This window comes from Chiloscyllium punctatum, chromosome 37 (genome assembly GCF_047496795.1).
Source record: "Chiloscyllium punctatum isolate Juve2018m chromosome 37, sChiPun1.3, whole genome shotgun sequence".
In the NCBI taxonomy this organism is placed as follows: domain Eukaryota; kingdom Metazoa; phylum Chordata; class Chondrichthyes; order Orectolobiformes; family Hemiscylliidae; genus Chiloscyllium; species Chiloscyllium punctatum.
The window spans coordinates 4,897,329-5,019,224 of NC_092775.1; the positions used below are offsets into that span (position 1 = coordinate 4,897,329).

Consider the following 121,896-nt stretch of genomic DNA (forward strand, 5'->3'; position numbering starts at 1 on the left):
ATCTGGGCTTCATACATTGGGAAGGATATATTGGTCTTGGACGGAGTACAACATAGGTTTGCAAGAATGATGCCTAGACTTCAGGGGATAGGTTATGATGAGAGATTTAACAAATTAGGCCTGCTTTCTGCAGAATTTAGAAAGTTAAGGATCATCTTATTAACAGGAAAAGACAGGGTAGATAAAGATAAACTATTTCCACTGGTTGGGGATTCTAGCACTAAGGACATCGTCTGAGACTTCGGGTCAGACCATTCAGGAGAGATGTTAGGAGGCAATGCTACACACTAAAGGTTGATAGAGATTTGGAACTCTCTTCCACAAATTATGGTGGATGCTGGGTCAGTTGTTAGTTTAAAATCTGAGATAGACACATTTTACTTAAGCAAAAGTATTAAGGGATATGGGCCAAAGGCAAGTATGTGGAGTTAAGCCACAGATCAGCCATGATCTCATTGAATGGCAGAACAGGCTTGAAGCACTGAAGACCACAAAATATAGGAGCAGAATGAGGCCATTCAGCCCACTGAGTCTGCTCCATGATCCAACCATGGGTGATATATTTTTCAGCCCCATTTTCCTGATTCTCCCCATAACCCTTGATCCTCTTACTAATCAGAGCCTGTCTTTCTCTGTCTTAAATCCACTCAATAAACTTGGCCTCCACAGTCCTCTGCAACAATAAACGCCGCAGATGAACCACCCTACCCCTGTTCCTGTCTTCCTTTTTATGACTATCTTATGTTAATAACCTCTAGTTTTGGATTCTGACATAAATTGATATATTTCTTTATCAACCTGCCAACACTGTGGGAATGGCACAGTGTCTCAGTGGTTAGCACTGCTGCCTCACAGTGCCAGGGACCCAGGTTCAATCCTTGCCTTGGGCAACAGTCTGTGTGGAGTTTGCACATCCTCCCTGTGTCTACATGGGTTTCCTCCGGGTGCTCTGGTTTCCTCCCACAGTCCAAAGATGTGCAGGTTAGGTGAATTGGCCATGCTCAATTTCCCCATATTGTAGGTGCATTAGTCAGGGGTAAATGTAGGGACCTGGGTAAGTTGCTCTTTGGAGGGTCAGTATGGACTTGTGGGGCCAAAGGGCCTGTTTCCACGCTGGAGGGAATCTTGTCTAATCTAATCTACAATTTTAAAGATTTCTATTACCTCATTCCGTAGCCTATCCTTTTCCAAACTTATAGAGTCATGACCATGGAGATGTACAGCATGGAAACAGACCCTTCGGTCCAACTCATTCAGAACAACCAGATATCTTAAATAAACCTAGTTCCATTGCCAGCATTTTGCCTATATCCCTGTAAACTCTTCCTAATTATATCCCCATCCAGATGCCTTTTAAATGTTGTAATTGTACCAGCCTCCACCACTTCCCCTGGCAGCTCATTCCATACACGCACCACCCTCTGTGTGAAAAACTTGTCACTTTTAAATCTTTCCCCTTTCACCTTAAATCAATATCCTCTAGTTTTGGAATCCCTCACCCGAGGGAAAAGACCTTGGCTATTTATCCTATCCATGCCCCTCTGATTTTATAAACCTCTATAAGGTCACCCCTCAGCCTCCGATGCTCCAGGGAAAACAACCCCAGCCTATTGTCTTTCTTGACAGATATGAACTCTCAGTTCTATTATCTCTCCAAGTGTTTTATTTTCACCTTCCTTCTTTCCATTCTCTTTTTGGAACATTCAGTCCAAAACCTGCACAGTGCTGTGGATAAGTTGTGCAGTTGAACAAAAGTCTTAGAAGAGTTTAATAGAACTTTTCAATCCTATCTCTTGAGAAATGAGTCTCAGTGCCTTGCTTTGCATTTTTGTATGGCCTTGTTAATTCACGTTTCTTGTTTCTGTGATTTCTCCATCTCCTTGGCTGGGGATTTATCACTTGAAATTCAAGTCACAACTTCAGGCCATAACTTATTCCAGCCGTCAAGGTAAGAATGACTTAATATAATCAGAAGCTGAACAGGGAGAGATCCAGAAGTTAGTGTCTTACTTGGCAGAAGACTGGCAGCCAGTCCCAACCCTCTAAGCCTCAACCCAAGAGCAGAATTGGCCAAGATAGAAGAGGTAATTGAGCCAGGAAGTTTTGTCCACCTCCGTGCTGAGATAGCCCTGGCCTTCCATAACTGACTTCACAATAATATAAAATGCAGCCAAATACAGACAAAATTGGGTTCATAATGGCACATCACATTATGCTGAGTCAATGTTGGCTTTCTCTCTCACTGTTGAAGAGTGATTTTCATAATTGATTGGACCGTGTCCCATACAATTCAGGACACGGGCTCTTTCTTTCTTAACATTCATAACATTTTGTTACCCAGGTAACAATGTCCAGCGATATTGTAAATGGGTTTATGACAATTTCCACTCATACGATTGCAAACACATTAGACAATGTGCTCCTGGGATGAGGGGGTAGTTCATTAAGGAGTGAGTGAGTACACCCCTGTCTTTACTCTCTGGGGCTTTGAAGAATGAGAGTTGATCTTATTGAAACATATAAAATTCTTTGGAGGCTTGACAAAGGTAGATGCTGAATATAATGTTTCCCCAGGGCTAAAAATAAAGGTCACAGTCTCAGATTTGGGTGTTTAGGTTGGGATTAGGAGAATTTACTTCAGTATAGAGATTAGGAATTATTGCCCTGGAAAAGTGTGTCTTCCCTGTCATTGGAAGGATGTACTGGTGGTGGAGGGTGTTCAGAGGATGTTCATGAGAATGGTCCCAGGAATGAAAAGCTTAACATATGAGGAACGTTTGAGGACTCTGGGTTTCTATGTGATGGAGTTTAGAAGGACGAGGGGAGATCTAATTGAAATTTACAGAATACTGAATGGCCTGGTTTTTGGGAAGTTGTTTCATTGGTAGGAGAGACTAGGATCCGAGGGCACAAGCTTGGAGTAAAGAGAAGACCCTTTTAGAATGAAGATCAGGAGAAACTTCATCAGCCAGAGAGTGGGGAATTGATGGAATTCATTGCCACAGAAGGCTATGGAAGCCAAGTCATTGAGTATCTTTAAGACTGAGATAGATAGGTTCTTGAGTATCAATGGATACGGGGAGAAAGTGGGAAAATAGAGTTGAGAAACTTATCAGTCATAATTGAATGGTGGAACAGACTTGATGGGCTGAATGGCCTAATTTCTGCTCCAATGTTTTAAGGTCTTGACAATATTTTTTAAAGAAACATGGGGATAGTACATAAAAATAAAATTAAGATAAAAGATCGATTCTGATCTTGTATATTGGCAGCAAAGTCTCAAAGGACCAAACTGGTCTCTCCAGTCCCTACTTATTTTTTTCATATTGTGTTGCTACCTTGGTGACAAAAGGAATTCTCCCAGCCTTGGGGATCAATAGTCATCCTGTGTCTGTTTATCAGATTAAGCACAATGTTACCAAATTCTTGACGAGTTGGGAAAACGTTGACAAGAAGCCGACTGCTTCAAAAAGATCAAAACAACCAATTAACCATTTACAGTCAATGATACAGTCTGTAAAAGCCCAGTCAAATTGTACAGGGGCACCTTTTGTAGTTCTCCACCTGAAGGCAGGTCCAACCCCAGAAGGCAAATCCCAAATATATCTGTGTCGGAATGGGAATTGAACTCCATGCTGTTGGCAGCAACAGGTCCACAGAGCCAATTGCAACAAACAGCCTGACAAGGTTTGGGAGTTACTGAGGAAGTATATACTTGGAGCTTTGGCTAGTTGTGGTAGACACCCACCCCAATTCCTATCCATCACAGGCTGACCAAGAATCCCTCAGACTCTTGCCATCTGCTTTGCCATCTGTGTGTCTGAGGGATTTGCAAATTGATAATCAACCTGTTTAGTTGCATTATCAATACACCTTCCTGGGCCATCAGGTACTGGAGTTGGATTTGAACTTGGAGCTTCAAACACAATTGGATCTGGTCTACTCCCGAGTTCAACAACAACCGAACTTGGGTGACTCCAGGATTCTGAAGCTGAGAGGCAGGGAGACTACCCACTGCCCATGTGACCTCCTTGAGGACAGTAAGCCTGAATATAAATGTGATATTTTTTTTAACAGGTAAACAATACTTCATAAGAACTTGCTTTTTTTTATGATTGCCCACAGTGAGGAAACAGGCCCTTCGGCCCAACCAGTCCACACCAACCCCCCGAAGAGTAACCCACCCAGACCAATCTCCCTAACACTATGGGCAATTCCACGTGGCCAATTCACCTAACCTGCACATCTTTGGATTGTGGGAGGAAACCGGAGCACCCGGAGGAAACCCACGCAGACACGGGGAGAATGTGCAAACTCCACACAGACAGTCACCTGAGGCGGGAATCGAACCTGGGACCCTGGTGCTGTGAGGCAGCAGTGCTAACCACTGGGCCATTGTGCCACCCCTTGAAAAGCTTATTTTAAAGTTTTGAACCCTAAAGAGTTGACACAGAAAATTTTATTTAATTTATTTTCTGACAAATGTAGCAATGTCACATTCAGAAGTGCAGTTGATTCCGGAGGAACATTTGACCTATAAACATGAAGAATCGCTGAAGAGATAACATTTTTCCACATCAAGAGAGCTTGGACACATTAAACTATTTGATTCATATGAAAGATTCTAAGGGTGTTTTCATAATGGGTGCAGTACCTCGTTTGATCCAAAAGCAATAAACCAGAGAGTTATAGAACAGAATCCCTACAGCATGGAATCAGGCCCTTCGGCCCAACAAGTCCACATCAACCCTCCAAAGAGTATCCCACCCAAACCCATTCCCCATTACTCTACATTTGTCCCTAACCTACACATCCCTGAACACTATGGGCAATTTAGCTTGGGAAATCCACCGAACCTGCACATCTTTGGACTGTAGGAGGAAACCCGCACAGACACAGGGAGAATGTGCAAACTCCACACAGACAGTCACCCAAGGCTGGGATCAAATCTGGGTTCCTGGCGCTGTGAGGCTGCATTGCTAACCACTGAGTTACTGTGCTGCCCCATGATGGGTACACAATGTCAACATTGCTCTGGTATGGTAACAGCTTTAAGGAAAATGAATCCAACCACTGAACCTCAATACAAAGAAAGAAAGGAATAAAAAGAAAACAGCTTCAAGCTAGGAAAAGTGGGAAGGGGAGAGAGTTGGAATAGATGAGAAAAGAAGGGGTAAGAAGAGCAACAGGGAGAAGAGAAGTGAGAACGGGGAGAAATGGAGAGTGGAGATAATCAGAGAAAGCTGAGGAGGAAAAGACACAGGACCTTAGAGCAGGGAAGGCTTAGTCTGAATGAGGTTGACAAAGCTATGAGGGGTATAGATAGGAGAGATGGGAGTAACTTTTGCCCTGAGTAGAGGGGTTAATAACGAGGGAGCACAGAATTAAGAGAAGGAGCAGCACGTTTAGAGGAGACTTGAATATTTGTTTTTCACCCAGATGGTTGTGGCTAATCAAGAACTCACTGCTTAAAAGGATGGTTGAGCTGGAAACCATCAAGACACTGAAGAAGTATTTAGATGAGCACATAAGACACCATAGAATACAAGGCTACAAACCAAGTACTGGGAAATGGATTATAATAGATGTTTGATGAATGGCCTAAACGCGATGGGCCGAGGGGCTCTTTCCCTGCTGTACCATTCTATGAGGAGAAATAGGAAGAAGAGATAAACAGAGAAAGATAAGGAGGAAAATGTACAATTCCTAAACAGAGGACAGAAGAGAGGTGAGCAAGGGGTGAAGGAAGGACAGGAGAGGAGGGAAGAAGAGGAACAGAGGGAAGTGAAAAAGAGAATCAAAGAGGAGGAGAGGAGTGAGGAGAGACAGAGAGGAGGAGAGGAAAGATTAGCAAGAGAAGAAAAGGAAGAGAAGCAATTTTGATTGACAATTACTGACTATTTGCAGGTTTGAGCATATTTAATGCTTTGAAGAGAACCAGCATGGCCAGAAGTTGAAATTGAGACCCAGGTTTTTTTTCTCATCGATCTATTTGTCAATTTTATCAATTCAGGCTCTGACTGATGTGCACTCCAGTTGATGAAAAACCTGTGATATGAATAAAGAGATTATTTTTAGAAGGTAAAGTGATTGCAACAAAGTTCGATTCGGGGTGCTTCACTTTATAAGATATTAATTTTGCTAATGCTGAGAAACTGAAACATAGTGGCAAATAAAGCCCCAAGCTGCAAGTTTGTGCAATTTTATATCCATTTCAATTAATGTTTGAAGCTTTCACCAAGACTATTTCTTAGAAACTCATTGGCGCTATTTCACAGAAAAAACCCAGAAGGTTTCACCCCTGAGTATGGACCCTATCTAATTTCTGATGGAAGACCTTTCAGTGTGAGTTTGGTTTGTTCCAAAACAGCAGTTAGGTCACATTTGGGAAAAAAAAAACAGGTCTTCAAGAGGTTTAAATAGTAACCTTAAAGGAACTGCCAACAATAAGGTTATGTTTACTTTGTGAAATACTTACTTTAATGCAGAGCAAAAGATGTGGAGGAGTGTTCATCACAACCCCACATCAAAACCACAGGCAGATGGTGACCTTCCCTTACTGCTGGTCCTCACCCACTCTCCTCCAAACACTGCCATCTTACTGCTACCCTAGCTACCAAATCCCCAATTAATCCCTCCCCCCACCAAACTCTCCTTCTGAGATCTATCTGAGGACAATCTGACAGTAACTATTGAGTGGTCCAATATCAGGTGAACCTCAGCTCTTTCCACTTTAAGCATTACAGCTCCAGTTCGTGTTGGATTCTGGAATAGTCTAGGTCCAGTTCTCTAAGGACAGTGTTCAATTGTGCTTTGACAGAATCCAATTAGTTCCTGATTAATCAGAGACCTGAGAGATTGGGTACTTACTGATGGGCCAGGTGGGTTATAGAGACAGAGTGGGATCTGTTTGATGGCTTTTACGCTTCACTAAGTTTAAATGCTCTAATAAGATTTTCTGAACTCTTGGCTCCTTTATAAAACAAACAGCTAATGGAGGAGCACTTTGCTCTTCTTAATTTAAAGTAATTTTCTTCCACTAAAAATATTAAGTTATCCAATATTTTGAATTAATAAGTTGGAATAAAAGAAGACTGCAGGCATTTTTTAAAATTATATTTCAACCTCAAATTGCTCCGTAATTCAAATTAAGCTAACTCATATTAACAGGGGTGTGCTGTGAGAACACAAGGGTTAGAGCAGCGTTTTTAATTGCCTCCAAGAGGGAGAATATATTAACATCCTGAAAAGCCAGGATTGTTTGATTTGAAAGCCACGTATATCATAAATCCAGAGACTTCTTCATCTTTGGTGGAACTTTAAATCATCGGATTCATTAGTTTTGTCCTGGAAGCATAGACTCTTATACCACAGTAGAAGGCCATTCAGCCCATCATACCTGTCTCAGCTCTTTGAAAGGGCTGTGCAATCAGTAGTGCTCCCCTCTGGTTTTCCCCACAGCCTGGCAAATCCCTCCTTCAAGTGTTTATACGATTTCATTTTGAAAGTTAGCATTGAATATGTTTACATCATCCTCTCAGATGGCACATTCCAGATCACAACAGCTCTGTGGAATGGTAAAATGTTTCCTCCTCAAGTTCCATCTGGCTGTTTGGCTGGTTAGTTTAAATTTCCATTATCTGTTTAACAATACTCCTGGTGTGGGGCTGCCAGTGTTGGAATGGGCTGGACAAGGTCAGGAGTCACATGAAACCGGGTTACAGTACAACAGGTTTTTTGAGATCATATGCTTTCAGTGCATAGCCCCTTCATCAGGCCCTATGTAGCCACTTCACCTGACAAACGGGCAGTGCTCCAAAAGCTTGTGATTTCAATATAAACCTGTTGGACTATAACCTGGTGTCGTGTGGCATCTGACTCCTACCAATATTCCCCCCGCTGGGCACAGTTTCTTTTTAAACAAAAATTGAAAGAACTGCGAATGTTGTAAATCAGAAACAAACATAGAAATTTCTGGACAAGCTCAGCAGGTCTGGCAGCAGAGAAAGCAGAGTTAACATTTCTGGTGTTCTGAGGAAGGGTTACTGGGCGCAACATTGGCTCTGATTTCTCTCCACAGATGCTGCCAGACCTATTGTTTCTCTTTAGTTATTTTATCAAAATCCCTTTCTGCAGAAAGTGGGAAACTCTTTTGACAGGATAATGCAGAAAGGATGTTCCAGGTGGACAGGGTACACCAGATCCAGCGGCCACAGTCTATAGATACGGTATAGGCCATCTCGGACTGCGATGAGGAGACGTACCTTCACTCGAAAAGTGCTGAACATGTGCAATTGATTACCACTGAAAGCAGTTCAGACTAACTCATTGAATGGGGAGAGAGTGGGAACGGGGGACTGAGTTGGATGATTAGGCTTGAAGGGCTGAATGACCTACTCCCGCTCCTGTTTTTTATGTTTCTCCGTTTCTCATTCACAATCTGGCCAACAGTTGAACACCGCAACAGAGGAATTTTTGAAGGAAAGGTTTTGAAAATGTGAGCTCCTCGGCTTTGAAATAGTCAAGGGGAAGTAAATCTGGATCAGTCTTTCAGGCAGAACCATGACAGTCAGACAGGGCATTGTGAAAGGAAGAAAGAAAGGAACAAGCCAACAATATGTATTTATGTAGCACCTTTGATTGAAAAAGTGTCCCAAGGTTCTTCACAGGATTATTGCCACATTAATCATGATTCCTTAAGATGTAGGATTAGACATAGGCCATTCAGCCCATCGAGTCTGCTCTGCCATTCACTGAGGCCATGGCTGATCTGATGATCCTCAGCTGTACTTTCCTGCCTTTTTCCCTTTATTCTTTATTTTCCTACTGTCTATCTCAGTATCTATTTGAATCTATTTAATGACCCAGCATGTACTGCATAGAGGAGTGCTGAGGGAAGGTGTGCTGCACCATCAGAGGTGCTATCTTTCAGATGAGACATTAATCCAATTCCTGCCCTCTCAGGTGAACTAGAAAATCTCAGGGTACAATTTACACGACGCTTCTCATTGCCATGGAAAGGCTGCCAACATCATCAAAGACCCCAGTAATACTCGCTTCCGTCAGTCAGGAGATACAGAAGCTTGAACACACACACCAACAGCTTAAAGAACAGCTTCTTCTCTGTCATTATTAGACTGATGAATGGACTTCTCTAAATTCAAATCTAAGATTGATCTTATATCTGTATACCTCCTTGGCAGTGTAACCTTGTATACATCCTTCTCTCCAAGCATCCTATGACCTGTATGTCCTTATTTGCACTGATCTGCCTATACTGCTCACAAAACAAAACTTTTCACTGTACTTAGGTACATTTGATTACAATAAAATCAAATCAAATGAAAGAGCAGCAGGAGAGTTCTCTCTACTGGTCTGTAGAGTACTTATCTTCAGATGACATCACTAAGAAATATCTAATTGTCAAAGTACAGGATTTTGCTGTTTGTACATTTGCTGCAAAGTCTCACCTACATTGCATCAGGAACCAAATTTCAGAACAATTCGATTGGTTAGAAAACATTTTAAAATGGCCCAAAGTTATGGAAAATGCTGCAGCATCGAAGTCTTTTTGTGAATGTATCAGTTTTAGTGCTTCAAACTATTTCACCCAATTATCTAAGATCCAATTTCTACCATTTTCATTTAACATTATCCAACTCCTTTGCTAAGAAATCCAATGTCACCAACCAATCCATCTCCTCCAACGTGACCCGTGTGGAGAAACAATTCTTCATATCTCTCATTAATTTCATGCATAGCCTCATATCAGAAACCTCCTGGTCTTATGTCATACATCTCCAGTGCATCGTCATGTGTATCACCCTTAATGAGGGAGAAAATAGACCCTCATTCGAGGTGGTGTGGAGGGTTATGGAAGGGTCAAATAATTACTTTGACCATAGAGAGATACCTTCCTATTTCAAACATCACAGCAATTAGATTTGGAGCAGAGAAGTCCATGGAGGACTGTCACAACTTGCCACCAATTAAGACCCTTACATAGTAAATTATTGCTACATAAGGACCTCAAGGCCTGATACAGATGATTTGGTGTTGGGGAAGAAAAGGTAATCTGTTGTGTGTAAGAGCAATTCCGGATATATGGAAAAAGAAAAGGAAAAAGTCATTGGCTTTGATCCCTTACATTCTGAGGCAGATGAAAAAGGTGGTTGCATTCCTGATGATTGTGGGTTTGGTTGGTCTCCATTTGCCCCAAATCTAGGGAAAGGATGGGGGCCAAGGGGTATTGGCTGTTGAAAGCCATAGCTCATCCTTGAATGTGACCAGTTGGTTGGGACTTCATTACTTATGGCATGAGAACATCGCCAGAAAACACTCATTAGTATTGGATGCCATGAGCTTTCTCACTGGTGAAGACATGGAGTGAACTATTCCTTGAATTCGCCTGCCCCGATACTTTGTGTACAGAACACTAAATCCTAGCCTGAGCTTCCCATACACTTCAGATGAAATAGGAAGAGAAAAAGCCCAGCAACTTCTTCAATTGCTTAACAGGTCTGTCAAACACAAACAGAAAAGAAAGCCTGAGATTTTGACTGAAAACCAATCATTAATCTGTCCTCATTGACTTCTGCTCTTTCAACACCTCCTATTTAAAATTCACAACCTTGATTTTAAAACCCTTCAGGGATTGCATCCTTTTTTTCATTCTCCTCCAGCTCTACCACTTTGCCCCACACCAATCTCTCTGCTCCTCTGATCACTAAAGCACCCACCTTGTGTTTGTAACAAGCCAGCATATATATATATATATATATCAATGCAAATGTTAATTTTAGCTGATGAAATTTGCCAGATTTAAAAAGAAATCAATTGATAAGGGATGCAATCAACGTTTAATTGTGTTTTTTTTTACTGATACCTCTAAAAAGAGGTCTGCTATGTAACACCGAGTGAAGGTAGTCAGCATTTCCTACAAAGGCACTTTCCATTTCTTTCTCTGTGCCTGTAGCTGACAGCAGAGACACCTACATAGATGTGCTGTCATTACAAGAAGTAAAGTTTGTGTTAATACAAAGAGGAAATTGTGGACATTGGTCAAATCATCCTGGAATTGTGCATCTTATGATGTGCATCATTTATTAGACATTCGACGAGGTTTTATCCTGAATTAGCTGGAGTTGTGAGATGATAATGGTTCAGCAAAAGCAACAGGGTATCAGAGACCTTAGTGAAAAGTGGAACTGATAGCTTATCTCTTCAACGGATGAGGTTTAGAAACTAAGAAAGGGAAGAGAGGGAGTAATGGAAGAGGAAATTGGGTGAAGTAATCAAATCAGGAACAGGAAAAGAAAGAAACAGAGAGAGAAAATGGGACAAAGGGAAAAGAAAGGCAATAATAAAGTTTATATCCAAGAACAAGGTATCTGTAGGAATAACAACTTCACTTTAATTTTCCTGATTGGTTGGACAGTTTGGAGGAAACTGAGCTTCCTGGCTCACATATAGAGTGACACTACCACTGCACTACAAGACTCTACGTTCGTGTTGTATTGAAAGAATTCAAAACTCCTCATCAATAAAGTCTATATTTTGCTAAGCAACTGGCCCAACTTCAATAAGTAAATCATGTCTCAATGTAACAACGTTTGAAACACCTGGTGAGGTAAATATTGAGTTTGCAAAGTTAACTGTTAACCAAAGCTGATTGCCCTTATAGTTATGATAATTTGCAATTCACAGTGTACCCTTTCCTAGTGGGTTCTTGTGTTGCAGTGATAGTGACTGTACCCCTGGACTGAGACCTAGGATCACACATGCTCCAGAGATGTGAAATAACATCTCTGAACAGGTTGATTAGAAAAATAGGTTAAATAAAAAACACCTATCCCATCCTGATCACAGGTAACTGGATGGCTTACACATTAACAACTGTGACTGCCGTTGTACTTTCCATCATCCTGGCATCAAATTCTGTGCTTAATGTGCTTAGGAGCTCCTTTCTCAGGTCATTGTGTACAGTTTGCAATAAACTGCATCAAATGAGCCTTGAGAAAAGTTGATGGGTCCATTCATTTAAATATTATGTGAAAGATTTTGAGGCAAACTTTGATGAGCATAATTTTCTTTTCCAAGAGGAATGGCATGTCTCTTTGTAGAAGGGGTGGCATGTGAAATCTAATCTATTATCATCTTGACAACATAAAACACACTGCAGTAATTATCTACTGTAAATCCCCTTTAAAACACCATCTTTCAGAACTATTGCAATAACAGTGTCATCAAGGCAATTTGTTTTTAAAAACTGCCTGTTCCAGGTCCATGCTGAGTAAGTTGGTCGCACCATGTTTGCCAACTGGCTTTAGCTTCATGAGGGAATCAAACCAGTCAAACTTACTATTGCTAATCGCTCCACATTGAGCCCTGCTTCAAACTGATTGTTTGAATTAGGCTTCATGCTTGAATGGTTTATCAACACTGATGAGGTACCAATGAGCAACAGGTACCTTCGCAGCACTGACTGAGCTCAGAACCTGGAAAGGAGGAGGGAAAATCAGCAGAGAGTTTGGCATAAATTGGGTTTTTATTAGTTACATGTTCTGATAAAATTTATTTTAGAATATCATATTATTTTATGAAGGAGAAAGGTAACTTCCTTAATTTTGATCATAATTAATCAATGCTTCCCTGGTCAGCTTCTGACCCTACAACTGGATAAAAGTTTTGTTTTTCTTCTAATTCTGGACTATTGCACATCCCTGATTTTAACTTCCCTACAGCTGCCTGGGCCCTCAGCTTTACAATTCACTCTCTAACTGTGTCTGCTTCTCTCTTCCTTAAGAAGCTCTTTACAACCTCTCTCTTTGACCAGGTATATAATCACCTGCCTTAATATTGCTTCCTTTAGCTCAAGGTCCATTTTTTTATTACACCTCGATGAAGCACTTTGGGGACTCGATGAAATGAATGTAAGCTGTTGCTGAATATTTATGTGTAAATAAGTCGAACATAATATTACAGTGCGAATTTCTATTTTGATTCACACGCTCCCATGATTCATACGCACCTTATTCACTAGTAAGTAAGTCCCATGTTGCGTGACAGCTGCTCACAGGTGAACACAGTTTTCATGAATTCTCATCAACTTGGCTACATTTTGAGATTCCACTTGGCCTGAGTTTTGCATCATAATCACATTGCTTAATCATGGAAAGGGATTAATGTGAAATTCTATTGCTCTGTTGATGGCTCAGTTGGTCAATGTGCTGCACCAGCTGAATATTAAGAACAGGAAGAGGTCATTCAATCCCTCAAGCTTGTTCCACCATTTAATTAGATTTTTAGCTGATCAGTAGCTCTGCATCATTTAGCTGTCTTCCCTCAATACTCCTTAATGGCCTTGCCCAACAAAAATCTATCAACTTCAACCTTCAATGCTCCACTTACCTTCTGAGGTGAAGTTTCCAAATTACCAGCACATTATTTGAAAGTACCTCTTGGGGTAAGGTTTGGATTACTGTTTCGCTCCTAAATAGATTTGCTCCATCTTTGAGATTGTGTCATCTTGTCCCAAGCAAGTGAATAGGCAGCTCAGAGGGCATGGATGGTTAGAAGTATCAGGGGTTGGCACAGGTGAGGGAAGGTGTTGCAGGTAAGAGTGAGAGTGGTACAGCTTAAGCCTTGGTGGGAAGTAGGTACAGGAGCAGAGATAGAGTGAGTGTGAAGTACTAGAGAGAAGGTGGTGCCTTTTATGTTGGTGGAGTGGAGAAGGGCATTGACCTTCTTGCTACAGCACTGGGCATTCTTTGAGGTGCTGAGACTGCACTGACCCATGTGGTAACCTCAGACCAGGCTGAGCATGGTCTGGTGTCATGGCATCATTTGCTGGTCCTGGGGGAAGGGGACGTCTCACCTCTGCAGCACCCCATGCAGCAGGATGTCCAGGTTGCTGTCCAATCGCCCCCTGTCTGCTATGTCTGGGACAAACGTCAGTGACCAAGCAGGGTGACTCCAGACTGATGGTGCTGTCCAGGTGCACTATGGTCTTCTAAAAATGGCAGAGGTGTCAGTCAACTTTGGGACACCCAGTGGTGCTGAGTTGTTCAGTGCATGATCAATGGTAGAATGGGGCTAGAATTTAAAGTGAGGGAAGCCAGAGGGTTTGTGTAGGTAGTTAACGAGGCACATTTGTTAAGATGCAGCAAGAGAATATGTTAGACCTCAGAGAGGGAGAATCCTCCATGAAACTCAGTATAACTGACATTTGTGACAAAAATAGAAAATTCAAACAACAGTTTATCATAAAATACTTATGTATAGTAAAAGTATTAAGCATATCATAGATTACCCATTTGCAGTAGAATATTACTTCTATAGTAGAATGTTTACTTGTAATAGATTATTGAGTGTGTCGTAAAATATTTAAATAAAACAGAATACTGTAGAATATTTATATAGAGTCAGAGTGTTATACCGTGCAGAAACAGACCTTTTGGTCCAACTCATCCATGCTGACCAGATATCCTAAACTGGTCTAGTCCCATTTTCCAGCATTTGTCCCATATCCCTCTAAATCCTTCCTATTCATCTACCCATCCAAGTGCCTTTAAACTTTGTAATTGTACCCACCTCCACCACTTCCTCTGACAACTTATTCCATACATGCAACGTTTGATATATGGAAAATGTTGCCCTTTAGGTCCCTTTTAAATCTGTCCTTTCTTATCTTAAAACTATGTGTTCTAGTTACGGGGACAAAGACCGTGGCTCTTCACCCTATCCATGCCCCTAATGATAGCTCCTTGAAAGTGGAGTTGCAGATAGACAGGGTGATGAGGAAATCATTTGGCGTGCTTACCTTCATTGGTCAGTGCATTGAATATAGGAGTTGGGAGGTCATGTCATGGCTGTACAGGACAATTGTTCGACCACTTTTGGAATACTGCATTCAGTTCTGGTCTCCCTGCCATAGGAAAGATGTTGTTAAACTTGAAAGGGTTCAGAAAAGATTGTCAAGGATGTTGCCAGGATTGGAGGGTTTGAGTTATAGGGAGAGGCTGAATAGACTGGGACTGTTTTCCTTCAAGCATCAGAGACTGAGGTTTACAAAATCATGAGGCGTATATTAGAATATTGTGTGTATTGGGGAATATTTGAATGTATAGTAGAATCTTGTATATTTTGTCAAATAATTGACAGCCCCTGATCATGCAGATCTTCAATGATGATCCACGAACATTTACCTAAGAAGCACTGCAGCCCAGTGATCTTCCCCACTGCTCCCTTCAGCAAAATTTTAGTGTCTCTGGCCTCACTCGGAACTTGCTGAATAGCATGAAATGCCAGATCTCGTTGATTTTCAAAGTTTCTCATTGGTCACTTAAGAGATGAACAGTGACTGGATTCCAGGAGTCGGAGATGAACAGGAAAGCAGACAATTTTCTTTTATTTTCTTACTGAAAATGCCATGTCAATAATTCTGCACCCAGTGCTTGAAGCAGGTGTGTAACTCTCCTTTATAAAAGATTGAATAATTCTGATTCTAAATTGCATCCAAATTGCAATGCTACAAATAGAATCTTTTTAAGTTGGAACGGCCAGTTCAAAAGTCAAACTCAGTTATGAGTACGCAATCAGGGATACTTCCCAAAGTCAGCAACATTAGCATCCTAGTGATATCTACATCTAATGAGAGATGATATATTGAAAACTTAACAGAGATTCACCTATCATAGCATCCAAATTTATTCAGTGAACCAGATGAGGTTCACCTAATCAATGGCAGAGTTCAACTTTGACAAGATTACAGAGATGGATATCTGACTGTCGATTCTGTTGAGAATTCTGACTACTGCAGAACTGCATATTAGCCACAGCTCAGTATCTGTGTGGGCAATGAAGAAGCATTTTCTGTTGCACACCAACATTTTGAATTGATTCAAAATGCCCATGGACAGTTGTAATTTTGATCAAAGACAGACTTTATGTTTAAACATTGATTCTGTGGACACGATCCATTCGCAACAATCTTGTGGTCCAAGCAGGTCACAAGTATGAGTGTTAATCTCACTATTTGAACTAAAATGCACTGAATCCATGTGCAAGACATCACCAAGACTGAAACAAGTAAAAGCAGGAGATGAATCAGTAATTAAAGAATATATTCTCTTAGGTAGGCGATGTGCTGAAGGACATGTTCAGTGCCGTAGATCTAGAACAGTAGAATAAAGTAGTGTACAGTTGAGGTCATAACTCTATGACTCCATATCCTACTTCTAGGGAAATAGTGAATTTAAACATACAGCAATATTACTATTCAATGTTACAAATGGCCTGGAAACATCACAATCAGGAATTCTCTGTAGCTATTAAATTCTGCAAAGCATTTGAGCTGAGCCAATTAAATATTTATGGAATTTACACTCGTGATAACATCCTTGAAATTAATCATTCAAAAATTAAAAATATAAATTAGATATAAAGTGACATTCTGATCGACTTTTTCATGGGACTGAATCTCCCTGACTGTCAGCACCCTGGGATTTTCTAGAAACCAGAAACTGAACTGGACCAGCCATGTGAACACTGTGACTACAACACCAGTCAGAAACCAGCAATTCTGTGGTGAATAATTTGCCTTTTGTCTTCCCAAGCCAGTCCACTACATACAAGGCACAGCTCAGGAGTGTGATGGAATATTGCCCACTTGCCTGGATGGATGTTGCTTTCACAACACCACCAAGTTCAACATCATCCAGAGCAAAGCAACCTGCTTCATTGGAATCTCATTCACTGCCTTAAACTTTCGTTCCCTTCCCATTGATGCACTGTAGCAGCAGTGTATATTATCTACAAGATGTAACAGTGTCTCATCAAATTCGCATACAATAACATCTCCCAAACCTGTGGCATCTACCATCTACAATGACAACAGTAGCAGATTATTAAGAACACCACCACCTACAAGTTTTTCTCCAAGCCTCTCACTCGGAAATATATCACCGTTCCTTCACTATCACTTGGTCAAAATCATGGAATTACCTTCCTAACAGCATTGTGGGTCTATCTACAACACATGTACTGTTTTAGTTCAAGAAGGGAGCTCACCACCACCTTCTCCAGAACAATTAGGGATGGACAATAAATGCTGGCCCAGCCAATGATACCCACATTTCACGAGCAAAATCCTATACTTCAGTATTTGTAGGTTACGGCTTCACATATACAAACAGTTACGCTGTAATATTGTTAGTGCCTGTGTATATCATTACAGTTGGTGAGATTGAGAAAGTTACAGTTCCCTGCTCACTGATGTTAGCTATGACTTGAAATTGTATGAAGGAAAACACATTTGACATCAAGTTCATTAGGCAATGATGTGCACGTAATGTTCAAAAGGCCATACAGGAAAGGGAGATGATAGATCCTATAGGTTGATTCCCTAGGCAGACTGTCAAAGACATTTGTCAGAAAGGTGTACTGCCAGAACATTCAAACTATCACCAAGATGCTGCTTGGCTGGTGGTCAGAACAACACTCCTTTTCAGGTCCTTTCAACACGCCTGAAGCCTCATTGTGCTCCACACATATCCTCGAGTTGGTTTTGGTCGGGAGTATATCATTTTATGTCTCCTTGTGAAATGTGTCTTTGCAAAGAAGGTGTGGAGAGAGTTGCAGCAGTATATTGTCAAGACTCATCCTGAGCTGCTGTGTGATATAAAACTTGAAGGTTTGTCCTGAAGATCTTTCCTGGGGATACACACTGAGGTTAACATCAACTGCCATTGGAGGATCAGAAAAAGATGCTCTTTAGGCTGCTCAAGATATGCTCTTTTCGCAGCAAAGGGTTGTCCATGCCTGAGTGTTGGAGACTGGTGGATTACACAGTCTGACACTACTTCTGAGGAACGTACTAAGGCTTGGGGCACCCACTGCAGAGACGTAATGGGAGAAAGATCACTAACTAAGGCCTCTCAGCTGTAATTCACCAAGAGGCTGGAAACTGTGTAAGACCCTCAGACTATATGTATGTCATTGTGAAAATTAAGTGTGTTAAACACTGAGCCATCAGAGTGAGACAAGCTATACAGAGAAATGTTAAACTATATTGATCTTACTGTAATTTTCAAGTTGAAAGGTTCTGCCGTCAGATTGCATACCTGATATGGAATCTGTTATAAATATTAAAACTATTACAATTGTATGAGTCAGCATTGAGTGGAATTGGCTATTTGGAGAGAAGTTAAGTTTTATTGCAACTTCTGTAATTTTCAAGTTGAAATGTCTAGTAATATACTTTTACAAGTTTAATGCATAAAGTATTTTTGTAGAAAAATGACTTGAAAGGAACTGCCACCATCCATTGCAACATTGAAATAGTCATCGGTTAGCCTAAATAATGAGCTTCAACAGGTTACTTCACTCTAGGATGGAGTGGAGATGGCGAGATGGGGAGAGGGTGGGCATCAAAGCTATGATTAATCCCATCCTTGTCTAACGCTCTGTTTTCAGGGGAGTTACTGATAAATGAGCAGACCTAGAAACTGGCTGAAATTTTCCTATCCCTTCAGTCAGTTGTAGCACTGATTGTAACTCCAGCTGTAACAGCAAATGCTCTTCGCTCAGTTGAAGGCAGTACATACTGTGCAAACAACAGTTGGAACTTGGATCTTCTTTATCTCCATGGCTCAGGGTTTATTAACTGTGCCAACAGAAGGCTGACCTAAGTGGTCTAAGAAGCTGTCTATCATCTCATGCTGTCCGTTAGATGCTGAAATCATATCTTAAATCCACTTCCATTTTCTATCTAAATGGAACAAATACTGTATTTGGAATACACTTTGACATGAATGTGCAACCTATTAAGGTAATGTCTCATGTCAAAATGATGATAAATAAATAGATTATTACCGTCTCCCCCAACTCCACCCATTCCCCACCCCCACCCCCAAAACAAGCCAACTTCCTTGATAATTTTTTGTTGCTATGGTGACAGTTTTTGCAATAGGGACCAAGAAGATCTCCATGGATATTTCAAACTAGGGCCCCTTGAGATGTCAGTAGGGAGAGTGAACAATGCAAGAAGAACAGCTCTGCTGATTTACAGAACTGATTGTAGAAAATGGATCATGCCTGGGTTCACTCAGGAGCAACAACCATCATCTGGGTCTGAAGAGTTGCAGTGACATTGGTCTACTGGCCTAATGGTATGTTACAAATGGATTAACTTCACCCAGGCACTACTCCAGATGCATGCCATCCATCATGTGGTGGTCCAGCTGATCAGCCTGTCTGCAGAGTAAAGGCAGTGGGTATGTCTGGAGGTGGTCTGGTGTTGAGGGCAAGACAGTCAGATGTCGTGTGGTTCAAAGTCCACATGTACGCCTGCCTTGACAATCACGTGGGAAAAATAAAGGTGCCGTTTTTACCATGACATAGAAACGTAGAAAATAGGAGCAAGAAAAGTAATTCTACCTATTACAATGCTGCTTCTCCAATTCAGTACGATAATAGATGATCATCCAACTCAGTATCCTGTTCTCCCAAGACCTTTTGATCCTTTGAGCTGGAAGAACTATATCTAACTCCTTCCTGAAAACATTCAATGTTTTAGGCTCAACCACGTTCTGTGGCAGAGAATTGCACAGGCTCATCACTGTCCAGGTGAAGAAATTTCTCTTCATCTTAGTCCTACGTCATGTCCTCAGACTATGACCTCTGGTTCTGGACTCATTCACCATTGGAAACATCCTTCCTGCATTAACCCTGACTAATACTATTAGAATTTTATAGGTTTCCATGAGATTTCCCCCCTCCTTCTTCTAAACTCCAGTAAATATAGTCCTAATCAATCCAGTCTCTCATCATATGTCTATCCTGCTCTCCCAGGAATCAATCTAGTCAACGTTTGGTGCACTCCCCATACAGTCAGAACATCCTTCATCTAATAATCAGGACAAAACTGCACATAATACTCCAGGTGTCGTTTCACCAAGGCCCTGTATAATTGTAAATAAAAACCATACAAACTGCAGATGCTTTAAATCAGAATCAGGAACAGAGGTTTCTGGGGGGAAAAAAGCTCAGTAGGTCTGGCAGCATCTGTGAAGAGAAATCAGAGTCAAGGTTTTGGGTCCAGCGACCTTTCCTCAGAATTGGAAAGTTATCCCAATAACATTTCCAAGATTTTTTCCCAAGAATTATCCCAACAGCTTTTCCAACTACTTTGGTTTGTCTTTGTATAAAATTGTAGCAAGACATCCCTGCTCTTGTACTCAAATCTTCTCACTATGAAAGTCAATGTGACATTTGTCTTATTCACAGCCTGCTACACATGCATGCTCACCTTCACTTTTACTTTAATGGTTACATTGCTGTTTAACACCAAATAAAATTGACTGAAGGAGGCCCAGCTATCTAACGTAGCAAAGGAGTTGGAAATGGATGTTAGATATCTGCTCTGGATAGCCATAATATGGAGGTACCGGTGTTTGACTGGGGTGGACCAAGTTAAAAATCATACACAATGCCAGTTTACAGTCCAACAAGCTTTCAGACTGCTGCTCCTTCACCAGGTTCCTCAGGGTGGTGAAGGAGCAATTCTCCGAAAGCTTGAGATGTCAAATAAACCTGTTGGACTGTAACCTGGCATTGTGTGATTTTAACCTTGTTTTGGATAGGCAGTGGGTTTAATCCCTGCTCTAGAAAGCCACCCTCATATGACAATAGCCCCCACTGAGAAGCACTTGGTATGGTTGATTAAGTTTGTGCACAGCCTCACCATCAAACATCCCAAAACAAATGCAGTGAAAACTTGAATTTCAAAATTTGAGTTTAACATTAAGAGTCACCCATAAAAAGATGCTCTTGAATGTTACGGCACACTAGGGAACCACCTAATCCATCAGGTTATCTTGTTCATACAGGCTCTATGAAGGAGCTATCAATTCTTGCATTTTGTTTTTATTTTTAAGTATCCATCAAATATATTTCAAAATCATTATGGATTTGCTTTCATCAAGTGGTGCTTGGCAGGCATAACATACTGAATTGAAAAAAAAACATTTACAAAAACTCTCCTCTGGTCTTTTTTTATCAATACTCTGTAATCATCCTAATTGGATATCAACACTTCATGTTAATAAAGATCATCACTCCTTATCTACTTTATCAAAGTTCCTCTGAATTTTGAGCACCTCCCTTTATAAACCTACGCTTTACATTTACAATTCCAATTTCTCCATTTTGTGAAGCAAACAAAAGATTTATTTCTGTTGAAGAAAGATTGGAGTCACTTTCTAAATGATGCCCACTGGAAAGATATCTTGAATGGATACAAATATTAACTTACCCCAAATTTAATCTCCAAAGATCTTAATGGGCTGTCAAGCAATAATGGGTCTAACCTAGTGGTTCTTCTGCAATACATTTCCACTATTAACATGAACATAAAAGATAGAACATTGCAGTGCAGAACAGGCCCTTCAGCCCTCAAGGTTGCACTGACCTGTGGAACCAATCTGAAGCCCATCTAACCTCCACTATTCCATTTTCATCCTTATGTTTATCTAGTGATCATTTAAATGTCCTTAACGTTTGGCGAGTCTACTACTGTTGCATAATGATAGTCCCACTAACTCTGGGGTACCTATTATTTCGGTAATTTATGCAGAACCTTTGATTGTAGGCTGGAAAGAAGCAGATCAGACAAATTAAGGTCACTTTGATCTGAAATGCACTTTTGGAAAGGGTAATGGAAGAAGATTCGATGATAACTTTTGAAAGGGATTTGCATAAATTCTTGCAAAAGAAACGGTTTTAGGGGATTGAACGGGAATGACTTGAAACTAATTGAACAGCTCTCCTATCGAGGAGACACGAAAAAGATTGGCCAAATATCCCCTTATTTGCAAAATGATTCTATGATTTTGACTAGGAATGGGCATTGGGAGAGTTCCAAGCTTCCCTGTCTATGTGTGGGCCTAGACTGGGAGTATTCACCAGCTATTCCACGACATCAATTATAACAGTCCTCTCTCTAAATCAAACCCACTCCTTGTCAAGAGGTTGGGCGCAACTGGAAGTCGGATTCCGAGCGGGTTATGTTTGCAGTCGGCAGTATCCGCCTTTGCCTGGCACGTGTTTTTGCATCGATAACTTAGAATAAAATCCGCTGTTTTACTGACCACCCACTGAACTGCAGGAAAAGCACAGATAATGTGGTTTCAGTGGGAATTATCATTGTTTAGATAGCCGTCATTAATAAAGTGAGGCTTGTTTTGTTTGCATTCAATAGCTGGGCTACGTGCGGCTGCGCTCGTGGTCTCTGGTGCTGAACACTCCCGCCGCTGACACTTGGTTTTGGCAGAGTTTGCAGCACCACGGACAGTTCTCATCTAACAGCGCTGCTTGTTCATCGGACTTTCTGATCTCGTCAGAGTTGTGCAGAGTAATTCACCGTCCATTAGTCATAAAACAAAAAGGAGCGACAATGGGCAAAGAAAACCATAAGCGATTGTACATTGTCCTCAGTTCGTGAAATATTTTGGAAGTGTGAATATCTTTATTTGATCATTGTGTGTCCTGGATTCTATTTCTTTCTGCAACTTCTGTCTGTTACACCATATGCCAAATGCAGACCCATTCTGCAGAACCAGACTGCTAATCTATCCCAGAACTATGCAAAATTAGTCCTAAAACTCTGGCGTTTATTTTCACCCTCGCTGATGTCTAATTGATATTTAGAGTTCTATTAAAACGAATTAGCGTGGGCGCCTAAGGTGCAAATGATTTTTGCTATTTATCGGATCATCTATCTTAAGCAACAACAAAAATATATCAGCCGCGGTTTAAAAGCCTTAAGAAATCATTGCATCACGATTGAATATCGCGTCCAGTGTTAGCCCTCCTCCCCTAACTCCTAGACCCCACAAATAAACACACACCACTAACTGCTGTCTAATAGAAAACATAATGCTAGGAATGGCACAGTTTCTGCTACTGAGTAAACAGGTACTGATCAAAATTGTCCACCCTAAATGTGAAACAAATGATATCACATTTAATAAATAGCACCAGACATTGACTGCCAAGCTTAGAAAAGCAGCAGTACCAGAATGGTACCTGTAGGTGAACGTATTACCTTGTGCAGCTGTTTCGTACTAAGTCCGTGTGGTTTTATGTGTAATATGTATATTATTTGTATCCGTGGCCGAGTGTGCATGCAAATGTAGATGCAGTATGCACAAATGTGTGGAATTGCATTTTTTATGGGTATCAGTTTGTGTGTAATATTGTGTGCACTGACACTCAATTTGTGTGTAAGGGGCGGAAGTGCAATGTCACGAGTGCAAAATATTGTACTATAATGTCTATTGTAGAGTATTGATTGTAATCTACTGTCTAATTAAATAGAATAGTCTAATGAACGCAGTTGTGAATGATGCGTCAGAGTTTATCAGAAGATCTTGGACTCGTGTCATTGTGTACAGATTTGTGTCTCTGACCAGAGTGGATCAGTGCGGATGAGTGCCTGTAGTGCTGAGATGCTAGTTTAAGATGTATTATTGTGTGTTTGTAGAATTCTGTCTGAGTGTGTGCCTATATGTATCCCTGTATTGCGGCCTTTTATTGTTTTTTTTGCATAGTTGCATGTTTGTGGGTGAATGTATGTGCAATTGTGTATTTGACAGGGCGTGTAGAATGTGTGTTTGGATCAATGGGTATGATTATGACTGTGTGCGTAGTTCTCTATTTATAGTCTATCATGATTGTTTGAAGTGGGGGGTTGGCCAGTTGTGTGCAACCGTATGTGTATATTGGCGTTTGTGCGTATGGTTGTGTGTGGTTAAGTGTGTCTCTATTTATTGTTCTTGGTGTTTTTATATTGTCTCAGTGTAACGTGGTTGTGTTTGGTCCAATACGTGTTAATGAGTGTGCAGATGTGTGTGACTGTTGTTTGTGTGTGTCCATCATTGTGTAGATGTGTAAGGTTGTGGGTAGATGTTTGTGTCAATATGTACAGTTGTGTGTATGTGTGTTCATCGTGTCTGTATGTGTGTAAGGTTGCATGCTTACATTGTGTGTAGGTATAGAGTTGTGTGTGTAGTGTGTCTCGAGATGTGTATGGCTGTGTTTGTGTGTGTAGGACTGTAAAGTTGTACCTCGATGTGTGCGGTTGTGTGTGTGTGTGTCCAGCATGTATGTGCAGCTGTGTAAGGTGTATCTGTGTATGCGAGGCTCTGTGTGTGTGTGTGTGTGTGTGTGTGTGAGAGAGAGAGAGAGGGAAAGGTTGCGTGCATGTATGAAAGAGCTGTGTGAGAGAGAGGTTGTTTGAGTGTGTGAAGTTTTGTGAGTATGAGTGTGTATAGGAGGGGTGTGTGTATAAGTGAGTTTGGGAATGGGAGATTGTGTGAGGTTGAGAGTGAGTGTTTAAGTGGGTGTGAGTTGGTGTGGGTGTGCGTTGGTGTGAATATGAGTTTGTGAGAATGAGTGTGAATGAATGTGAATTTGTGTGAGAGTATGTGAGAAATTGAGTGAGTGTGAGGTTGTGTGTGTGTGTGCATGTGTGAGAGAGTGTGTGTGAGTGATTGTCCCTGTGTGTGAGTGTGTGTGTGTGTGTGGTTGTCCCTGTGTGTGTGTGTGAGTGTTTGTCCCTGTGTGTGAGTGTGTGCGTGTGAGTGTGTGTGAGGTTATCCCTGTGTGTGTGTGTTTGTCCCTGTTTGTGAGAGTGTATGTGTGTGAGTGTTTGTCCCTGTGTGTGTGTTTGTCCCTGTGTGTGGTTGTCCCTGTGGGTGCGTGTGTGTGTGTTTGTCCCTGTGTGTGTGTGTGCACGTGTGTGTGAGAGGGAGAGAGAGTGAGTGTGTGGGTGAGGTTGTCCCTGTGTGTGTTTGTCCCTGTGTGTGTGTGTGTTTGTCCCTGTGTGTGTGAGTGAGTGTGCGTGTGTGTTTGTCCCTGTGAGTGAGTGTGAGTTTGTGTGTGTGTGAGGTTGTCCCTGTGTGTGTGTGTGTTTGTCCCTGTGTGTGTGAGAGTGAGTATGTGTGTGTGTGAGTGTGCGTGTGTGTTTGTCCCTGTGTGTGAGTGAGTTTGTGTGTGTGTGTTTGTCCCTGTGTGTGAGTGTGAGTTTGTGTGTGCGTGTGTGTGAGGTTGTCCCTGTGTGTGTGTATGTATGTGTGTGTGTGTGCGTGTGTGTTTGTCCCTGTGAGTGTGTGTGAGAGAGAGAGAGAGTGATGATACCTGTGCACACAGCACCCGTTGCGTTCCCTGAGCATCAATGTTCCGCGCAGGCAGCAGTAGCGGCTCAGTCCCGAGTAGCTGTGTCTCGGAGCTCGCTGCTGCCGGCTCAGCCCGTGTCTCCTGCCGAGAGGGAGGGAGGGAGGAAGCGATCCCAGCCGCCGCACTTTGGAGAAACTCGGGCAGTGTCAGGGCAGCACTTGTAGCTGGGAGCTCGGCGGGACAGGACGGAGATGCGGAGGGGCCAAGGCTCCGAGCCTGTCCGCTCGGCCCCTCTAACCGCCGGCAGCCCGGCATCTCGCTGTAACAACGAGAGGCAACAGGCGGAATGAGAGAGCGGGGTTTCTCAGGACAGGGCGAGAGCCCGGCTCCATCCCGGACCCCGACAGTTCCCTGGATCCCACCGGGAGCGCAGCGCCCCTGGCACGGGAGGGCCAGCCGCTGAGAGCCGCTGGGAGCCCAGAGAGCGGGGAGAAGCGAGAGCTCCGGACCGACAGAGCGTCCACCAAGAGGGTCCGAGCAACTGGGAGCCGCCGGACTTCGCGCGGACACCCCGATCCGGCTCCGGGAACTCCCCGGGACCGTGTCCGCTTCAAACAGCAGGCAACAAGTTATACCCGGGAGAGGGTTAGAGCGGCTGGGGGGGTGGGGGTGATCGGAGTGGGGGTGGGGGGTGGAGGGTAGATGCTAACTAGATCCTGCCTGGACTGACCAAAGGCCGGGTCGACCTGCAGGGAGCTGGGTAGATTATTTGTCCCAAAGGAACCAACTCCAGTCAAAGTGATCGAAGCGGTTCCGCCCCGTCCCAATCCCAATCCTAACCCCAACCCAAAGCCAAACTGACTCAAATCAATCAGCCCCGGCCTATCCCCATCCCATACTAGCCCATCCCAAACTATCCCAAATCAATCAACCCCAACCAATCCAGCCTAAAGCGGCCCTTCCCAAACTAACCCATACCAAATTAACCAATCCAGCCCAAAGCAAAAGGGGTCTGGATTAACCCATCCCCGAACAATCCAGCCCAAGCTCAATCGCCCCAACCCCGTGCTACCCCCTCCCCCGGCCAAAGTGTTGCCCCCCAACCCCCAACACTCGTCGGTTGCCCAATTAGTTGCTTCCTCGCTCAATGAGTTGAAAGGCGCGTGCACGTTGGGGGGAGCGCGTGAGGCGGCGCGCCCCCGCGGCCGGAGTGCCCGGGGTGCTGTGGGCGGGGGAGGCGGGGATGCGGCGCGCTGGAGCCGGGCTCGCGTGGCCATGAAGCGGCAGAACGTGCGGACTCTCTCCCTGATCCTCTGCATGTTCACCTACCTGCTGGTGGGCGCCGCCGTCTTCGACGCGCTGGAGTCTGACTTTGAGACCTCCCGCAAGCGGCTGCTCAACTCCAAGCGGATGGAACTGAAGAACAAGTACGGCATGAGCGACGAGGACTACAAGGAGCTCGAGTGGGTGGTTCTACAAGCCGAGCCGCACCGCTCTGGGCACCAATGGAAATTCGCCGGCTCTTTTTACTTTGCCATCACCGTGATCACGACCATAGGTGAGAGAGGGTCAAGGCTTTTAAGAGTGTGTTCCGCTCACACAGGACTGGCGGTGAGTCCAGCGCAGAGAACTGGGGGTATAACTGGGAGAGGGAAGGGGCTGGGGAAGTGTTAAACTTTGGCAAACAAGACAAAAGTATTATGGTTGGACGCTCTGACTGATACAGCTTGCTTCCTGTAAATCAACAGCCTCGTAGCCCTGTATGACGGTAATAACACAAACATGCTCAGACATAAACTGAACACAACCGACCCTCTTGTTCTCGAGTGACTCACCTGTTCTGTTGAGAAGCGTACTGCAACAGGGCTAATTATTTTACCCTGAAAGATGGTGTCTACCTTCCCCATATTCAGAATAGGAACCCACCAAGGTGATTGTACCTCCCAGAGCCCTAACTGTGTGACAGCTGGCATAGCTGATCCTACTATGCTGATGGCAGACGACACAGACATTCTCCTCGTAACAACTCACTTTTTCCACAAGATTTGACAAGATTTCAGTGAGGTCCACCTTTTTTCCAAACTTTGTTTTAGTGCTTTAGATCACACAGCGATTGCTGAGTACTGTTCAAACACATTCTCTTGGGATCCTCAGGACAGACTCAAGAATGCCAATTTTCAAAGAGAGCACCAGTTTGAACTGCATGAGAACAAGATGCTGATTGGTTGGGAAGGTGCTCTGATTTGTTGTTAATGTAGACGTGCCGGTGTTGGACTGGGCCAGACAAAGTCAGAAGTCACACAACACCAGATTACCATCCAATAGGTTTACTTGAAATCACAAGCTTTTGGAGCCCTGCTCTTTTATCAGGTGAAATGGAGAGAGTTGCAAAGATGAGTTGAAGCAGTCTGAGGGATAATGCACAGGTAATGTTCTCAGGATGTCGATCTTACTGGCCAGGCCAACATTGAGTACCCACTTGTAATTACCTGGAAAGATGAGTGAGTCACCTTCTTGAACTGCTGCAATCATAACACCCCAAACCAGATTACACCCATCCCGCTGACAGGAATATATCAGAATTACACAGAAACATTGGAAGAGGAACAGGAGTAGGCCATTTATCCCTTCAAGCCAGCTCTGGTTTACAATATGATCATGGCTGATCATGCACCTCAGTACCCTGTGTTCATTTCTCCCCGTACTCTTTGATCCCTTCAGCCCTAAGAACCATATCTAACTCCTTCTTGAAAACATTCAATGTTTTGGCCTCAACCACTTTCTGTGGCAGAGAATTCCACCAGCTCCCCATGGTCGACCCCGTGAATGTAGACTGTGACCTTTTGTTCTGGATGCATCCACAATCGGGAACATCCTTCCTGCCTTTACCCTGTCTAGTCCTGCTAGAATTTTATGGATTTCGATGAGCACGCTCTCATTTTTCTAAACTCCAGCAAATGGTCCCATTCATCCCACAAACTGAATTACACTAATCCCAGAGTAATGCTGCACACTGAATCACAGTAATTCCATTGTAAGATACTCTTGTTAGAACAAAGAACTGTAAATGCTGGTCTTAAAACAAACAAAAAACAGTAATTACCGGAGAAACACAGCATGTCTGGCAGGATCTGTGCAGAGAGAAACATAGTTAACATTTGGAGTCCACTGACCTTCCTTCAGAACACTGAACTCAAAATGCTAACTATGTTTTTTCTTCATAGATGCTGAGTTTCTCCAGCAATTTCTGAGTTTTAAAAAAAATTATTCGAGTCACTATTTTTGGTCATACATTTACTTTCCTCTGCTTTGTTGAATTTTGCCAAACCTTTGCCCATATGTTGGGATGTGGAATGGTAGCAAAACAAACCCCAGGCTCATGTACATTTTCCCAGTGTCATGCCATTAGTCCTTTGTGCTGAAAGTAATATAGTTTGGGATTTAAATAGTTCAAACTGCATCTTGTGTTACTCAGTATGGGATGTTAATGTAATCCAATCTGTGAGATTTGCATAATCCAGTCTGTGGGAATAGTGTAATCCAATTTCAGAAAGTAGTGTATTCCAGTTGGGATGAAATTACTTCAGTCTAGTGTTAGGGTAGTACAGTACCTAGATATTAGGATTAGAGCAATGCAACTGTAAGATTAGTATAAATCAGACTGTAGGATAGTAGGTATGAATCTGATATTAATTCGATTTAATTTATTATTGTCGCATTATCTAATTACAGTGTAAAGTTTTGTTTTGTGTACAGTAAAGACAGATCATATCATACAAAGTGCATTGGGGTAATAGAACAGAGCAAAGAATACAATGTTAAATATGGACCAGACCAAACCCCCTCAAAATTTTTCAAAGTGATGGCCCAGATCCTAAGTTTATCTTATTTAAAGATGTGATTTGATTGGTCAAACAATTAGGATTTATGCAAAAAATGCTTTATTCTTGCACCACAGTTAAAACACAAACAAAAAAGATGAATTGGCATAACTTTAACTCGACCAAAATACTTAACAAATTAATATGTCATTTAACTACTACTAATCGACTGTTCCAATATAGCAGCATCCCATAAACACAGGCTTTGCAAAGGCAAATATAGCAAAACAGATTTCCTTCCCTCAGTTGCTGTCTTCTCCAGTCCAGGAGAAGGAACACTGGTAATATGAATCTACTAGCAGAGAGAGAGCTGTATCTAGCAACTTTAACTCCAAAACCCCCCACTTCAGCAACTGAAAGTGAAACTAAAACCTTGGGTCTGTGTGAGCCAGAAACCACTCCTGCTACTTTTGTCTACTTTTTAAAAAGCCCTAAGCTATTTACTCTGCTTTCCCCAGAGGAGACACATCAGCACCAGGTTTACAATATCCCTCTTCAAGAGACACAGGACAGAACAAATCTTTCTTAAAGGCGCATTTTATCACATCAGTCTGTATTGTTAGTGTCAGTCAGTGGGATTAGCGTAATTCAACCTGTGATTAGTGTAGGTAAAGCTAACAGAGTAGTGCAGTTAAATTGTGTGTTTTATATAATTGAAGTTTGTGATGATTATCTTCCAATCTCTGGGATCATTGTGATTCAGTTGTCAGATTATTGCAATCCAGTCTGCTGGTTCAATTTAATACAGGTTGTGTGATTACTGTAATTCAGTCTAGGATTAGCATAATTCAGTATTTGGAATTTGCGTTCTTTTGTCGGTAGTTTAGTGTGATTTGACTGTGGAATAAGAGAACATCTTTCTGTGTGTTTAATGTAATTCAGTATGATGTTATGATCTCAAATGATTGTAATACTATTCAAATCACATTCCAGAGTGAAACATAATTTGATAGACCATACATTTTATTTCTGCAGTATTTTTCCCCATGGTGATCATTCACTGTACATATTCACAAGAGGCTGAAAATGCACTTTAAACAAAAGAAAATCAAAGTTTATTACACATAATAAGAGAAAAAAACACAACATATTTAACACCGTACCAGAACTAGTTGAAATGGTTTTATTACAAATATCAGAAACAAAATCTCAACCTTTTCATCCTCAACAACAATCTTGCAGCTGTGCAACCCTCAGTGAAGGATCACCCTGTTTCCACATTTATGTTCCTTGTTCAGTGGATATCGAAGTATTTGGATTCTATTCAACCAGCCTCTGCAGTCAATGCAATATTCTTCAGTAATATCTCTTGCTGAGACTCTTAAATAAACTGCAAATGCAGCTCACCTATTTCTGAGGGTTTCATTAAACTAATGCATGCAACATCCTTGTAGGGTATCCTCCTCTTTGAGACATTAAAACCTTCTGTTTTTGTTTTCAGATTTTGGCTTCCAAATTTCTAAACCATATTTAAAATTTTCTTCAGACCTAACTGTGTTTTTTGGAGATTGCAAAACTGCTGTGCTGCCCTTACCGATATTTCCTCTCTAAATGAACTGCTTCTCTCTGAAAGAAACCTGCAGACTCACTCAACATTTGATGGTTCTCTTTCCAAAAGAATTTTCTCTCTCTCTCTGTCTCCCTGAATCCTAGGATGCTTTACCCAATTGTTCTTCTTCTTTTCAACTCCTTGTTTCCTAAAGAACTATTCACCTCAAGTGTTTTTTAAAGGTATCATGTAAGTGCATGTAATCCAACTTCCAGACAAGCTGGTACCACTCACTAAATTCAAATGTGAACATTAAAAAATGTCTTCCTCTTTTGAACACACAATATAGAAATACAAATCAAAGTTTTAGGTATACATCATTCTGTGTACTTAGAACACAAGTTTCCAAATAATAATAATAATATATCATACACCTTCATCACATCTCACCACTAAGAAAAAGAATAGAAGTATATCTTTAAAAGGCATACCATTAAAATTTTCATTTTCCTGTTACAATTTTTGCTCATTACTACACCTTTTCTACATGTTCAAATGTCACTTTCACAGGAACAATACGATTGATTTGAATAATCATATTCTACTCATGTCCATCTTAATCCCAGCATTTATTTTTCTTCCCTATTTCTGCTTGATAAAGCATATACTATAATATTGTCTTCTCCTTAGAGATTAAAGATTTTTAAAATATATGCTTATAGTATTAAACGCCAATGAAACAGTTATCAAATGTTTTCAAAAGTATGAGAGGACCATGGTCCATATAAGCAACAGTCTCTGTAAAGTAGTTGGGAATGAAGACTTCAAAACATTGTAGAAATAATACTAAACTCAAAATCTCTTAAACAAATGTACAAATTAGGAGCAGAATATGCCATTGGGCACTTCAAGTCTGCTCTGAGATTCAATAAGATGTTGTCATTCTCCATTTATGTAATACTCTGCTTTTTTTTCTTTCTGCTGAAGTATACAACTTCACATTTTTGCACCTTACACTCCATTTTCCAGACTTCTGTCCACTCACTTTACCTATATTCTTATTGTCATCTCCACAACACATTTTCCAACCGAACTCTGTGTCATCTACAAACTTAGCCACCAAGCCTTTGATTCCCTCATTGAAGTCATTGAAATAATTTATAAAAGGTTTAAGGCCCAGTACAGACCCCATTTGTCACATGCTGCCAATCTGAAAGAAAGACTCCTTTCTGCATGCCTTCTGTTTTCTGCTAGCTGGCTAATCTTCGAACTGTGCTACCCTCTATACCATTAGCTTCTACTTTACACAGCAATCTTTTATATGGAACCTTGTCAAATGCTTTCTGGGAATCTATCAATGGGATCTTCTTTATTCATCAAAGAATTCCTAAAAAAAAGTTTAAATAGGATTTCCTTTCCACAATCACATGCGGCCTCTTCCTAATTACTAATTCCAGTTATAATCTCCATAATGAATTATGCTAACACCTTCCCCAAGACCGACATCTCACCAACTAACCTATAGATTCCTGTTTTTTTTGTTTTTGCCTCCCTCCCTTCTAGAATAGGTGAAGTATTAGATTAGATTACCTACAGTGTGGAAACAGGCCCTTTGGCCCAACAAGTCCACACCAACCCTCCGAAGAGTAACCCACCCAGACCCATTCCTACACCTAACACTATGGGCAATTTAGCACGGCCAGTTCACCTAATCTGCACATTTTTGGACTGTGGGAGGAAACCAGAGCACCCGGAGGAAACCCATGCAGACACGGGGAGAATGTGCAAACTCCACACAGACAGTCGCCTGAGGCGGAAATTGAACCCGGGTCTCTGGCGCTGTGAGGCAACAGTGCTAACCACTGTGCCACCATGCCACCCATAAACATATTTGCTATATTCTAGTATTTCCAGAAGCTAATGAATTTTGGAAATTTAATACCTACACATCTATTTCCTCATTAGCCATCTATTTTATGCCCCACAGATGAAATCCATCAGGAGCCAGAAACTTCTCAACCTGCAGCTCTATCAGTTTGCTCAGTACCATTCCCCAAGTGGTAATAATTGCACCAAGTTCTCTCTTCCTTCAGCTTCCAGATTTACAGCTATTATCAGAGTTTTATTTGTATCCCCTATAGTAAAGACGGAGCAAAATATTTATTCATCACATCCATTATTTCTTTGTAATCGACTATTAATTCTCATAGTCTGGAGGAGCAACACTCAGTTTACTAACTTGTACATTCTTTACTAAGATGTAAAGTGATGCTTCTTCTTGTACAGCAATCTAGGACAAAAGGTCATAATTTTATGCTAAAGGGTGGCAGATTCAAAACAGAGGGGAGGAGGAATTGTTTCTTTTAAAGTGTTGTAACTCTGTGAACTCACTTCTCAGAATGTGGTAGACATGAGGATACTGAATACATTTAAGGAGGAATTACACAGATTTTTAATTAGTAATGATTGAGAATTATGGGAGTGGGCAAGAAAATGGAATTGAGACAAGGTCAACTATGAATGTATTAAATGGTGGAGCAGGCTTGAGGCGCTACATGGCCTTCTCCTGCTCTTAGTTTTATTTTATTTGCTTATGTCCTCACTAGCTGGGTCAGCAATTATTGTCTGTGCCTAGTTGCCCTTGAGAAGTCAGTGATGACCTTCCATCTTGTACTATTTAGTTGTTATATTCTTGTGTTTAGGATACTGATAGAGAAGTTTGCTATCTGTTTTCACATTTCTACCTAGCTTCCTCTCATTCATGCTTTAATTTATTTGTCCTGATTAACCTTTCAGTCATTCATTGTGTTCCTTGTAATCCCACCTCTCATCTGCCCTGCCCTTCACATTTGCACAATGATATACTTTTCACTGAAATTTGATGCTCTCCTAAATTCTCCAGTTTTCCACAGATGGTGGCTCCTCCCTTTGGAATTTTTGTTTTTGGTAGGAATGCACTTATTCTGAATATTTGGAAATATCCCTTTAAATGCCAGCCACTGCTTCTCTCCTGATGTAACCCAGTTCATTACAGTGAGCTCAGCTTTCATGCACACGTACTTGCAGTTTTTCAAATTCTCTCTTTCTCTGCTTTTTCAAAGTGGGTGCAAAATTCAATAAAATTACGATCACTGCTGCTGAGAGGTTCCTTTACTCTAAGGTCATTAATCAATTCTTTCAACTTCATGGCACCAACTCTAGTGTAGCCTGTTCTCTGGTCGGTTCCAGAATGTGCTGCTGTAAGAAACAAGAACAGAAATTACTGGAGAAACTCAGTGGGTCTGGCATCATTTGTTGAGAGAAAGCAGAGTTAATGTTTCAAGTCCAACAACCCTCCTTCAGAACCGACAGAAAGCTCAGAAAACGTGGTACATCTGCTGATGGCACCGAGTTGTTGAAGGAAAGGAGTGAGTGGATGGGTAAAGATTGAGCTCAGAGGGAGAGAAAGAAAGTTAGACAAATGAAGTGATGGTGAAGTATGCCAGTGAAGAAGAGAAGATAATAGTGGGCACCATGAGTGGGTGAAAATGGGTTGGCTATGCTGTGAATAGACAATGTTATGACAGGACCAGGAGTGTGGGGGGTGATGACAAGTGACTATAGCTTACCTCCACCCAAACTGAGTCTACATCCCAATCTCCTGCACCAAGGCGTTCTCTGTTCATTTCAACAACAGGTTCCCCATGGTACTCTGGTTAGTACAGTTAGATCACATGGGATCCGGGGAGAGCTAGTCAATTGGACACAAAATTAGTTTGATGTTAGGAGACAGAGTGTGGTGGTAAAAGGTTGTTGTTCAAACTGGAGGCCTGTGACAAGTGGTGTGCCACAAGGACCAATGCCTACATCGACTATTGTTCGTGATTTATTTAAACCGGTTGGATGAGAATTTAGCAGTCATGATTAGAAAGTTTGCAGATGACACAACATTAGTGGTATAGCAGACAAAGTGAAGAAGATTATCTAAGAATACAATGTGATCTTGATCAACTGGGCCAGTGAGCTGAGGAATGGCAGATGGAGTTTAATTCAGATAAATGCAAGGTATTACAATTTAGTAAGATAGATGAGGTCAGGACTTAGACAGTTAACAGTAGGGCCCTGAGGAGTGTTGTCGAAAAGGGAGACCTAGGAGTGCTACAGTTCCATGAAAGTGGTGTCACAGGTAGACAGGGTGATGAAGAAGGCCTTTGGCATGCTGGCCTTCATCAGTCAGAGCATTGAGTATAGGAGTTGGGACATGATGTTATGGCTGTACAAGACATTGGTAAGGCAGCATTTGGAGTATGGGTTGCTCTGTTATAAGAAAGATGCTATTGAACTGGAAAAGGTGCAAAAAGGATTTATAAGGACTTAATGAGGCTGGAAGTTTTGTGTTATAAGGAGTGGCTGGATTGGTTGAGACATTTCTCCCTGGAGTGTAGGAGGCTGAGGGGTGACTTTATAGATGTTTATCAAATCACGAGGGACATAGATAAGGTGAATAGCCAAGGTCTTTTCCCCAGGATAAGGGAGTCCAAAATTAGAGGGCATAGCTTTAGGTAAGGGGGTAAGATTCATAAGACCAAATGACCTTGCGTCCACTCCACCATTTAATCTTGGCTGATGGGTGTTTCAATTCCACTTACCCGCACCTCTCCATAGCCTTTAATTCCTTGCGAGATCAAGAATTTATCAATCTCTGCCTTGAACACACCCAATGTCCCGGCCTCCACTGCGTTCTGTGGCAATGAATTCCACAGGCCCACTACTCTCTGGCTGAAGAAATGCCTCCTAATTTCTGTTCTAAATTGACCTCCTCTAATTCTAAGGTTGTGCCCAGGGGTCCTTGTCTCCCCGCCTAACGGAAATAACCTCCCAGCGTCCACCCTTTCTAAGCCATGCATTATCTTGTAACTTTCTATTAGATCTCCCCTCAACCTTCTAAATTCTAATAAAAACAATCCCAGGATCCTCAGCCGATCATTATATGTCAGGCCTACCATTCCAGGGATCAGTTGGGTGAATCTCCGCTGGACATGCTCTCATGCCAGTATGTCCTTCCTGAGGAGTGGGGCCCCAGAATTGGACACAGTATTCTAAATGGGGCCTAACTAGAGCTTTATAAAGTTTCTAATAGTCAGAAGGAAATTAAGAAACAAACTTGTAAGGAGATCTCAGCAATCTGTAAGAATAATAGGGTGGTTATGGTAGGGGATTTTAACTTTCCAAACATAGACTGGGACTGCCATAGTGTTAAGGGTTTAGATGGAGAGGAATTTGTTAAGTGTGTACAAGAAAATTGTCTGATTCAGTCTGTGGATGTACCTACCAGAGAAGGTGCAAAACTTGACCTACTCTTGGGAAATAAGGCAGGGCAGGTGACTGAGGTGTCAGTGGGGGAGTACTTTGGGGCCAGTGACCATAATTCTATTAGATTTAAAATAGTGACGGAAAAGGAAAGACCAGATCTAAAAGTTGAAGTTCTAAATTGGAGGAAGGCTAATTTTGATGGTATTAGGCAAGAACTTTCAAAAGCTGATTGGGGGCAGATGTTCGCAGGTAAAGGGACGGCTGGAAAATGGGAAACCTTCAGAAGTGAGACAATGAGAATCCATAGAAAATACATTCCTGTTAGGGTGAAAGGAAAGGCTGGTAGGTATAGGAAATGCTGGATGACTAAAGAAATTCAGGGTTTGGTTAATGAAAAGAAGGAAGCATATGTCAGGTATAGACACGATAGATCGAGTGAATCCTGAGAAGAGTATAAGGGCAGTGGGAGTATACTTAAGAGGGAAATCAGGAGGGCAAAAAGGGGATATGAGATTGCTTTGGCAAATAGAATTATGGAGAATCCAAAGGGTTTTCACAAATACATTAAGAACAAAAGGGTGACTAGGGAGAGAATAGGGCCCCTCAAAGATCAGCAAGGCGGCCTTTGTGTGGAGCCACAGAAAATGGGGGAGATACTAAATAAGTATTTTGCATCAGTATTTACTGTGGAAAACAATATGGAAGATACCGAAAGTAGCGAAATAGATGGTGACACCTTACAAAACGTCCATCTTAGAGAGGTGAAAGTGCTGGATGTCTTGAAATGCATAAAGGTGGATAAATCACCAGGATCTGATCAGGTGTACCCTAGGACTCTGTGGGAAGCTAGAGAAGTGATTGCTGGGCCTCTTGCTGAGATATTTGTATCATCGATAGTCACAGGTGAGGTGCTGGAAAACTGGAGGTTGGCAAATATGGTGCCACTGTTTAAGAAGGGTGGTAAGGACAAGCCAGGGAATTATAGACCAGTGAGCCTGAGGTCGGTGGTGGGCAAGTTGTTGGAGGGAATCCTGAGAGACAGGATGTACATGTATTAGAAAGGCAAGGACTGATTAGGGATAGTCAACATGGCTTTGTGCGTGGGAAATCATGTCTCACAAACTTGATTGAGTTTTCTGAAGAAGTAATAAAGAGGATTGATGAGGGAAGAGTGTAGATGTGGTCGATATGGACTTCAATAAGGCGTTCAACAAGGTTCCCCATGGGAGACTGGTGAGCAAGGTTAGATCTCATGGAATACAGGGAGAACTAGCCATTTGGATACAGAACTGGCTGAAAGATAGAAGACAGAGGGTGGTGGTGGAGGGTTGTTTTTCAGACTAGAGGCCTGTGACTTGTGGAGTGCCACAAGGATCAGTGTTGGGTCCTCTACTTTTTGTCATTTACATAAATGATTTGGATGCGAGCATAAGAGGTACAGTTAGTGAGTTTGCGATGACACCAAAATTGGAGGTGTAGTGAACAGCAAAGAAGGTTACCTCAGGTTACAACAGGATCTTGTTCAGATGGGCCAATGGGCTGAGAGGTGGCAGATGGAGTTTAATTCAGATAAATGTGAGATGCTGCATTTTGGGAAAGCAAATCTTAGCTGGGCTTAGACACTTAATGGTAAGGTCCTAGGGAGTGTTGCTGAACAAAGAGACCTTGGAGTGCAGGTTCATAGCTCCTTGAAAGTGGAGTTGCAGGTAGATAGGATAGTGAAGAAGGTGTTTGTTATGCTTTCCTTTATTGGTCAGAGTGTTGAGTACAGGAGTTGGGAGGTCATGTTGCGGTTTTACAGGACATTGATTAGGCCACTGTTGGAATATTGTGTGCAATTCTGGTCTCCTTCCTATTCGAAAGATGTTGTGAAACTTGAAAGGGTTCAGAAAAGATTTACAAGGATGTTGCCAGGGTTGGATGATTTGAGCTATAGGGAGAGGCTGAACAGGCTGGGGCTGTTTTCCCTGGAGCGTCAGAGGCTGAGGGGTGACCTTATAGTGGTTTATAAAATCATGAGGGGCATGGATAGGATAAATGGACAAAGTCTTTTCCCTGGGGTGGGGGAGTCCAGAACTAGAAGGCATAGGTTTAGGGTGAGAGGGGAATGATATAAAAGAGACCTAAGGGGCAACATTTTCATGCAGAGGATGGTACGTGTATGGAATGAGTTGCCAGAGGAAGTGGTGGGGGCTGGTACAATTGCAACGTTTAAAAGGCATTTGGATGGGTATATGAATAGGAAGGGTTTGGAGGGATATGGGCCGGGCGCTGGCAGGTGGAACTAGATGGGGTTGGGATATCTGGTCAGCATGGATGGGTTGGACCGAAGGGTCTGTTTGCATGCTGTACATCTCTATAATTCTATGACTGTATGACAGAAGCATATCACTGCTTTTATATTCCAACCCTCTTGAGATAAATGACAACATTACGTTTGCTTTCTTAGTTACAGACTCAACCTGCATGTTTACCTTTAGAGAATCCTGGACTAGCCCTCCCAGATCCCTTTTACTTTGGCTTTATGAATTTTCTCACCGTTTAAAAAATAGTCCATGCCTGTATTCGTTTTTCCAAGACTTCGCATTTGCTCACATTGAATTTCATCAGCCGTTTCCTGGACCACTCTCCTAAACAGTCTAAATCTTTCTGCAGCCTCCCCACCTCCTCAGTACCACCTGCCTGTCTGCCTAACTTTGTATCATAAGTGATCTTCACCAGAATGCCCCCTGTCCCTTCATCCAGATCATTAATATATAAAGTGAACAGCTTTGGCCCCAACACTGAACCCTGTGGGACACCACTTGTCACCAGCTGCCATTCCAAAAAAGAACCTTTTATCCCAACTCTCTGCTTCCTGTCAGACAGCCAATCCCCAAGCTATGCCAGTAGCTCACCTCAAACACCATGGACCCTCACCTTACTCAGCAGCCTCCCATGAGGCACCTTATCAAAGGCCTTTTGAAAATCTGGATAGATAACATCGACTGGGTCTCCCTGATCTAACCTACATGTTAGCTCTTCAAAGAATTCTAACAGGTTTGTCAGGCATGACCTCACCTTACTAAATCCACGTTGACTTGTCCTAATCTGACCCTGCACTTACAAGAATTTAGAAATCTCATCCTTAATGATGGATTCTAGAATTTTACCTACAACAGAGGTTAGGCAAATTTGCCTATAATTTTCCATCTTTTGTCTTGATCCTTTCTTGAACAAGGGGATTACAACAGTGATTTTCCAATCACCTGGGACTTTCCCTGACTCCAATGATCACAATCAGTGCCTCCACTATTCCCTCAGCCACCTCTCTCAGAACTCTAGGATGTAGCCTTTTGGGACCAGGAGATTTATCGATTTTTAGAACTTTTCTAGCATTTTCTCTTTCTCTAGCTACAATGCTCAAGTCTCCTTAGTTGTTAGGATATTACTCAGTCTTACTGTGAAGACTGACACAAAGTAATTATTATGTTCTTCAGCTATTTCCTTATCTCCCAGCACTAGCCTTCCTGCATCAACTTGGAGCAACCCAATGTCTACTTCTGTCTCTAGTTTGTTTCTTATGTATCGAAAGAAACTTTTACTATCATTTCTAATATTACTGGCTAGCCTACCTTCATATTTGGGCTGCACAGTGGCACAGTGGTTAGCACTGCTGCCTCATTGCATCAGAGACCCAGATTCAATTTCTGCCTCAGGCAACTGTCTGTGTGGAGTTTGCACATTCTCCCAGTGTCTGCGTGGGTTTCCTCCCACAGTCCAAAGATGTGTAGGTCAGGTGAATTGGTCATGCTAAATTGCCCGTAGTGTTAGTTAAAGGCGTAAATGTAGGGGAATGGGTTTGGGTGGGACGGTCGGTGTGGACTTGTTCGGCTGAAGGGCCTGTTTCCACACTGTAAGTAATCTAATCTAATCATATTTGATCCTCTCTTTCCGTATTTCTCTCATTTTTATCCTCTTCTGATTTCCCAATGCTCTTGGCCACTTTATAGGCTCTCTCTTTTTCTTTGATACATTTCCTGACTTCCTTTGTCAGCCTTTGTCTAACCCCACCCCCCCCCACTCCCCCCCAGATAATCTTTCTTTTCTTTGGGATGAACCTCTGTACTGTGTCCTCAATTATACCCACAAACTCCTGCCATTGCCGCTCTACTGTCTTCCCCGCTAGGCTCTGCTTCCAGTCGATTTTCGTCAGTTCCTCTCTCATGCCTCTGAAATTACCTTTATTTAACTGTAACAGCATTACATCTGATTTTTCCTTCGCTGTTTCAAACTGCAGACTGAACTCTACCATATTATGATTGCTGCTTCCTGAGTGTTCCCTTACTTTAAGATCTTTTATAAAGTCTGGCTCATTACATAGCACTAAGTCCAGAATAGCCTGCTCCCTTGTGGGCTCCATCACAAGTTGTTCCAAAAAGCCATCCTGTCAGCATTCCATGAATTCCCTTTCTTTGGATCCACTGGTAACATTATTCACCCAGTCCACCTGCATATTGAAGTCCCCCATGATCACCGTGACCTTGCCTTTCTGACATGCCCTATCTATTTCCTGGTACATCTTGCATCCTTGATCCAGACCACTGTTGTGGGGTCTGTACATAGCTCCCATAATGGTCTTTTTGCCTTTGTGGTTCCTCAACTCCACCCACACGGACTCCACATCACCTGACCCTATGTCATTCAGTGCCATAGATTTAATTTCATTCTTAACCAACAAGGTAACCCCGCCCCCTCTGCCCACCTCCCTGTCTTTTCGATAAGTTGCAAATCCTTGAATGTTTTGACTGCCAGCTCTGAACTCCCTGCAACCAGGTCTCTGAGATGCCTACTACATCATCATCATTCACCATGATTTGTGCCATTAATTCATCTGCTTTGTTACGAATACTACGAGCATTTATATTAAGCGCCTTAATGTTAATTTTCTTATCCTCATGATTTCCAACATCTCTAGTAATAAGTCCTAAGTTATCATTCCTTTTTCCTTCCCTCTTAGCCTGCCTTGAACTTAAACCCCGTACACATGCTAACCTGCTGCTTATCCTTCTACTTGACTCCATACTCCCTGTTGCTTTCCCTTCCCCCTGATTCATTCAAAATTGACCTAAGGGACAACTTTTTCATACAAATGGTGGTGCAAGTATGGAATGAGCTGCCATAGGAAGTTGTAGAGCTGAGTACAATTACAACCTTTAAAAGACATTTGGACAGGTACATGGACAGGAAAGATTTAGAGGACTACTGGCCCAATGCAGACAAATGGGGCTAGTTGGCATGATGAGTTGGGCTGAAGTGTCTGCTTCCATGCTGTATGACTCTATGACTCTCATAACATCCTTGATTAGGAATGTTATTCCTCTGCTTTTACCTAGCTTCCTATTCTTGAATGCCACATCCCCCTCGATATTCAGAAGCTAATCCTTGTCACCCTTCAGCTATGTCTCCCAAATGCCTATCACTTCATTCATTCACTTGTGTGTACCATCACTCCATGACTTCGTTATAAATATTATGCAGAGTCCAATATCAAACCTTTAGTTTCATTTCCTGTTTCTCTCTGAAGGAACCAGATTTGACTGCTGGTGTCGCCTTTGATTATTTTTCTCCCTGTCCCTTCCTGCTATTTGCTGCCCATCATTTTCCAAGTCACATGATACCACATTATAGTCGGACAGGTTTATTTGAAATCACAAGGTTTCAGAGCATTGCTCCTTCAGGTTTTTCACTGATGAAGGAGCAGCGCTCCAAACTCTTGTGATTTTAAATAAACCTGTTGGACGATAACCTGGTGTCATGTGACCTCTGACTTTGCCACCCCAATCCAAAACCAGCATTTCCACATCATTTTCCACATTAGAATATTGCTATACTGACTCAGCTCTCCACCTTGATTCGATATAGTTACCCCAAGCTTGATCCATTGCTACTCCCTCCCCTTCTTGTCTCACTGAATTAAAATTAACTGACTGACAAAATGATCCCAATCTCACCCTCCTGTAGCAATACTGCATTGATACTAATGTCACTGGCATCAGCAGCCAGTTTAAAGAGTTGAACATAACTCAGTGCTGCAAAATCTGATGCAGTTTTCATATTGTCAAAATCATTTTGATATTCTTTTGTCCATTTAGTTTTCTTGGTTTTTTTTAATCAAGCTTATCAAAAGAGCCAGTACAGTGCTCAAACTTGAAATAAAATTACATTAAAAGCCATTCATGCTGATATATCACAAAATTTCTCATTTTGTGTTCGGCATGGGAAAATCCAAGGTAACCCTTATTTTTATTCCTCAAGTTGTTACTTGGCCTTGTCCCACAATGTAATCCAAATAAATTAGCTTTAATTTAAGTAATTTACTTTTAACTGTATTTAGACCTAATGGCCAATCAAATAATTTATTGAAATGGTGTAAATGTTCCTCCTATATTTGCATAATATGCAAGTGCTTAAAACAATTGAACAATGCTTATTCCATCTCCCAGGAAGCTATCAAAGTATCATATAAAAGGTATTGTGATTTCATGCACAAATTGTTTTGTGTAAATAAGGCTGGCAAAACATGTTTGGCTATACATGAAATCATAGAAAATGTGCTACCCATACAGCAACAAATTTATAGACTTAACTTAGCGCAATTAGCCACATTGAGAGAAGAGATCAGGAAGAGATGCACAATGATATTATTGAACTTAGGCAGAGTAGTTGAAACTAATGGATGATGTTAAAACCAAATTGATCACGACAGGATACCAAAATAACTGCAGATGCTGGAAATCTGAAACAAAAACAGAAACTTCTAGAAAATTTCAGCAGATCTGGCAACACCTTTTGGAGAGAAATCAGAGTTAACATTGTGGGTCCAGTAATCCTTCTTCAGAACTGATGGTAGCTAGGATAAGGATGATTTTTATGCAGAAGATTAGGGGAAGGTGGAAGAATAAATGATAGATGGAGATAGAGATAAAGAGAGAGAAAAACAGATGGACAGACAAAGGAATGAATAAAAACCAGCCTGGGATAAAGAATAGCTACTAATGGAGACTAGTATTAGCTGACAATGGGTTGTGTGTGATAGCAGCCCATGTGCTGGCAGGTCTGGTGTGTGAGGTGGGAGAAAGCTGGGGCAAGATGCTTTAGCCCTAAACCTGTCCTCACCCTTCTCCTCCCTCACAGAACAGTGATAGGGTTCCCCTTGTTCCTACCTACCATCCTACCAGAATCCACATCCAAAGGATCATTAGCTGCCATTTCTGCCATCTCCAGCACCATACCCATACGCCCTTCCCCTCTCTTGTCAGTCTTCTGTATGGATCATTTCCCCAGGGAAACCCTGGTCCTCTCTTCCTTCAATACCAACAGCCCCCAGTGTCTCACAGCACCTTCCCCTGCAACTGCTAAAGATGTAACATCTGCCCACTTCCCTCCTCCCTGCTCACTATCCAAGGGCCTAAATACACTGTCCAGGTGAAGCAGCACTTTACTTGCACTTCACTCAATCTAGTCGCCTGCATTCACTGCTCACAATGTGGTCTCCTCTACACTGGGGAAATGAAGTGTAGATTGGATGACTGCTTTGCAGAACATCTACGTTCTGTTTGAGGAAAAGACCCTGAGCTTCCAGTTGCCTGCCACGTTAACACCGTGATCCCTGGCCAACATCTCTGTCTCAGACATCCTGTTCTGCTCCAGTGAAGCTCAGCGCAAACTGGAAGAAGAGCTCCTCATTTTCTGTCTGGGGAACCTGCAGTCTTCTGAACTTAACATTGCATTCAACAATTTTGGATCTTGAGCACCTTCCCCCATGCTTACCCCCAGCCCCATACAGCAGGCCTGTCATCATTTGGACTGCTACAACTTACGTCCCATTGTCAGCTATTAATAGTTGCAATTATTAGCTAATTCTATCTCCCAAGTTGATCTTTATCCACTCCTTTGTCCAATTTTTTTCCCTCTCTCTTGGCTGTATCTGCACCTATTGTTTATGCCTTCCTCCCAGCCTCACACCACAACCTCTACATAAAAACCATCCTTTTACGAGCTACCATCAGTTATGAGGCAGGGTCACTGGACCCTGATTTCTCTTTAAATCTGCGGAGATTTTCCAACAATTTCTGTTTTTGTTTTGGATCACGACCAGTTTGGCTGACCACAACCACGTTATCAATGTGACCAACATAGTTCTGTAATTCTTGAATTACTCTGTTGGTCAATTGTTGTAAAGTTCTGGTTTATTTTTCACACCAAATTCCATGATTTTACATTGATAAAGATCATCTAGATTACAAAAGCTGATAATTCTTTGACTGCACAAGTCAATTTTTGTATCAATCGATGCTTATCCAATCAGCTCACTACAGTCCTTCAATTGTGTAATTAGATATGAATCCACCCTTGTTACCATGTTGATATTCAGATAATCTATATACAATTCTCATCATCGCAACAGATGTGCTCCAGCTACAATGTCTAAGTTCAATAATATCATTGTCAACCATGATTCGGAGATGCTGGTGTTGGACTGGAGTGTACAAAGTTAAAACTCACACAACACCAGGTTATAGTCCAACAGGTTTAATTGGAAGCACACTAACTTTCAGAGTAGGTCCTTCATCAGGTGATTGTGGAGGGCTCGATCGTAACACAGAATTTATAGCAAAAATTTGCAATGTGATGTAACTGAAATTATACATTGAAGAATTGATTGTCTGTTAAGCCTTTCATCTGTTAGAATACAGTGTTAGTTTCATTTCTATCATGTGTAAATAACAAAACCCTTTTTTTTAAAGTTGCATTCTCGGGTTAGCTGTTAACAATGGTGATAGCTAGACAATATGTTGAAGGTGTTAGCCCCCTGTGTTCTCTGTCTATGACCTGATGTTTAGATTGATTCTAATCTAAAAAGTGAGATAACAGAGTTTTACATAAATTCATGCAGTTTTTGAGCTCAGAGTTCTACATGAATGTATGTGGTTTTTGAGCAAAGTGCAATGTAACTCTGCAAGTACAAATTCACCCCACAAAATATATGTGTGCATGTGGGTCTTTGTCTGTGTGTGTGTATGTGTGTGTGTGTCTGGGATGGGGTTTGTGAGTGTGAGTGAGTGTGAGAAAGTGTGTGTGTGTGTGTGTGTCTATAAGGGTGTGTGTGGGTGTCTGTGTGCGCGTCTGTGTGTATGTGAGAGTGTGTGTGTGTGTAGGAATATCTGTGTGTGTGTGTGTGTGTGTGTGTGTGTGTTTGTGTAGTGTAATGGTGGTCCCCTGTAATGTGACATGAACCCAAGGTCCAGGTTGAGGCCCTCCCGATGGGGACCGAACTTAGCTATCAGCCTCTGCTCGGCCACTTTCCTCTGCTGCCTGTCCCGAAGTCCACCTTGGAGGATGGTTACCCGAAGGTCCGAGGTTGAATGTCGTGGACCACTGAAGTGTTCCCCAATCGGGAGGGAACCCTCCTGTCTGTTGATCGTTGTGTGGTGCCCCTTCATCCGTTGTCGTAGCCTTTGCTCGGTTTCCCCAATGTACCATGCCTCCGGGCATCCTTGCCTGCAACGTATAAGATAGACAACGTTGGCTGAGTCACATGAGTACCTGCCGTGTACAAGGTGGGAGGTGTCCCCACGTGTAATGGTAGTATCTATGTCAACAATCATAGATTGGACATAGATACCACTATTACGTGTGGGAACACCTCCCACCTTGTACATGGCAGGTACTCATGTGACTCAGCCAACGTTGTCTATCTTATACGTTGCAGGCAAGGATGCCCGGAGGCATGGTACATTGGGGAAACCGAGCAAAGGCTACGACAACGGATGAAGGGGCACCACACAACGATCAACAGACAGGAGGGTTCCCTCCCGATTGGGGAACACTTCAGTGGTCCACGACATTCAGCCTTGGACCTTCGGGTGACCATCGTCCAAGGTGGACTTCGGGACATGCAGCAGAGGAAAGTGGCCGAGCAGAGGCTGATAGCTAAGTTCGGTCCCCATAGGGAGGGCCTCAACTGGGACCTTGGGTTCATGTCACATTACAGGTGACCACCATTGAACTACACACACACACAGATATTCCTACACACACACACTCTCACATACACACGGACACAGGTACACACAGACGCGCACACAGACACCCACACACACACACACACACACACACACTTTCTCACACTCACTCACACTCACAAACCTCACCCTAGACAGACACACACACAGACAAAGACCCACATGCACACATAGGAATGATCAGCCATGATCATATTGAATGGCGGTGCAGGCTCGAAGGGCAGAATGGCCTACTCCTGCATCTATTGTCTATTGTCTATTGTGTATATATTTTGTGTGGTGAATTTTTTTGTACTTGCAGAGTTACATTGCACTTTGCTCAAAAACCACATACATTCATGTAGAACTCTGAGCTCAAAAACTGCATGAATTTATGTAAAACTCTGTTATCTCACTTTTTAGATTAGAATCAATCTAAACATCAGGTCATAGACAGAGAACACAGGGGGCTAACACCTTCAACATATTGTCTAGCTATCACCATTGTTAACAGCTAACCCGAGAATGCAACTTTAAAAAAAAGGGTTTTGTGATTTACACATGAAAGAAATGAAACTATCACTGTATTCTAACAGATGAAAGGCTTAACAGACAATCAATTCTTCAATGTATAATTTCAGTTACATCACATTGCAAATTTTTGCTATAAATTCTGTGTTACAATCGAGCCCTCCACAATCATCCGATGAAGGAGCGTCGCTCCGAAAGCTAGTGTGCTTCCAATTAAATCTGTTGGACTATAACCTGGTGTTGTGTGAGTTTTAACATTGTCCATCATGAAATTGATCTCTTCTCAATTTGGCTAATTTCACTGTGTTAAGTCTACAGGTTTGTTGGTCTATGGGTAGCACATTTCCCATATGATCATCAAATGTAGCCAAGCATGATTTGCCTGCCCTAGTTACAAAACTCAATTTGTGAGATTGTCATCTCTTTTGTATGATATTTTGATAGCTATCTGTGAGGTAGCATAATCGTATATCATTTGTTTTAGGTGCTTCCGTATTCTGCAATCTAAGTACTGAAACTTTGTAATTCAGTTTCAAAATGGTCTGATATTTTTATTTCACTCCTGATATCTTTTAGCCCAGTAAATACACTTTTGTTATGACCATCCTCCCTGCCAATGCATTGTGTTAACATGTTAGCATGACACATTACCTGATTTATTTTCCTGTTTGAAGTAGTCATTACAGAATTCACATCACTGAGTTTCTTTTGGATTTAATAAAGTCGAGTGTATTTTGCTTTTAATCATTCCCATCAGGCAGGAAGCAGTACTAAGTCCTTGTCTCCAGCAACAAAATTCTGAACTTTGGTCTTTTTATTATTTGTTGAATACTTTTCAAATGCTTTTTGGCAAGCTCAGATGCTTTCATTAGCACTTCTTAGAAATCTGGCGTGTAAGAGATTGAAAGTCTTTGAGCATTGATTTATAATTTTTTTTAAATTAATTAGCGGCGTTCTCTCACCTCATGCTTATATATCAGTTCAATTGGACTCAATTCTGTAGACTCATTAAGGGCATCCCTAAGGCAAACAATTCCTTTTATCATAATCATGAGGACATGCCTGACAATAGGTTCTAAACATAGTTTTTAAAGTGTGATGCCATTTTTACAATACTTCATGAGATTATGGACATTTTTTCTTTCCTTGATCTGATTGTATTTCTTTGGGTATTCATTATTTTGCAAAAGGCTGAATTAATTTCTTTACTACCTTAATTTTCCCCAAATGCACATATGATCTTACAGTTATACAGCAAGGAAACAAACCCTACACTCCAACTGGTTCATGCCAAACATAATCCCAAATTAAACTAGTCCTACCTGCCTGCTCCTGGCCCATATCCCTCGAAACCTTTCCTATTCATGTACCTATCCAAATATCTTTTAAATGTTCTAATTATACTTGTATCTGTTGTTGTGGTTCTGTTCGCCGAGCTGGGAATTTGTGTTACAGACGTTTCGTCCCCTGTCTAGGTGACACCCTCAGTGCTTGGGAGCCTCCTGTGAAGCGCTTCTGTGATCTTTCCTCCGGCATTTGTAGTGGTTTGAATCTGCCGCTTCCGGTTGTCAGTTCCAGCTGTCCGCTGAAGTGGCCAGTATATTGGGTCCAGGTCGATGTACTTGTTGATTGAATCTGTGGATGAGTGCCATGCCTCTAGGAATTCCCTGGCTGTTCTCTGCTTGGCTTGTCCTGTAATAGCAGTGTTGTCCCAGTCGAACTCATGTTGCTTGTCATCTGCGTGTGTGGCTACTAAGCATAGCTGGTCGTGTCGTTTTGTGACCAGCTATCCTTAGTAGCCACACACTCAGATGACAAGCAACATGTGTTCGACTGGGACAACACTACTATTATAGAACAAGCCAAACAGAGAACAGCCAGGGAATTCCTAGAGGCATGGCACTCATCCACAGATTCAATCAACAAGTACATCGACCTGGACCCAATATACCGGCCACTTCAGCGGACAGCTGGAACTGACAACCGGAAGCGGCAGATTCAAACCACTACAAATGCCGGAGGAAAGATCACAGAAGCGCTTCACAGGAGGCTCCCAAGCACTGAGGATGTCACCTAGACAGGGGACGAAACGTCTGTAACACAAATTCCCAGCTCGGCGAACAGAACCACAACAACGAGCACCCGAGCTACAAATCTTCTCCCAAACTTTGAATACCTGTATCTATTACTTCCTCAGGATGGTGGCACACTGCTGCCTCACAATACCAAGGACCTGGGTTCAATTACAGCTTTGAGTGACTGTGTGGAGTTTTCACATTCTCCCCGTGCCTGCATGGGTTTCCTCCCGGTGCTCCAGTTTCCTCCCATGGTCAAAGATATGTAGGTTAGGTGGATTGGTCATCCTGAAATCATCCATACTGTTTAGAGATATGTAGGCAAGGTAAATCAGCTCTGATAAATGTGGGGTTATAGGATACAGTTGGGTATGGGTGGGATGCTCTTAGAGGGTTGGTGTGAGCTAGATGGGTTGAATGGCCTCTTTCTGCACTGTTAAGGTTCTATGTTCTATCCAACCTCTCCTCATAAGTTGAACCCTTCAGTCCAGGCATCTTTCTGGTAAATCTTTTCTGAACCTTCTCAAATTTAATAATATTCTTCCAATCCATCTTAAAAATAGTTTGCGAACAAAGTCTTCACATGAGAAGCGCAATTTGGGATTTGAAGAATGAGTTAAATGATATGCAGGAACTTTACTGTTAATGCAGTTGTAAATGCATTTTGGATTCTGTCAGTGAAATAGGCTCTGAGTAAATGAGCAAATTTCACAAATTTCTCTATTTGCATAATGACTATTTTGTGTCACCTTGGTGGTTGCAGTTTCACTTTAGAAATCTGTGATCTGAAAATGATGCTGGACTGAACTCGATTAAAATATCTTTATATATCCTCTATCTTTCTTCCTCCTGTTAGATACCTTCTCCCCACTCCATTCCCTGCCTCCCACTTAGAACACACCTCAGAGAAAGGTCTCATTCAACCCTCTAAATATCTACACGACCTAGTGCTTACAGTTGTTGGATATACCTGGCCCAGAGATGTGTTCTAACATGTCCCAACACATTGATATAAAATGAAATAATTAATTTTGAAATCTATAGTTTAAATGCAGTAGTTGGCAGAACCTGAGCAGTCCATGTGCTGTAGGTTGACCCACAATGCCCTGAGGGAGGGGCTTCCAAGATTTTAACCCAGCAACAGTGATGGAATGGCAACATATTTCCAAGTCAGGATGGTGACTAGATTGGAGGGTAGATGCCAGTGTTATAGCTGATCTGGAACAGCTTAGCCAGAGTATGGGCCTGTTCTGAAGCATAAATCTTCAATATTATTGCTGCAATGCTGTCAGTGTCCATAGCCTTTGTAGGATCTAGCACCTTCAGCTAACTCTTGATATCATTTGGAGTTAGTGGGTTTTGAGATGATTTGTAGCTCAGGTTAAGTTTCTGGATGTAGGTTGGCTCGCTGAGCTGGAAGGTTCATTTCCAGACTTTTCGTCTCCCAAACAGGTAACATCTTCACTGGACCTCAGATGAAGTACTGCTGATAATTCCTGCTTTCTATTTATATGTTCAGATTTCTTTGGGTTGGTGATGTCATTTCATGTGATGATGTCATTTCCTGTTGTGAAGTCACTTCCTGTTCTTTTTCTCAGGGGGTGGTAGATGGGGTCTAACTCGAGGTGTTTGTTGATAGAGTTCCGGTTGGAATGCCATGCTTCTGGGAATTCTCATGCATATCTTTGTTTGCCTTGTCCTAGGATGTCCTAGGATGAATGGACAGATACAGACAGTGATAAACACCGAAAATGAAAAAACTAGACCTGCAGAAAAAACTTGACAAACTTACACAAAATAACAACACAGATAACACAGAAACATGGATAAAAAGCTTATCTGACCGACCCTTAAGAGACACTGAAAAAGCCGTCTTAGTTAGAGGATTAAGTTACAACTGCCAGGATGTGGACAAGAAAGATTTTTTAGCAACATTAGAAACAACTAAAAGACAACCAACTCACAGAAGAAACCCAACATACCATCAGGCAGGTAGTTGCAGCAACATTAAACAAAAAAAGGAAGGAAACACACTCAATACACAAGAAAGGAAAGCACTGGAAAGACAAAAAAAAAGATAAAAACATTGTTGTCCTGAAAAAGACCTCAGAAATCTAGTGAAATGAATTACGGATTACCCAAAATTCACAAACCAGGAACCCCCATCAGACCCATAGTCTCGCTATCTGGAACACCAACTTACAGATTGGCCAAGGAGCTAAACCAAAGACTAAAACACTTCAGCTAAGACTCATGCCACTCTATCCACTCCACCTAAAAATTGCTGAAGATCATCAAAGATACTAAGATAGAAGAGGATGAAATAATGGTCTCCTTTGGATGTAACAGCCCTGATTACAACAATCAACATTAACCTGGCCAAGGAAACACTGACTACACTATCAGAAGACCCAAATACACATACACCAAACACCACTAACTTCATCAACAAGGACAATATCATCAAGCTAGTGGACCTATGCCTTACCACACACTTCACCTTCAACAGCAAAACCTACAGACAAACCAACAGAACAACCATATGATCTCCAATATCAGGGTTCTTAGCAGAGGCAGTAATGCAGAGACTTGAACAAACAGCTCTGCCAAACATCCAACACAGTCCACCGATTTCTCAGCAACAAACCCAAACAAGCAGACAAAACACGTCCAGAAACCTGAGCCACTCTCCCCTACATCAAAGACATCTCTGAAATGACTGCCAAACTACTCAGATTTATGATAGCCCACAAACCCACCAACACACTAAAACAGCAGCTAATGAACCTGAAAGTCCCTATACAGACAACACGCAAAACTAATGTCATTTACAAAACACCATGCAAGGTCTGTCACAAACACTACATTGAACAAACAGGCAGAAAACTAGGCACCAGGATACATGAACATCAACTAGCCACAAAACAACATGACCCTCTCTCACTAGTATCACTAGTATCCTCACATACAGGTGAAGGACACCACTTCAACTGGGACAACACATCCATCCTAGGACAAGCCAAACGAAGACACGCAGGAGAATTTCTAGAAGCATGGCATTCCAACTGGAACTCTATCAACAAACACATCAAGTTAGACCCCATCTACCACCCCCTGAGAAAATAAACAGGAAGCTACTTCATCGGAAATGACATCACCACAGGAAATGACATCACCAACCCAAACATATAAATAGAAAGCAGGAATTATCAGCAGTGCTTCGCTTGAGGCCCACTGAAGATGTTACCTAGTAGGGTGATGAAACATCTGGAAATGAACCTTCCAGCTCAGTGAGCAAACCTACATCCAGAATCATTTGGAGTGAATCAAATTGGCTATAGACTAGCATCTGTGATGCTGGTTCAGGAGGAAGCTGTGATAGATTATCCACTTGTCACTTCTGGTTACAAAACATTGAAAGTACTCCAGATATATTGTTTTCCCTGATTTTCCTGGCTTGCTCATGTTGGAGAACATTTGTGGAGACTCCATCTCCACTGAATTGTCTAATTGGCCACCACCATTCAGGTCTGCAGAGCTTAGAGTAGGAGCATTGATTGTGGGATCACTTAGATCTGTCTATCATGTGCTGTTTACACTCCTTGGTTTGCAAGTAATTCTATACCATAACCCCATCAAGTGGACCTCATCTTTAGTATGACCAGTGCTGTTCCTGGCATGCTACCCAATACTTTTCATTAAATTGGATTGATCCCCTGACTTGGTGAGAATGGTAGAATGGGAGTTTTACTGGGCCACAAGGTTATAGATTTGTGTTGAATACAATTCTGCTGTTGCCAATGGCCTGCGGTGCCTCACAGATGCCTCGGTTTGAGTTGCTGGATCTTGTTTGAAATCTATCCTATTTAGCACAGTGATATTGTCGTACAAGTCTTTGGAGGTATCCTCAGTGTGAAAGCAGAAATTTGTCTTTAAAAGACAGGAATCTCCAAAGATTATTCCTATTGAAACTGCCATCGACAGATGCATCTGCTCCAGTTCAAACTCTGAGGACATGTTCCAGTATGTTTTACCATCATTCGGTGCTCCAACCACTTACTGCCAACCCACCAATGATATCCTTTACAGTTCTGTTAGCCTGGTCAGTCAAGGTGTTACTGAACCGCACTTGATGATGGACATTGGTGATGAACGTGGCTATGCACACTATGGGATAAATGCAATTCAGTATTTGGAATTTATATAATTCAGTCTCTGTATTAGGGCAATTCTGTATATTTGTCAATATGATAACTTGGAATTCATGATGGAATTAATGTATTTCAAACAGTGGGTTAAGAATACTTAATGTAATGCTGTCTGCTGGTGTCCTGTAATTCAGACAAAGTATATGGGATTAGCAAATTCTTGACTGTGATTAGGACAATTCAATCCAAGGTTAGTGTCATTCAGAATGTGACTGGAATAATGCAGTCAGTGGGATGAGTATAATTCAGTCTGTGATTGGTATAATTCATTCATTGATAGAAAAATTGTACTTAGGTCTGTTGGATTAATTTATTTCAGGTTCTGATTAGAATAATTCAGCCTACATTAATACTGTAAATCAGTCTGGGATCAGTGTGATTCAGTCATCTAAACCAATGAAATTCTGTCTGAGAGATTAACGAAACTCCAATTGTGACATTAGTGTAATTCAGACTGTGAAATTTGAGAAATTAAGACTGTGATTATTGTAATTAAATTTGTGCAATTAGTATAATTTGTTCTGTAAAATATAGTATAATCCAGTCATGGTCAATGTAATTCACTCTGAGCTATCACTGTGTTCCAGTCTATGGGATTGACATTATTCAGACAGTGATTAGTGCAATTCCATCTGTGGCATAAGCGTTATTCAATGTGGAATTATTGTAATTCTGCTTGTTTGATAAGTGCAATTCACTCTGGGAAATTAGTGTATTTCAGTTTGTTATTAATGGAATTCAGTCTGTAGGGTTAGTGCAAGTCAGGCTGAGCGATTTGAGTAATTCTGATTCTGGGATTAGTGTAACTAAATTTGTAGAAAATTTGTAAATCAGTTTGTGGGATTAGTATTTTTCAGTCTTCAAGAGTGTAATTCAATCTGGGTCAGTGGGTCAACTCAGGCGAAGATTATTATAATCCAGTCAATGCAATAATGTAATTAAGGCTGGGTTTGTGCAATTCTTTCTGTGCAATTAGTCCCATTCTGTCTGTACGACTAATGAAATTACGTTTGGGATTTCTATAATTCAATCTGTGTCAGTAGAGTAAGTCAGATAGAGATGAGTATATTCAAACCAGGGCATTGTTTAATTATTTCTGGGATTAGTGCAATTCAGACTGGAGTTATTGTAAATTGGTTTAAGACATTGGTACAATGCAGACTTGGAATGAAGAAATTCATATTTTAAAATTTGTTCCATTCAGATGATGGAGTAATGCAATTATCTCAGTGACTTAAACCTGGGGTGAGTGTAAATCTGTCTGGGATTCAATAAATTAAATAATTAATGGAATACGTTAATTCAGAATGTGAGATTTGGGGAGTTCAGTCTCTGAGATTAATGTAATTCGGTCAATGATATTAGTGTAGTTCAATCTGCATGAGTAGTGAATTCAATCTCTGATATTAGCGTAATTCAGTCCATGGGATTAGTGTAATTCAGTCTGTGATTTTGCTTATTTTAGACGGATTTTCATCATTCAATCTGTGGGAATAGTATGATTGAGTCCAGTGTTAGTGCATTTCTCTCTGTAGGGTTACTGTTATTCAGCCTGGGAATTAGTTTATCTCAGGTTTGGATTTCTATAATTCACTCTGAGGCTTGGTGCAATTGTATCTGTGATGTCAGTGAAATTGTCACTGTGAGATTAGTGTAATTTATACGTTGGGATAAGTGGAAGTGTTTCAGGGGGCTATGTATAATTCATGTTTTAGGATGCGTGTAGTTAAGTGTCTGAGACCCATATAGTTCACTCTGTGAGACTGGTGTAATTCTGACTGTGGGATTAGTATATTCCTGCCTTGGATTGGTACAATTCAATCGGTGTGATTAGTGTAACTCTCATGTCATTCAGTCTGTGATTTAGTTTATGACAGACTGGATTTCTATAATTTATTCTGAGGGACTGGTGAACTTGAGTCTGTGACATTAATGTCATTTTTCTGAGATCCAGGTAATCCAGTCTGGGATTAGTACAATTCACTCTCTGAGATTAATGTGATTCAGTTTCTGCGATTAGTCTAATTAAATCTGAGTGAGTAGTGATGTTCAGGCTCTAAGATTAGTGTAATTCTGTCATTGAGATTAGTAACATTCAGTCCGACATTAATGTGTTGTGCATCTGAATCAATACAATTCAAACTGTGGAATTAGTGTAATTTAGTCTATGGGATTAATGTAATTCTGTGTATGGGATTAGTATAATTCTGTGTATGGGATGAGTGAAATTCAGTCTATGGGATTAATGTAATTCAGTCTATGGGATTAATGTAATTCAGTCTATGGAATTAATGTAATGCAATCTATTGGATTAATGTAATTCAGTCTGTGAGATTAATTTAATCCACTCAATGGGATTAGTGTATTTCAATCTATGAGATTAGCGTAATTCAGTCTATGAGATTGGTGTAATTCAGTCTATGGGATTAGTGTAATTCAGTCTATGGGATTAGTGTAATTCAGTCGATGGGACTAGCGTAATTCAGTCTATGAGATGAGTGTAATTCAATCTAAGAGATTAGTGTAATTCAGTCTATGGGATTAATGTAATTCAGTCTATGAGATTGATGTAATTCAGTCTGTGAGATTGATGTAATTCAGTCTATGGGATTAGTGTAATTCAGTCTCTGAGATTAATGTAATTCAGTTTATGGGATTAATGTAATTCAGTCTATGGGATTAGTGTAATTCAGTCTATGGGATTAGTGTAATTCAGTCTGAGATTAATGTAATTCAGTCTATGGGATTAGTGTAATTCAGTCTATGGGATTAATGTAATTCAGTCTATGAGATTAATGTAATCCAGTCTGTGAGATTAATGTAATTCAGTCTATGGGATTAATGTAATTCAGTCTATGGGATTAGTGTAATTCAGTCTATGAGATTAATGTAATTCAGTCTAAGAGATTAGTGTAATACAGTCTCTGAGATTAATGTAATTCAGTTTATGGGATTAATGTAATTGAGTCTGTGAGATTAATGTAATTCAGTCTATGGGAGTAATGTAATTCAGTCTATGGGATTGATGTAATTCAGTCTATGTGATTAGTGTAATTCAGTCTGAGATGAATGAAATTTTGTCTCTGAGATTAGTGTAATTCAGTCTGTGGGATTAGTGTAATTCAGTCTATGAGAATAGTGTAATTCAGTCTATGGGATTAGTGTAATTCAGTCTGAGATTAATGTAATTTAGTTTATGGGATTAGTGTAATTCAGTCTATGGGATTAGTGTAATTCAGTCTATGAGATTAGCGTATTTCAGTATGAGATTAGTGTAATTCAGTCTGTGGGATTAGTGTAATTCAGTCTATGAGATTAGCGTAATTCAGTCTGAGCTAAATTTGTAATTCAGTCTATGAGATTAGCGTAATTCAGACTATTGGATTAGTGTAATTCAGTCTATGGGATTAGTGTAATTCAGTCTATGAGATTAGTGTAATTCAGTCTATAGGATTAGTGTAATTCAGTCTATGGGATTAATGTAATTCAGTCTGTGAGATTAATTTAATTCACTCAATGGGATTAGTGTATTTCAGTCTTTGAGATTAGCTTAATTCAGTCTGAGATTAGCATAATTCAGTCCATGAGATTAGTGTAATTCAGTCTGAGATTAACGTAATTCAGTCTATGAGATTAGTGTAATTCAGTCTGTGGGATTAGCGTAATTCAGTCTCTGTGATTAGTGTAATTCTATGGGATTAGTATAATTCAGTCTATGAGATTAATGTAATTCAGTCTATGGGATTAGCGTAATTCAGTCTATGAGATTAGTGTAATTCAGTCTGAGATTAATTTAATTCAGTCTATGGGATTAGTGTCATTCAGTCTATGGGATTAGTGTCATTCAGTCTGAGATTAATGTAATTCAGTCTATGGGATTAGCGTAATTCAGTCTATGAGATTAGTGTAATTCAGTCTATGGGATTAATGTAATTCAGTCTATGGGATTAGTGTCATTCAGTCTATGGGATTAGTGTCATTCAGTCTGAGATTAATGTAATTCAGTCTATGGGATTAGTGTAATTCAGTCTATGGGATTAGTGTAATTCAGTCTGAGATTAATGTACTTCAGTCTATGGGATTAGTGTAATTCAGTCTATGGGATTAATGTAATTCAGTCTATGGGATTAGTGTAATTCAGTCTATGAGATTAATGTAATTCAGTCTATGACATTAATGTAATTCAGTCTAAGAGATTAGTGTAATACAGTCTCTGAGATTAATGTAATTCAGTTTATGGGATTAATGTAATTGAGTCTGTGAGATTAATGTAATTCAGTCTATGGGATAAATGTAATTCAGTCTATGGGATTGATGTAATTCAGTCTATGGGATTAGTGTAATTCAGTCTGAGATTAATGAAATTCTGTCTCTGAGATTAGTGTAATTCAGTCTGTGGGATTAGTGTAATTCAGTCTATGAGATTAGTGTAATGCAGTCGATGGGATTGGTGTAATTCAGTCTGAGATTAATGTAATTTAGTTTATGGGATTAGTGTAATTCAGTCTATGGGATTAGTGTAATTCAGTCTATGAGATTAGCGTAATTCAGTCTGGGATTAATGTAATTTAGTTTATGGGATTAGTGGAATTCAGTCTATGAGATTAGTGTAATTCAGTCTATGGGATTAGTGTAATTCAGTATGAGATTAGTGTAATTCAGTCTATGGGATTAGTGTAATTCAGTATGAGATTAGTGTAATTCAGTCTATGGGATTAATGTAAATCAGTCTATGGGATTAGTGTAATTCAGTATGAGATTAATGTAATTCAGTCTATGGGATTAGTGTAATTCAGTCTATGGGATTAGTGTAATTCAGTCTGAGATTAATGTAATTTAGTCTATGAGATTAATGTAATTCAGTCTATGTGATTAGCGTAATTCAGTCTATGAGATTAGTGTAATTCAGTCTGAGATTAATTTAATTCAGTCTATGGGATTAGTGTAATTCAGTCTATGGGATTAATGTAATTCAGTCTATGAGATTAATGTAATTCAGTGTATGGGATTAGTGTAATTCAGTCTATGGGATTAGTGTAATTCAGTCTGAGATTAATGTAATTCAGTCTATGGGATTAGTGTAATTCAATCTATGTGATTAATGTAATTCAGTCTATGGGATTAGTGTAATTCTGTCTGAGATTAATGTAATTCAGTCTATGGGATTAGTGTAATTCAGTCTATGGGATTAATGTAATTCAGTCTATGGGATTAGTGTAATTCAGTCTGTGAGATTAATTTAATTCACTCAATGGGATTAGTGTATTTCAGTCTATGGGATTAGCGTAATTCAGTCTGAGATTAATGTAATTCAGTCTATGAGATTAGTGTAATTCAGTCTATGGGATTAGTGTAATTCAGTCTGAGATTAATGTAATTCAGTCTATGGGATTAGTGTAATTCAGTCTATGGGATTGATGTAATTCAGTCTATGAGATTAATGTAATTCAGTCTATGGGATTAGTGTAATTCAGTCTATGGGATTAGTGTAATTCAGTCTGAGATTAGTGTAATTCAGTCTATGGGATTAGTGTAATTCAGTCTGTGAGATTAATTTAATTCACTCAATGGGTTTAGTGTATTTCGGTCTATGGGATTAGCGTAATTCAGTCTGAGATTAATGTAATTCAGTCTGAGATTAATGTAATTCAGTCTATGGGATTAATGTAATTAAATCTATGGCATTAGTGTAATTCAATCTTTGGGATTAGTGCAATTCAGTCTATGGGACTAGCGTAATTCAGTCTGTGGGATTAATGTAATTCAGTCTATGAGATTAATGTAATTCAGTCTATGGGATTAGTGTAATTCAGTCTGAGATTAATGTAATTCAGTCTATGGGATTAGTGTAATTCAGTCTATGGGATTAATGTAATTCAGTCTATGAGATTAATGTAATTCAGTCTATGAGATTAATGTAATTCAGTGTATGGGATTAGTGTAATTCAGTCTATGGGATTAGTGTAATTCAGTCTGAGATTAATGTAATTCAGTCTATGGGATTAGTGTAATTCAGTCTATGGGATTAATGTAATTCAGTCTATGGGATTAGTGTAATTCAGTATATGGGATTAGTGTAATTCAGTCTGAGATTAATGTAATTCAGTCTATGGGATTAGTGTAATTCAGTCTATGGGATTAATGTAATTCAGTCTATGAGATTAATGTAATTCAGTCTATGGGATTAGTGTAATTCAGTCTGTGAGATTAATTTAATTCACTCAATGGGATTAGTGTATTTCAGTCTATGGGATTAGCGTAATTCAGTCTGAGATTAATGTAATTCAGTCTGAGATTAATGTAATTCAGTCTATGAGATTAGTGTAAATCAGTCTATGGGATTAGTGTAATTCAGTCTGAGATTAATGTAATTCAGTCTATGGGATTAGTGTAATTCAGTCTATGGGATTAATGTAATTCAGTCTATGAGATTAATGTAATTCAGTCTATGGGATTAGTGTAATTCAGTCTATGGGATTAGTGTAATTCAGTCTGAGATTAATGTAATTCAGTCTATGTGATTAGTGTAATTCAGTCTATGGGATTAGTGTAATTCAGTCTGAGATTAGTGTAATTCAATCTATGGGATTAGTGTAATTCAGTCTGTGAGATTAATTTAATTCACTCAATGGGTTTAGTGTATTTCGGTCTATGGGATTAGCGTAATTCAGTCTGAGATTAATGTAATTCAGTCTGAGATTAATGTAATTCAGTCTATGGGATTAATGTAATTAAATCTATGGCATTAGTGTAATTCAATCTTTGGGATTAGTGCAATTCAGTCTATGGGACTAGCGTAATTCAGTCTGTGGGATTAATGTAATTCAGTCTGTGGGATTAATGTAATTCAGTCTATGGGATTAGTGTAATTCAGTCTGAGATTAATGTAATTCAGTCTATGGGATTAGTGTAATTCAGTCTATGGGATTAATGTAATTCAGTCTATGAGATTAATGTAATTCAGTCTATGGGATTAGTGTAATTCAGTCTATGGGATTAGTGTAATTCAGTCTGAGATTAATGTAATTCAGTCTATGGGATTAGTGTAATTCAGTCTATGGGATTAGTGTAATTCAGTCTGAGATTAATGTAATTCAGTCTATGGGATTAGTGTAATTCAGTCTGTGAGATTAATGTAATTCAGTCTAAGAGATTAGTGTAATACAGTCTCTGAGATTAATGTAATTCAGTTTATGGGATTAATGTAATTGAGTCTGTGAGATTAATGTAATTCAGTCTATTGGAGTAATGTAATTCAGTCTATGGGATTAGTGTAATTCAGTCTATGAGATTAATGTAATTCAGTCTATGGGATTAGTGTAATTCAGTCTATGGGATTAGTGTAATTCAGTCTATGGGATTAGTGTAATTCAGTCTGAGATTAGTGTAATTCAGTCTGTGGGATTAGTGTAATTCAGTCTATGAGATTAGTGTAATTCAGTCTATGGGATTAGTGTAATTCAGTCTGAGATTAATGTAATTTAGTTTATGGGATTAGTGTAATTCAGTCTATGGGATTAGTGTAATTCAGTCTATGAGATTAGCGTATTTCAGTATGAGATTAGTGTAATTCAGTCTGTGGGATTAGTGTAATTCAGTCTATGAGATTAGCGTAATTCAGTCTGAGCTAAATTTGTAATTCAGTCTATGAGATTAGCGTAATTCAGTCTATTGGATTAGTGAAATTCAGTCTATGGGATTAGTGTAATTCAGTCTATGAGATTAGTGTAATTCAGTCTATAGGATTAGTGTAATTCAGTCTATGGGATTAATGTAATTCAGTCTGTGAGATTAATTTAATTCACTCAGTGGGATTAGTGTATTTCAGTCTTTGAGATTAGCGTAATTCAGTCTGAGATTAGCATAATTCAGTCCATGAGATTAGTGTAATTCAGTCTGAGATTAATGTAATTCAGTCTATGAGATTAGTGTAATTCAGTCTGTGGGATTAGCGTAATTCAGTCTCTGTGATTAGTGTAATTCTATGGGATTAGTATAATTCAGTCTATGAGATTAATGTAATTCAGTCTATGGGATTAGCGTAATTCAGTCTATGAGATTAGTGTAATTCAGTCTGAGATTAATTTAATTCAGTCTATGGGATTAGTGTAATTCAATCTATGGGATTAATGTAATTCAGTCTATGGGATTAGTGTCATTCAGTCTATGGGATTAGTGTCATTCAGTCTGAGATTAATGTAATTCAGTCTATGGGATTAGTGTAATTCAGTCTATGGGATTAGTGTAATTCAGTCTGAGATTAATGTACTTCAGTGTATGGGATTAGTGTAATTCAGTCTATGGGATTAATGTAATTCAGTCTATGGGATTAGTGTAATTCAGTCTATGAGATTAATGTAATTCAGTCTATGACATTAATGTAATTCAGTCTAAGAGATTAGTGTAATACAGTCTCTGAGATTAATGTAATTCAGTTTATGGGATTAATGTAATTGAGTCTGTGAGACTAATGTAATTCAGTCTATGGGATAAATGTAATTCAGTCTATGGGATTGATGTAATTCAGTCTATGGGATTAGTGTAATTCAGTCTGAGATTAATGAAATTCTGTCTCTGAGATTAGTGTAATTCAGTCTGTGGGATTAGTGTAATTCAGTCTATGAGATTAGTGTAATGCAGTCTATAGGATTAGTGTAATTCAGTCTGAGATTAATGTAATTTAGTTTATGGGATTAGTGTAATTCAGTCTATGGGATTAGTGTAATTCAGTCTGAGATTAGCGTAATTCAGTCTGATATTAATGTAATTTAGTTTATGGGATTAGTGTAATTCAGTCTATGAGATTAGTGTAATTCAGTCTATGGGATTAGTGTAATTCAGTATGAGATTAGTGTAATTCAGTCTATGGGATTAGTGTAATTCAGTATGAGATTAGTGTAATTCAGTCTATGGGATTAATGTAAGTCAGTCTATGGGATTAGTGTAATTCAGTATGAGATTAATGTAATTCAGTCTATGGGATTAGTGTAATTCAGTCTATGGGATTAGTGTAATTCAGTCTGAGATTAATGTAATTTAGTCTATGAGATTAATGTAATTCAGTCTATGTGATTAGCGTAATTCAGTCTATGAGATTAGTGTAATTCAGTCTGAGGTTAATTTAATTCAGTCTATGGGATTAGTGTAATTCAGTCTATGGGATTAATGTAATTCAGTCTATGAGATTAATGTAATTCAGTGTATGGGATTAGTGTAATTCAGTCTGAGATTAATGTAATTCAGTCTATGGGATTAGTGTAATTCAGTCTATGGGATTAGTGTAATTCAGTCTGAGATTAATGTAATTCAGTCTATGGGATTAGTGTAATTCAGTCTGTGAGATTAATTTAATTCACTCAATGGGATTAGTGTATTTCAGTCTATGGGATTAGCGTAATTCAGTCTGAGATTAATGTAATTCAGTCTATGAGATTAGTGTAATTCAGTCTATGAGATTAGTGTAATTCAGTCTCTGGGATTAGTGTAATTCAGTCTGAGATTAGTGTATTTCAGTCTATGGGATTAGCGTAATTCAGTCTGAGATTAATGTAATTCAGTCTATGAGATTAGTGTAATTCAGTCTATGGGATTAATGTAATTCAGTCTATGGGATTAGTGTAATTCAGTCTGTGGGATTAGTGTAATTCAGTCTATGGGATTAATGTAATTCAGTCTGAGATTAATGAAATTCAGTCTATGTGATTAGTGTAATTCAGTCTATGGGATTAGTGTAATTCAGTCTGAGATTAGTGTAATTCAGTCTATGGGATTAGTGTAATTCAGTCTGAGATTAGTGTATTTCAGTCTATGGGATTAGCGTAATTCAGTCTGAGATTAATGTAATTCAGTCTATGAGATTAGTGTAATTCAGTCTATGGGATTAATGTAATTCAGTCTATGGGATTAGTGTAATTCAGTCTGTGGGATTAGTGTAATTCAGTCTGAGATTAATGAAATTCAGTCTATGTGATTAGTGTAATTCAGTCTATGGGATTAGTGTAATTCAGTCTGAGATTAGTGTAATTCAGTCTATGGGATTAGTGTAATTCAGTCTGTGAGATTAATTTAATTCACTCAATGGGTTTAGTGTATTTCGGTCTATGGGATTAGCGTAATTCAGTCTGAGATTAATGTAATTCAGTCTATGGGATTAGTGTAATTCAGTCTGTGAGATTAATTTAATTCACTCAATGGGATTAGTGTATTTCAGTCTATGGCATTAGCGTAATTCAGTCTGAGATTAATGTAATTCAGTCTGAGATTAATGTAATTCAGTCTATGAGATTAGTGTAATTCAGTCTATGGGATTAGTGTAATTCAGTCTGAGATTAATGTAATTCAGTCTATGGGATTAGTGTAATTCAGTCTATGGGATTAATGTAATTCAGTCTATGAGATTAATGTAATTCAGTCTATGGGATTAGTGTAATTCAGTCTATGGGATTAGTGTAATTCAGTTTGAGATTAATGTAATTCAGTCTATGTGATTAGTGTAATTCAGTCTATGGGATTAGTGTAATTCAGTCTGAGATTAGTGTAATTCAGTCTATGGGATTAGTGTAATTCAGTCTGTGAGATTAATTTAATTCACTCAATGGGTTTAGTGTATTTCGGTCTATGGGATTAGCGTAATTCAGTCTGAGATTAATGTAATTCAGTCTGAGATTAATGTAATTCAGTCTATGGGATTAATGTAATTAAATCTATGGCATTAGTGTAATTCAATCTTTGGGATTAGTGCAATTCAGTCTATGGGACTAGCGTAATTCAGTCTGTGGGATTAATGTAATTCAGTCTATGAGATTAATGTAATTCAGTCTATGGGATTAGTGTAATTCAGTCTGAGATTAATGTAATTCAGTCTGAGATTAATGTAATTCAGTCTATGGGATTAATGTAATTAAATCTATGGCATTAGTGTAATTCAATCTTTGGGATTAGTGCAATTCAGTCTATGGGACTAGCGTAATTCAGTCTGTGGGATTAATGTAATTCAGTCTATGAGATTAATGTAATTCAGTCTATGGGATTAGTGTAATTCAGTCTGAGATTAATGTAATTCAGTCTATGGGATTAGTGTAATTCTGTCTATGGGATTAATGTAATTCAGTCTATGAGATTAATGTAATTCAGTCTATGAGATTAATGTAATTCAGTGTATGGGATTAGTGTAATTCAGTCTATGGGATTAGTGTAATTCAGTCTGAGATTAATGTAATTCAGTCTATGGGATTAGTGTAATTCAGTCTATGGGATTAATGTAATTCAGTCTATGGGATTAGTGTAATTCAGTATATGGGATTAGTGTAATTCAGTCTGAGATTAATGTAATTCAGTCTATGGGATTAGTGTAATTCAGTCTATGGGATTAATGTAATTCAGTCTATGAGATTAATGTAATTCAGTCTATGGGATTAGTGTAATTCAGTCTGTGAGATTAATTTAATTCACTCAATGGGATTAGTGTATTTCAGTCTATGGGATTAGCGTAATTCAGTCTGAGATTAATGTAATTCAGTCTGAGATTAATGTAATTCAGTCTATGAGATTAGTGTAAATCAGTCTATGGGATTAGTGTAATTCAGTCTGAGATTAATGTAATTCAGTCTATGGGATTAGTGTAATTCAGTCTATGGGATTAATGTAATTCAGTCTATGAGATTAATGTAATTCAGTCTATGGGATTAGTGTAATTCAGTCTATGGGATTAGTGTAATTCAGTCTGAGATTAATGTAATTCAGTCTATGTGATTAGTGTAATTCAGTCTATGGGATTAGTGTAATTCAGTCTGAGATTAGTGTAATTCAGTCTATGGGATTAGTGTAATTCAGTCTGTGAGATTAATTTAATTCACTCAATGGGTTTAGTGTATTTCGGTCTATGGGATTAGCGTAATTCAGTCTGAGATTAATGTAATTCAGTCTGAGATTAATGTAATTCAGTCTATGGGATTAATGTAATTAAATCTATGGCATTAGTGTAATTCAATCTTTGGGATTAGTGCAATTCAGTCTATGGGACTAGCGTAATTCAGTCTGTGGGATTAATGTAATTCAGTCTATGAGATTAATGTAATTCAGTCTATGGGATTAGTGTAATTCAGTCTGAGATTAATGTAATTCAGTCTATGGGATTAGTGTAATTCAGTCTATGGGATTAATGTAATTCAGTCTATGAGATTAATGTAATTCAGTCTATGGGATTAGTGTAATTCAGTCTATGGGATTAGTGTAATTCAGTCTGAGATTAATGTAATTCAGTCTATGGGATTAGTGTAATTCAGTCTATGGGATTAGTGTAATTCAGTCTGAGATTAGTGTAATTCAGTCTATGGGATTAGTGTAATTCAGTCTGTGAGATTAATGTAATTCAGTCTAAGAGATTAGTGTAATACAGTCTCTGAGATTAATGTAATTCAGTTTATGGGATTAATGTAATTGAGTCTGTGAGATTAATGTAATTCAGTCGATTGGAGTAATGTAATTCAGTCTATGGGATTAGTGTAATTCAGTCTATGGGATTAATGTAATTCAGTCTATGAGATTAATGTAATTCAGTCTATGGGATTAGTGTAATTCAGTCTATGGGATTAGTGTAATTCAGTCTGAGATTAGTGTAATTCAGTCTGTGGGATTAGTGTAATTCAGTCTATGAGATTTGTGTAATTCAGTCTATGGGATTAGTGTAATTCAGTCTGAGATTAATGTAATTTAGTTTATGGGATTAGTGTAATTCAGTCTATGGGATTAGTGTAATTCAGTCTATGAGATTAGCGTATTTCAGTATGAGATTAGTGTAATTCAGTCTGTGGGATTAGTGTAATTCAGTCTATGAGATTAGCGTAATTCAGTCTGAGCTAAATTTGTAATTCAGTCTATGAGATTAGCGTAATTCAGTCTATTGGATTAGTGAAATTCAGTCTATGGGATTAGTGTAATTCAGTCTATGAGATTAGTGTAATTCAGTCTATAGGATTAGTGTAATTCAGTCTATGGGATTAATGTAATTCAGTCTGTGAGATTAATTTAATTCACTCAATGGGATTAGTGTATTTTTAGTCTTTGAGATTAGCGTAATTCAGTCTGAGATTAGCATAATTCAGTCCATGAGATTAGTGTAATTCAGTCTGAGATTAATGTAATTCAGTCTATGAGATTAGTGTAATTCAGTCTGTGGGATTAGCGTAATTCAGTCTCTGTGATTAGTGTAATTCTATGGGATTAGTATAATTCAGTCTATGAGATTAATGTAATTCAGTCTATGGGATTAGCGTAATTCAGTCTATGAGATTAGTGTAATTCAGTCTGAGATTAATTTAATTCAGTCTATGGGATTAGTGTAATTCAATCTATGGGATTAATGTAATTCAGTCTATGGGATTAGTGTCATTCAGTCTATGGGATTAGTGTCATTCAGTCTGAGATTAATGTAATTCAGTCTATGGGATTAGTGTAATTCAGTCTATGGGATTAGTGTAATTCAGTCTGAGATTAATGTACTTCAGTGTATGGGATTAGTGTAGTTCAGTCTATGGGATTAATGTAATTCAATCTATGGGATTAGTGTAATTCAGTCTATGAGATTAATGTAATTCAGTCTATGACATTAATGTAATTCAGTCTAAGAGATTAGTGTAATACAGTCTCTGAGATTAATGTAATTCAGTTTATGGGATTAATGTAATTGAGTCTGTGAGACTAATGTAATTCAGTCTATGGGATAAATGTAATTCAGTCTATGGGATTGATGTAATTCAGTCTATGGGATTAGTGTAATTCAGTCTGAGATTAATGAAATTCTGTCTCTGAGATTAGTGTAATTCAGTCTGTGGGATTAGTGTAATTCAGTCTATGAGATTAGTGTAATGCAGTCTATAGGATTAGTGTAATTCAGTCTGAGATTAATGTAATTTAGTTTATGGGATTAGTGTAATTCAGTCTATGGGATTAGTGTAATTCAGTCTGAGATTAGCGTAATTCAGTCTGATATTAATGTAATTTAGTTTATGGGATTAGTGTAATTCAGTCTATGAGATTAGTGTAATTCAGTCTATGGGATTAGTGTAATTCAGTATGAGATTAGTGTAATTCAGTCTATGGGATTAGTGTAATTCAGTATGAGATTAGTGTAATTCAGTCTATGGGATTAATGTAAGTCAGTCTATGGGATTAGTGTAATTCAGTATGAGATTAATGTAATTCAGTCTATGGGATTAGTGTAATTCAGTCTATGGGATTAGTGTAATTCAGTCTGAGATTAATGTAATTTAGTCTATGAGATTAATGTAATTCAGTCTATGTGATTAGCGTAATTCAGTCTATGAGATTAGTGTAATTCAGTCTGAGGTTAATTTAATTCAGTCTATGGGATTAGTGTAATTCAGTCTATGGGATTAATGTAATTCAGTCTATGAGATTAATGTAATTCAGTGTATGGGATTAGTGTAATTCAGTCTATGGGATTAGTGTAATTCAGTCTGAGATTAATGTAATTCAGTCTATGGGATTAGTGTAATTCAGTCTGAGATTAATGTAATTCAGTCTATGGGATTAGTGTAATTCAGTCTATGGGATTAATGTAATTCAGTCTATGGGATTATTGTAATTCAGTATATGGGATTAGTGTAATTCAGTCTGAGATTAATGTAATTCAGTCTATGGGATTAGTGTAATTCAGTCTCTGGGATTAGTGTAATTCAGTCTGAGATTAATGTAATTCAGTCTATGGGATTAGTGTAATTCAGTCTGTGAGATTAATTTAATTCACTCAATGGGATTAGTGTATTTCAGTCTATGAGATTAGTGTAATTCAGTCTATGAGATTAGTGTAATTCAGTCTATGAGATTAGTGTAATTCAGTCTATGGGATTAGTGTAATTCAGTCTGAGATTAGTGTATTTCAGTCTATGGGATTAGCGTAATTCAGTCTGAGATTAATGTAATTCAGTCTATGAGATTAGTGTAATTCAGTCTATGGGATTAGTGTAATTCAGTCTGAGATTAATGTAATTCAGTCTATGGGATTAGTGTAATTCAGTCTGTGGGATTAGTGTAATTCAGTCTATGGGATTAATGTAATTCAGTCTGAGATTAATGAAATTCAGTCTATGTGATTAGTGTAATTCAGTCTATGGGATTAGTGTAATTCAGTCTGAGATTAGTGTAATTCAGTCTATGGGATTAGTGTAATTCAGTCTGTGAGATTAATTTAATTCACTCAATGGGTTTAGTGTATTTCGGTCTATGGGATTAGCGTAATTCAGTCTGAGATTAATGTAATTCAGTCTGAGATTAATGTAATTCAGTCTATGGGATTAGTGTAATTCAGTCTGTGAGATTAATTTAATTCACTCAATGGGATTAGTGTATTTCAGTCTATGGCATTAGCGTAATTCAGTCTGAGATTAATGTAATTCAGTCTGAGATTAATGTAATTCAGTCTATGAGATTAGTGTAATTCAGTCTATGGGATTAGTGTAATTCAGTCTGAGATTAATGTAATTCAGTCTATGGGATTAGTGTAATTCAGTCTATGGGATTAATGTAATTCAGTCTATGGGATTAATGTAATTCAGTCTATGGGATTAGTGTAATTCAGTCTATGGGATTAGTGTAATTCAGTCTGAGATTAGTGTAATTCAGTCTATGTGATTAGTGTAATTCAGTCTATGGGATTAGTGTAATTCAGTCTGAGATTAGTGTAATTCAGTCTATGGGATTAGTGTAATTCAGTCTGTGAGATTATTTTAATTCACTCAATGGGTTTAGTGTATTTCGGTCTATGGGATTAGTGTAATTCAGTCTGAGATTAATGTAATTCAGTCTGAGATTAATGTAATTCAGTCTATGGGATTAATGTAATTAAATCTATGGCATTAGTGTAATTCAATCTTTGGGATTAGTGCAATTCAGTCTATGGGACTAGCGTAATTCAGTCTGTGGGATTAATGTAATTCAGTCTATGAGATTAATGTAATTCAGTCTATGGGATTAGTGTAATTCAGTCTGAGATTAATGTAATTCAGTCTATGGGATTAGTGTAATTCAGTCTATGGGATTAATGTAATTCAGTCTATGGGATTAGTGTAATTCAGTATATGGGATTAGTGTAATTCAGTCTGAGATTAATGTAATTCAGTCTATGGGATTAGTGTAATTCAGTCTATGGGATTAATGTAATTCAGTCTATGAGATTAATGTAATTCAGTCTATGGGATTAGTGTAATTCAGTCTTTGAGATTAATTTAATTCACTCAATGGGATTAGTGTATTTCAGTCTATGGGATTAGCGTAATTCAGTCTGAGATTAATGTAATTCAGTCTGAGATTAATGTAATTCAGTCTATGAGATTAGTGTAATTCAGTCTATGGGATTAGTGTAATTCAGTCTGAGATTAGTGTAATTCAGTCTGAGATTAATGTAATTCAGTCTATGGGATTAGTGTAATTCAGTCTATGGGATTAATGTAATTCAGTCTATGAGATTAATGTAATTCAGTCTATGGGATTAGTGTAATTCAGTCTATGGGATTAATGTAATTCAGTCTATGGGATTAGTGTAATTCAGTATATGGGATTAGTGTAATTCAGTCTGAGATTAATGTAATTCAGTCTATGGGATTAGTGTAATTCAGTCTATGGGATTAATGTAATTCAGTCTATGAGATTAATGTAATTCAGTCTATGGGATTAGTGTAATTCAGTCTGTGAGATTAATTTAATTCACTCAATGGGATTAGTGTATTTCAGTCTATGGGATTAGCGTAATTCAGTCTGAGATTAATGTAATTCAGTCTGAGATTAATGTAATTCAGTCTATGAGATTAGTGTAATTCAGTCTATGGGATTAGTGTAATTCAGTCTGATATTAGTGTAATTCAGTCTATGGGATTAGTGTAATTCAGTCTATGGGATTAATGTAATTCAGTCTATGGGATTAGTGTAATTCAGTCTATGGGATTAATGTAATTCAGTCTATGAGATTAATGTAATTCAGTCTATTGGATTAGTGTAATTCAGTCTATGGGATTAGTGTAATTCAGTCTGAGATTAATGTAATTCAGTCTATGTGATTAGTGTAATTCAGTCTATGGGATTAGTGTAATTCAGTCTGTGAGATTAATTTAATTCACTCAATGGGTTTAGTGTATTTCGGTCTATGGGATTATCGTAATTCAGTCTGAGATTAATGTAATTCAGTCTGAGATTAATGTGATTCAGTCTATGGGATTAATGTAATTAAATCTATGGCATTAGTGTAATTCAATCTTTGGGATTAGTGCAATTCAGTCTATGGGACTAGCGTAATTCAGTCTGTGGGATTAATGTAATTCAGTCTATGAGATTAATGTAATTCAGTCTAAGAGATTAGTGTAATACAGTCTCTGAGATTAATGTAATTCAGTTTATGGGATTAATGTAATTCAGTCTATGGGATTGATGTAATTCAGTCTATGGGATTAGTGTAATTCAGTCTGAGATTAATGAAATTCTGTCTCTGAGATTAGTGGAATTCAGTCTGTGGGATTAGTGTAATTCAGTCTATGAGATTAGTGTAATTCAGTCTATGGGATTAGTGTAATTCAGTCTGAGATTAATGTAATTTAGTTTATGGGATTAGTGTAATTCAGTCTATGAGATTAGCGTATTTCAGTATGAGATTAGTGTAATTCAGTCTGTGGGATTAGTGTAATTCAGTCTATGAGATTAGCGTAATTCAGTCTGAGCTAAATTTGTAATTCAGTCTATGAGATTAGCGTAATTCAGTCTATTGGATTAGTGTAATTCAGTCTATGGGATTAATGTAATTCAGTCTGTGAGATTAATTTAATTCACTCAATGGGATTAGTGTATTTCAGTGTTTGTGATTAGCGTAATTCAGTCTGAGATTAGCATAATTCAGTCCATGAGATTAGTGTAATTCAGTCTGAGATTAATGTAATTCAGTCTATGAGATTAGTGTAATTCAGTCTCTGTGATTAGTGTAATTCTATGGGATTAGTATAATTCAGTCTATGAGATTAATGTAATTCAGTCTATGGGATTAGCGTAATTCAGTCTATGAGATTAGTGTAATTCAGTCTGAGATTAATTTAATTCAGTCTATGGGATTAGTGTAATTCAGTCTATGGGATTAATGTAATTCAGTCTATGGGATTAGTGTCATTCAGTCTATGGGATTAGTGTCATTCAGTCTGAGATTAATGTAATTCAGTCTATGGGATTAGTGTAATTCAGTCTATGGGATTAGTGTAATTCAGTCTGAGATTAATGTACTTCAGTCTATGGGATTAGTGTAATTCAGTCTATGGGATTAATGTAATTCAGTCTATGGGATTAGTGTAATTCAGTCTATGAGATTAATGCAATTCAGTCTATGACATTAATGTAATTCAGTCTAAGAGATTAGTGTAATACAGTCTCTGAGATTAATGTAATTCTGTCTATGGGATAAATGTAATTCAGTCTATGGGACTGATGTAATTCAGTCTATGGGATTAGTGTAATTCAGTCTGAGATTAATGAAATTCTGTCTCTTAGATTAGTGTAATTCAGTCTGTGGGATTAGTGTAATTCAGTCTGTGAGATTAATTTAATTCACTCAATGGGTTTAGTGTATTTCGGTCTATGGGATTAGCGTAATTCAGTCTGAGATTAATGTAATTCAATCTGAGATTAATGTAATTCAGTCTATGGGATTAATGTAATTAAATCTATGGCATTAGTGTAATTCAATCTTTGGGATTAGTGCAATTCGGTCTATGGGACTAGCGTAATTCAGTCTGTGGGATTAATGTAATTCAGTCTATGAGATTAATGTAATTCAGTCTATGGGATTAGTGTAATTCAGTCTGAGATTAATGTAATTCATTCTATGGGATTAGTGTAATTCAGTCTATGGGATTAATGTAATTCAGTCTATGAGATTAATGTAATTCAGTCCATGAGATTAATGTAATTCAGTGTATGGGATTCGTGTAATTCAGTCTATGGGATTAGTGTAATTCAGTCTGAGATTAATGTAATTCAGTCTATGGGATTAGTGTAATTCAGTCTGTGAGATTAATTTAATTCACTCAATGGGATTAGTGTATTTCAGTCTATGGGATTAGCATAATTCAGTCTGAGATTAATGTAATTCAGTCTGAGATTAATGTAATTCAGTCTATGAGATTAGTGTAATTCAGTCTGAGATTAATGTAATTCAGTCTATGAGATTAGTGTAATTCAGTCTATGGGATTAGTGTAATTCAGTCTGAGATTAATGTAATTCAGTCTATGGGATTAGTGTAATTCAGTCTATGGGATTAATGTAATTCAGTCTATGAGATTAATGTAATTCAGTCTATGGGATTAGTGTAATTCAGTCTATGGGATTAGTGTAATTCAGTCTGAGATTAATGTAATTCAGTCTATGTGATTAGTATAATTCAGTCTATGGGATTAGTGTAATTCAGTCTGAGATTAGTGTAATTCAGTCTATGGGATTAGTGTAATTCAGTCTGTGAGATTAATTTAATTCACTCAATGGGTTTAGTGTATTTCGGTCTATGGGATTAGCGTAATTCAGTCTGAGATTAATGTAATTCAGTCTGAGATTAATGTAATTCAGTCTATGGTATTAATGTAATTAAATCTATGGCATTAGTGTAATTCAATCTTTGGGATTAGTGCAATTCAGTCTATGGGACTAGCGTAATTCAGTCTGTGGGATTAATGTAATTCAGTCTATGAGATTAATGTAATTCAGTCTATGGGATTAGTGTAATTCAGTCTGAGATTAATGTAATTCAGTCTATGGGATTAGTGTAATTCAGTCTATGGGATTAATGTAATTCAGTCTGTGGGATTAGTGTAATTCAGTATATGGGATTAGTGTAATTCAGTATATGGGATTAGTGTAATTCAGTCTGAGATTAATGTAATTCAGTCTATGGGATTAGTGTAATTCAGTCTATGGGATTAATGTAATTCAGTCTATGAGATTAATGTAATTCAGTCTATGGGATTAGTGTAATTCAGTCTGTGAGATTAATTTAATTCACTCAATGGGATTAGTGTATTTCAGTCTATGGGATTAGCGTAATTCAGTCTGAGATTAATGTAATTCAGTCTGAGATTAATGTAATTCAGTCTATGAGATTAGTGTAATTCAGTCTATGGGATTAGTGTAATTCAGTCTGAGATTAATGTAATTCAGTCTATGGGATTAGTGTAATTCAGTCTACGGGATTAATGTAATTCAGTCTATGAGATTAATGTAATTCAGTCTATGGGATTAGTGTAATTCAGTCTATGGGATTAATGTAATTCAGTCTATGGGATTAGTGTAATTCAGTATATGGGATTAGTGTAATTCAGTCTGAGATTAATGTAATTCAGTCTATGGGATTAGTGTAATTCAGTCTATGGGATTAATGTAATTCAGTCTATGAGATTAATGTAATTCAGTCTATGGGATTAGTGTAATTCAGTCTGTGAGATTAATTTAATTCACTCAATGGGATTAGTGTATTTCAGTCTATGGGATTAGCGTAATTCAGTCTGAGATTAATGTAATTCAGTCTGAGATTAATGTAATTCAGTCTATGAGATTAGTGTAATTCAGTCTATGGAATTAGTGTAATTCAGTCTGAGATTTATGTAATTCAGTCTATGGGATTACTGTAATTCAGTCTATGGGATTAATGTAATTCAGTCTATGGGATTAGTGTAATTCAGTCTATGGGATTAATGTAATTCAGTCTATGAGATTAATGTAATTCAGTCTATGGGATTAGTGTAATTCAGTCTATGGGATTAGTGTAATTCAGTCTGAGATTAATGTAATTCAGTCTATGTGATTAGTGTAATTCAGTCTATGGGATTAGTGTAATTCAGTCTGTGAGATTAATTTAATTCACTCAATGGGTTTAGTGTATTTCGGTCTATGGGATTAGCGTAATTCAGTCTGAGATTAATGTAATTCAGTCTGAGATTAATGTGATTCAGTCTATGGGATTAATGTAATTAAATCTATGGCATTAGTGTAATTCAATCTTTGGGATTAGTGCAATTCAGTCTATGGGACTTGCGTAATTCAGTCTGTGGGATTAATGTAATTCAGTCTATGAGATTAATGTAATTCAGTCTAAGAGATTAGTGTAATACAGTCTCTGAGATTAATGTAATTCAGTTTATGGGATTAATGTAATTGAGTCTGTGAGATTAATGTAATTCAGTCTATGGGAGTAATGTAATTCAGTCTATGGGATTGATGTAATTCAGTCTATGGGATTAGTGTAATTCAGTCTGAGATTAATGAAATTCTGTCTCTGAGATTAGTGTAATTCAGTCTGTGGGATTAGTGTAATTCAGTCTATGAGATTAATGTAATTCAGTCTATGGGATTAGTGTAATTCAGTCTGAGATTAATGTAATTTAGTTTATGGGATTAGTGTAATTCAGTCTATGGGATTAGTGTAATTCAGTCTATGAGATTAGCGTATTTCAGTATGAGATTAGTGTAATTCAGTCTGTGGGATTAGTGTAATTCAGTCTATGGGATTAATGTAATTCAGTCTATGAGATTAATGTAATTCAGTCTATGGGATTAGTGTAATTCAGTCTGTGAGATTAATTTAATTCACTCAATGGGATTAGTGTATTTCAGTCTATGGGATTAGCGTAATTCAGTCTGAGATTAATGTAATTCAGTCTGAGATTAATGTAATTCAGTCTATGAGATTAGTGTAATTCAGTCTATGGGATTAGTGTAATTCAGTCTGAGATTAATGTAATTCAGTCTATGGGATTAGTGTAATTCAGTCTATGGGATTAATGTAATTCAGTCTATGAGATTAATGTAATTCAGTCTATGGGATTAGTGTAATTCAGTCTATGGGATTAATGTAATTCAGTCTATGGGATTAGTGTAATTCAGTATATGGGATTAGTGTAATTCAGTCTGAGATTAATGTAATTCAGTCTATGGGATTAGTGTAATTCAGTCTATGGGATTAATGTAATTCAGTCTATGAGATTAATGTAATTCAGTGTATGGGATTAGTGTAATTCAGTCTGTGAGATTAATTTAATTCACTCAATGGGATTAGTGTATTTCAGTCTATGGGATTAGCGTAATTCAGTCTGAGATTAATGTAATTCAGTCTGAGATTAATGTAATTCAGTCTATGAGATTAGTGTAATTCAGTCTATGGGATTAGTGTAATTCAGTCTGAGATTTATGTAATTCAGTCTATGGGATTAGTGTAATTCAGTCTATCGGATTAATGTAATTCAGTCTATGGGATTAGTGTAATTCAGTCTATGGGATTAATGTAATTCAGTCTATGAGATTAATGTAATTCAGTCTATGGGATTAGTGTAATTCAGTCTATGGGATTAGTGTAATTCAGTCTATGGGATTAGTGTAATTCAGTCTGAGATTAATGTAATTCAGTCTATGTGATTAGTGTAATTCAGTCTATGGGATTAGTGTAATTCAGTCTGTGAGATTAATTTAATTCACTCAATGGGTTTAGTGTATTTCGGTCTATGGGATTAGCGTAATTCAGTCTGAGATTAATGTAATTCAGTCTGAGATTAATGTGATTCAGTCTATGGGATTAATGTAATTAAATCTATGGCATTAGTGTAATTCAATCTTTGGGATTAGTGCAATTCAGTCTATGGGACTAGCGTAATTCAGTCTGTGGGATTAATGTAATTCAGTCTATGAGATTAATGTAATTCAGTCTAAGAGATTAGTGTAATACAGTCTCTGAGATTAATGTAATTCAGTTTATGGGATTAATGTAATTGAGTCTGTGAGATTAATGTAATTCAGTCTATGGGAGTAATGTAATTCAGTCTATGGGATTGATGTAATTCAGTCTATGGGATTAGTGTAATTCAGTCTGAGATTAATGAAATTCTGTCTCTGAGATTAGTGTAATTCAGTCTGTGGGATTAGTGTAATTCAGTCTATGAGATTAGTGTAATTCAGTCTATGGGATTAGTGTAATTCAGTCTGAGATTAATGTAATTTAGTTTATGGGATTAGTGTAATTCAGTCTATGGGATTAGTGTAATTCAGTCTATGAGATTAGCGTATTTCAGTATGAGATTAGTGTAATTCAGTCTGTGGGATTAGTTTAATTCAGTCTATGAGATTAGCGTAATTCAGTCTGAGCTAAATTTGTAATTCAGTCTGTGAGATTAGCGTAATTCAGTCTATTGGATTAGTGTAATTCAGTCTGAGATTAATGTACTTCAGTCTATGGGATTAGTGTAATTCAGTCTATGGGATTAGTGTAATTCAGTCTGAGATTAATGTACTTCAGTCTATGGGATTAGTGTAATTCAGTCTATGGGATTAATGTAATTCAGTCTATGGGATTAGTGTATTTCAGTCTATGAGATTAATGTAATTCAGTCTATGACATTAATGTAATTCAGTCAAAGAGATTAGTGTAATACAGTCTCTGAGATTAATGTAATTCAGTCTATGGGATAAATGTAATTCAGTCTATGGGATTGATGTAATTCAGTCTATGGGATTAGTGTAATTCAGTCTGAGATTAATGAAATTCTGTCTCTTAGATTAGTGTAATTCAGTCTGTGGGATTAGTGTAATTCAGTCTATGAGATTAGTGTAATGCAGTCTATGGGATTAGTGTAATTCAGTCTGAGATTAATGTAATTTAGTTTATGGGATTAGTGTAATTCAGTCTATGGGATTAGTGTAATTCAGTCTATGAGATTAGCGTAATTCAGTCTGAGATTAATGTAATTTAGTTTATGGGATTAGTGTAATTCAGTCTATGAGATTAGTGTAATTCAGTCTATGGGATTAGTGTAATTCAGTATGAGATTAGTGTAATTCAGTCTATGGGATTAGTGTAAATAAGTATGAGATTAGTGTAATTCAGTCTATGCGATTAATGTAAATCAGTCTATGGGATTAGTGTAATTCAGTATGAGATTAATGTAATTCAGTCTATGGGATTAGTGTAATTCAGTCTATGGGATTAGTGTAATTCAGTCTGAGATTAATGTAATTTAGTCTATGAGATTAATGTAATTCAGTCTATGTGATTAGCGTAATTCAGTCTATGAGATTAGTGTAATTCAGTCTGAGATTAATTTAATTCAGTCTATGGGATTAGTGTAATTCAGTCTATGGGATAAATGTAATTCAGTCTATGAGATTAATGTAATTCAGTGTATGGGATTAGTGTAATTCAGTCTATGGGATTAGTGTAATTCAGTCTGAGATTAATGTAATTCAGTCTATGGGATTAGTGTAATTCAGTCTATGTGATTAATGTAATTCAGTCTATGGGATTAGTGTAATTCAGTCTGAGATTAATGTAATTCAGTCTATGGGATTAGTGTAATTCAGTCTATGGGATTAATGTAATTCAGTCTATGGGATTAGTGTAATTCAGTATATGGGATTAGTGTAATTCAGTCTGAGATTAATGTAATTCAGTCTATGGGATTAGTGTAATTCAGTCTATGGGATTAGTGTAATTCAGTCTGAGATTAATGTAATTCAGTCTATGGGATTAGTGTAATTCAGTCTGTGAGATTAATTTAATTCACTCAATGGGATTAGTGTATTTCAGTCTATGGGATTAGCGTAATTCAGTCTGAGATTAATGTAATTCAGTCTATGGGATTAGCGTAATTCAGTCTGAGATTAATGTAATTCAGTCTATGAGATTAGTTTAATTCAGTCTATGAGATTAGTGTAATTCAGTCTATGGGATTAGTGTAATTCAGTCTGAGATTAATGTATTTCAGTCTATGGGATTAGCGTAATTCAGTCTGAGATTAATGTAATTCAGTCTATGGGATTAGCGTAATTCAGTCTGAGATTAATGTAATTCAGTCTATGAGATTAGTGTAATTCAGTCTATGAGATTAGTGTAATTCAGTCTATGGGATTAGTGTAATTCAGTCTGAGATTAGTGTATTTCAGTCTATGGGATTAGCGTAATTCAGTCTGAGATTAATGTAATTCAGTCTATGAGATTAGTTTAATTCAGTCTATGAGATTAGTGTAATTCAGTCTATGGGATTAGTGTAATTCAGTCTGAGATTAATGTAATTCAGTCTATGGGATTAGTGTAATTCAGTCTATGGGATTAATGTAATTCAGTCTATGAGATTAATGTAATTCAGTCTGAGATTAATGTAATTCAGTCTATGTGATTAGTGTAATTCAGTCTATGGGATTAGTGTAATTCAGTCTGAGATTAGTGTAATTCAGTCTATGGGATTAGTGTAATTCAGTCTGTGAGATTAATTTAATTCACTCAATGGGTTTAGTGTATTTCGGTCTATGGGATTAGCGTAATTCAGTCTGATATTAATGTAATTCAGTCTCAGATTAATGTAATTCAGACTATGGGATTAATGTAATTAAATCTATGGCATTAGTGTAATTCAATCTTTGGGATTAGTGCAATTCAGTCTATGGGACTAGCGTAATTCAGTCTGTGGGATTAATGTAATTCAGTCTATGAGATTAATGTAATTCAGTCTATGGGATTAGTGTAATTCAGTCTGAGGTTAATGTAATTCAGTCTATGGGATTAGTGTAATTCTGTCTATGGGATTAATGTAATTCAGTCTATGAGATTAATGTAATTTAGTCTATGAGATTAATGTAATTCAGTGTATGGGATTCGTGTAATTCAGTCTATGGGATTATTGTAATTCAGTCTGAGATTAATGTAATTCAGTCTGTGAGATTAATTTAATTCACTCAATGGGATTAGTGTATTTCAGTCTATGGGATTAGCGTAATTCAGTCTGAGATTAATGTAATTCAGTCTGAGATTAATGTAATTCAGTCTATGAGATTAGTGTAATTCAGTCTATGGGATTAGTGTAATTCAGTCTGAGATTAATGTACTTCAGTCTATGGGATTAGTGTAATTCAGTCTATGGGATTAATGTAATTCAGTCTATGAGATTAATGTAATTCAGTCTATGAGATTAATGTAATTCAGTCTATGGGATTAGTGTAAGTCAGTCTATGGGATTAGTGTAATTCAGTCTGAGATTAATGTAATTCAGTCTATGTGATTAGTGTAATTCAGTCTATGGGATTAGTGTAATTCAGTCTGAGATTAGTGTAATTCAGTCTATGGGATTTGCGTAATTCAGTCTTTGAGATTAATTTAATTCACTCAATGGGTTTAGTGTATTTCGGTCTATGGGATTAGCATAATTCAGTCTGAGATTAATGTAATTCAGTCTGAGATTAATGTAATTCAGTCTATGGGATTAATGTAATTAAATCTATGGCATTAGTGTAATTCAATCTTTGGGATTAGTGCAATTCAGTCTATGGGACTAGCGTAATTCAGTCTGTGGGATTAATGTAATTCAGTCTATGAGATTAATGTAATTCAGTCTATGGGATTAGTGTAATTCAGTCTGAGATTAATGTAATTCAGTCTATGGGATTAGTGTAATTCAGTCTATGGGATTAATGTAATTCAGTCTATGAGATTAATGTAATTCAGTCTATGGGATTAGTGTAATTCAGTCTATGGGATTAGTGTAATTCAGTCTGAGATTAATGTAATTCAGTCTATGTGATTAGTGTAATTCAGTCTATGGGATTAGTGTAATTTAGTCTGAGATTACTGTAATTCAGTCTATGGGATTAGTGTAATTCAGTCTGTGAGATTAATTTAATTCACTCAATGGGTTTCGTGTATTTCGGTCTATGGGATTAGCGTAATTCAGTCTGAGATTAATGTAATTCAGTCTATGAGATTAATGTAATTCAGTCTATGAGATTAATGTAATTCAGTCTATGGGATTAGTGTAATTCAGTCTGAGATTAATGTAATTCAGTCTATGAGATTAATGTAATTAGGTCTATGAGATTAATGTAATTCAGTCTATGGGATTAATGTAATTCAGTCTGAGATTAATGTAATTCAGTCTTTGGGATTAGTGTAATTCAGTCTATGGGATTAATGTAATTCAGTCTATGACATTAGCGTAATTCACTCTGATATTAATGTAATTCAGTCTATGGGATTAGTGTAATTCAGTCTATGGGATTAATGTAATTAAGTCTATGTGATTAATGTAATTCAGTCTATGGGATTAATGTAATTCAGTCTATGGGATTAGTGTAATTCAGTCTATGGGATTAGTGTAATTTAGTCTATGGGATTAATGTAATTCAATCTATGGGATTAGTGTAATTCATTCTGAGATTAATGTAATTCAGTCTAAGAGATTAGTGTAATTCAGTCTATGGGATTAATGTAATCCAGTTTGTGAGATTAATGTAATTCAGTCTCTGGGATTAGTGTAATTCAGTCTGGGATTAATGTAATTCAGTCTATGGGATTAGTGTAATTCAGTCTATGGGATTAGTGTAATTCAGTCTATGGGATTAGTGTAATTCAGTCTGTGAGATTAATGTAATTCAGTCTATGGGATTAATGTAATTAAATCTATGGGATTAGTGTAATTCAGTCTATGGGATTAGTGTAATTCAGTCTATGGGATTAGTGTAATTCAGTCTATGGGATTAATGTAATTCAGTCTATGGGATTAGTGTAATTCAGTCTATGGGATTAGTGTAATTCAGTCTATAGGATTAGTGTAATTCAGTCTATGAGATTAGTGTAATTCAGTCTATGGGATTAGTGTAATTCAACCAATGGGATTAATGTAATTTAGTTTATGGGAGTAATGTAATTCAGTCTATGGGATTAGTGTATTTCAGTCCATGAGTTTAATTCAATTTAGTCTGTGGCATTAATTTAATTCACTCTATGGGATTAATGTAATTCAGTCTGAGATTAGTGTAATTCAGTCTGTGAGATTAGTGTAATTCATTCTGTGAGATTAGTGTAATTCAGTCTGTGAGATCGATGTAATCAATTCTGTGATATTAGCGTAATTCTGTCTGTGAATTCATATATGAGAGCCTCAGATTTTTATCAGTTGTTCTGTGGGACTGGTATAATTGAGTCTGTGTAATTCCAATGTAAATTTAATGCATTTCAATCTCTGATTTGTGTAGTTCAGTCTACGAGACTAGTAAATTTCAGATGAGGGAATACTATGATTAATGCTTTGAGATTAGGGTAATTCAGTCTGTGATATTAGTGTGATTCAGGCTATGTATTAATTTATTCCAGGCTCGAATTTCTATAAATTATTCTGTGGGACTGTTGTTTTTCAGTCTGTGGTGTTACTGTGATTCTCACTTTGAGATTAGTGTAATTCCTGCTATGGGATGAGTGGAATGTTTTCAAATGGATGAGCGTAATTCATTCTTTAGGGCTGAGTGTAGTTCAGTGTCTGAGATCAGTGTAATACAATCTGTGAGATTATTGTAATTCAGTCTTTACAATTTGTCTAATTCACTCTGTGGCATTAGTGCAATTCAGGCTGTGATATTAGTGACATTCAATCTGTGAGAATAGCATAATCCAGTCTTTAGTATTAGTCCAATTTAGGCTTTCAGATATGTGGAATAAAGTCTGTGGAATACAGGTAAATCAGTGTGTGAGATTAGAATGGTTACATTTATGAATTATCTCATTTCAGACTCAAATTTCTATAAACCATTCTGTGGGATTGGTGTAATTGAGTCTATGACATTAGTGTCATGTACCTCAGAAATCAATGCATTCAGTCTGTGTAATTAGTGTAATACAATGTGTGGGAAAGGTGTAATTCAGTGTCTGAAATTTGTGTGATTCAGGCTCTGAGATTAGTGCAATTCTGTCATTGAGATTAGTAAAATCCAGTCAGGGACATTAATGTATTTGTGCTACTAGGATCAGCAGAATTCACTCACTGAGATTCGTGCAATCTGGGATTAATGACATTCAATCTTTGGGGTTAGTTTAATTGATTCTGTGACAGTATGTAATTCAGTCCATGAATTAGTTTGTGACAGACCCTGGATTTCTATAATTCATCTGCAGGACTGGTGTAATTGAGTCTGTAACATTATGGAAATTCCTTTCTTAGATTAACATAATTCACTCTGTGAATTAGTTTACATCAGATTTGAATTTCGATAATTCATTCTCTGGGATTGGTGTTATTGAGTCTCTGACATTAATGTCCTTCCTCTGTGACTTTAGTGTAATTCAGTCATTGTGATCAGCGTATTTCACTTGGAGAGATTAATGTAATTGTACCTATTGAATTATTTTAGTGTGTGAGATTAGTGTAATTCAGTCTGTGTGATTAGTGTAATATAATCTATGGGATTAATATCAATAAATTACTGAAATTAGTGTAAATCAGTCTGTTGCTTGAGTGCAATCTTGTCACCAAGGTTAGCATAATTCAGTCTATGAATTAATTTAATTCAGATGCGGTTTTCTATAATTTAGTCCATGGGACTGGTGTATTTGAGTCTGTGATGTCAGTATAATTCTCATTGTGAGATTACTGTAATGCATGCTATGGGAGGAGTAGTTTTTTTCAGAGGAACAAGCAGGGTCCTCCAATTTTTGTCATTTACTTAAATGATTTGGATGTGAGCATAAGAGGTACAATTAGTAAGTTTGCAGATGACACCAAAATGGGAGGTGTAGTGGACAGCAAAGAAGATTATCTCAGATTACAACAGGATCTTGGCCAGATGCACCAATGGGCTGAGAAGTGGCAGATGGAGTTTAATTTAGATAAATGTGAGTTGCTGCATTTTGGGAAAGCAAATCTTAGCAGGATGTATACACTTAATGGTAAGGTCCTAGGGAGTGTTGCTGAACAAAGAGACCTTGGAGAGTGCAGGTTCATAGCTCCTTGAAAGTGGAGTCACAGGTTGATAGGATAGTGAAGAAGGCATTTGGTATGCTTTCTTTTATTGGTCAGAGTACTGAGTACAGGAGTTGGGAGGTCATGTTGCGGCTGTACAGGACATTGGTCAGGCCACTGTTGGAATATTGTGTGCAATTCTGGTCTCCTTCCTACGAAACTTGAAAGGGTTCAGAAAAGATTTACAAGGATGTTGCCAGGCTTGGAGGATTTGAGCTACCCAAAGTTTGTGAGAAGATTTGTAACTCGGGTGCTCGTTGTTGTGGTTCTGTTCGCCAAGCTGGAAATTTGTGTTGCAGACGTTTCGTCCCCTGTCTAGGTGACATCCTCAGTGCTTGGGAGCCTCCTGTGAAGAGCTTCTGTGATCTTTCCTCCGGCATTTGTAGTGCCGCTTCCGGTTGTCAGTTCCAGCTGTCCACTGCAGTGGTCAGTATATTGGGTCCAGGTCGATGTTCTTATTGATTGAATCTGTGGATGAGTGCCATGCCTCTAGGAATTCCCTGGCTGTTCTCTGTTTGGCTTGTCCTATAATAGTAGTGGTGTCCCAGTTGAACTCATGTTGCTTGTCTTCCGCGTGTGTGGCTACTAAGGATAGCTGGTCGTGTCGTTTCGTGGCAAGTTGGTGTTCATGGATATGGATCGTTAGCTGTCTTCCTGTTTGTCCTATGTAGTGTTCTGTGCAGTCCTTGCATGGGATTTTGTACACTACATTGGTTTGAGCTATAGGGAGAGGCTGAACAGGCTGGGACTGTTTTCCCTGGAGCATCAGAGGCTGAGGGGTGACCTTATAGAAGTTTACAAAATTATGAGGGACATGGATAGACAAAGTCTTTTCCCTGGGGTGGGGGAGTCCAGAACTAGAGTGCATAAGTTTAGGGTGAGAGGGGAAAGATATAAACAAGACCTAAGGGGCAACTTTTTCACGCAGAGGGTGGTACATGTATGGAATGAGTTGCCAGAGGAAGTGGTGGAGGCTGGTACAATTGCAACATTTAAGAGGCATTTGGATGGGTATATGAATAGGAAGGGTTTGGAGGGATATAGACTGGGTGCTGGCAGGTGGGGCTAGATTGGGTTGGGATATCTGGTTGGCATGGACAGGTTGGACCGAAGGGCCTGTTTCCATCTGTACATCTCTATGACTCTATAATTCATTCTTTCGGATGAATGTAATTCTGTCTTTGAGATTAGTGTGATTCAGTCTGTGACATTAATGTCATTCAGTCTGTAATATTTGCTTATTTCAAGCTCAGATTTCTATAATTGATTCTGTGGTGTAATTGAGTCTGTGTTGTTAGTGTAATTCGCACCGTGAGTTTAGTGCTGCTCATGCCATGGGATGAGTGATTATTTTTTTCAGTGGGATACGCATAATTCCTTTTTTGGAATGAATGTACTTCAGTCTCTGAAATCAGTGTCGTTCAGTCTGAAATTAGTCTATTTTAGTCTGTGGGATTAGTGTAATTCAGTCTGTGAACTACTTTATTTCAGATGCAGTTTTCAATAATTTATTTGCCAGGACTGGGATAATTGACAGGTGTCAGTGTAATTCTCACCGTGAGATTAGTGTAGTTCATGGCATGGAATGAGCACAATTTTTCAGTGCAATGCACAAAATTCATTTTTTAAGAAGTGTTCATTCAGACGATGTGATTAATGCAATTTAGTCTGTGAGATAATGAATTTCAGCCTGTGAGACTGGTGTAATTCACTCTATAGGATTAATTCAATTCTGATTGTGGGATTAGGATATTCCTGCCTTGGACTGGTAAAATCCAGTCTGTGTGATAAGTATAAATAAGTGTCTAAAATTGCCGAAATTAATTTGTGGAGTGAGTGTAGTTTAGTGTAATTAAAACTGGGAGTGATGTAATTCAGCCTGTGATATTTATGTAATCCAGTCTGTATGGTTAGTGTACTTCAGTATGTGAATTGGTTTATTTAAGACTCACATTCCTATAATTCCTTCCGTGATCCAGTCTGTGGGTTTTGTGTAATCCCGTCTGTGAATTTGTTTATTGCAGGCTAATATTTCCATAATTCATTCAGGGGTTGATGTCATTGACTCTGTAGTGTTAGTGTAATTGTATAATTAGACAATAGACAATAGACAATAGGTGCAGGAGTAGGCCATTCTGCCCTTCGAGCCTGCACCACCATTCAGTATGATCATGGCTGATCATCCTTAATCAGTGTCCTGTTCCTGCCTTATCTCCATAACCCTTGATTCTGCTATCCTTGAGAGCTCTATCTAACTCTTTCTTAAATGAATCTAGAGACTGGGCCTCCACTGCCCTCTGGGGCAGAACATTCCACACAGCCACCACTCTCTGGGTGAAGAAGTTTCTCATCTCTGTCCTAAATGGTCTACCCCGTATTTTTAAGCTGTGTCCTCTGGTTCAGCACTCACCCATCAGCGGAAACATGTTTCCTGCCTCCAGAGTGTCCAATCCTTTAATAATCTTATATGTCTCAATCAGATCCCCTCTCAGTCTTCTAAACTCAAGGGTGTACAAGCCCAGTCGCTCCAGTCTTTCAGTGTAAAGTAGTCATTTTTTCTCTGCGTATTTCCTTCTTAGTAATCCTCTGTTGTTCTTTAAAAGCTGCCCAGTCCTCCGTTTTCCCACTTATCTTTGCTATGTTAATTCTCCCGTGAGATTGGTGGAACCCATACAATGGGATGAGTGGATTTTTTTCAGTGGAATGAGCATAGTTCATTCTTTAGGATCCATGTGAATCAGTGTCTAAGATCAATGTAATCCAGTCTGTGAGACTGGTTTAATTCAATGTCTGAGATCAGTCTAATTCAGTCTGTGAGATCTGTACTATTCAGTCTGTGTGATTAGTGAAAATTAGGTTTTGTGATTTGTGTAGTACAATCTGTGGGACTATTATTATTCAGTCTTGAGACTAACATGATTCAGTCTCTGAAATTAATGTGATTCAGTCTCTGATTTGTGCAGTTAAGTCTGTGATGTTAATGTAATTCAGTCTCTGTGATTCAGTCGTTCAGTCTGTGAGACGAGTGAAGTTCAGGTTTAGATAACATCATGACTCACTCCATGGGATTAGTGTGATTCTGATGAGGAACTAGTGTATTCCTTCATTGGATTGGTATAATTCAGTCTGTGTGCTTCATGGAAGTCTGTCTCTAAGAGTAGTGTAAATCATGCATGGAGTTATCGACGTTTCAAGCATAAGCTCTTCCTGACCTCTCTGCCCCCACCCCACTCTGGCCTATCACCCTCACCTTGACCTTCTTCCACCTATCGCATTCCCAACGCCCCTCCCCCAAGTCCCTTCTCCCTACCTTTTATCTTAGCCTGCTGGACACACTTTCCTCATTCCTGAAGAAGGGCTTATGCCCGAAACATCGATTCTCCTGTCCGTTAGTGTAATTCAGCATGATTCAGACTCTGAGATTAGTGTAGTTCAGTCTGTGAAGTCAGTGTAATTTCAGTCTGCAGCATTAATATAATTCACTCTGTGATTTGTGTAATTAGTATAATCCCAAACTAAACTCGCCTCATCTGCCTGCTCCTGGCCTATATCCCTCCTATTCACATATCTATCCAAATGCTTTTTAAATGTAATTGTGCCCACATCCACCACTTCCTGAGGAAGTTCATTCTATGTGTGAACTTATACTCTTATAAAAAATTTGCCTCTTATTTCTTTTTAAAATCTCTCTCCTTTCACCTTAAAAATGTGCCTCCTAGTCTTGAAATTCCCCATTTTAGGGAAAAGACAACTGCCATTGACTCTAATAAAATTCAGTTTCTGGGATTTGTGTTTTTCAGTCTGTAATGTTCGTGAAATTCTTTCTGTAGAATGAATGTCAGTCAGTGAGATTAGTATGTTTCAGTCTGCAAAATCAGTGCAATTTCATTCTGTGACATTGCTGTCATTCATTCTTTAAGATTAGTGTAACTCAGTCTGTAAGGTTAGTGAATTTCTGACACCTCTATTAGTATGATTCACCCCAATGGGATTAGTGTAATCAAGTCTCTAGGATTAGTATGTTCCTACATTAGATTGGTATTACAGTTGTTCAGCTATAACATGTGTTTCGTTAGCACAAATTCACTGTAACGCGATTGATGAATTGGGACACTTTTCTAAAGCGTGAACTTTTAAAATGTGCTGCTGTAACACGATTACATCACCAACACTTTAAGTGCTGTTTCTAAAGTACAATTTTTCTATAACACGGGGCTGCACAAGAACTCAACCATCATGTTAGAGAAGAGCTACCTGTATTCCATCTGTGATTAAATCAGTCTCAAAAATTGATGTATTCAATATATAAAGTTAGTTTATTCAGGCTTTGAAATTAATGTAATTCTGTGTGCAATTCATGTGATACCAGTGTAATTCAGCATGATTTAGTCTCTGAGATTAGTGTGATTCACTCTATAGGAGTAACGTATTTCTGTTTGTGGGATTAGTGTTTTCCTGCATTGGATTAGTGTCATTCAGTCTGTGTGGTTCCTGTATTTCTGTCCCTAAGGTTAGTATATGTCATGAATGGAGTTAGTTTAATTCAGTCTCTAAATTTAGTGAGATCAGTTTCTGAGATTAGTATAAATTGGTCTGAGAGATTAATGTAATTCAGTCTCAAATCAGTGGAATGCAGTTTCAATGATCAGTATAATTCAGTCTGAGAGATTAGTGAATTTCAGCATCTGTGATTAGTATAATTCACTGTTTTGGGATTAGTGTAATCTGTGGGATTTGTGTATTCCTGCATTGTTTGCATGATTAGTGTTATCGATGTGTAAAATTGGTGTAATTTTGGCTGTGAGATTAGATTGTTCCTGCATTAGATTGGTGTAAATCAGTCCGTGTAATTAATATAATTCAATCTACTGAATATTTGTCACTTACTCCAATGAGGTTTGTTTATTTTCCTCTCAGATTTAGTGTAATTCAGTCTGGGATCATTATAATTCATCCTGGGATTGCTGTAACCAATTATTCATTGGTTAGGACTAGTGCAATTCATTTTGTGGCAATATAGTGTCCTTGGGATTAATCCTTTTGAAATTGTGATTATGGTCTTTCTACTTGTGGTTTAAGCATTATTCAATGTGCAGTATTTATGTAAATCATTTCCTGTTTTGCAGGACATACTGATTAGTTGTGTTTTCTTTATGAATTAACAGCCATGAGTGTCTGATACTCATTTCTGCAGCGTAGATTTCAGTTGTGCACTGGGACAAAAGTTCCAACATAGCTGGCCCTGTTTGAATTCCCTAGAATTTCACAACATCCCATGGGCCATTAGCCAACGCGTGGAAGCTTCCAAAAATCTCTCTAAACGTGAGTTAGAATCAGAGATTTCAGAAAGTTCTGACTGGCTTAAATTTAATGCTAACATAGGAAAGTTAAAACCAGCTCAAGCTAGTAATCCTAACTCCTGACTCAACACTGACCCCTGCCTATCAAGTACCACTCCCCCTATCCCCTGACAATTTTCTGACCTGACTCCCCAGAACCCTGATTCTGCCACCCAATCCTTCAAACCATCTTCCCATTCCCAACGTGATGGCCCCCTGTCAGCTTCCTACAGATACCCTGGCCCTACACCACGCTACCCAAAACTCCACGCCTGAACCATTCTCCTCCCACCATCCCCTTCCCACCACTACCCCCACTTTCACCACCAAGCCCTCAAAAACACCCTGTCAACCTGGCACCACACCTCTCCAATTAGACGCTTCATCCAGAACTCAAACACCACTTGGCACAGCCAAATCCACCTCAACAGCCCCCATCATCTCCCCCCCCCCCCCAACAATCATTACATCCTCCATCCTGATTTCTTGATCTGCCCCAAGCTCACATCCACTTCCCTCACCCCCCCCTCCCCAATATAATGCAAGTAATGTACACTCCGGAGACTTGGATTCTTACTGAGACAGATATCTGGAAGTTTATCAACACCTCCACTCCACACTTATATGACATCTCAGATGTGCATATAGTCTTGGTTGTATCCTTGCTTATATCACTAGTACATGAATGCAAAGTTTACTGGTTGATTAATTGCTGACTATCACAGATCAACTCACTAACTGACTGCTTAACTAACTAACTGAGAGCAAGGAGATATTTTACTCTGGAGCATTATATCTCATGATTATTTAGCTGCCTTAGAGGTTTAGTGCCTTCTCAGTGTAGTGATTATAACAAAGTCAGCCAGGTGGATCTCATGGAACATGACCTCCCTGATTGGGACTGTTAATCTGGTTCAATCAGGGAGCCCTGATTGTGTCAAGAGTGTCAGAGATACTGTTCACTCTGAGGGACCCAATGTCTCAAGGACAAAATCTGCCTTTCTCCTCTTTGAAGACTAGGAAACACGTTCTGATAAAGATGTGCAAAGATACCTCAATATTTTATCTTTACACAATAATATAATGTGTTTATGGATGCAAAATATGACCAGATTTGGTCCTTATACAATTGTCACAAATCCACTGTGTTACTTCACACTGTGGTTTGCTGTCTGTCATTGTGCATGAGTGGATTAGTGGTGCTGGAAGAGCCCTTCCAAGGGCTTTTGCCCGAAACGTCGATTTCACTGCTCGTTGGATGCTGCCTGAACTGCTGTGCTCTTCTAGCACCACTAATCCAGTATTTGCTTTCCAGCATCTGCAGTCATTGTTTTTACCTCATTCTGCATGAGTGTCTATAATTTGTAACAGGTGAATGATCTGGAATGGTACTTTCAGAATTGGAGTTGTCATCCTGTACAATGGGTGGTTGACCATTTAAAACTAGAGTTTGTTATCTCCTACGTCATAGGATTTGACCATTCTTTGTGACTGTGTCATGGTCCCTATGGGAATTAACCAGGTGGATGTTAAAAGGGTGTTCCTGTTGTGGGACAATCTAGAACTAACAGTCATAGTTTAAAATTCGAGGGTCACCCATTTAAGACAGAGATGGAAAATGTTTTTTCTCTCAGAGGGTCATCAGTCTTTGGAATTCCCTTTCTCAAAAGAGAGTGGATTTAAAATGTTTAAATATTTTTAAGGCAGAGGTTGATAGACTCTTGCTGACCAAGGGATGAAGGATTGTGCAGTAACATCGAGTTGGGGTTAAAATCAGATCTTATTTAATAGCAGAGCAGACTGGAAGGGCAAAGTGGCTTACTCTTGTTCCTTGGTCACCTATTTGTATGTTCATGTGACCCGGGCTGGACCCTTCCACCAACCCATGTATTAAAGCGAGAGACTCAAACTCTGATGCCTTGCCCTTGTTCATATTGGGATAACTGTCTGAATTAGAGTAGTGCTGGAAAAGCACAGCAGGTCAGGCAGCATCCGAGGAGCAGTAAAATCGATGAATTCATTCCTGATGAAGGGCTTTTACCCAAAACATCGATTTTCCTGCTCCTCAGATGCTGTCAGACCTGCTGTGCTTTTCCAGCACCACTCTAATCTAGACTCTGTTCTGCAGTCCTCACTTTTGCATAACTGTCTGAATGCTCATCGATCAAACTCTTGTCCCTTTTTCTCTCTCTTTCCAATGGTGCACATGGTGCACATGTGACTGGATGGTGAGAGTGTGTGAGAGAAGAACTATGTGGATCTTTTTTCCAAGCACAAGGGCTGCTGGTGAGGGTAAACCATTGCCTTGAAGAGTAGCATGGATGCCATGACTCTCATGAATTTTATTGATAGGACAATGTGTTCTGCGAGCCCATTAGACTGAGAGTAATGAGGAGAAGAGGTAATTTGTTAAAAACTGCACTCCATGCATATTGAAAGGCTACACTAACTTATTCTGAAATGTTGTAACACAGAATTTGTTGAGGGACACCAAACACCAACAATGCACATTCTGATATTGTGTCAGCAACCCTCGCACAGTGATATCTTTGATTTGCCTCACAAAGGGAATTTGATGAAATGGTCAATCACCAGAATGTAATCGTATCTTTGGACATGGGACATATCGGTTATAATCCCCCAGACCATGGCTGATCCTCTATTTCAACACCACATTCCTACTTGTACTCCACAACCCTTGATGCCTTGCAAACCTTAAAAACTTTTTTATCTCTTTCTTGAGTATATTCAGTGATTTTGACCTTCACAGCTTCCTGTGGTCATAGAATCATAGAATCCCTGCAGTGTGGAAGCAGGCCATTTGGTTCACCGAGTCCATACTAATCCTCCGAAGAGCATCCCAGCCAGACTCAGCCTCCCACCCGCCCACACCCTATCCCTGCATTTCCCATAGCTACTCTGCCTAACTTATACTTCCCGGGACACTATGGCCAATTTAGCATGTCTAATCCACCCCACCTGCAAATCTTTGGACTGTGGGAGGAAACCCCCACAGGCACGGGGAGAATGTGCAAACTCCATACAGGCAGTCGCCCAAGCAGGCCTTAATCTCTCGGCCATCTCGTCACACGTGATAGACAATTCCAAAACTTCATTTCACTTTGATTAAAGAAATGTTTCCTTATCTCAGTCCTAACTGGTCAACCCCGCACTCTTAGACTGTGTTCCATGGTTCAGACTCCTCAAAGAGGGAAAGCATCCTCCCTGCAACTTGTTTGTCCATCTCTGTTACCATTTTTCCAAGTTTCAATCAGATCCCCTCTCATTTTTCTAAACTGCAGTGAGCACAGGCCCAGCTGAACTAATCGCTCCTCATGAGGCAACCCTGGTGTCAGCCTATGAAATGTTAACTCTGCTTTCTCTCCACAGATGCTGGCAGACCTGCTGAGCTTTTCCAGCAATTTCCAATTTTGTTTCTGATTTCCAACATCCACTGTTCTTTGTTTTTCTTTTAATCTCTACTGCACTTCCTTTCAGCAGGAATATCATCTCTTAGGTAGGCAGCCTAAAACTGAATGTGTTGAAGCCACCCACTGATGTTCATCTTCTTGAGCTGTTGCAGCAAGATATTATCAAATGTAGCCTGTTGAACCTGCTCTATTCATCTGTGATCAAAATGCATGAGATCAAAGTGAAGATTACAGACTCATAGAGTCATACAGCACGGAAACAGGCCCTTAGGTCCAATGAAACCATGCCAACCATAATCCCGAACTAATCTCATCCCATCTGCCTGCACTTGACCCAAATCCCTTCAAACATTTCTTATTCATGTATTTATCTAAGTGTCTTTTAAATATTGTAACTGTACCTGCATCCACCACGTCCTCTCAATGTTCATTCCACACATGAGCCACTTTTAGATTCCCACTCAGCTTCAACAATATGAACCTGTGGATCTAGAGGAATAGCTTTGTACTTAATGTCCTTTGGGAGTCAGCTTAGATCATCAGGAATGGTCATCTAGGAGCCTGGTTGATATTGTTCTGTGAAGCCACGCTCTTGGACCTACCCAAGTAGACACTGTAATGGTGGAGAAGCACCAGTGGGTTTCCAACAGATCATTTCTAACAGCTTATGGTCAGAGTGAACATTGAAATGGTTACCTGATAGGTACATGTAGAACCTCTGTATATCTAAAACTAGAGTGAGAGTTTCTCTTTTGATGATGAGCTGGGGCAAGGACTTTAGAGTGAAACACAATACTCTTGTCATGCTGTAATACACAGGTTCCAGGGGCTTTCTGGGATGGCTGTACTTCCATCATGGCAAAGTTGGAGAGATCGTAATATTGAAGAACACATTAGATTAGATTACAGATTACATTACAGTGTGGAAACAGGCCCTTTGGCCCAACAAGTCCACACCGACCCGCCGAAGCGCAACACACCCATACCCCTACATCTACCCCTTACCTAACACTACGGGCAATTTAGCATGGCCAATTCACCTGACCTGCACATCTTTGGACTGTGGGAGGAAACCGGAGCACCCGGAGGAAACCCACGCAGACACGGGGAGAACGTGCAAACTCCACACAGTCAGTCGCCTGAGGCGGGAATTGAACCCGGGTCTCTGGTGCTGTGAGGCAGCAGTGCTAACCACTGTGCCACCGTGCCGCCCGTTGTAGGATAGTAAACGATTTTGGTGGAAATAGCCGTTTGGTATGAACTTGATTTCTGCTGAAACTGAGGAATATCATCTTGTGTCCTTCAGGTCAATTTGAAAGAAATACCAAAGTAACGGGACAGCATCATTTATACTGCATGAGAGGAGAATGTTGATTGGTTCAACAAAATGTGTCATTTCAGTGTCTAGAACATTTGGTGTTGGAATTAAACTGTTTGTTACCTCCTGGATCATATTAATACAGGTTAATACAGACCCCAGTATGCTGGTAGACCAACGATACAAGGTTATGCTGTGTCAGCAACGTGAAAGTTTCTGTGGTCCGTCACAAGGAGCTGTTTTGAATTTAAGATTTGTGACACCAACATATGTGGTGTCAATCCATTGTAAGAAATTAGCTTATCATGTGTGTGCACAATGTCCCACATCGTGGCAGTTTCCTGAATACGTCTCAAGTCAGATGAGTAAAGAGATGATATTTGTACTTGTCCTCGTGTCAGTCCTGGCATTTAGTGGATGGTGTCCATTCCTATGAGGGAATGTCAGTTGGACAGAGATCAAGGCTTCTGCTTTTCTGATGGCATCCATGTTGTGTGTCAGATTGACCAGAGGTATTGTGTGGCTGGAATCTGAAAACTGCAAACACTACAGCTACCTTATCGACTTTCTTTTAAGCCATGTCTGTTTTTCTCTCTTTGCAAATGCAGCCAGACCTGCTGAGTTTCTCCAGCACTTTCTATTTTTGTACCGCGCTTTAATGATCTGTGTTTCACCTTGGCAGAATGTAGTCACTGTCATAAAGAAATCAGCTACAGTGGCAATGGCATAGAGTTCATCTTCTAACATAAAGGACTTAACAGCAAGAGCTAGACAGATTCTTGACTGTTAAAGGAATCAAGACTTACGGTGTTCGACAGGAAAATGGAGTTAAAGCTACAATTAGTTCAGCCATGATCTTGAGGGGCTGAATGACCTCTCCTGATTCATACATCTCTTCTAGGAATGAATTAAGATCTTAAGGAAAGTATGAATCAGTCACTGTTTTGGGGGGCTTTGTTATCTGGGCGTGAAACATGAGCCATGAGATTAGATTCCCTACAGTGTGGAAACGCCCTTCGGCCCAACAACTCCACACTGACCCTCCGAAGTGTAACCCACCCAGATCCATTCCCTACACTTAACCCTGACTAATGCACCTAACACTACGGGCAATTTAACATGACCAATTCACCTGGCCTGCACATATTTGGACTGTGGGAGGAAACCAGAGCACCCCCACGCGACACGGGGAGAATGTGCAAACTCCACACAGACAGTTGCCCAAGGCTGGAATCGAACCCAGGACCCTGGCGCTGTGAGGTGACAGTACTAACCACTGAGCCACTGTGCCGCCCTCAGATCCCTGCTTTTATATTCATCAACAGTACAGCACTCTGGGTTGTTGCAGGGGCGTTCAAAGACAAGACACCTGGAAAGTCTAGGTTGTTAGAGAAAACAATGAAGCAGTCAGTTCTCAGGATGGTGGAAGGGGTAAGATTGTTCATTGATATCATCAGGCAAAGCAACAAGATTGGATTGGCCACATTCTGGGGCTTTCTAAGAACTTGCTAAAGGAAGATTAGAGACCAGGATTAGGAAAGAGAGTGATGAAGGTTGACAACTTGAAATTGTAATTGGGAGGCTCTTTTTAGGAACTGATAAGGAAATTACAAGATCTATGAGGCGTGGTGAAATGAGTAGAGGCCTGCCCTTGGGCATATCACCACTGCTACTGGATTAGAATTTATTTGATCGCTTGTGTTTTGTAGAAAATTCCAGCTCTGATGTTTTACTGCTGCACCTGATGATTAAAGCACTAACAGCAACAGCATAAAGGAGGCTGTTAATAAACGGCCAACATTGACACTGCTCTTAAACAGAGCCTGCTGCCCACTTAATAGACACCATTAATCTTCTGGGAATAGATTTTCTTAAACGAGGCTGATTCTGACATACAAAATTTGATTAACCCCAGCTCCTTTTGAGAGAGAGAGAGATTTGGAAGGAAAGAAATTACACCACTAGATTCACATTAATTCTGACATAATTTGCAGGGACCTTCTGCTTAGAAGACAGTTATACTGCACTTACTGATCTAAGAGTGATAACTTCTATCCCAGCCATATATGCTCAGGTAGCTTTGATTAGTACCTACCCAATACGGTGCTAATTTATATAAATGCTGTATCACATCCTCCCAGCTTTATACAGACCACTGTAAGCCAGAAAGTATAAGATAACCTCACGGAAATTTGACAGCATAGCCTTCAGCTGCAAAAGCTCAAAGCTCCCAAATCTCTTCAATTCTCTACCAGAAAAACTTACATTTGTATAGCAGACCCTGCAACAACCCAGAGTGCTGTACTGCTGATGAATATAAAAGCAGGGATGTACTTCTGAGGCTCTATAAGGCTCTGGTCAGACCACATTTGGAATATTGTGCACAGTCTTGAGCCTCATGTCTCAGGAAGGATGTATTGGCCCTGGAGTGTTTTCAGATGAGATTCACAAGAATGGTTCCAGGAATGAACAGCTTAACATATAAGGGTCGTTTGAGGACTCTGGGTCTATACTCAATGGAGTTTAGAAGGATGGGGGGGAAATCTAATTGAAACTTACAGAATACTGAATGACCTGGACAGAGTGGATGTTGGGAAGATGTTTCCATTTGTAGGAGAGACTAGGACCCGATCGCATAGTCTTAGAGTAAAGGGAAGACCTTTTAGACTGGAGTTAAGGAGAAACTTCTTCAGCCAGAGAGTGGTGAATCTATGGAATTCACTGCCACAGAAGGCTGTGATGGCCAGGTCATTGAGTATATTTAAGACTGAGGTAGACAGGTTCTTGAGTATCAAGGGGATCAAAGGTTATGGGGAGAAAATGGGGTTGTCAAACTTATAGCCATGATTGAATGGTGGAGCAGACTTGATGGGCTGAATGGCCTAATTTCTACTGTTATGTCTTATGGTCTAATTTAGGAAATCTGTCAATTTGCCTCCAGTAAGCTCCCACAAATAATGTGATAATGATCAGATTATTTAGTTGTCTGGGGGAGCCAAATTGCTACAGCTAGCAAGCCCTCTGGGGACGGTGTAATCCAGAGACAGGGCCTAATGCTTTAGAGTCGTGAATTCAAATCCCAGCACGGCAGCTAGGGATTTAAATTCAATTTTATAACAAATCTGGAAAAAATGTTAACTGCAGTAATAATGACAATGAAACTAATAGATGTGAATGCATTGGAGAGAGTGCAGAACAGACTTACAAAAACAGTTCTAGGAGTGAGAAATTTCAGTTATGAGGATAGTTAAAGACATTGGGACTGTTGTCCTTGCAGAGCAGAAGGCTGAGAGGAGATTTGATAGAGTTTCCAAAATCATGAGAGGGCTGGAATAAATAGGGAGAAGCTGTTCCCTCTCATAACAGGGACAAGAATGGGAGCTAGAATATTGTGTGCAGTTCTGGGACCCACATTCAAGGAGGGATGTGATAGCACTGGAGAGAGTGCAGAGGAGACTCAACAGGATGTTGCCTGGCCTGGAGAGTTTCAGTTATGAGGACAGATTGGACAGACTGAGATTGTTTTCCATGGAGCAGAGGAGATTGGGAGGGGACATGATTGAGATGTATAAAATTATGGCCAGCATAGATAGAATATTTCCCCTTGGTGGAGGGATCAAGACTGGGAAAGCACAGATTTAAGGGAAGCGGCAGGAGGTTTAGAGGGGATCTGAGAAAAATATTTTCCACTCAGAGGATGGTGGGAATCTGGAGCTCATTGGGTATGAGGGAGGTAGAGGGAGAAACCCACGGAACATTTAAGAAATATTTAGATATACAGTGTGATGCCAAGGCACACAAATGCTAGAAAGTGAAATTAAAATAATTAGGTGGTTGTTTTTGACCAGTGCCAACTGTATGGGCTGAGATGCCTTCATCTGCTCTATGAGAAGGCATAGGTTTCAAGTGATGTGCAAAAATGATTTGAGAAAACAACATTTTCACACATCAAATAGCCTGGGTATAGAATGTCATGCCAGGAAATGTGAAGAGGCATGTTCAATTGAGGCATTCAAGAGGGGCATTGGATGGTTATTTGGATAGAAACACAAATGAGATGGGGATATGGCAGGAGAGTGGCACTATGTGATGGTCTCGTCTGAAGGGTCAGTACATGCACAGTGGGCCAAGTACACCTTCTGTATCGTAAGAATTTGCGATTTGGTGATACTAGCTGGTGGAAAAATATTGTTTCTGCTGTTTGGGAAAGGAAACTTGTTGCCCTTGTCAAGCCTTTCACATGTGTAACTCCAGATCCAGAACACGATTCTTAACTGAGTTCGGAAATGACCCAGCAATCTATTCTGTGGTCATAGAGTCATAGAGTCCTACAGCACAGAGACAGGCCCTTTGGCCCAAACTGGTCCATGCTGACCAAAATGTCTGTCCACGCTAACCCTATTTCCCTGCACCTGACCCATATCCTTCCAAACTTCTCCTATCCATGTATTTATCTAAATGCCTTTTAAATGTTGTTAATGTACCCGCCTCAACCACATTCACTGGCAGCTCATTCCATATGCATACCATCCTCTGTGTATAAAAGTTGCCCCATAGGTTCCCTTTTATTTTTTCCCCTCTAACCTTCAACTGATGCCTTCTCTTCCTCAATTCCCCAACTCTGAGAAAAAGACTGAGTGCATTCACTTTATCCAAGCCTCTCATGATCTTATACACCTCTATAAGGTCTGCCCTCAATCTCCTACGCTCTAAAGAAAAAAGTCCTAGCTTGTCCAACCTCTCCCTATAACTCAGACCATTGAGCCAAGACAACATCCTTGTTAATTTCTTCTGCACTCTTTCCCGTTTAATAACATCCTTCCTATAGCAAGGTGACCAAAACTGAACACAATACACCAAGTGCAGCCTCACCAATGTCCTGTATAACTGCAACATAACTTCCCAACTTCTGTACTCAATGCCCTGACTGACAAAGGCCAATGTACCAAAAGCCTTCTTCACTGTCCTGTCTATCTGTGACTTTCAGAGAACCATGCACATGAACTCCAAGGTCTTTCTGTTCCACTGCACTCCTTAAGGTCCTACCATTCACCATGAAGCTCCTGCCATGATTTGACTTTACAAAATTCAAAACCTCACAGTTATCTATATAAAACTCCATTTGGCATTTCTCGGCCCACTTTCCCAGCTGGTCAAGGGTCTGCTGCAATTTCTGGTAACCTTCCTCACTGTCCATGATACCACCTATTTTAGTGTCATCAGCAAACGTACTAATTGTGCCTTGTAGATTCTCATCCAAATCATTGATATAGATAATAAACAATAGATAATGGAACTGACCCCTGAGACACTCCACTAGTCACAGTCCTCAAGTCCAACAAGCATCCTTCCACTATTGCCCTCTGCTTCCTACCATCAAGCCAAATTTGCATCCAATTTGCCAGCTTGCACTGGATTCCATGCGATCTAATCGTCCAGAGCAGCCTATCATGCAGAACCTTATCAAAGGCCTTACTGAAATCCATGTGGCCTACATCTTACCACCCTGCCCTTATCAACCTTCCTGGGCACTTCATCAAAGAACTCTAACAAATTTGTGAGGCATGATCTCCCACTCACAAAGCCATGTTGGCTATTCCTAATCAAACCCTGTCTTTCCAAATGCATGTATATCTTATCCCTCAGAATCTTCTCAAGTAGTTCACCAAAACCAGCTAAAGGGCACTTACGCTCCGAGCAACAAATTCTGGTCATGCCAACAATACATACTTCCCAAGAAGAAAATAAAATGTGCTGTTTTTCAAAATAGTGCTGTGAAGGTCTTTCCCACCCCTTTTGAGGGCAGACAGGACTGTGGTTAATATGTAATCTGAAAGATGGCACTTCTGATGTAACCCCGACAGTGCAGCACTGCCTCTACTCTGCGGTAGAATGTTAACCTTGATGTTTATGTTCAAGCTGCTAGTGTCAGCTGTGCTCCAGCAATCTATCAATGCGGAGTGGAGAACCTCATCAGCTCGCACATAAACTGTTCCTTAAAACCTACAACTTTGACCAGTTTTGATGGTCATCAATCTTGATCATCCTAGTCCTACAGTGCGGAAAGAGGCCATTGGGCCCATTGAGTCTGCACTGAAGCTCCAAAGAGAATGCCACCCAGACCCAGACCCTCACCCTATCCTGTAACCCCACATTCCCCATGTCTAATCACCTCACCTGCACATCACTGAACCCCATGGGTAATTTCCTGCACACCTATGGACTGTGGGAAGAAACCCGAACACGAAGAGGAAACCCACACAGACACAGGAAGAGCGTGCAAAGTCCATCCAGACAGTTACCCGAGGGTGGAATTGAACCTGGATCCCTGGCACTCTAATTTTATTTGATTGAGAGGTTTTCCAATGTTCAAGATGCCATTGAATCATAGACAAAGTCAGAAAGAGTGATGCTGGAAAAGCACAGCCGGTCAGGCAGCATCCAAGGAGTAGGAGAGTCGACGTTTCAAGCATAAGCTCTTCGTTGAATCATAGAGGTCTACAGCACAGAAAAAGGCCCTTTGGTCTTTTTCAATAATAATCACCTCACTATTCTAATCCCATTTTCTAGCACTTGGCCTATAGCCTTGACATCACAGGTGGACATCTAAATACATCGAGTCATACCGCACAGTCCAACCAGTCCATGCCGATCCTGTTCCCAAAGTAAATTAGTCCCACCTACTAGCTTTTGGCCCATATCTCTCCAAACATTTCTTATTCATGTACTTATCTAAATGCCTTTTACACGGTGTAACTGTACCCACATTCATCACTTCCTCTGGAAGCTCATTCCATGCAAAAATTGCCTTGTCTTTTTTTAAATCTTCCTCCTCACCCACCTTACAAATATGGCGCCTCGACTTGAAGTCCCCCACCTTAGAGAAAAAATACCTGCCATTTGTCTTATCTGTACCTCTTATGATTTTATAAACCTATACAAAGTCACCCCTCAAACTCCTATATTCCAGTAAAAAAAGTCCCAGTCTATCCACCCTTGACCATCTACTAACTCAGCTCACTGTTATTTAACATGGGTTCCTCTCTAACACCTCAACAGCTTTCTGTTTCTCGAACTGTTCTCATACTGAACTCTAAACCACTCAAGATTCATTTCAACCCAGACTGCTTGGATGCTTTTTATAACAGCACTTCTGCTATTAGGGACCTCTCCTCTTCGAATGATTTTGCTCACTGCCTGACTTCTTCAGAATTATTCTGATTTTCTGTGTTATTAGACTCCGTCTCTAGGCAAGAGCGTTTTTTTTTGCTCCTTTCTTCTGTTCTTTATTTGCTAATACACTGAACTGTTCAACTTATGAGTTTAAAGTCCTCATTTAAATGCGTTTAAACTGAACAAATCTCCAGACACCCCAGCAAAACGCAAAGACCAAATCTAAAATGAAATGGAAAGACATGCATTCCTCTTCTTAACACTCAAAGTAAAAATATTACTTCATCTTAAAGCTTTACATTATTTCCATTTCAAACCCCAGGTTTCAAATAATAATATCTTATGAATTTTCATCAGACTGGTATCAACATTTATAACCATGAAACTACTGTATTATTGCAGAAATCTACCCTGTTGTCCAATGTGCTTCACAGTTAGTCTAGCCCTAGCCAAGCTGGTTCCTGCGTACATACAACACTGGCATCTTTTCAACAATAGGAAAAAAATGCCCTGCTGTGCACTTGGCCAAAGAACACAACAAATATGGCCCAGTTATAGACACATAAGCCTTCTCGTGATCACTGCAATATAATAGAAAGGGGCATCAATACTGCTATCAAGCAACACTTACATAACAAGAACATACTCACTAATGCTCAGTTTGGGTTCTGTCATGTCCTGACCTCAATAGATCCTCAGTTCAAGCATGGACTACACAGCAGAGGTGAGGAACTGGGGGCATAGATTCAAATCCCCCTATAGCAAATGGGGAAATTTTGATTCACTAAAAGTCTGCAACTAAACGTTAGCTTAATGGAAATCATATTCAACTATTATATACCTACCTGGCTCACTGATGTCCTTTGAGGATAAGAATCTGTCATCCTTGCCTGGTCTGGTAACACCAGACCCACCAAATGTTATTGGCTCTTAACTATCCTCTGGGCAATTCAGAATGGGTAATAAAAGTTAGCCTAAGCAGTGCGCATAACCCACGGATGACTTTTTAAACTTGAGATGGTATTGTTGAGAGAGCTTGGGGTGTGATGCTTGTTGTGTTTCAGAAAGACAATGTTGGTTGTAGCTTGTAGCGCAGGAGGTTATGTAAACATTTCATGCCAATGACCATTCATTAGAAATGCTATCATTCCAGAATCATATAACAGTCAAACTGGGTAAAAGGTCGCTGTGTACTTCCCAAACTGGATGGTCATTTTTACAACAACACTAAATGGATCTGAAATATAGATTCTGGGGTAGTAGTGACCTGTATAAGAAGGAAGAGTTGCACCTGAATTGGATGGGGATCAATATCCCGGTGGGGAGATTTGCTGGTACTACTCGGGAGGCTTTACACTAGTAAGGGGGCATGGAACCTGAGGCTGATACAGTAAAGAAGGGGAGCAAGTTAAATAATCAAGGCATGCAAGACCATGGCAGAGAATGAGTTAAGACTGATAAATTATACTGCATTTATTTCAATGTCAGAGGTCTGACAAGTAAGGCAGATGAACTTAGAGCATGGTTGGGAACATGGCACTGGGATATCTTAGCTATGACAGATATGTGACCAGGGAGGGACAGAACTGGCAGCTTAATGTTCTGGGGTAGAGATTCTATGAGAAGGATACAAAGGGGTGCAAGAGGGGAGAGGGGAGTGGCATTTTTGATTAAGGGTACAATTACGATTTGACTTGGGGTAGATATTCCTGGGACAACATCCGCTAAAGTGATATGGATGGGACTGAGAAATAAGAAAGGGATGATCACAATATGAGGATTGTATTTTAGTGTCCCCCCCACCGCCCCCAATGTCAGCAGGAAATTGGGAAGCAAATGTGCAAGGAGATCTCAGATATCTGTAAGCATAATAAAGTTGTAGTTAGATTAGATTCCCTACAGTGCGGAAACAGGCCCTTCAGCCCATCAAGTCCACACCGACCCTCCGAAGAGTAACCCATCCAGACTCATTCACCTACTCCTTACTAATGCATCTATCACTATGGGCAATTTAGCACGGCCAATTCACCTGACCCGCACATCTTTGGACTGTGGGGAGAAAACCGGAGAACCCGGAGGAAACCCATGCAGACACGGGGAGAATGTGCAAACTCCACACAGACAGACGCCCGAGGCTGGAATTGCACCTGGGTCCCTGGCCCTGGGAGGCAGCAGAGCTAACCACTGAGCCAATGGTAGGAGATTTTAACTTTCCAAAGATAGACTGAGACTTCCATTGTATTAAGGGCTTGGATAGAGAGGAATTTGTTACAAGTTCCCAAAGAAACACCTGTATATTGTCCAAACATTGACCTAAAAATCAATCGATTCTCTCTCTCTCTTGATTGGAGAGTTTTGCATTGGATTAACATCACAGTAAAAGGCCAGTCAGCCCAAACGAGCTATATTGTAAACAAGTCTCTTCATGCCCTTCTCCATGTCACCCTGATCAGTTTAATCTTTGATTCCCTTAGCATCAACTAGTTGTGAAAGTTCCATTTAGGAATGTCCTCAGGTATCTATAAAACACAGAAACCAGGAGCAGAATAAGGCTATTCAGCCCTTCGAACCTGCTCCACTGGTTAGTATGATCATGGCTGATCCTCTAGATCAGCAACATATTCCTGCTTTTGAAGAAGAGCAGGGGAATTTCCTTTTGTGTCATGGTAATATACATCTCTCAAGTAACATCCCTGAAACAGTTAACGTGTTCAACAGCTTATTGTTTGAGATAGCTTGCTGTGGATAAATTAGCTTCTGTATTTCCTACATTAAGCCTTGTAAGTACTAAATTAGCTGCTAAAGTGCCTTGGAACGTCCTGAGGTTACGAACAGGTGCTCTGTGTATGATGCTATTTCATTCACTCTGCTGCAAATGTCTGTTTATTTCTCAATTGTGTTCCTTGTGATGATAGCATCAACCTCTCCAGAAAATAGTGTCTAATATCACAGAGTAAACTGTCACTCAATATCTTTGGCTGCAGGCTATATTCTATCACCTGTAGAGACTTTTATTTTTCTCTGTAAAACTGGGATTGTGTTCCCAGTTTACAGAGTCTGCATACAAAAGGAATATGATCAAGACTTGTGTATTTTTGTAAACTATATGCAGTTTTGGTACCTGGTCTCGAGGAGAGGTATCGCGGCATTGGAGGCAGTTCAGAGGAAGTTCACCAGATTGATTCCAGAGATGAAAGGCTTGTCTTATGAAGAAAGATTGAACTGTTTATGCACATATGTGCTAAATTTTAGAAAAATGAGAGGTAATCTAATCAAGGTATATAAGATGCCAAAGTAAATGTCGAGAAGTTGTTTCAACCTTGTGGGACAATCTAGAATGACTGGTCATAGTTTTAAGCTAAGGGGCATTAGATTTAAAACAGAAATGAAAAGAAATTATTTCTCTCAAAGTGTTATAAATCTGTAGAATTTACCACCCCAGCATGCAATGGATGCTGGGATACTAACTAAATTTAATGATCAAACAAACTTTTGATGATTGAAGGATTATGAGTAGCAGGTAATAAAGTGGAGTTGAGGCCAAAATGAGATCATATTTGTAGTGATTGGAACTAGGTGGATCGTATTGACTATGAGATCCTTGATTAGTGTTGCTAACATGGGCCAATTAGGGAGCCCTGGCTGACAGAGATAAACAGGGGTTTCAGAGTCCTCTCACTTCAGGGACTAACTCTGAGCTGGCTGGCTACAGCCACTGTATTGTGCACAAGTGAATAAAGGATGACTCGGTAATGGGATGTCACCCTCTATACAGCTAATCCAACATTAAATGTTGGAGCAGGCTCAAGGAGCTGAATGGCCTATTCCTGCTCCTAGTTCTTATGTTCTTATTTTTGATGAATTATTCTGGAGCTTGGGGAGCTCCATTGCTTTTTCCATGGTAATGTAGCTAGTCAATCACTGTTGACCCACCAACCAATCAGTACCCTTTTCTCCTCTAGTGTAAGTTATTGTGAATGCATGAGCTTCGACATTCTTGTGTTTGTCCTGATGAGGGCAAGCTGGAAAATATCAGAAACATCTTTCGGTTCTCAGAAGATTCAGGCGAGAAAGTTGTGAACATGCAAACAAGCGAGACAAGGAAAGACCGACTCATCCACTGAGGTTGTTTCAAAACCATTACAATCCTTACATTCTCTACCTTTGACTTTTGAGTGAGAATCTCTGCTGTGTCTCAGCCAGTGAATTAGCTCTGGGTCTACAGTTGTCTTTGATATTTCATTGAACCATACAGTATGGAAACAGGCAATTCAGCCCAACAAACCCACATGGATCCTCTGAAGAGTAACCTCCCTACACCCACCCCATTACTCTACATTTACCCCTGCCAAATGCACCTAACCTAAACATCCCTGAACACTATGGGCAATTTAGCATGGCCAATTCACCTAACCTGCACATTTTTGGATTGCGGGAGGAACCCCACGCAGACATGGGGAGAATGTGCAAACTCCATACAGACGGTCACCTGAGGCTGGAATTGAACCCATGTCCCTGGTGCTGTGAGGCAGCAGTGCTAACCACTGAGCCACTGTAGTTGGGATGGGAAGGTTAAATGAACAAATGCTCCCTGGTGACAAGTGATGAGTGCAAGAGGACAGGAAAAGTTTAAGCTGTGGTCTTCAGGCCAGCAGAACTGCCGACAACTGTCAGAAGTGAATAATTAGGTAAAAACAAGGACTGCAGACTGCAAACAAGGAAACCAGAGTCTAGATTAGAGTGGCGCTGGAAAAGTACAGCAGGGTCAGGCAGCATCTGAGGAGAAGAAAAATCGACATTTTGGGCAAAAGCCTCAACTGCTAGTTGTACATTAAAGCTGTTTAGAAACATTCCTTGTAAAATAAAAGAAAAACACTTCAGCAAGAAGAGCATGAAGCAACTGGAAGGAAATTGGGAAAAAAAGAAATTACAAGTGAATAATATTATTAAAATATTAAAAAACATGGTGTGAAGAGGGTCTTTCCACAATTATTAAACCGAACGAATGAAACTGGAGAGCTTTAAAAGCTGTTATATGAATGTTTACAACATATCTCAATGGTATTATTTTATTCTTGCAATGATATTTTTGTTACAATCATCAGTTCAATTACTACTTCAGTGTGTTAAAAATACCCAGGTCTCCACTTCAAATCGATGTAAAAATTTCACAAAACCAGAAGGCAATAGCTTGTAAAGTGTCAGGACGTCGCTCATAGCAACCAGTTGAGACAGCCATGGCTGCTTTATTCAGTGTTTTCCAAATGGAAAATCTCAATTTGTAAATTAATCTCCCTTTTTGGCAGGTAATTCTTTCTGCATTTTCCTTACATCTTGCAAGGAATTGATATCTGCAGCATGGAACTGTAAGCAGATACGTTTTATGTGACAGTCTTGGGGTGAGGCTGAGAGAGGTGAAACACCTTAGAGCAGTGAAAGCTAAATGGAGGGTTAATGGATGCACTTAAAATGATGAAGGTGTCAATAGAGTGAGTCAAGAGGATTTGTTTATGGTAGCTAAAGGATCAAGAAGGCAGTCACAGATTTTTGATGATTGGCAAAAAAAGAGTATACATGAGAATTGATTTATTAAATAGTTAGTTAAGTTCTGAAGAAGGGTTACTGAACCCAAAACGTTAACTCTGCTTTCTCTCCACAGATGCTGCCAGACCTGCTGAGTTTCTCCAGCAATTTCATTTTTTTTTGTTTCTGATTTCCAGCATCAGCAGTTCTTTGGTTTTTAGTTAAGATTTGGTGGAGTGATGGACAAAGAGACAATCCCAGGATTCAAAGGAAAATTGCATAAATACTGAGAGTATTCTCATCCTCAGGGCAACCAGGGATGAGAAACAAATGCTGGTCTAATCAGCAATGTCCTTGTTTCATCTGGAAATGAATTTTTAAAAAAAGGTCCCTTTTCAGCTTTTTCTGCAGTAAGGAATACAATTCCAGCCTATCTTCACAGCTGAGTCATTCCATCCAAGGCCACATCTCGGTCAATGTCCTGTGCATCCTTGATAGTGCTATATTCATTTGTGATTCCAGGACATTGACTTGTCTTGACTGACATGGTCATGTTGATAGAGGGATTCAATAGGATGGACAGAACAAAATTAACTACTCTACTGGGGATGGCAGGAGGTCAGGGAGAAGGCAGGAGAATGAGGTTGAGAAACATATCATCTGTGATTGAATGGCAGAGCAGACTCGATGGGCCAAATGGTCTAATTTTACTCCTATATATTAGATTGGTAAGATTTGAGCTGAGCTTATTCAGGAGTGAACTGAGGAAGCACACTTGAGGCCAAAAGAAATAGAAATCTGAAACTGCTTTCCCTGTGGATACTGGAGAATCACTTGGAGGGTTGATGGTCCCTTGTAGGGTAAGGATTTCAGGGTAAATGAAGTTCAGTGCAGATCGGTCACACCCTAACTGAGTATGACCATTTGTCCATAAGGCATACGAGCAAAAGTAGGCCAATCAGCCTATCAAGTCTTCTCCAGCATTCAAGGAAATCAGGGCTGATCTGATAATCCTCAGCTCCACTTTCCTGCCTCTTCCCCATACTTCCTGAGTGGATCGGGCTGAAGGGGAGGAATGGCCTCTTCCTATCCCTATGGTCCTGTCCTGACTGAATTCCACACCTGTTCATTTACCAGGGACATCGAGCGAGAATTATGTTTATTGCCAGCCCCAACTGGTTCAGGAGAAATAGGCAATTTCTTTGTGTGATCAACTGAATGTGCAAACTGTGTTTTAAAGTGAAGGTCATTCTGTTTTGTAATGGTTTAGATACAGCAGATGAATTGCTTGAATTGAAGCGATAGCAGAGTGTATGTAAGATGCACATTAACTAACAGTTGGTCTTCTCTCTGCCCTGTCACCAGGTTATGGCCATGCAGCACCAGGCACCAACGCTGGCAAAGCCTTCTGTATGTTTTATGCAGTTTTGGGTATCCCACTGACCCTGGTGATGTTCCAGAGTCTAGGCGAGCGCATGAACACCTTTGTCAGATACCTGCTGAAAAGGATAAAGAAATGCCTCGGAATGAAGAAGACTGAGGTCTCCATGGAGAACATGGTAACAGTCGGCTTCTTCTCCTGCCTGGGAACCCTCTGCATTGGAGCAGCAGCATTTGCACACTTTGAGGACTGGACCTTCTTCCATGCCTATTATTACTGCTTTATCACTCTTACCACCATTGGATTTGGGGATTTTGTGGCTCTCCAGAACAATGAAGCATTGCAGAAGAGGCCTCCTTATGTGGCATTCAGTTTTATGTACATTCTCGTTGGACTGACTGTGATTGGAGCCTTCCTCAACCTCGTAGTCTTGAGGTTCCTCACTATGAACTCGGAAGACGAGAAGAGAGATGCGGAGGAGCGTGCTGGGAATAGAGACACGGTTCTGGCCATCGGAGAGGATATTCAGAGCAGGAGCACCGTATTGCTGCCCTTGGAGGAAGGCCGCAGTAGGAGCAATCTAATTCCCCTGATGGAGGGCGAGGTGGGGATCAGGCATGAGAGTCTGCCAGAGCCTGTCTCCGATGTCGGATCTCTTTGCTCCTGTATGTGCTACCGATCTCAGGATTATGAAAGCTCTGACAGATTGCATCCTTGCTCCTTCAGAGCCCACACCAACCCGGTTTACTTCAACTCCATCTCCTTCAAGGTGGATGAGATGTCATTGAGTGCACGAGAGAACTTTGCCCTCTCCTCCCCCGGCAGCACCACTTCCCTTGGATACCCAAGCTTCAGCCAGCGCCTCCGAACCCGGCGGAGGTCTGTGTGAGCCCACTGCATGTGCCCTAGCTGGAGTTTGCTCAATCTAAACGCTCAATGCATTGGCGGCAGCAGCAGCATGGCAACCAGAGCCTGAACAAACAAAGCATGGCTATTGTACACCACATCTCAGTAACAGCTCGTCTGTGCTACTGGGTGAATGGAGATGCGCAAAGAGAGCAGTTTGGACACCTGAAGCCTCCTGAAGGTGGGCCTGACTCCACAATTAACCGAGGGTCCCGGATGTGGCCCAGCTCTTTGTACTTCAAGAACAGGTTAAGCTAAACTTTAACTCAACCAGAGTTTTATTACCTGACTGGACAATGCAGGTCAGAGGTAACCCATTGTTAATGTGGTTTCCCTCGACCTCTAACCCTAACAGTTTGGCTTGTGCGTGGTCAGAGCCGGTGGCATGGTCTTGCCAATGGAAGGGCATGAATTGTCGGAGTACAGCACGCACTTTCAACTTGTCATCAGGCAGCATGTTGCAATGTCCAGATTTTTCAGTTCCTTGGACGGTTGAATAGGGGCTGCTGCCAAATACAGCTCTTCTCTAGCAGTCTGCTCTTTGTCCTGGATGGTTTGCTGCCGAGACTCTGAATTGTTGGCTGCAACAATAACAACAACAACAAAAAAAGCAAAAGTTACTTTACCTAAGGTTTGGCCTCCTGTGGAGATAACTATGTGATTGATTCAGCCATGTGGAGTAATCTACTGGAGTCCACAAGGGATTTGTCAGGTTGCTCAGTCCCTGTGTTTGATCCCAAAACGACTCCTCGAGGTGGGGATGACGCTGTTGTACAGAGGGACATGATTTGGGGCTATGGGAGGTCCCCAGGTGACCTTGGGCTCAAGGTTCATTTTTAGAGTGGACCTTATTAGCCCACACCAGTTGAGCAGGTGCTTATTGCCAACTGCTGTAGCTCACCAGCCCCAGGTTGGCACGGTTTGCAACATGGAAATGTATCTGGATCGTAAAGGAAGGGATGAGATGTGAAGGGTGCCGAGACACAGGTCTCCAGGCTGAGGCAGGGACCCAAGTTATTGTCCCAGAGTCTGTTTCTCTTCAGCATCAGTCAGAAAGCAAAGTGTCAACAGTGCACCACCTCCCTCTGTATTTAGTTCTGATTGCCCTCAAGCGGGGGGCTGACCTACATACATTATAGAGACTCTGCCTCCAAGCCTACCATTCATAGTGTGCTATAGCACCACCTACTGACATCTGGGTTCTTTGATCCCAGTGAAAATTCCACTATGGCGGTGAGCAGAGATCCATGGGGGAAGGGTGGTAAGTTCCCGTCTGTGGAAATTTTAAGCCCATCCCTCACCACAGTTCCACCAAGCAGGTTATATTAAACTCATCTCCCCACCACCACCACCACCACCATCCCCCCCCCCCCCCCCCCCCCACCCCCCAGGCCAATGGTATGAAACTCCAGTGTCTTGACCTGGTCAACTAACAACACACGCAAGTCATGAGTGGGGGGCAAACATAATTCAAAAGGAACTATGTAATTGAACCTCACACAGTGTGATGTCACCCCATTTGGGACCGAGTTTCCACTGGTAGCCCACCCATTAATATCCTTGCAGGATAATTCCACTCTGCGATTTTAATTCATTAATTTATTTGTCTGTTTATTTGCAACCGTTAAATTACTTGATTAAAATAGAACAAGGGGAGGTTGCATGCACAGAGAAAATAAAAACTCCAGGTTAAATCTCCAAGGGGGTGATCAGACCAATTGCACAAAGCAAGGTGGGCAGGGTGAGGTGGAAGGGGGTAGGGAGAATGTTGGCATCAGATTAATTTAGGAGGTCAGAAATTGGGAAAAATTCAGTGAATTGAAGAAGCCTGTAAATTAAGAAAAAAAATCAAAGACTGGATTTTGTTTTGACATTCGAGTGAGTTTCCCAGATCTTCAGAAGAAGAGAAAGACAGTTAAATGGAATTTATCAAATATAGAATTCTGTGAATGGTTAAACAGTATTGTTGCATTTTGTTTTCAGGCCCTGGGTTATAAGTAATGCCATCTTTAGTATCACCATAAAAAATAATTCCTTCTTGCATGAGTATTCATACATTGTGGGCTAATGAATCTGCCAACACAGCTAAGTTCAGCATGAACCAATGATGCTGATCTTAAGTGGCTCCCCAGTAGTCAGTAATTCAGAACTGCCACTTTTAGCAGCCAAATCTCTGCCAGGTTAGAATTTATGTTGCTCGTTTATAAAAGGCTGTAATCCCGACAACCAAGACAATCCACAAGACAAACTGTTTCTAAGAAATTGAGCAGTGCAATAAGAAGTGTGTGGAAATCTTCCCTGGGAATGCTGTCCATTACAATGGTCTCCAGTAGGAAGCAGCAGTTTCTTTCATACATTTCTATAACTGATAACCTCTATTTTCATGTTCAACAACAACCCACTTATCCATCAACCAATCACATGCCAGAATGGATGGGAATGTTTCTTGTTTCATCCAATTGATACTGAAAGTCCCAGGAATAACATTGAACCCAACAGAGTCAGATTAGATTAGATTCCCTACAGTGTGGAAACAGACCCTTCGGCCCAACTAGTCTACAGTGACCCTCTGAAGGGTAACCCACCCAGACCCATTCCCCTTACCTAACACACCTAACTCTATTTAGTATGACCAATTCACCTAATCTGCACATCTTTGGACTATGGGAGGAAACTAGAGCACCCGGGGGAAACCCACGCAGACATGGGGAGAATGTGCAAATTCCACAGTCACCCAAGGCTGGAATCGAAACGGGTCTCTAGCACTGTGAGGCTGCAATGCTAACTACTGGGCCACTGTGCCACCCAAGGCTACTTGATTGTGGTTTGCATACAGTATGAAGTCATGGCAGAATTCACACTTACTATTAATGCTTCACATGCTGACAGACCGCCACACTCATTCCATTGGCTATAATCATCTGTATTTTGGGGATTTAGTAAGCTCCTACAGCTGTCACAATACAGGAGGATTCCATTGGAGTTCTCATTGGAATTTAAAACTGGAGCCCCTCAATCTCCAGTCCTTGGTAATGGCTGTAATGTGGTTTCAACCTGAGATGCAGTACCATCTACTGAGAGATGAGGCAGCCTTAAAACACCCCATAAACATGTTTCCAAAGTCCATCAGAGGTCCAAAAAAACAATAGGCAAAAATATTCTCTTCATTTCCAATGAGAACTTTGATGACAAAATATAGTCCACCTTTCTCCTAGGACATATTTCTGCTGACACCAACTGACAAGAGTCATTATTGTGGTTGGGACCCTTTTAAGAAAAGGCCAGAATGTCCTCTCTAATGGTCATCTTTTAAGAAAAGGTCATCCGTTTGACCTGACAAGGAATGAACCAAAGATCATGCTGCTCCCCGCTCTCCCTCTCCATCAGAATTTGAGAAAAACTGAATGAACTCTGGGTCTAGTGGAGGTTATACCCCAAGCCCTGCTGTCTGTGATCTCCTTGATGCTTCCTCAGTGAATAAAAAGATGTGAAAGTGGAATATTCCAACCAGAAAGATCACGGTGCCATTTCTAGTCAGCATAAGTCAGATGATCTTCATCTTCAATATCCCTGAGCTGGAAAAAGAGAAAACTAGCTCTCAATACCATCCAGGAACTCCTACTTGGTGAACTTGGATTGAGGGCAGATCTACTTCTGTTTGGAATTCCTTACAGATGAGGGAGATTACTGCCAAAGCTTGTTCAAGAAGATGGGTTCGGTGCCAGAGGGAATCCAGCATTAACTTAACTTGATGAAAAGTGAGGAAAAAAACAAATTACATTTGTCCTCCACTCCTAAATAGAGCTCTCTCCTCAGATTGTTGACCATTATTGGGAGGTTGCACGTGGTGAAAGAGAATCATTGAATGTGGGAGAGAATGAACAGTCCAGGAATATGCTGATAGTATAGGCCTGAGCAGATAAGGAACATAGAGAACATACTTTCACTCAGCAGAACTGTCAACTATATCTAAACAAGGCAATACCTACATTCCTTGGGATCTTAAACCTGCAACAGGTCACCACATGGGTTAAATCTAATAGAGATGTATTCCCAGGAGTGAACATGTCCTGAAATAATTCATATTGTGTTAAATTAGCCATGGGGGCAGAGGACACTAACACAGTGTCCCAGGTTGTTGGTTATGCTCTCTGCACTATAATCAGTTCTTTGGTGATGAAAATGATCATTGTCTTGGGGTTTAATGAGCAGCAAATTCCACCTGCTTTATATCTCTTCAGGTACAGATTGATAACTCTTGAAAGCTTTGCCATTTTTAGGATTTCTATAATTTATTTTACGTATTTATTCATTTATTTCACTGTTTAGGAAATGGTGAGTGATGAGAATATCTTCATCAGGAATAACATAATGATCAACAAATGATGCATTATTGATTGAGTTCACCTCAGTCTTCATGCTGTTACCCTGAGTCTGTCTCAGTCCAATAGTATATTGATTTGTCTCAACGCATTAATGTCACCTGGTTCAAAGCCCTTCCTTGGCAAGTCATTGAATTGTACTTTTTGAAAACAATAGCCTCAAGAGGTTAATTTCCTTTGAAACATTAGCCTCTCAAATATGGTTTTTCCACAATCTTTCCAGGAAGACATCCTATCATTCCTTGAACAAGTTTAATTTTCTACTTCAATAGTCATATCCAGTATTATATTCCAACAATCTACAACCTTCACCTTTTTACTGAGAACATTCTCATTGTTAAATGGAATTCTTTACCACAGTAAAGAATTTATTGGGGTACGCTATTTTCTTCACAATCTTGAAACCTCAAATATATCACTTTCACAGTTCCTCCTTTTCAACAAAAAACAAGGCTGTTGTCCTTGATCTTTCTCCATGGATTTCATCTTGAAAGATCAGACTGTTTCCAGCACTGTCTGTTTACTGGTTTGTATTTGATTAATTGGTTTAAAGATAAGTTACCCTCAAGTTATCGTGTTCTGTTTTTCCTTTCTGGTGCTCCCTTGCTTGAATGTCATTTGGGCAGTGCAGTGGTTTAAAAGGAATGCTGGGAAATTAGTTGCCATCTTATTTCTCCCCTGATTTTAAATGACTTTGTTAAAACTCAGGAATGGTGTACAGCAGGTTGCCAAATTACTATCACTTCCTTTATGCTAGTAGTCAAATTCAAGACTCCTTTGCTCATGTCTCTCCCCTTCTACTCTATATGGCTGATCCCTTGGTGAAATCTTTCAACTCTTCCCTGTTTCTCAGATGCTACCTTTGCAGCAAACCTCAATTTTGTTTCTTTTAAGAGTTGATTATCTCTGTTCATAATCTAACTGATAGTTCTGTTGAGTTCCAATTAAGTCACTTTGACATAGTAAAACTTAATCCTGCAAGTGTTGGAGATTGGAAATAAAGTCAGAAATTGCTGGAGAAGCTTAGCAGGTCTGGCAGCATTTGTGATTAGAGAAAAAGAATTAGAAGTCTAGTATGACCCTTCTTCAGAACTCAAAAAGAATGGCCACTGGACTCAAAATGTTAACTTGGTTTCTCTCTCCACAGACAATGCCAGACCTGCTGAATTTCTCCTGCATCTTCTGCTTTTATTTCAGTTTGACAAAACCTTTCTGTACGGGATGCTCCTTTTCCCTAAGACCTGTCAAACTGAGAACCTCCATTTTTTAATGTTGCAACGAAGTAGAGGATTGCACGTTCTGAACATCACTTGCTAAGTTCGATCAAATGTAGTTCTCCTTGACATTTATTCTAAATTAAGAAACCTATTGAAAGGCCAAAAGTCCTTAGAGCAGTTCATAAGGTCAGAAGTGTAAAATGTAAAACTTTTTTAAAAATAAAGCAGGGTGAATAGGCAACTCCAAAAAAACTAGTACAATGAAGTCAGAGAGACCTACAGTGCTGCAAAGGAAAGGCTTAAAAAAGGAGATTGTACAATGACTATAGGGCTATCGGGAGAGGCTGAACAGGCTGGGGCTGTTTTCCCTGGAGCGTCGGAGGCTGAGGGGTGACCTTATCGAGAGGCATGGGCATGGTGAATAACCAAGATTTTGTCCCAGGGTTGGGGAGTCCAAAACTAGAGGGCTTGGGTTTAAGGTAAGAAGAGTAAGATTAAAACTGATCTAAGAGGTAAAGGGTGGTGTATGTATGGAATGAGCTGCCAGAAGAAGTGGTGAAGGCTGGTATAATTACAACATTTAAAAGGCATCTGGATAGGGTATATGAATAGTAAGGGTTTGGAAGGATATGGGACAAGTGCTGGCAAATCGGACCAGATTAATTTAGGATATCTGGTCAGCATGGACGAGTTGGACCGAAGGTTCTGTCTCTGTGCTTACAACTGTATGACTATGATTTTGCTCTGTATGGACATAGAACCGAAATTGTACTGTTGCAATGCTATTTCTGACCTGTGCTCCCTACTATCCTGTCTCCATAACTGTGGAGAAACCTTTGTGCTTCTGTAATGCAGTGAAGGTGCAGAGAAGGATTGTATATGTATGTTCTAGGAGTTAAGGATGGATCATTTCAAAGAAATATCAAAGACCAATGATATGGCCTGGAATTTCTTTGAGTTGCTCCTGTCATTGTGCCCATAACTGTAAAAGAAGTGGGTGATGTCACCATATTTCTGAAGGAAGCTACAGTGAAGTTTTAAAAAAACTGAAAATAATAGGGTATTAAACATCTCTGATTGTGTAAAGGCTTCACACTGCAAATACTAACACATTTGCCCTGGTGGTGGGGAAATTATAAAGAAGGTTTTTTAACTACTTATATACGCTTAAGCATTAGAAATTATAACTGAAATACAACATCAAGGACAGAATACACTGTACGTGTAAGTGGAGCTGAGTCCGTGAATAGATTAGCCATGATCTTACTGAATGGCAGAACAGGCTCGATGGGCCAGGTGGCCTACTCCTGTTCATTAGATTCTTATAAGTATCTTTTAAACAAGGATTAAATTATATTGGTACATCAGGCCAATAGTCCCTCCCTTCCCCTCCCATTCCATTTTATTCGCAGACTAACCTCTCCTTGATTCAGAGGATGTGATGGTCCATCTGCATTCAGTCACAAGATGTGGGTACCATTGACAAGACCATCATTTATTCCCTATTACCTTGACAACTAAATGACCAGTTACGAACCAACAACAAAATTGATGAGATATGAGCAATAGACTTTCTTCCACTATGGACTTCAATGAGGCACTATGGACTTTAATGATGGTCACAGAGTCATTGTTGCTGATATTTTCTTTTTATCCCAAGTTTATTTAATTATTGGAAGATTAAAAATTCATATCTCTAGATATTTTATAGATATTTTTAGCTACATTTCAACATAGAAAAAAGGAGCAGGAGTAAGCCATCGGCCCTTTGATCCTGTTCCAACATTCAATATTGTTGTCCAACCCAATAGCTTGTTCCTGCTGTCTCCCCACACTCTTTGATCCCTTTCGTCCTAAGAACTGTAAGAGGGTTACACACCAGCCTTGTGGGTGTACCATGGACTGCAGTGGTTCAAGAAGTCAACTCAACACCACCTTCTCAAGGACAATGAAAGATGGGAAACAAATGCTGACCTAGGCAATGCCACCCACATCCTGTGAAAGAATCATATGAAACAAAACTTAATCATTACATTACCATTGTTGTTGATCACAAGTGGTGCTGATTCAGCCACCCCTTGACTGCAAAAACAAATAAAAATGTGGCTACATATGTATTTACAGTCAGCAGAATCAATGTTGCTCATTCTACATTATCGTCCACAGTAATGCCATGGGCATTGACTGACACTGTTGTAATTGCAAATGTTTGCAACAACAAGATGTTAAATGATATTCAATTGCACCAGCATCCTTATTCAGAGTTAAATGCAGTCATTAACTAGCAATCCATACTGAATAATTTACGTTGGAACAAACCCACAATTTTTGAGTAAAAGAAAGTCTAATAGATCGTGCTAACTTATTTCCATAAAGCTTAGTTAAGCATTGAATATCAATAAGACATAACCATTTGTGTTTATAAACACAAACAGGAACTGTTTCCCTTTAGTCAATTAATGTAAACAATGAACTCACACATTAGTGTGAAATCTTAATTCTCTAGAGACCTCCAAATCCTTATGCTCTTGTTAAGTCGAATTAACGGTGCATCAAACATAGAAACAGGAGGAGTCCATTCAGTCCCTTGAGTCTGTTTTGCCAATCAATGAGATGATGTGTTCACTCCACCCAGTGCATACTCTTTGATTCCCTCACCCAATCAAAAGCTTTTAATTCCAGTCTTAATATTTCAGTTGGGTTCCACCATGCACCGGATTCAGGCCAGGGAGTTCAGGTTTTAGTTATCCTTTACAAAGAAACATAGAAAATAGGACATTCAATCCGGGCCTGCTCTGTCCTTCAATGTGATCATGGCTGATCATCGAACTCTGTTCCCTGTTCTTGCCTTCTCCATACCCTTTGATTTCTTTAGCCTGAAGAATATTTTATCTAAAACGTTATTGAAAACATGTTGTTTTGACCTCAACCACTTTCTGTGGCAGAGAATTCCATGGGTCCTCACTCTCTGGGTGAAGACATTTCTCCTCATCTCAGTCCATAATGACTCACTCCAGATCCTTAGACTGTGACCTCCTGGTTCTGGGCTCCCAGATCATCAGAAACATCCTTGCTGCATTTTCCATTGGGTTTCTGTTTGGTTTCATGCAACTCCGGTTTCATGATATAATGCTTTTAACTGAATATGTGCATTCCCACTTAGTCCAAGACTCCTTAAATGGGAGGCCAGATCTGAACATCATACTATAGATGGAACCTGTGCAATTGAAGTATCACTTATAGAGTCATAGAGATGTACAGTACGGAAACAGACCCTTCAGTTCAACCCGTCCATGCCGACCAGATATCCCAACCCAATCTAGTTCCACCTGCCAGCACCCAGCCCATATCCCTCCAAACCCTTCCTATTCATATACCCATCTAAATGCCTTTTAAATGTTGTAATTGTACCAGCCTCCACCACTTCCTCTGGCAGCTCATTCCATACATGTACCACCCTCTGTGTGAAAAATTTGCCCCTTAGGTCTCTTTTATATCTTTCCCCTAAATCTATCCCCTCGAGTTCTGGACTTGCTCACCCTAGGGAAAATACTTTGTCTATTTATCCTATCCATGCCCCTCATGATTTTGTAAACCTCTATAAGGTCACCCCTCAACCTCCGACGCTCCAGGGAAAACGGCCTCAGCCTGTTCAGCCTCTCCCTATAGCTCAAATCCTCCAACCCTGGCAGCATCCTTGTAAATCTTTTCTGAACCCTTTCAAGTTTCACAATATCTTTCCAATAGGAAGGTGACCAGAATTGTACGCAATATTCCAACAGTGGCCTAACCAATGTCCTGTACAGCCACAACATGACCTCCCAACTCCTGTACTCAATACTCTGACCAATAAAAGAAAGCATACCAAATGCCTTCTTCACTATCCTATTTACCCGTGACTCCACTTTCAAGGAGCTATGAACCTGTGCTTCAAGGTCTCTTTGTTCAGCCACACTCCCTAGGACCTTACCATTAAGTGTATAAGTCCTGCTCTGATTTGCTTTCCCAGAATGCAGTCCCTCACATTTATCTGAATTAAACTCCATCTGCCACTTCTCAGCCCATTGGCCCATCTGATCAAGATCCTGTTGTAATCTGAGGTAACCCTCTTCACTGTCTACTACACCTCCAATTTTGGTGTCATCTGCAAACTTACTAACTATACCTCTTATGCTCACATCCAAACCATTTATATAAATGATGAAAAGTAGAGGACCCAGCACCAATCCTTGTGGCACTCCACTGGTCACAGGCCTCCAGTCTGAAAAACAACCCTCTACCACCACCCTCTGTCTTCTACTTTTGAGCCAGTTCCTGTTCCAGATTTCTAGAGATAAAGGCCAACATTCCATGAGCTTGTTCTAATGACTTTTTGCACTAATTTACAGTGATGCTGTTCCTGGTCAGCCAAAGCTCTCGCTAGTTTCACTCCATTTTTGTATGCTGAACTCCAGTCGGGAGGCAATGGCCTATTGGTAATAACACTGGACTGGTAGTTCACTCAACCTGAAATGTTAACTCTGATTTCTCTCCACAGAAGCTGCCAGACCTGCTGAGTTTTTCCAGCAATTTTTGTTTTGCTGTTAATCCAGACACCCAGGTAATGTTCTGGGGACCCAGGTTCATGGTGGAATTTGAATTCAATTAAAAAATGGAATTAAGAGTCAAATCATGACCATGATCAATTGCCAATTGTCAGGAAAAACCCATAATGTCCTTTTTGTGAAGAAAATCTGCCATCATTACCTGGCCTGGCCTACATGTGACTCCAGACCCACAGCAATGTGGTTGACTCTTAACTGCGCTTTGGGCAGTAGGGGTTGGGTAATAAATGTTGGCCCAGCCAGTGACACCCAAATACTGTGAAAGAATGATTCAAAATTTTTAATAGCTGCCAGAGTATTGCCCCATTCAGAAGGAAGATTGAAATTGTAGCTATGTCCCTTGATGTTACATGGAAATATTTTTAATTTCAAGAAAAGTACTGGCTGGAGGGAATCCTGAGTCAGTAACTATAATGGCCCAGCACTTCAGCCCCAGCTGTTGTGGATCCCCTTGCTGCTCATCTTATTGTCTATCAGGTCCTGGACTGAAATCACTTGTCAGATTTTACACGATCAGTCATGATATCCTGTTACATTCAGATCTGTGCGATTAAGAGTCAACATATGCTGGCGTTAAAAGATCTAGGATGATTTTACTCCGATTATTTTGGATCATATCCAACAGATGATCCTGCTTCTTCCTCCAGGCAATCTTAAGCACAAAGAAATATTTATTCCATGCAGTTATTCCATGGTGTTTGTCAGTGCTCATTTTAACCTTTGAATAATCCAAAAATAATAGCATCATTGTTTTTCTCCTTGCTGCACATCTGCAGGAATATGAAATGAGAGCACAAATAAGCTTTGAAGCCCTTTGAGTCTTTTCCATAATTCAACAAGATCACGACTGGTCGTCTGCCTCAACTTAATCTGGCCTTTCTCTTTTTTTATTATTATTGGGACCTGGATGTCACTGGCTGGGCCAGCATTTATTGCCCAACTCTAATTGCCATTTGTGAATGACCGACCGATGGATAGTATGAACTTCGCAGGTCAATGGTCTTTTCTCACAAGCTGTGTTCTGTGACTGTTAGCAGGCTGATTGACTGGGGAGGCCATCACAATTAAAGTCATAGAGATGTACAGCACAGAAACAGTCCCTTTGATCCAACTCACCCATGGCGACCAGAAATCCTAAATTAATCCAGTCCCATTTGCTAGCATTTTGCCCATATCTCTCTAAATCCTTTCTACTCACGTGCCCATCCAGGTGCCCTTTAAATGTTGTAATTGTACCAGCCTCCACCACTTCCTCTGGCAGCTCATTCCATACACGTACCACCCTCTGTGTGAAAATGTTGCCTCTTAGTTCTCTTTTATATCTTTTCCCCTCTCACCGTAAACCTATGCCCTCTAGTTCTGGACTGCCCCACCCCAGAGAAAAGACCTTGTCTATTCACCCTATCTATGCCCCTCATGATTTTATAAACCTCTATAAGGTCAACCCTCAGCCTCCAATGCTCCAGGGAAAACAGCCCCAGCCTATTCAGCCACTCCCTGTAACTCAAATCCTCCAACCCTGGCAACATCAATTGAGGCAGATTATGTTCTCATTCTTGATTTATCAAACTTAACAGCAACCTGTGGTCAGGAAGAAGAATCCTAATTCATTCATTTCCCTGCTTAAGTCAACTCTCCTTCCCTGTTGGTAACCTAAACAAGATGCTTAAGCACAGAATGAGAACTGACAACAAATGAGTTGACTCATATAACGGACTCCCCTGCACACCTTAGAGATATGTTTGTCCATTAGAATGCCACTCCCCACATCTCGTCTCCTGTTCATCCCTCATGCTGTTCACCCCCACCAGCTGTGCCTGGCCACCATAAACCTCTCCATCTCTCTCTCTTTCTCTCCTCTGTTAGAATGCTTCTCCAAACCTATCTCTTTGGGCATGCCATTAGTTTCCTCTTGCTGACATGTCTTTATGTTTGGTTTGCCAACACTCCTTTGTGAAAAACCTTGGAATGTGTTACTTTGTGGAAAGGGCTATATAAATGCATAGTTTTGATGCAGGATCGTTTGGGGTGAGTGCATTGAATGTGAGAAATACAGTGACTTGTAATAATTCACCCAGATCCTAGCCTTGTGTCCAGGTAGTATTGTTTCTTTTACGTAAAGAGCAATATTGTGATAATTGCCATGCTATTTTATAGGTACACATTTCAAAAACATCAGCCTTTAATGTAATGCGGTTTCCAGGAAGCTCAAAATTAATGGCCGATTTGTTCTGCTTTTTGAGTAATAACCACAGTCAAATTGATCATTCTGGGTAACCTGGGGATATTTGGAAGAATCGTGTTTGAAGACTGATAGAGAGAAAAGGATTTTGTCTGGCATATGTTGTTATAGAGATAACTCCTCAAGCTGAGGAGGAATTTAATGATAAGAAAAAGTGTTCAGAAAATGTTTGCAGAAGCGTAAGTACAGGATTGATTTATTTTGGTGGTAAGGTATACCTGATGATTGTGAGTTCACAACTGGTGTGTGTGTGTGTGTGTGTGTGTGTGTGTGTGTGTGTGTGTGTGTGTGTGTGTGTGTGTGTGATAGCTGTTGCCTCTGTAATGTTCTTTTCTTTCATTTTCATGGGATGTGGTGATTGCAGACTAGGCCAGAATTTATTGCCCATTCCTAATTGCCTAGTGAACGGTTAAGAGTCAAACACTGGGTCTGGAGTTACATGGAGGCCAGACCACACAAGGAGAGCAGATCTCCCTCCCTAAAGTGCACTAGATGGATTTTTATGGCAGTCAACACACAATTGCCATTGATTTAGTTTTTATTAAACTTGAATTTCCCCCTCTGCCACGGCTGGGATTTGAGACCATGTCCACACAGCATTAACCTGGGGTTACTTGGATTGATGGCCTTGTGACATTGTAGGATCATATAGTACAGAAACAGACCCTTCAGTCTGACTCATCCATGCTGACCAAGTTTCCCAAACTAGTCTCACTTACCTCCATTAGGCCCATAACCCTCTAAACCAGCACCACCATCTCCCTCAGTTGCACTTTATAGAATCCCTACGGTGTGAAGGCCACATTGAGTCCACACTGACCTTCTGAAAAGGATTCCATCCAGACCCATTCCCCCTAACCCCAAGACCCTGTATTTCCCATGACCAGTCCATTTAACCTGCACATCTTTGGACTGTGGAAGGAAACCAGAGCACCCGGTGGAAACTCACACAGACACAGGGAGAATGTGCAACCTCCACACAGATAGTCCCCGAGCCTGGAACCGAGCCCCCCCAGGTCCCTGGCGCTGTGAGAGAGCAGTGCTAACCACTGAGCCTCTCTACGTCCCTCCCCATTCAATGTGGTCAGAGAGATAGTTACAGTGCATTAATCTCTGAGCTCACCCGTGAAACCATGATGGACTTGAGTTCCCTGCCAGATATTCAAGCACAAACTCCAGGCCAACACACCTAGTGCTGTCCTGAGGGAACCTCTTGTTACTGAGACATCAAACAGACGTCCACTATATCAGCTCACAAGGGCAAAGAAGATTTCCTCGAAGTATGTAAAAAGGAGCAGGGGAGTTCTCCATTTTGTCCCAGTTAATATTTATCCCATAACATCAGTAAAAGCAAATAGAAGTAAATTCCTGTGGATGTTGGAGATCTGAAACCAAAACAGGAAGTGGTGGGGAATCTCAGCAGTCTCTGGTGGGAGAAACAGAGTTCATGTTTTAGTCTAAATAACTGATCAAGAGTCAAAGGACTCAACACATTAACTGTTTCACTGAAGATGCTGCCAGACTTGCTGAGATTCTCCAGCACTTAACTGCTAAAAGCAGATTATCTGTTTCTTATCTCCTTGCTGTCTGTGGGAGCTTGCACAAATCAATTGCCTTCCTCCGTAGGCAGACCCTTGGGACCGAGGAGGACTTGCTTCCTCTGTGATCACATTGTTCCCGAGATGGATGGTCAATCTGAAACACAGATGACTCTGCCTCATGTGGGACACATGCTGCTGGCAGGGTTAGGAAGAGGAGTTGTTTGGAGGTTTGTGCAACTGCTCTTGCACCTCAGCTTTACCTCTGCAAATCCCTGACGGGGTCTCTTGATGTGTTTGATCCATTCCCAAATAAACCTTCTCCATTTTTGATTGGTC

At 39.8% G+C, this 121,896-nt stretch overlaps 1 protein-coding gene across 1 annotated transcript; it reads left to right on the forward strand.

The window, feature by feature from the left end:
* The first annotated feature begins 26,451 nt into the window (after window positions 1-26,451).
* On the forward strand, window positions 26,452-107,557 carry LOC140463211 (potassium channel subfamily K member 9-like). The gene is made up of 2 exons (XM_072557000.1): window positions 26,452-26,734; window positions 106,653-107,557. Exons 1-2 carry the CDS (start codon window positions 26,452-26,454, stop codon window positions 107,555-107,557), a joined length of 1,188 nt encoding a protein of 395 aa, XP_072413101.1.
* The last annotated feature ends 14,339 nt before the right edge of the window (window positions 107,558-121,896 follow it).

Excerpts from the sequence above, each read along its gene's own strand:
- LOC140463211 (XM_072557000.1), top strand. The coding sequence starts at position 26,452 with ATGAAGCGGCAGAACGTGCGGACTCTCTCCCTGATCCTCTGCATGTTC. Across the intron at positions 26,735-106,652 it reads CACCGTGATCACGACCATAG|GTTATGGCCATGCAGCACCA; the intron begins GTGAGAGAGGGT and ends CCCTGTCACCAG.